This window comes from Simochromis diagramma, unplaced genomic scaffold (genome assembly GCF_900408965.1).
Source record: "Simochromis diagramma unplaced genomic scaffold, fSimDia1.1 OVJJ01000131.1, whole genome shotgun sequence".
NCBI lineage: Eukaryota > Metazoa > Chordata > Actinopteri > Cichliformes > Cichlidae > Simochromis > Simochromis diagramma.
In genome coordinates this window covers 5,720,415-5,860,994 of record NW_024387200.1, presented here as the reverse complement: position 1 = coordinate 5,860,994, position 140,580 = coordinate 5,720,415, and the positions used below count along the sequence as shown (strand labels likewise).

The following is a 140,580-nucleotide window of genomic DNA, read 5'->3' as shown; positions in this document are numbered from 1 at the left end:
TTCATCATCACTTAACAAAGCAGTTATCCAAAGTGGGAATGTTAACGATTTCAACAAGAAAGAAATTATGTAACCGAACCCTGTACAGAAGAGGAGTTTAAAAATCTCTGTCTAAGCAGATATCACATGTCAAAACAGCAATCTGCTGTCTTGGCTCATTTTAGAGTATTTCTACTGACCTCAGCACTGAGGTTCATGAAACCATAAAGTGAATGAGCAGGGCCACCTTGTGGGCACAGAAGGACTGAACTGCAATGCTGACACGCTGAATGAACAGAGATAAGACTGTGGGATTGTCAGAGTTGTCATGAAGCAGCAGCACAACCATGGTTAATACTACTTCGAATTTTAAAGAGTGGAGACCAGACTGTCAAGATCTGATTCAATCAAAATAACATTAAATGGTTTGAAGACATTTTAACGACACATCACCAATACATGACGTCACACTTATGTCTCCGACTGGTACTGAAAAACTGCACAGATGTTTACCTTTTCAATGGTTAAAAATAATTCATGTTACTTTCCCCCCTGACCAAACCCCATCACTCCTTCAGCCCCCATCAGTCACAATCCGCAGAGGTCGCATTTCAGACTGGCCATCCTTTCTTGCTCTCTTCTCGGTGTCCCATCTTGGATTTGACGGCCCCTGAACTGTCTTGGTTGAGAGCTGGTGGCAGGTGGATGATGGGAGTTGTAGGAAAAGCAGAAAGGCAGAGATAGAGAGGCATGTCCAAGAAGGACGAGGCAGCGACATCACATGATTTCACAGCAAGAGTTCTGTTTCCGTGCCTGAAGGTTAAACACAAACAAATATGCAAATAACTTGCCCTGCTTAGTAAATTCAGCGTACAGTCTTGAAATTTAGCATAATGTCAATAAGGTGAGTCATTCACACTTACAGTCTTGTAGAAGGCTTTGGACTGGTTTCCCAGATGCTCCGACTTTGCCACAAGATCATCCAGTTTCTCTCCTCTTTCCAACAGACTTTCCATGGTGTTGTGCTGCAGACAACAAAATATTTATTTATGAAACAACAGAAACACTACAACTTGGCTTTAGTTAAGTAGATTGCCCAATATGGTTAAAAAAAAATTGCAGTTAATAAGAGAAAGTTGCCTTTCAATCCATTACATTTTGTCAGATGACAGGATAACATAAAGTCCAAATGCAAACCTTTCCAATCCTTGCCAATCTGGACCCTATGCTATGAAGCGAGTTCAACATACCCAGGGTATGTCTAACTCCAGAGAAGTTAATAAATGTCTAAAGAACATAAAAATGTGAATGTAAAAGGAACAAAAAAAAAAAAAAAAAAAAAAAAAAAAAAAAGCGTTTTTGTGCTTCATTCCTAAGTTTTAGTAAGGTATAGGTTGTGATGGCTTTTCCATCTGCATTCCAGAGGGATAAGGAATAACTATGAACACATCTGATTTCTGATGTAATTGAAAGCATGTATTAAAAAGTTTTTTTAAGAGTCCATCATCTCTTTCTGTGTTCTCATGCAATGCAAAATTTGAGTAATGTGGACACTTTTCTACTTTGATTTATGTATGAACGGTGGTTTACCAAAATGATCTTTGTCTCATCCAGCTCTGCCTGCACTTTGGTCATTGCATCAGCTTCCCTGGGGTTCTGTGGATAAATACAAAAATACAACCAGCTATCAAGTAGATGCATTTTGCACTATACAAGTAAATTCTGCCAAATGATGTGAGAATCTGGTGATTATGGAGTCCTTCTGATATTGTTTTAAAAATCACACAAACAGTCTAGTTGCAGTCATACACTATCAGATCTTTCGTTAACATAAATTCTGAGAAGTAAAACAAACTGACCTGGTATTTAGAGAGGTGAATGTCAAGGGCTTTGTAGTTAATGGTGTCAGGATTACCAGAAGGCCAGTCTATACTGTCCACTTGCCTAGAGAACTCCTCTAATACCTAAAAAACAAAACAAAGTCAATATTGAAATCACAACAACAAGTCTCATTATTTATATATTTTTTTTAATTTAAAAATATATATAAACCACCTTGTCAAGCAATGTGAAACAGACTCTCTGTGGATATTCAGTATCTGCGATGACTACAGCACCCAAATTGTCATTTCTCACATACACATGGCACAGGTACTCTGAAAAGAAAAAAAACAAAGAGCAAGGTGTGTTGTTATCAGAACAATTTTCACCCGATCTTATTGTACAGGAAAACTACTGTGTCTACTGGTGCATTGAAGAAGGGCCAAAGAATAAAAAACCTTATTAAAATACAACTTAGCAAAATGTTCTCCATAAGACTCCCAAAATAAAAACAAACAACACACACTGATTATGAAGCATAATTCTGTAATGACATTTGTTAAAGTCCATGTCACATGATATGATGATTCAGCCTGCATGAAATTGAAGAGAGGAAAAGCAGTCTGTGTACTTCAGGAACAAGGAAATGTTTAGCGTCATTGTTTTGAGACAGCTTACATTTTACTTTATTATCTCCAACTGTTTAAACTTGACTTAAAATGTCCATTTTCAGGCCAGAGAACATGTTACAGCCCCATCACAATTTCCCTGTCAAACATCAAATCACTTTTAAGCAGAAATCTCCTTCTGCCCTGCTGTGACACAGGACACTGCAGGAAGTCATTCTTTTATGATATTACAAATCACAACTGTTATATATCAAATTATTTTTCTCGTCCTTTGAGATCTGCGATAGTCTTTAGTTATCCATGTAAGCGGCTAATGTACAGCCTTTTATACCAATACCACTGTAAGAGCAGGGCTTGCAAAATCGCTAGCCCAACGTCCCGGGGCTAGCGATTTTTCCAGTCGGGCTACCAAAATCTATCTCTCCCCTGCCCGTCGGGCTATTGTAGGAAGGAAAAATATATTGTGGCGAGCTCAGACAAGGAGGAGACGGAGGTATCGTTTGGTCTTGCTTCCCGTGAGCTAGCCAGGGAGCACAGCCGTTTATTGACATCTGCAGAAGAACACTGCCGCTAGCTAACTGCTCAGCGCGGCAACCGCACAGCAACAACAACAACACACAGGGCGCCCTCTGACCCCGGAAGGACACACCGTCGCAGCGAGAGGGCGTCACCCGTCACTATGGCAACATAAACAAAACATAACTGTACAAACAGAACCCCGAACAGCCCTGACCCGCTACAATATGCTGCTGAGAATATAGCCCAGAAGAAGCGTATAGTATAGCTTTTATTTTGGAAAGAGCCATTTCTCTGTAATAAACTCTCTTTTCCAAAGATGAGTGATTCCTCAATCAGATACAGGTGTTACCGCGCCAGATCCGCGGCCCCGAACCGTAGTAAGGAAACCTCTGGCAGTTACTTGAAGGTTCCGTAACTGACTCGTAGCCGGCAACAGCTTACTATACAGGTCAACTCCGCTAGCAAAAAGATCGAAGGAGGCGTAGGAAACTGCTTCACCGAACTTTATTTCTTCTCTAAGGCATGAACACCGCATACAGTGGGCTGAAACAGTTTACTCACAGCGAGCATCGCCGACACAACTCTGGCTGTCGAGGGAGTTATTATATTCCTTTTATTTATTTTCTTTTCGTCTCTTCTGTAGCTAACCGTTACTTTTTCCCCTTTTCCGCTCTCTCTCTTCACACACACCAGGCAGTCCCGCTACACACATCCCGAATACATTTCCCATCAGGCTTCATCCTTAAAGGGCCATGCCTGTAACACAGGGCTTGCAAAATCGCTAGCCCGACGTCCCGAGGCTAGCGATTTTTCCAGTCGGGCTACCAAAATCTATCTCTGCCCTGCCTGTCGGGCTATTGTAGGAAGGAAAAATATATGTCAATGCTTTTGCATTCTTTCGGAAATGTAGCTGGGTAATTATGTCATTGGTATCAGTGAGCCACTGTCAATATGTGACATATTGAAATCGCGTTTGAATTTGCGCTTGTTTTTTGCTTTCACTTTGCAAATGTCCAGGTGCCTTCTTTTGGCGCACCTGCCGGTCACGACCTGGCGGGGGAAAAGTCACTCGGGTCAGAACATGGGGTGCCACCATCATCCCACTTCTGACACCAATGTGGCGAGCTCAGACAACGAGGAGACTGAGGTGTCGTTTGGTCTTGCTTCCTGTGAGCTAGCCAGGGAGCACAGCCGTTTATTGACATCTGCAGAAGAACACTGCCGCTAGCTAACTGCTCAGTGCGGCAACCGCACAGCAACAAAAACAACAACACACAGGGCGCCCTCTGACCCCGGAAGGACACACCGTCGCAGCGAGAGGGCGTCACCCGTCACTATGGCAACATAAACAAAACATAACTGTACAAACAGAACCCCGAACAGCCCTGACCCGCTACATAGCCCCCACCTAAGGGGTCAGTCGTCCCCGACGACCCCATTGCCCCACACAAAGTCCTGCAAATGTCCAGGTGCCTTCTTTTGGCGCACCGGCCGGTCACGACCGGCGGGGGAAAAAAGTCACTCGGGCCAGAACATGGGGTGCCACCGTCATCCCACTTCTGACACCAATGTGGCGAGCTCAGACAAGGAGGAGACGGAGGTGTCGTTTGGTCTTGCTTCCCGTGAGCTAGCCAGGGAGCACAGCCGTTTATTGACATCTGCAGAAGAACACTGCCGCTAGCGTGAAAATCCCACTCCAGCGGACAAAAACAGTGCTTTTTATATGGACGCAAACGCGCGTTGCAACTTCTTATCTGGTGCGCGTCTTTTATTTTGACAGCGAATGCGCACATGCGGACCACTTATGTGCACCCGTGTAAATAACATAATGTTCTGCCGGGTGTGTTGTTGGTTTTCTCTCGATTTCTGAGTCGACAAGCGCCTTTGTCACTGGGACCAGTCATTTTAAGAAAGGCCCCCATTAGAACCCATGAGAAATGCAAGAAATGCATTATTGCTCAGTCTGCAATATCTTTCCCAGTACAAACACCAATTGCAAATAACATACTAAAAATAAACCTGAAAAATCTGTTTAGAACAGCGTACTATGTTGCAAAGAGTGAACTACCACTGGCAAAATTTAGCAGTCTTTGCAAACTTCAAAAAGCAAATGGCCTAGATCTTGGTTCCACTTGTCTCTTACCCGTGACTTCAGTGGAAATTTCAAATTCAGGATCTGACACAGACTGATTCATGTCCTACACAGTTCTTACAAGTTCATAGAAATTTCTGTTCAATTAGAACAAAGTATTTGAGTTGATGATTGTAATTTTTATACAATGTTGTAATTTGTTTTTCAACAATTTTTTGATTAATGTTTCGTTTCCTTTACAATATTATACTTTAATGTATAATATTGTAAAGAAAACAAAACAGGAAACAAAACATCAATCAAAAAGTTGCTCTCTTTTTTTATTCGGGCTACTTACATTTATTTTGGGCTACCAAAAACTGAAGAGTCCCTGCCCGAAGGGCTACCAGGGATTTTGAAATTTTGAGAGCCCTGAAGAGGATACTTGGCAAAAGGTTACCCTGAATCTGTAGGGTCCTCTCTGATGCAACAGCACTAATCACTGCATCACAGGGCCACACCTAAAACACTCTAAATCTGTTTACCTTGTTCTTTGACAGAGGCACGGGTTCCTTGAGATGTTCGTTCAACAATCAAGGCACTGGTGAAGGTCATGAACTCCTGAATGCTAAACAAACCAAAGCAATACTTAGTGTAGAGAAGGAAACACTTAAAAATAGTGAAATAAATACTACCCGTGATGTGTGAGGCACGGGTCAGTAAACTACAGTAAAAACTGTTTCGTTTCGTTAGTGAGACGCACCTGGAGCGCTGAAAGAAACTGAAGGAGGACAGGTCGTAGGCCGCTTTGAGAAGATTGGATTTGGTCGCTCCTTTGTAGAGGATGCTGAGACTGTAGAGCTTCATATTGCCACCGGTTCGTGTGTCAGTTACACAGTCCTGATAACACAAGAACAATCACATGAGAGCATTATCCTTTATCCGGCTCAGCTAACTAGCTTCCCTGCTAACAAAAAAGGGAAACTTCAACGATGTGAAGCTCGCAGCAAAAGCAGTCGCCGCCTAGATAAAAGCTTGTAGGCTAACTGTTTACTCTCAGCCATAGTCATCTTAGATTAACAATTTTCCCTCCTTACAGATGGGATTAACAGGCTGACTGACGGCGAAAAGCAAAGACTGCAAAGAAGTTGATTCAAGTTTTAAACTTGTCAACAAAATTACAAAATTTAATCAGATTAGCTCCAGCTGCTATCTACTCTAAGGCAGGCCTCGGCTAACTTACCAGCTAAAACTATCGCAAACCGTCTGATTCCAGTAAAAACAGACAGAAAAAGTCCAATTCCGTATTAAAATAAAACTCGTGGGTATGCACGAAACACGTCCACCAACCTAGTCACAGTATAGTTAGCGCTAACTTAACAGTTTTTAACATGAACTTAAAGTGACCAATCACCACGTCACGGTCCCCAAACGGTGCAATCTGACATTCACTCCGCTGTAAACACGCACACCGCTGTGCTAATAGTTCCGGTTGATTGCCAGATTCAAAGCGATATTATATCTACCTAATATAAACGTATTTACACGGAGGGAAACCTTAGACACACGGATGGATAACAGTCAGCCTTAAACGGATCATATTTATTTTTCATCTAAGGTACTATGTACATTATTGGATGCAGCAAATCTCATTTTTATCGGTTTAGATTAGCAGGATTATGAGATTGTAATAACTGGTTTAAATGGTGATATGTTTCAACATTTCAACCATATTTATTGATATTTAATGTGCTTTTATACTAATTGTAGAATTATTATTATTATTATTATTATTATGTCCTTAATCTGTAAAAAAAAAAAAAAAAACCCTAAAAACCCTAAAAACCCCAAAACTATTTTTAACATTCAGCTGTTTTATGGCAACCTCAATTTATGTTTTCTCTGGTAATCTTGCTCCATTTAGCAATTTCCTCCTGGGCATTTAACTCAGTGTAAGTAAGTGTTTTCCATGTCAGATGTGAGCCTGTTATTCATTTCCTTGGTGACACATTGAAATCCTATTGGCATGGAAACCAGTAAGTATTTAGGTGAATCTGATGATGGTCAGCTGCACTGAAGGGAGAAATGAGGTTTCTTTTCCTGGAACTAATTTTGTTTGAGTTGAGATACTGTCAGTGAGAAGTTTGCCTACAAACTGGAGGTTGCTTTCATATTTTTCTCCATTTTTGCTTAAAGATGTAAGGATTTATCAATGCGACAAAGGTTTGGTTGGATAATTTATTGTCTTGTTGTTCTTGTTTAACTGACTCTTGGATGGCATACTCATTGCGTGGATATTAACTGGAACCGCTAACAAGAATGAAGACGTCCATAGGTTTTTGCCTAGAAACAAATGTTTGAATATTTAAAATATGTAGCATTTATGTGTGTAATAAGTAGATACATATGTAGATAGCAAAAATTAATACTACATTTTTTCCCATACATATTCTTTAGGATGTAATTTAGGCTATTTATCAATGAAGGTTTGAGTTTACTGTGTGCAAGGGTTAAGACAAATTCTTAGTTTTTATACTTTCCGCCAAAAGTATCTGCGAGAATGAAGAAATTTCCAAAAGTTATTTAAGATATTTAGGACGCCTGCAGATTTTATTTTTCTGTTTACAGCTTTGAAAGTAGAAAAACTGCAGATATGTAAATGTGGTTTCAAGCTGCTGCTGAGCATTATGTAGACCAAATGCTGGGGACATAATAATGGTTGGGCCTTTCATGCACCTATGCCGAGGCAAAACACCATAAGAGCAACAACTTGGGAATCATCAAAACTCCTAAAGGGAGGGAACCTCCACCTCCAACACTAATGGTCGGCAGGACACTTGGGATTTAATCATCATTGTCATACGATGGAAAAGGTAAAGAAGTAGTTCTTTGTTTGTTTTTAAATCTAGCTATCTGCAAAATTTTAATGTGATCAAATAAATTTCTGAACAGATGCGTTCCAGATAGATTAATATATGCATAATCATGACAGTAAACTAAAGAGGTACACAGGAAAAGTCACAAATTGTGTTTTCCATATTACATGATGCACTGACTTTTAGAAGAAGGGTACAGCTACAGTATAGTTCTCAATTCAATGATATTGATATCAATGATATGATCTTATACTATAAATGGACTATTAATGGCAAAAGGTAAATAAATGCATGACTATCTTCTAAGTATCTGTTGTATCATGGCTACAGTTGGATACAGAAAACGTGATAAGACGGAGCTAAAATATTTCCATTTCCTTGCACTAATTTTTTGATGAACGTGGTTAAACAAATGAATTGTCCTTGACGTACAGTTTGTAGTAATACACTATAACGCTACAGATCTTTGCGTTTCTTTTCGTGTAATCGAACAACACAGTTGCTTCAGTCTCTGAAGTTTACTTTGCGAGAGACAGCTGGAGATCCATTCAGGCAGGCTTCTGTGCAAACAGGCCACATGTTAAATTAACTGGATAATCATCTATTGACAAGCACTTGGCACACATTCAATTTCTCCCTGTAAATGGACACAAACTAAACAAACTGCGTGCGTGTTACAACATGCTTCTAACAATTTCATCACCCAGCATTATAAACCCCCCCCCCCCCCTTTAAAATATCATATTGTTTTATTAGCAGAATCAGTCAAACACATACCAGCTGGTGAAAATCAAGTAAAAATCAGACACATCACAAACACATTAGTGCTTCCTCAGTGGCTTTGGCTCAGTTGAATGACACTTGAAGACAGCAGAAAGAAGACGCACTAAATCTTTCTTCACAGTTAAAAGTATTACAGTGCAGCAACTTTTTGTGAAGGAGAGGTTGGTGAGAATCTGCGGCCAAGCCAGCTGGAATCCAGTGAGTTCCAGCACAGATTTGTTACTGTAAACATAGTTATGATTTTTAGGTATTAATAGCAATATTTGTGTAACATTTTTAGCTTTTGTTGTAACTGCATTTAGTGTAGTGTGTGACCACTGCAGTAAAATAAATTAGTTTTCCTTCATCCCACAAAGTTTTGTTTTTCTGGACGTAGTGTTTTCAGTGGGAGAAACATTTAATCACATATCCAAGTGACTATTTCAGTCTCAACTGACTGCAGCTTTTTCCAACCATTGTTTATCAGTGGTGCTAGTTTCATTATGCAAATGTACTGTTTATATTGCTGGGAAACCTGCATTCAGCTGAGACTGAAGAAGTCACTTGGATGAGTGACGAAACATCTCTCCCACTGAAAACGTTACGTCCAGATGAACAGAATTAACTTTCTGGGATTTCCTTACCTGGATGATCGAGCATACATCAAGACATGTTTTCCCTCATGTTACATACAGATGAATGCAAATGTCATTTTGCTTTCAGCATCAGAAGACCATCCACTTTGATTTAAAAAAAAAAGAAGAAGTTATTCTTTGATAAAGAAGTCTGTTAGAGGTTATATTTGGCGTCAGGGAAGACGTAACAAGACAAGACTTAAATCAGAGCACTGACAAAACATCTTTTTGACCACTCTGGTTGACTTCATGCCAAAGGAACATGTCATTTTGATAGCAATACTTCACTTGAATTAAGTTGCAGCATTTTGCAGGTTTACTATGGCAAACTACCGCATGTATGAACTGTTTTGTTATATGCACATTCAGTGCTGAGAACTTCAAAAGATTTTCAAGAAATGTGTCAGATGTAAGAGACCAAAGTTTAAAAACATATCAGATATCCCACCTGATAGAAACAAGTTGTAATTTTATTTTATTATTTTTATTTTATTCATTTTTAAGCATTGTATAGTTATACCAAAGCAACAAATATATATAACATGCACAGTTAATGACTATTCAAACTTGAAAGTAAGTCATTCGCATTCTTTGGGTTTACTTATCTCACAGTACTGATGCTGATCCTTCAAAAATCAAGGCCATTACTAAAAAAAACCCTGAACTCAGGTCCAGCATACTATTAGAGAAAAAGGTCAGAGCTAAAAAAAGCTCTTACCTCTGGACAGGTAAACTGTTGGAGCTGATAAGCAGAGGAGACCTTCACCTCTGGCGTGCTATTTTAAGTTTTGGAGGTCATTCAACCCTTTTTATTTCTAATTTCGGCATGTTTGCAGTTTCGCAAACATAAGAGTATCTTTCAGGTCTAACATTGAGCAACCCCATAGCTTTGCATGGTGTTCTTCTAAAAGAAAAATCAATTATAAGTTTGGGCCACAGGGTTAGTTGACATGTCATGTTAAAAAAAAAGGCATTCTAAAGTAGATTGAGGCTAAAAGTAATTCCGTATATAAAAGTAACAGATAACCTTGAAAACTTAAAACTTAACATTAATGGATAGTGAGTTCCTCAACTTAACAAATCACATAATATTACTGGGAGATCACGTTTATTGTGATGTTGTTATGATCTAATTTAACAAAAATGCATTTTTTGAGAGTTTTCAGGCTTTTTTGTGAAGTCTGAAAACCACGGCAGTAAAGGCGAACAACATTAAAACATATTCAGTGCTCAAAATCAGAATCACAGAATCAGAATTAGATTATGTGGTAGCCCTAATGTTTATTAAATAAAAATAATTTTATTGTGATTATGTATTTAAATAACTGATTAATAAAATATGAATGTATACTGAGCCAAGATAGAGCCTCTGTAGAAATAGAGTAAAGGCAAAATGTCATATCTGACTATTTCTATCAGCGTAGTCATTATAATAAACTCTAACTAAACTTTAGCTAAACTAAAACACAGCAGTCAAAAGTAAAATTAAAACTAGACTAGACTTAGAAATAAAAATTAACAAAAGATTTTGTACTATTAAAGCAATTACTACTGCTTACGAAGCCATTTAAATAAATGCAGATGTCCATGTGATTGCCTGCTGGCGTTGTTGTATTGCATCATCTTGCTTTTAAATATAAAAGTCTGGAAAAATATCACCAATAGCAATACAACAAAATCAACAAGTAAACACTAAAACAAGCCAAACCACTAAACTAAACTGAATTTAAAGCAAAAACAAAACAAAACAAAACAAAACAAATAGCCCAAAACCTTCTAACTAAATAAAAAATATAACACAATAGAAAATATAACACTAAAAATCTTATGCCAATAAAAAAAACAAGTTAAAATTTGTCTTCTTGCAATAAAATGAACACGTCATGAAAGATATCTTGAGAAACAAGGTCAAACCATTTTATAACTTTGCCCAGAGGTTATACCTCTTTGTGTGCATGTGGGCGTTTGTGTATGTTTGCACTTCTTTGGCCAGATGGGGTGAGGTTGGGAAGGGGAGGGCGATAGGATTTGGTGTGTCCAGCCCCCTTCACCTGAGAATAAAAGCAGCGGAGGATTGTTCAGTGGTACTCACACTTCACTCACTCTGCACACACACACTGGGTGGTCTCACACTCACCAAACTCCTAAAAACACACGCAAGCGAATTTTTTGTTAAGCCTGTGAAGATGCCTTGTGTCAGCGTTCAACTCGACCAGATGGTGAAGTTGCCTAGTAGCTACGACTCTGTGGTTGATAAAGTCATCGCGGTAAGATTTGTAGTCAGCAAATTTCCGGTGCTGTGATTCTTTTGTTCCTGTTAAAGTTTCTGTCCGGTGTTTATAATATGGTGTCAAATGGTTCTCACCTACTTCATCTCTCCTCTGAATGCAGGTGGACCAGATCCTGTCCGAGTTCAGGCTGAATAAAGAAGACCTGAAAGAGATCATGAAGAGGATGCAGCGTGAAATGGAGAGAGGATTGCGTTTGGAGACACATGAAGAGGCTAGCGTTAAAATGCTTCCAACTTATGTCTGCTCCACCCCTGAAGGATCAGGTGGGTCATGACTTCTGAAAGAGAGGATTGCCAGTGTTTAGATGAAGTCTTTCCTATGTGAACTTAAGTTTAATGTAGCAGTGAAAGACTACATGTGCATTCAGATTACTAATGTATGGTGTTTTCTCCCAATAGAGGTTGGTGATTTCTTGGCTCTGGACCTGGGAGGCACAAACTTTCGTGTGATGCTTGTGAAAGTGGGTGAAGACGAAGAGAGGAGCTTCAAGGTTGAAACAAAGAACCAAATGTACTCCATTCCTGAAGATGCCATGACAGGAACTGCTGAAATGGTTAGTAATACTCCGATTTATCTATAGAAGCAAGCATTTCTTTTTTTACTCTTGTGAAATAACTTTTTAATATCTCTGCAGCTATTCGACTACATAGCAGAGTGTATGTCAGATTTCTTGGACAAACACCACATCAAGCACAAGAAGCTTCCTCTGGGTTTCACGTTCTCCTTTCCAGTACGACATGAGGACATTGACAAGGTGGGTGAATTTACTCTTATACCCTTCTACCTCTAACAATTCCTTTATTTGCTGGACTTGTAGAAGCTTTTTATCTACAGTTCTTTATTTAAAACAAACATTTTATACAAACATTTTATAAATGTTTCAAAATGTCTTTAGAACTAAAAATTAATGAAGAGCAGAGATGATTTCACTTTTTATACCCAAATGGGAGCCAACAAACAGTATAACAGTCAACTTTTTCTGTTCAGGAATGCAAGTAAATAACTGTAATAACTCTTTCAGCTGTTTGTAAAAAGGTAAATGTAAACCACGATAGACAGGAGGTGGCAGAGTTTAAGATGTAAAGACGCGATTAGAAATGAGTATGCTAGAGAGACAGCTCAGGTTGAGTGGTGTGGAGACTAAAACACAAAGGGATAGTGAATATTCTGGACAAAGGAAAGAGGAAGATTAGTAATGTTAATTTAAGGTAGGTGGTGGTATAATAAATAAAGCACTGTATAATAAAGGTCATGCATTTAAAGTTTACTTTTTCTTTTTTCTTTTTTTTTTACCATCACAGGGAATCCTGCTTAACTGGACCAAAGGCTTCAAGGCCTCGGGTGCAGAAGGGAACAATGTTGTGGGTTTACTCAGAGACGCCATCAAGAGACGAGGGGTGGGTGGACGTATAGGATTCTTTCTTCTTAAAAGTACAGCTGTAGATATAGTGGTTGAATTTAATTCTGTGAATTAAAATTTTGTATCGTCACACAGGACTTTGAGATGGATGTGGTTGCCATGGTGAATGACACAGTTGCCACGATGATTTCCTGCTATTATGAAGATCGCAGCTGTGAAGTCGGGATGATTGTTGGTAAGAAGTTGTAAATGCACACGTGCAACCAGCCTGAAGTCTGACTCATATCTAGATTCTTGCAGAAATGAGCATCCATATAATGTTTGTGGGTCTGTTTTCTTACCAGGTACTGGTTGCAATGCATGTTACATGGAGGAAATGAGGACTGTGGAGCTGGTTGAAGGGGAGGAGGGCCGGATGTGTGTGAACACAGAATGGGGGGCTTTCGGAGACAACGGGGAGCTAGAGGACTTTAGACTGGAGTACGACAGAGTGGTGGACGAAGCCTCAATTAACCCCGGACAGCAGCTGTGAGTAAACGGAGAACATTATATTTAGTTCAAACATATAGCATGCACGTCACACAGCTCTTTCATTTTCAAACGTCTACTGAATACACGTGCAGTCAGGGCTGCCACCTGTTTGAAGGGCTTAAAGTGGTGGGCGTGGAGTGTAAATTAAGTCATTTACAACATGTTACATGTTTTTTCTGAACTCATCATCATTGTCTGGTAGTACTCACCTGACCCTCACCTGAGCTTTCTGTGCAGTTGCTTAGTTACCCACTATTTTTCCTCAGGATGGTAGTAAATGGCCAGAGCCCTCATACGTCAGTGATGAGTTCAATGGAGGGGACGTCGGGTTAATCATCTATCTCTGCTGCTGCTTGCCAGTAACTGTTAGCCTAATGGCTGTTTACCTTTTATGCAGAGATTTTGCAGAGAGCTCAGCCTCATTCAGCCTCTTTAGCTTCGGCGTCGCCTTCCCAACCCATTGTCATTCTTTCCCCAGCCAGTCACAGTTGTTTGCTCATGTGTTTTATGACACACATCATTCCTGTTTAGCCCTCATTTTCCCTCACATCTCCCATAAAATATTTTCCTGTCATTAAAATTGCCTCTCTCTCTCTCTTCTTTTCCCCCCTTATCTCCTGTAGATATGAGAAGCTTATCAGTGGGAAGTACATGGGTGAACTGGTGAGGCTTGTTATGATGAAGCTAGTAAATGAAGACTTGCTGTTTAATGGTGAAGCCTCAGAGCTGCTGAAGACACGTGGAAGCTTTGAGACACGCTATGTCTCACAGGTGGAGAGGTGGGCTGAGTAAACATTTTTTTTTAAAAGGAATGCTGCCAATTAAAAATATGACAAAAGATCCTATTTGTTATGCCTGAAAGCATTACATATGCATATGAACAGATGGAAGAAAGTAACAGATCATGACTTGAGTTTATCAATGGAATATTTCATTAGGACAAAATTAAATAGTCTATGTGATGAAAACATGTGGCGTTTATTAAATTTTATATATTTAGTGGAACCAGAAATGAAAGAAAATATATTTTCAACACACTACATTTTCTGCATTGTGCCTCTAGAAGCTGAATTTGTAAATGTTTCTCTCTCTCTTTTTTTTTACAGTGACACTGGGGATAGAAAACAAATCTACAACATCCTGTCCTCGCTGGGAGTTCTGCCCTCAGAGCTTGACTGTGACATTGTGCATCTGGTCTGCGAGAGTGTTTCCACTCGCTCTGCTCACATGTGCGCCACAGGGCTCGCTGGTGTCATCAACCTGATGCGGGAGAGACGCAGTGAGGAAGCCATGAAGATCACAGTGGGCATCGATGGATCTGTCTACAAGTTGCACCCATGGTAAGGAATGCTCTTAGACTTTTGAATAGTGTAGACTTTAATTAAACCTTATAAGCAAATTTGATTGTATGAGATTAGATGTACCTGCTCTAAAGAAAAAGTCAATTCTCCAAAAAAAGAAGAAAGAAACAGTCGAATGTGAACAGGAGAAGCAGAAAGTAGAAGATTCAAAACACATTTATGTATAGGGATTTTGTGTCTTAAACTTAAAAATTATTAGATAGCTGTTCTAAAGACACAAGAGGAAGTGAGAGAAATGAGGATGAGATGTTCTGACCAATTGTTTGTATGTCTCAGTTTCCGTGACAGGTTCCACAAAGTCGTCAGGGACCTAACACCTCACTCTGATATCACCTTCATCCAGTCAGAGGAGGGGAGCGGTCGTGGAGCCGCTCTTATCTCAGCAGTGGCCTGTAAAATGGCTACAAATCTGTTCGCGGATTAAGGGCAATTATGCACTGATCAGTCTCCTGAATGCGCAGTGATGAGGAAAGCTTGAACTCTGATGGGAGGATATTTATGAAATCCACTGATGTGCCCTTACTACAGGCTGTTTGTAAGCAAACTGATTGGTTATTGTTGTAGGGTGTAAAGACAAGAATGGATCAACCTCTTATTAGAGGCTGCACTTGGTAGTATCACACCAGGCTTTAGCAAATCCATAATTTCTGAACTTTCTGAACGTTGACTGTTGCACATAAGACAGACGTTAGTGTGAGAGCTGTTTAAGATTCATACTTCTTGTGTGTCACTTCCGTCTGGTTGTGTGGATGGGAGTATTTCAAGAAGGACTTATGTAGTATTGATGACAGTGTATTATAATGCCAGTTTTGTAAATACGGCTGTAAATTATAACTAAATCAAGTTTATTAGTTTGTTGTGTAATTCCTGTTTGTGAGCAATTAAATATATCTTTGGTATTGTATATTTAAATGTTATGTTTACAAATTTCCTTACTGTGTTACCTAGTATAGTGTTGTTCTTTAAATGTGCTTTGGATGTGAATAAACCTAACTGTAAATAAAAGTACTTAATAAACTATAATACTTCAAATGAATCTGTTTTTATTTTCAACGCCAAATATCAATTATTTTTGATGGCACAGCAAAATAATTTTTTTTTTCTTCTTCTCTGACATTCCAGCCTTCAAGGACTAAACAACATCAGTGTAATGTATCAAAACTGAAGGTAGTTGTCCTGATGTCATATTAATGAAATAAGAACTACCAAACATCAATATAATATCCTTCCTGTAAATGTAGCATGTATTGTAACAGATTGACAGGTCTGCTCAAATGTTCTAAGGAATATAATGAATACACTATATGAAGAAAAGATATCCATATCGTGGAAGATATCGGGCCACAATTAACATTTTTTTCAGTTCCATTGACACAGATGTATAAAATCAAGCACCTAGCCACAGAGTCTGCCTTTAAAAACATATGTGAAAGAATGGGTTGTTTTAAAGAGCACGCTGAGTTTGAGCACGGTACTGTAATAGGATACTACAGTTGCAATAGATTACTTTGTAAAATTTCTTCACTCCTGGATATTCCTTCCTAGATATGCAAACCTCCTATGGCATTTACATCAGCAGGAAAACTGTGCACCAGAAGCTTCTTGGCATGTGTATTGCCCAAAACATTTGTCCGTATATTCATATGTATTATTAAATACATCAGGGAGTGCTTAACAGTGTTAATTACACAAAGAGAAAGAAGAGACAGATACCTAATGTACCTGTAAGTATTTTAACTTGAAAATATACTGTTTTTTTTAACAATTACATTATTATTATTATTATTAATATTAATAATAGTTATTTTTATTTAAACATCATTACCAAAAGAAAAAGAAAATAAAACAGAAAACTTCTGAGAAAACCTTTGCATTGCAGTATAATCCAATATTATTCTCTGTAAAAACCTCCATCATAAGTTAAGCTTCAGAGCTTGATTTAATCCGTGAATTGTAAGAATTTATTTAAATGACTGTCAAATGTCCAAAGTCACTTTGCTAGTCTCCTTTCCTGTCGTCTCTGTTCTTATCTGTTTTTTCCAGCCCAGAGGAATCCTGTGTGCTTCACACTTATCACGTCCATTCAGCCACACACTGAAACAGCTTTAACCATGTAAGGGTCTCAGCTATCCATGGCAGTCTATTATAGGAGGGTAGGAGATAAGATAACACAGGCTATACATAAAACCCACCTAGCATCATCGCCTGGCTGGGAGCCCACCTTCATTCATTCAGACATGGTAAGGGAGTCACTGTTTTTAGTCTTTATGGTGATTTTAGAAGTCTTTCGCAAAATTGTAGATGCTGTGTATTTAAAAACATTCTTTATGTACTGTGCCCTCTATAGGATTATGTATAAGAGTAACTGTTTCTTTGTCTCAGGCAAGCAAGAAAGCTTCCAACAAGAGACAGAGGGGAGGACAGAAATCCTCCTCAAATGTCTTTTCCATGTTTGAGCAGTCTCAGATACAGGAGTTCAAGGAGGTAAAGTACCAGCTAATGACACCACTTCCTTTAAATTCCTGGGGAAATGATCTTGGAAAAGATGTATTACTGCAAACTTATTTTTGAGTATTTCCTAAAAGTATTGACAGTAAGTCTCTAAACTTGTTATTCGATAAAAGTTAACAAACATTTTTTAATTATAAAACGCTTTCAAAATTGAGAAATGGTTCTGTGTCACACTTCATTTGAAATATTCTTTGTTCTTCATCCTACAGGCGTTTGGTTGCATTGACCAAGACAGAGACGGTGTTATCAAAAAACAGGACCTGAAGGAAACTTATGCACAACTGGGTAATTTCTGTACTTCCAACATCTGATCTTTTACATATTTCAAAGGTGGAAAATAGGTATAAACTGATAGCAAATAAACTACAATAAGTGAAAGCTGTAATGATGTTGACCTGCTACTGTTACTGCATTTAGTAAATGTATATTGGCATGTCTCTGTGTGTTTTTGTGTACCAGGGAAGCTAAATGTCAAAGAGGAGGAGTTGGATGAAATGTTGAATGAAGGGAAGGGTCCCATCAACTTTACTATATTTCTGACACTTTTTGGGGAGAAACTCAATGGTGAGAGATTTACAGATGTTCAAAGAGATCTTTGAAATTCCTGTGAGGTGCTTTCAGGTGATGGATGAATTATACTTGATCTTCCTCCAGGTACTGATCCTGAAGACACCATACTAGCAGCCTTCAAACCTTTTGATCCTAATGGGACAGGCTTTGTTAATAAGGATGAGTAAGAACTCTTATCAATTAGCTTTCACGTTGTTCCGTGTGGCCCATAGCATTATAGCAGGGGTCTTCAACTGCAGTCCTCGAGAGCTACTCTCCTGCAGCTTTTAGATGCATGTGGAATTACCTCTTTAGTATGCTATCAGGTGTGTCAAAGCCCTGGTAACAAGCCATTTATTTGATTCATGTGTGTTGGAGCAAGGATGCACCTAAAAGCTGTAGGATAGTACCTCTCAAAGACTGGAGTTGGAGACCACTGCATTAAAGTATCTTATTTTTCCTCTCCTTTAACATTTATTTATTTTTATTTAGATTTAGACGACTACTGATGAATCAGGCTGATAAATTCACAGCAGAGGAGGTTTGTGTTTTCAGCTTTAATGTTTTGTTTTTGACAGATTCTCGTGTAATTTATAAGATATTTTCAGTGGACAAACTTTCTCTTTATAAACCTACAGGTGGATCAGGCCTTCGCTCTCGCTCCCATAGATCCAACTGGAAACATTGACTACAAGTCTCTCTGCTACATCATCACACATGGAGATGAGAAGGAAGAATCATGAACGGCACAGTTGTGGGAAGGCATGTCGTAAAGTCCAACTAAACCCAGCTTACCTAATATAAAAATGCAAATGACTGCTATTAAAATTATATCTGAAAGTATTACACTCTCTCCACCTCATACCTTTGTAAAACAATTGGAAATTGAGAATTTTCTCATTTGTAAGTTACTAATAACTACCAATAAAGTTTTGGCCTCCTCAAATACGTTCCTATTGCTTACAAATGCTCATGTTGTTAGGGAAAACTATATATTGAGTAAGACCAAAAATGCTGTAATTCCAAAAGAAATACATCTCCTGCATATGGAAACGGTCAGTAAAGATGGTACTTATTTTCATTCCACAAAATATTTTAAGAGATTTTTTTCTATAAAAGAACATAAAGTAATTCCCAAGATGTCTGTGAAGGTTCTCAGTCATCCAGGTCATCGTAGTCTAAGGAGCATGGAAAGAAAAGCGTCTGGACTTCTTTGAGTTGCTTGAAGACGTTTCACCTCTCATCCGAGAAGCTTCTTCAGTTCTAAGGTCAAATGGTGGAGAGTCCCAGATTTAAACCCAGTGGGAGTATCCCCCCAAAGAGGGACAAAGTAATTCCCAAGTTTAAAACCTAAGTTTGTCACAAATGCAGGATACTGCAGGCACAATGGTAAACCAAAAGCAAGCCTTTAAATATTAAAATAACTTCTCATAAAATAAATAAATTCTTTAAACAAGAATCCAAAAAAGCAAAAAAGCCAAAAAAAAAAAAACCGAACCAAAAAAAAGGAACAAGCTGGGAAATGTGTGATATATCTTGGCACAGGACACAGGGAGGATTGAGCACACACGGAGGGCTGATCAGGGATTAAACAGAAAATTATTGATATATGAATGATCAACAACAGGTGAAAACAATCAGGGAATCGGGTAAGGACAAACAGCAAGCAAAGTTAACTTTGAAAGTGAAACAGAAAAGAGACAGACATGAAAACTAACACCAGACAAGTGAACACTGGTAAATGGACTGGTTCTCATATCGTGCTTTTCTACCTGCGCACTCAAAGTGCTTTATACAAATTGCCTCATTCTCCAATTTACACAAGCAGATTTTTTAATGCTTCTCACATAAGTGCTTTCTATCTAACATTGAGACACATTCACACACATTCATACTGCATCGGAGAGCAACTTGGGGTCAGTATCTTGTCCAAGGATATTTATCATGCAGACTGGAACAGCCGGAGATCAAACCCCCAACCTTCCCAATCAGTTGATGACCTCTACTTCCTGAGCTAAACATGGAAACGAGACATGTTGGTTACGGCATATAGTTGTAAAAAGGGTTTCTGGCTACGTTGGAAGTTACCACATTTCTCTCGCGCTAGCTTGCATGGTCTGGCTCTATGCTCTCTAAGTGAACACAATTATCATGGCCCTCCTCCATAGGCACCTTTATTCCACAACTTTAAACAGCTGTGCTCCCCTGGATTAGCCCTAATCCATCAGTGAAATGTGCCGATTATGACTGAGGGACATGCACTTGGGGCACAAGTCACACCTTATACTCTTAATGTCACACAGGTTTGCCTAAGAAGCTTTGGATGTTACGCTGTTTCTTGTCTATAACAGGTGGAAATGAACGGCAACTAAGCTCTCCCACAGTGCAGGGTTTTCCCAGTCCCCTAGCTCTGGAAGTCAGACAGAAATTGCCAACACCACACTTTCCCCCTGTCTTTACTCTCTGGCAAGTCTGACATAACTTCCAACAAGGTCAAATTTTGCGTTGGAAAATAAAATTTCAGTTCCATTTTATTTATATAGTGCCAAGTTTTGCACCGGCCTGTGTAGGAGAGACAAAAGCAATCCCTGAGAGGGGTATGGGGACCAGCTCTCTTCTGGCAAGGTAAGGTGACACACGTATGCTAGACTATGTGGAAATCAGGGATTTGAAGAAGCCACGTATGCATAGTGTTTATATAGCTACAATGGCAAGTAGGGCGTGGCCACCACAGGTGATGTGTCTTAGAGTATTCATGTCATCAGTCCTCATACATATGGAATATGTGTAGGGTTTCTGGAGTGTCCACACAATAGAGAACAAAACAGTATCATTGTAATGAATCCACTTTTGACCAATAATGCAAAGCAAAACTGGATGTGGTTTTGAGTTCAGGTGTGTTCAGTCACATTACCACAGGTGTATGAAATCAAACAACTCTCGGCTTTTACAAACATTTGTAAAAGAATTGGTCCAACGGTAAATGGATACTACAGTCCCAGCAAGTCAGTGTGTGAAATTTTCTTCTCTGCTAGATATTCCACAATCAGCTGCAAGTGGTTTTACTGCAGAGTGGAAATATTCAGGAAGTGTAGGAAACTAGAGGCTTTGTGACGCATGATCATCACAAAACCCGACAACATGAAGTGTCTGAGAATTATGTAAAGAGACAGAAGAAATTGAAATGGATAGTTTCTGTACCTGCCAAGTATTTTAAAACCATATTTTCTACCAAGAAGGTTTTCACTTTAGTTAAGGAATAGAGCTGGGTTAAATAACTCTAGATTTATACTTATTTTAAGTAGAAAACATACTAGGCTTAAAAAAATGTATTTTAGCGGTTTCATTTGTTAATAGCTGTATATGTTATTATTATTATTATTATTATTATTATTATTATCATTATTTTACTAGTTAAATAAAAACAGAAAGTTAAGGCATTAAGAAAAAATATTTAGTTCACACAGTTTTTGAGAAAACCCTTGCATTGCATTATAATCCAATATTATTCTAATATTTCTCTGTAAAAACTTAATTGCCTGATTTAGTCCGTGAATTATAAGAATTTATTTAAATGACTGTCAAATGTCCAAAGTCACTTTGCTGGTCTCCTTTCCTGTCGTCTCTGTTCTTATCTCTTTTTCCAGCCCAGAGGAATCCTGTGTGCTTCAACACTTATCACGTCCATTCAGCCACACACTGACACGGCTTTAACCATGTAAGGGTCTCAGCTATCCATGGCAGTCTATTATAGGAGGGTAGGAGATAAGATAACATGGGCTACACATAAAACCCTCCATCATCACCTGGATTGGAGTAAACCTACATTCAGACATGGTAAGCCAGTCACTGTTTTTAGTCTTTATGGTGATTTTAAATAAGATTTTGTTTAAAAAAATTAGGAATCTTGAAGATGCTGTGTATTTAAAAACATTATTTACGCACTGCGAAATCAGTTGTTTTGATCCGTTCAGTGCCCTCTATAGGATTATATATAATATATACTTTTTTCTTCATCTCAGGCAAGCAAGAAAGCTTCCAACAAGAGGCAGAGGGGAGGACAGAAATCCTCCTCAAATGTCTTTTCCATGTTTGAGCAGTCTCAGATACAGGAGTTCAAGGAGGTAAAGTACCAGCTTATGACACCAATTCCTTAAAAATAAATTCAAATTCATATTTAACTTATTTTTCATTGTTGTTTAAAGCCTACTGAAAGACTAAATAGAAATTTTAAAATTACTTAGAAATTTTAGTTAGTTACTTTAACCAACTTCAAAGGAAATGCAAAGTTCCCAACATCCAAGAAAAAACATCAGGTTTTCACTTTTTTTATCCTCTGTCTGAAAGAAATGTGTTCAAAGTATTTCTAAACGTATTGACAGTTGGCCTCTAAATGTGTTATTTATTAAAAGTAAAAACATCATTTTTCAGTTATAAAACTCTTTCTATGATTCAAAAATAGTTATGTGCCACAGATGTGTTCTTCATCCTACAGGCGTTTGGTTGCATTGACCAAGACAGAGACGGTGTTATCAAAAAACAGGACCTGAAGGAAACTTATGCACAACTGGGTAATTTCTTTACTTCCAACATTTGATCTTTTACATATTTCAAAGGTGGAAAATAGGTATAAACTGATAGCAAATAAACTCCAATAAGTGAAAGCTGTAATGATGTTGACCTGCTACTGTTACTGCATTTAGTAAATGTATATTGGCATGTCTCTGTGTTTTTTTTGTGTACCAGGGAAGCTAAATGTCAAAGAGGAGGAGTTGGATGAAATGTTGAATGAAGGGAAGGGTCCCATCAACTTTACTGTATTTCTGACACTTTTTGGGGAGAAACTCAGTGGTGAGAGATTTACAGATGTTCAAAGAGATCTTTGAAATTCCTGTGAGGTGCTTTCAGGTGATGGATGATGATATTTGATCTTGCTCCAGGTACCGATCCTGAAGACACCATACTAGCAGCCTTCAAACTTTTTGACCCCAATGGAACAGGCTTTGTTAATAAGGATGAGTAAGACAGCAATTAGCTTTTGCATTGTTGCAAATGGGCTATAATGGTATAATATTTTATATTGTTTTCCTTTAATTTTTGTTTTTGATTATTTTTTAGATTTAGACGACTACTGATGAATCAGGCTGATAAATTCACAGCAGAGGAGGTTTGTGTTTTGTTTTTGACAGATTCTCATATAATTTTTAAGATATTTTTCAATAGACAAACTTTCTCTTTATAAACCTACAGGTGGATCAGGCCTTCGCTCTCGCTCCCATAGATCCAACTGGAAACATTGACTACAAGTCTCTCTGCTACATCATCACACATGGAGATGAGAAGGAAGAATCATGAACGGCACAGTTGTGTGAAGGCATGTCGTAAAGTCCAACTAAACCCATTTTACCTTGGCTGTTAATAATTTGACCTGTCTGCAGTGCAGTGCTGTCCTTGAGTTAGTGAAGGTAATAAGCCCTATGCCCAGTACATGTGAACTTAACTGAAATCTAAGCCCAATGAGATGTGGGAGGAATAATCAAGCATGATTTTAAGATGGGGAATCCTTTTCTGACACATGGTCACACGACCGCATGGTGTGAGAAGAAGTTAAGAATTTTTGCTCTAGAAATCATTTTTAAAATGGCATAAATTGTAAATGACAGATACGTGTATGTGCTTTATAGAGGAGTTTTGTCAAGTTTCATGAAGTTTTTTGTATATTGAATGTTCAGGAACTCAGTTTTTCTTTTCGTTGCTTCAAGGCAACGTTGTGAAATAACGTCTTCTTGGAGGGAAACTTTGCTAACATTGTGTTGGAATGTAATCATATGTTACTTCATGTATTTGTGTACATATTTGTGCTCATTTTACATGTTGCTGATGTGATGACTCTTGCACATTGGGATGCCATCAAAATAAGTCTCCCTTTCAGAGACAGTTGCCAGGCCACAAGAGATATGGGTGACTATGATAAGCCAAGATTCAGCCTCTTCTGAATCACATGATAATAATAATAATAATGGATTGCATTTATATAGCGCTTTTCGGGACCCCTCAAAGCGCTTCACAATACCACTATTCATTCATGTCTCCTGTATTTCTGTAATGCTTTAGATATAATTATTGATGTGTGTGGGCAACTGTGTATGGCGGATCTTTTATTTTATTTAACAACTTTCCTTTCAACTTTTTTGTTTCAAATGTGCTTTATATTTGGTAAATGGTAAATGGCCTGTATTTGTATAGCGCTTTTACTAGTCCCGCCTAGGGACCCCAAAGCGCTTTACACACCCAGCCATCCACCCATTCACACACCCATTCACACACTGGTGGAGGCAAGCTACAGTTGTAGCCACAGCTGCCCTGGGGCAGACTGACAGAAGCGAGGCTGCCATATCGCACCATCGGCCCTTCTGGCCAACACCAATAGGCAGTAGGTGAAGTGTCTTGCCCAAGGACACAACGACCGAGACTGTCCTCGAACTGGCAACCTTCCGATTACAAGGCGAACTCCCAACTCTTGAACCACAATCGCCCTATTATATTTATATATAAAAATGATTGGATTGGATCAAATAAAACATCAATCAACCATAAATATCATATCAACCATATATCAAACCTCAAATACATCAATTAAGAATACAAAATAGAAAAAAACAACAACAGCAAAAACCCAGACCAAATCCTGATGACCATGAATCCATAAATGGCAATGACATTATTTTATATTTTCTGCTTACAAAAAAAGATATGGCATTATATATTCTTATTGTACTATTATTTTTGTTCCTATATTGAGAGAGCTGCAAGAACACTGATGAATTACTTTCACTTCAACCCTTTCTGACTTTGGTGTCCTATTTAAAGTACAAAAACAAGAATGCATCTGTAATCAAAATACGAAATACATCTCATCTGTTATTTAGAAGTCTGTTGAGTATGATGTCTTTTTTGAGAACATTTCCTTAGAATATTTTTATAACAGATTTGATGTTAGTTTTTACTAAAATTGAGTCATTTTTAAAAAAAAAAATCGAACAACAACAAACAAATATATATATAAAAATACATATATACTTTTTAAGAATTAAAAGTAAAGAAGGTGGCCCTGACTGCATTCATTGCAGCCACAGGCACTGCTGTTTCATTCTTTTGGGGGTACTGTTGCCACGGATACAACAACAAGCATCCACATAAACTGCAGAGCCACTTTCTTACCAACATATCAGCCAAGTCCACAAGAGAACAAGGAGTGTGTGAAGTCCGGAAAGGCAAGCTCCTCTTTCAGCTACAAGAGCGACTGTGCATGTTTGCATCCACATGACTGAGAGTTTTGGTTTTGATTTGGTTTTTTTCTGATATTTGTACTTCTGCTATCAAAGATGCCAATTGCATCTGGAGCTGCAGGCAGGGTGGATGTAGGAATAGACACAAGCAAAACATGGACACCACAAGGACTGAAAAGGAAAACAAATTCTACCCACAGAAAAAACGACTCCTATCTGCAAAGGTGAGATTACTACAGATAGTGATCAAATGTAACTGCATCTTTTTAAATATGTTTGATCAACAACATTTATAGCCTCGTCTGAAGACAAATCACTGGACAAAACTGTGGCTATTTCATCATTAAATGAAATTGTGTTATTATTTAACACAAACTGAACAGCAGTACTTTATAATACAGCAACTTAAGATGTTTTTGCTGTGAAACGGCAACTGTATTTGTCATTTGTCTGTCTTACAAATTAATACTCTGTATACACTGCTGGTTTTATTTGTCTAGTTTTATGATGACCAGCTGGCTCATGTTAGAGGCAAGACTGCTCTTAATGGAATAACCATTGCATTAAACTATGTTGTACTGTAGACCTGCTGGCCTTTATTGCTAGGAGATAAAGGCACCCTAATTTAACTCTGTCCATTTGAATCAACAGCAACCTGTTTGTCATCTGAACTGGGCAGAGGAGACGCAGATGTTTGACACTAATTCCACTCATAAATATTTCACCATCCCGTTTGTTTTTCCAAACCGGGTTACAAAAAGAAGAGACAAAAAGACTCGAAAGCTGTGACACACAGGCTATATTTACAGTTAGATCATTTTTTATTTGGACAGTGAGAGTTTTTGTAGTTTTACCTCTGTACCACACCAAAGGACATTTTAATTCAACCAATCAAAACGAAGACTCTTTAATTCAATAGTTAAGATCAATTTAACATTAGCTATTTAGAAATCACAGCCATATTATACATAGTATCCCCTTTTCATAGGTTTAAAATTAGTTTGACAAACAAATATAGTTTTATACATAAAGACTGGTTTTGATACTTGGCTGAAAATCCTTTGCACTCACTGACTGTTAGTCTAGAAACCATGGACATCACCAAATGCTGTATTTCCTCCCTTGAGATGCTCTTTTCTTTTTCTGCAGTCACTTCTAGTTGTTCCTTGTTTGTTGGCCTTTCTGCCTTCAGCTTTGCATTTTTTATAACTGAAAAGCTGCTCTACTAGGTTCAGATCAGGTAACTGACTTCTTAGCCTTTTTTTTGCTTTGAGAAACTCTCGGTTTGCTTTTGCCGTTTGCTTTAGGTAATTGTCCATTTGCACTGTGAAGCACACTCTGATCAGTTTGCAGCATCGTCACATGCTCACCTAACCTATAAACACCAATAACCCAGTTCCACTGGCACATCTCCATAATTTCTCATTATTTTTGTACAAGTTCATCTTGGTTTCCAAAGATTTTATTTTTTCCAGAATTGTGCATTTAGATGTTTTTTTGGTTTTCTTAGTCTAACCAGTGGCTGTTGATTATAGACTTTGACAATATCACACCTACCTCCCCCAGTTTGTTCTTGGCTTGTCTAGATGTTTCAAAGCTGTTTTCATAATAATTCTGTCATTGTGCACTTCAGTTGTCTTCTGTGGTCTTTTAACCCTTTCGGTGTTGATGAGCTGGCCAGAGGATTTCTTCTTTTTAAGAAACTTTGTACACATTGTCGATTTGGCCATTAAAGGCTTTTTTTCACCTACACCAACATTTCTGTGAACCTTATATTGAGAGTTCCAGTGAAACAAATACAAGTTTAGCACATGGAATCAACTCCAGCTATTTTATCTGCTCCAGTTTTCATAAATTATGGCAACAGACCTTGCAAGATCACAAAACTGTGTCTGAGTGTCTGAAAAGGAAGGACTATGTATGAAAATAGCTGTATATTAACTGCGTTAAGGGTCTTGGTTAACCCCTTGAATGAAAACAAGAATATTCTTATCTGAATACTTATGGACCAAACTATAAAACACAAAGTCATTCATCTGACTACAGAGTTTCTTAGCTATGATTTCTACTTTGTCATTAATACTTGCAGATATCAAGAACTCAAAGCACAACAGAGAAAAGGGGACTCCTTGCAGGTGAGTACTTTCATCAGTCAAAGGCCGACTGGTTTAAAGGTTTTCAGACAGAATTTCATCGATTCAAATTTGTTTTTAAACAGAGCACTCAGGACAAATCAGAACCCAGCGATCACAAAAATGATGGTGAGATCATTGACAGTTTGACAAACAAACAGAAAATATCAGGACACGCAACATTCAAAAAGTCTCCCTAAAACAAATGCTTCTTCAATCTGCTTTAAGGGTCCAAAGAGGAAGTCCCAGAGAAAAATGGAAGCCATGAGGATGAAATTTCAGGAAAACCATCCAGTGAGAAGCCATCTAAAAAGTCTGTTCTGTGCGTTATACTGTGAAGCAGTTACAGCTCATGTTGTCATTTACTGAGAACTGAGTGTCAAACTCGTGTGCTTCTTTTGAAAAGCAGACGAGGTCAAATTTCCCTTTTGAATAACAAATGCTAAGCTGCTGTCAGTTTTGAACTCAAATGTGTTTGTTCGTTCAAGCTGACGGAGAACTAGCACGGTTTGGTAGTTATCGGCGTGAATTCTTTTGCAGTATTACACGGCAACACCTGAATTCATTTGAACAGTACAACATTTGTACCATGGGCTTTTGACATGTAGACAAACAAACAAACCAAAAAAAACACAACAAGTAGAACACATTTAAGTCAACAAATTAGACATTCATCAAGCCAGTTTTTTTAAACCAGTGGCTCATCTGCAATCACACATTTCACATCAGTAAACACTGTGCTCAGTAGTTTGGGGTCACTTAATGCGTCTTTGTTTCTGAGACAAAAAAAAAGATGCTTGTTTTCATCTAATATGAAATGTTGATGAAAAGGTTGTAGAATCAGGAGAATTTAAAATCATAACTTATGATTGCAGCAATGTTGTTCATGTATTACAAACACACTGCTACCTACCACAAATGTATCAAATTTATCATGTTAGCACAGCTGAAAACTGTTGTACCCTTTAAAGAAGCAGTTTAGTTGGTTTATTGACTGCATGAAGCTTTGTTGCATTATAGTTTTTAAAATCCTAAAGTTGTTTTACTGGACGTGTTTGAGACTATGATCAAACCGACAGGTGCTGTTGCTCCATACACTTAATGCTTCTGTAATCAGTGGGGGGAAAAAATAATCAGTTAGCCTTTTCATATGTTGAACTTGCATTATTTAAATCAATGTGCCACTGGAACACTGCAGTAATCATTGCTGAAACAAAATGTCTCTGTATTTTCTAAAAAATAAAAAATATAGAACATGCTGTGTGACCCCCAAACTCATTTTTTAAAGCAGCAGTAAACACAGGGAGCTTGCCTTTTTCAGTTCCTCATAATGTTCAATATTGCACTTGTGTTATCTATGAATCACTGAGACTTCCCTCTCTTTAGCTGTACCTAAGTTTTCACAGTTTTAAATCTACTGTTGTGCATTCCCAGTCAGTTACAGCCAGAGAGAAAAAACTGGAGGACCACTGCATTTTTTTTTCCCAGTAGATATTCTCCAACACAAGACAAGGCCTTCGTTTGACTGAGGATCTCAGTCGCTGTTGCTGCTGCTGTCATCTCTCACCACCATGTTGCTGTACTTCTTCTGCTGCTGCTCTTTGAATGTCTCCTTTACCTTTGCCCTCTTGAGGCCTCCATCCCTGCATGCAGACAGAACTAAACGATTATTCAGTGTCATACGTTCCCCTATGGCCAGGTCATAAAAAAAAGAGCTGACTGACACTTGATTAGCATTCAGACAAAGGACTACATCTTTCTCTGTTACTCTTGTCTGTGAAATCATTAAATTAGAATCACTTTAAAAGGGATGAGGTAAGAGCTTACCATTGCAGATCTACCAGCCCTCCCTGGTGAGCGATGGCTGACTTCACTCTGTTGGCAAACTGGACAGCATCTTCACCCTCCTGACATTTTTTGGGGAAAAAAAAAAAACTGTGTGAATCAGTTTATTGTCACAAATAAAAGCAGTTTTATTATAAAGACTAAAGACCAACAGTCAATTTAAGCAAGTTAGGCAAGTTGAAGTCTCAAGAAAACAAATGTGATCCGAGTTAAAGTCCTCCTAAGTCTATACAGATATGTACATAGACTTCATTCATCACATGTTACACACACCTGTTGGTGCATGGCTGGCAGGTACCAGACATTGCATACAAGGGCCCAGCTGGTCATCATCCTCAGCAGGTAACTGACCATGCTGTGCTTGGAACTGTTCCAGAAAGCATCTCCAAACTTTGGGTCATACTAGGAAAAGTTTAAAAAGCACAGAGACAAGCATTAAGTAGCAGAAATGTGTGACCTAAAGGGCTCAAATATATATGACTGAGAGATGAAGGATGAATGCTAGACTGGGCTGAAGTACCTTAATGGCGACTGGGTATATTGTTGTTCCAATTTCAAAACTTCCCTTTTTAAACATCATGACAGATGTGTTGTTAATACAAGTTCCTATAGAAACAGGAGATTAAAGAGACAGCTGTGTGAGCTTCTTCCAAACCCACATAGAAAATATTTGCTCGTGTGTCACAGCTCAGTGGCCAGACTGCCATCAGACACTGAGCTAAAAATAACAGCTCTCACTCAGGCTTTTCTTTGATGATACAAAGATCAAACTGCAGTGGATAAAGTAACTTTATCTGTCTACTTGGTGACGCTTACCCTCTGGAAATATCAATATAGGAAGCTTTTTTTTGTCGTTCACATGGTCTTTCAACCTGGAAACAACAGAACAGGTAATGGAAACCATTTATAAATACACACAATAAAAAATACATTCAACAACACAACAGCATGAGTGCCTTATTGAGAAGGGATTAAAGTAAAGAGACTGGAATCTAAACTGCAGTGAATCCAGCATCAGCGTTCCAAAACATATTCGTTCTTGTTTTGACTGATAATACGTTTCTACTTCCAAGCAAAAGACCTGAAAGAAACGTTGAAGTGAGGGAGTGAAATATGAACCTTTTGGTCACTAGATGGCGATCTTTCATCTCTGACCTCTCAAACCAGACATGAGGACAGGATCTCACCATGGCTCTCTGAATAATTCCCATCAGGCCTCCATGGACCTGACCCACCTAAGAAACACGTAATGTAAAGAAATTGTTTTACAACAAATCAGTTTCTAAAAAAAACACTTTATATGTAAAACTCCAAATAAGTTGATTTGAGGGTGGCTTCTTTGCATACCATAGCATAGCAGCCATCTGTGCACAGAATCACAATGTCGATCGGAGAAGTATGATTGGCAACACAGATTCCTCCTTTTTTGGGTTTATTTTCCCTGCGGAGGAAATGACAACACTGAACTCAAAGACAAAGGGTAAAACCAGTCTTTTTTAAGGATGTGGTACATAACAGGAAAGCATTTGTACCTGTTGTGATAGCGAATCGTGGCAGAGAGTCCTCGAGCACAGATTCTGTAGCACATCACGTGGACCAACTCACTGAGCCAGAACTTTATCCTAAAAATAAATATTTACAAGGGAAAAAAATGACACACTGTTGAGAAAAGATTTCCATTATAGTACTTTTTCTAATGTATAAGATAAAAAAAACAAACATGTTTTTAGTCACCTCCAGTTTGGAAGCAATCCAACTGCAGATGTTCCTATTACCAACCAGCTAACACCGATGATTGTCAACGTTATTCTGGAGAGAGAGTGACACATTTCACCTTCAAGCAGCAGGTCAGTTGGAGTTTAGAGTTTTTATTGAAACTTAACAGAAATATAAATTACTGCAAGTTACGTAAAAAATGAATTTAAATTGCATATTTTTATTGCACATTTTTATGGCATTTTAATGGCATTAACTTCTTCCTCTCATACAGCTTGCAATTTTTTCAGTAGGTTTTAACCCAGTTGAGATATATTTTTAACACAACCAAAGGCACGGTGAGTCTTGACTCTGTCTTCCACATTGCTTCTCTGTGGAGGACAGAGTAAATTTGGGGCGGGTGGACTCTGTGCAGAATTTTTCTACCTGAGGGGGGCAAGGATGCAGTATCTCACAATGATGCCAAGGCCATAGACCAGCGTCAGCTTCAGACTTATGTACTGGAAATCATTGTTGGTGCGAGTCAGTAAGTTCCAGGACACCAGCTCCTCAGAAGTGAACCGCTGGGTCACCTGATTTTAAAATAGAAAGCTGAAAAACATGACTAAAACATTTTCATTTTAAAAATTAAAACCAAGGTTTGCAGATGTGTTAATAAAAAAAAATGTACCTCATCATCTACAATACTCTCAATCCCTTGTCGGGTGAAATAGAAACAGTCACTTAGTGTAAAATCACCACCCACTGGTGGTTTTGGGCGACTTCGTCGAAGTTCCTCGAGCTCCTTCTCCATTGATCCATTTTCCCTTTGGATGAGACCTGACACACATGCAAACACACACACAGACACGCAGACACACACAGTGATGCAATTAAACTAGCTGATATGATTTTTTATATTAGTAACAATCACATAGATAAGTCAGCCTTGGCAAATGTCTTAAGGCAATGTTAGGGTTAGAAGATTAAAGAATGTGTCAGGGAGTTCAATCGGGAATGTTGCTCCTGGAAGAGCATTATGTGCTGCACTTTGACAAAACGCATTTTAAAAAAACAACAAAATATGAAGACTGAAGCCATTCAGAGCATGAACTCAAGATAAAATTCTTTAAAAAGAACAGAACTGAATCTGCATCACCTCAGTGTTATATGGCACAACAGGCAGGCATGTAATACTTTTAGTGATAAGATACTGTATCTGGAGTTCTCATCATAGGAGGGACTTTACAAGAAAGAGCAACTCAATTTATGAAATGTGTCACCTAAAACATGTCCTTAAACGTTCTTACTTGTTTTTGCTTGCAGTCTTTATTAATAATGGTCATACTGAACAGACTGTAAGGCAAACAGGTCTGAGAACAGTTTAAAAACAGCCTCAGCTTGGATCCACATTACCTCATATCTCAGCAGGCAAAGTCCAGAACCTACACTAACACACGCCGTATTCACTCAAAACATTCAGTACAATGTCTGCCCTGTTTCTGTTCTTCAGGGACTTTTACTTCTTGCACTCATTGCTCATGTTAAAAATGTTCGGCTCACACACTTTGAACTTTGGAGAGAGCAATTTTTGCTGACCAAACTGTCTTTCTGTGCTCCAGCATGGGAAACCATCCTGTGAAGCTTGGAGATTGATAAAGAGTTTATTTATTGCATCTTGTGAGATAAGACAAGGTTCCCAGAGCAACTTTACTTATTACCTATCATAAAGGTTACTGAGCCTCAGCGCCACAAAGAGACTTTTTGGTGAAAAATTAGCTGTAGTATGGTAGAAAATATGAACATTTTTCCTTAAGACACAGCAAGTTTTGCTCCGTGAGTATTTTATATGCATGCATTTTTTAAAAAAAGGCCACTTTAAAGGTAAATCAGTCTATTTTTTATAATGTGGCCATATCATTGCAACATGCCAGCACAGACTTATGATGAAGTATCTGATGAAATCTCATATTGCAGCAGACGCAAAGCTTTCCTTAAACCAAAGTTTCACAATAAGGGATATGACATCAAGTTATCTGTAAAAGAGTGCCCCTGCCTCATTTTCTTTAGATCTATCAATCAAATTTCTTTCTACTTACCATTAGATGAGGAGGGTTTGAGTGTTCCTTCATCTGAATTTGCTTTCTGTATATTCAGAGTGGCCCACTGTGGAGAACAGACAGCATATATTAATGGCCAAGAATCAAAATATATCCACCTGCTTAAAGCATATTAACCTAAGAGGGACATAAAAATTACGTGTGTTAGTACCTCCAAGGTTTTCACCAGTATGGTCATGTAGCTCTCGGAAATGCCCAGTGAGAATCCAAACATGGATGGGATCATGATGAGGATGATTATGAGGTACAGCCAAATCTTCAGTGCCCAAAGGGCTCCCGCCCAGAAATCGTCCATCTCTACTTTATTCCCTGAGTTAAACAAGAGCAGCCCTGTGGCTCAGCTGCATGAGAACAAAGGGGGGGAAAGAAAGACTTCACTTTCCTTTCTTTACTTCTTAAACAACGTGGAAACATGTAATCATAACAAGGGGGGTGAAAAAGACAAACGAAACGCTGAAAGACTCCGGGTCACACTACACGGTACAGGTACACACTGATCCCACGTACAAAAACAAAGGCGATCAATAGCACATGTAATCCTTCCAATATAAACAAATCCACAAACTCTGACAGAGCTCCTCTATACTTTAACTACACAGCTACATTTATCCTGTTTCAGATTGTACGAGATCAACTTACCTGTCAAACTTTAGTCCATTTCCTTTCCTACAGCGGGTAATTTAAGAGACTGAACACACACAGAGCAAACACGCCCATTTACTAACTAGAACAAAGTTCATGACCTACAGCGCCTTCCTGTGGACATCTTTGGACACTATCAAAAAGACTGAGGTCTACAGGTTTGATTCATAAAAAGTTTTATATTTTAGTCCATGGGAAGACACTTTAGTCAAACGTAGACCAAACTAACTAGTTACTATACAAGTTGACCCTGCTAGGATCACATTTGAAAATACTTTTTGGAGACGTGTTATTTTTGGATGAGTCTGAGCCAGAGGAAGCACTCAAAGCAAATGCCACTAAGGTTGAGTTAAAGTATGTAGATGGAAGCTGCTTCTTATAATACTGAACTTGTATTTACTGATCGTATCATAATTTTTTTAATTTTAAGAAGTAAAGCATTGTTAAAAATGTAAAAAACAAAAACAAAACAAAAAAAAACACTGTTTGAAAACCGAAAGTTGCTCTTTCATATTTGCCAAGCCTCCGTATATATCAGGCATCCAGGTTGTTTAAAGCTGACATAATTGACTGAAGCGTGAAGAGAATCAGTAATATTAATAAAATGCCTCAGACAACTCACCAGAACACAGGAAAGCCTTAATGAGGAATGTGGCAACAGTCTCTGTGTGGCAGAGCCTCCCTCTCTGACCTAAAACTAACAAAAGGTCCTGATTATTTTCTAGGTTCAGACATTTCACAGTCTGTTGCTCATTACTGTAACAGGGGACTTAAGGGGGGCGGTTTGGGTAACGTCTCTGGGAATGATAAGAGGTTCATTTCATCCTTCTCTGAATGGCGTTCAGTTCATTACGAGAGCTTTCTGCACTACAGCGTTGAAGCTTCGTAAAGATCAATTTTCAAAAGACAGCTGGCTACAGAGAGACGCACAGATATTGTGCCATACAGTCTTTAGATTCATTGCAAAATGTTTGGACCTTTTAAACATTTTAAATCTTTGATTGATTACACTGTTTATTGTTAATGAATCAAACAAACTGCTCAGGCTTGAGACTCCAGATGTGTAGTGAAACTCCTGTCAACAACACATTGTTTGCCCTTTATTGGGTGTGCTAGTTTCAGTAAGGCAGTGCCTGTTAGTATGAACGAGCTCATTTTTATTGTAAGTCTCAACACAGACAGCTCACCTCGTGTTTCAAGTTGGTTTTACTGGGTCCTGTTATTGGACCTCCCCAGTGGCGCCCATTAGTGCTGCTGTTGTTGTTGTTGGTTTTTGGTAGGAGAAGAGGAAGGTTCCATATATTCTGTATGGAACTGTGTGCTATCTATTGTTTGAAAAGTCCTTTGTCAAGACCTAAGTTTTCCAAGATTATCTCCTTTCAGTTCTAATATATACTTGATGGAGATGGAAAAAAATCTATGCATTAATTATTTAAAGTCACTCCCCTATAACCCAGCTAGAAGATAAGTTGGTGGTAGCCCCACAAGCCTTCTCTTGTGCTTTATATAGATAAATAAAAAGGATAACACTGATGAAATCAGATGAGTTCACTTTGTCTCCCTCTGTGTCTCCTATGTACAAAGGCAACCCGGGTGGCAATGTGTCATGTCTCAGTAATCTTTTAGTCACACATAAGTCTCCACCAGGGATAAATAGTAGACACCACACAAGTATGCGGTAAGAACTGTGGCTTTAAGGCTCTCTTTAAGAGGATATATCCAAAGTTCTTAAAGAAACCTCATATCTTTTAAGCGTCAGAAAAGCTAAAGGTTAATTTCCTTGAATTCAGTACATCCTGCACACAGGACATCAATGAATAAAAACTTTGAAAGAATACAGCTGAAAGCCAAGCAGTTCAAAGAACACTGTTGCCATTGCAACTTGATCTAATCATGATGAAGGTTAAAAGTATCCGTCCATCCAGACGCTAGTGTAGATGAATCACTGCAAAGAAATTTCACGTCTAAAAGAGCGTCTGAAGGTGCCTTCCTTCTATAGTAAACTTTTGAACGAGTGAATGAGATGAGTCGCCCCCTGCTGGCTATGAGAAAAAAAGGGCAAGTTTTAGACAATCCGGGATTGCACACTTCTTTTTTTTTTTTTTTTTTTTTTTACATAGGTTAGTCTCTGGATGTTTGAGAGTGGACGAAATAAAGACCGGAGCATTAAATAATCTAGAATTCATTTGTTCAGTAAAACAAGCGGGCTCATTTAAATATATTTTCCACACAGCTTGACAGTGGAGCGATCCCGCTCATGACGCCGATTGGTTAATCGTTCATCTTTCACCACGCCCACTTATTTTTAATAATTAAGAAACCAACGTTTCACATAACATTATCACGTCATTCAACCTTGTGAGGTGGACAGTTGGTTGAAAGGGTCAAGGCCAACACATATGCCTATAAATATAAACTAATACGTAACTATACTGAGCTAATTCATTTTTACAATCTTCAAAGCACAGCACGGTATTCCTCCTTTGTTAGCAGGGCTTTGATTTTTGAATGACAGGTATTTAGTCTTATCATGGAGCCAAAAACGGGATGATGGACTTCGTGCGTGCACGTTTGCACATCTTTGCAAAGCTGTAGAAAACTGCAAACTTTTAACGCCCATGTACTAGTGATTATGCCACTGGTAAAGGCTGACTGACTGTAGCGTAGACAAATGCAAACAACAGTTTTGATTGCTAGAGCTCCTGGATTTAAACTGATGCAAGCAACAGTCCATTAATTTTATTTGCGCGTCGAGTCGCATTAATGATGCGCCATCTGCGGCGCAGGAGACAAGTCTCGACACAGGGCGAACCGGGCTACTCTCTGAAGCTTGTTCTTCTGCGGTAGCTTCTTGTTCTGCTCCCTCTGCTCCCCCTCACTCCTGCAAGGAAAAAAGACACTGATCCAAAGAACACTCCTCCCCTCCTTCCTCCACAGAGACATTGCTTTCTCCCTCTTTAAACCATGATCTGGCTCCCAGCTTTCCTCGGCGCATGTTTCCCCTCTGAGCTTGCTCGTGTCATGACACAGTGTAGCGAAGGGTCGCAGTGGTCCCCTCTAACGCCACGGGAACCCCAAAGACGTGGACTCTTTACCAGTGCTTTGAGTTTGGTTACATGAAATATGCCATGTTCGCAGGACTGCACGGTTCTTTTTCTGCTGCACTTTGTTTTGAGTTTGGCAGCTGGCCACGAAGGGCTCTCAGTCTCTGGCAGTCTCCTCTCCTTCTTTGCAGAACAAGGTCAGTGTGTTGTGGTGCAATTCTGTGCATGGCCCGACTAAGTGCATGACTAGAAGAATTTGTATCGTTAAGTGCATATCACAGTCAGTATGCACTGAAGGTAAAAGGTCTGTATAACCTGTGTTTAAACTCTGTTTTGTAGGTCAGTTGTCAGAGTCAGAACTGTCCATTGTCCACCCAGTGAAAACCGGCGCAGATGGAGGATTCATCTCCCACTCTTTGTCTCACCACTTTAATGGTGGGAGAATCAGGCGAGACTTGCAGTCCCATTCTCAAGAGAAACAGGTTTACTACAAGGTCATCTTCAAAGGAAAAACCTTAATGTTCAATTTGACTGCAAACAATCACCTGGTTTCAAATGACTACATCCTGGAGAGCAGGAATGGCAGTGCCAACAGGACTGAGCGTCGTCTTTCTGATGGAAATTCTTGCCACCTTCTTGGCACCGTGGAAGCGTCTGATGTGCGAGGAACTGCTGCCATCAGCACCTGCAGTGGGCTGGTAAGGTGTCACAGTGTTTTATAGCTGTAAAGGTAATTTTATTCTCACTCTCATTCATCAAATTGAGCTGGTGGATGCTTGTGTTTAAATCAACATGCTTTTATCATGATTTTTTTTAAATTACACCAGATAGCAGCTATCACTATGGGTAAACTGGTATGCGGTTTAGGCAACTCCTCCATCTGACAGTGGCCTGTCTGTTAGTTTGCTCTTCAGAGACTTCCCGACACTGTTTGCTGAAGGACTGTGCTGCAGACCTTCTGACGACTGCTGCTTCTCAGACTGACATGAGACCCTTTCCGTCTTCCTTGTGGTTCAGATGTTTTTCGTCTTCTTTCACCCTCACTCACTCATTCATAAATTTGCAATCATGGATTATCTGTTCCTTTAGAGACACTTTGCAAACGCCAACAGGATGTGAGAAAGTTTCAGTAATAGATCTTGGCACATTCTTGTGCGTGAGTGGAGCAGTAAAGTTTGACAGATGGGCAGATTTTTTTTTAACTTGGGCTATAGTGTTTCTGTTCAAATAAGCAGTTTAACTACAAAACAGAGAGGACACCTGGGAAAAAAAATCAGAGTGATCCAATATATGAAGAAATATTTTTTTAAATACGACGTGAACAATTTGTGGTTCACTGATTTCCGAGAATTTTTAAGTTGTAATCCATCTATTCAGCACACAGTCTTATTTCAAAATGCACTCTGGGGTTTTTGTTTACACAATATTACAACATTTTGAAATGGCTAAAAAGTACGAGTATGTAGAAGAGGATGAACTTCCTGCCTTTGAAATGATAGGATGTGTCACTTTTAGTCACAAAGAATGTTTCAGTGTTCATGTTTGATTGTGTCACAGCAGGAATTCCACTCCTGCAGGGTCTTGCCTCCTGCCTCTGTGCTATGTGTGTGTGGGTTTCCCTGCATGTTTACACAGTTCATTTGTAACATGTGACTCAGGACGAGACCAGAATGACAGCCAACCTAGCAACATAATTTATATCTGACCCATTTCACAGCCGCTCATATAATCCTAGAAGGAAAAATGTGTTGCGTCACTCAAAAATCCACATATCTGCAGCCTAATGGCGTTCTGGGGATTTTCCTGCAACACAGAATTCCCCAGTTAGTCCCTTCACTCCAACCTACGAGGGAAACTGCTCTGATTTATCACACAGACTTTCTGTTCTGTGAAAGAAGGTTTATAGCTGCTAAACCCAAACAGAGACCACTAAACAGCTAGACTCAGCCAGACAGATGTGGGAGTGAAGCCCTACCAGCTGCTGCAGAGATTATTCACCCTCACGAGACAAGTTGAAATGGACTACTTACAAATAGGAATTCAAAATAATTATTTGTTAATGTTGCATGAATAGGAAGCAAAAGGGATGGAGAAAAATGCTTTATACAGCTCAGTGATTCCAGATTTTAATTCATATCAGCAATTAAAATTAATAATAACACAGAGTTGGTTCAGTTAAATTGTTCAGCTCCTTCGTGCTTTGTTTTAGTGAAGATAATTTCTCTATAAATCTTCTCTGTAACAGTTAGCATTGTTGTTGTCTTTAAATTCAGAGCTGACTGAAGAAAACAATATAAAATCTTTAACTGTCTTCCATCTTCATTTGGTTGACCAACAACCCCAAAAAAATAAAATTAAGTTATTTATATTGTCAGAATTTTAAAAGTTGGAACCAAAGGCAGTTTTCACTTTTTATAGTCATAATAAATGAGTTACAATTAAAATATTTGACCAAACGTGACAAACTCCACCCATTACGCAGCAGACAATAGAGCAGTGCCATGATTCTTCGTTGTTGTAAGGCAACAGTGAAGCTGCTATTACATTAATACCTCCAACTGCAATTTTAACATCCTGCTTCTGGTTGCAAAAACAAGGGTACAGTTGCTCAAACAAATACACTTTTGCATTACACTGTGTCTTTACAGCATGCAGGTAACCCTTCACCTTTTCTATTTACTGCAAACATGGAACCATGAAGTGGATAGCAAAAGGGTGGAAAATGCTTTCACTGTTCCTTTTATGTTTTTTATGGTAAAACCATTAATTTAGGTAAACCTAAAGCTTTCTCAGTGGAGACTTTTCTAATCCCTGAGGCCCAACGCGAAACAAGAATTTACAGGTTCAGACCTATTATACTGGTATTTTCCCCACTTAAATGCATGTTTGTTCCACCATGCACATGAAAAAATGGCAATAATCTTTTTGACCTCTCGGGAAGAAATGAGCTCGCACATAGAATCATCTTATGAATTAAAGAGAGAAGAGAAGTAAGTGTAGGGAAACATGCAACTAATGATAAAAAGCTAAGAATAAATGCACGTTTGTTAGTAATTGTTGTGTTTAATCATATTGCAGTAACAAGCACCGTTTGACCCCACCTCTCCTCGTGTCGCTCTAATCACTGCAGAGTCCACAGGCTATATAACAGAGACTTTATTTCAGACCTAGTTGGCCAGCACTCAGAAACCCACAGAAGCAGGAAACAGAAGAAAAGCAGTTCCATATGGCTGATGTATTTAGAGCACAGACCTGTGTTATGGTAACCTCCCCTGGCTTTGCCACCTCACACCCAAACAACATGCTTCCTCAGAGAAAGGGGATTATTGGTCAAGGGGGGCTAAAGGGGAAAGAGCTGGTCAAAGTGAAGACTGATATCCAGTTTAATGCTGTTGTCACAGAAATTCATAATTTCATTCTTCACTTTGTTAAAATGGGAAGCAAAGTCCTTGTTAGTATCCTTGCAAGTTTCCTTTGTTTGTTGAGCAGAGGCATCACAGAAGATCTGTACCTGGTCACAAGTAACATCATAACCATATGTATATGTATAAGCAACTGCAGACCGTGTTCCACAGTAGAACAGCATTTGGTATGCACATCAGGAAGAGAAATGGTCTCAGTGTTTGGAAGGGCCTCCCTGTAGCATTCCTGCTTGGCTGATCTGTACTCCACCACCTGTCTGTGTCTGCTGGGACTGACTTGTGTTTTCCCACAGGAATACGTACAGGAGACTATGATAGAAAACATTACTAACAGAACTGCCCATCACATGCTTGATTTATTTTCATACAGTCTATGTTTTTCTTGCAGGAACACGATACAACTCCAAAAGCAAAGATATTATGATATATTATTCCACTCACATAGTGTTTGCATGAGATATAGAGAAACAGTGAAATCAGCTGAGTGTTCTCTGCACAGGGCCTTCGGGAAGTCTTCCCAGCTGACTGTAGATATCAGCGTGCATGCCTTGCAGATGAGGCCACTGCAGCTCTGGGAGCTCTGGCTGAAGGCCACACTCTGAATAAGTCCTCTTTGACCTTTATCAAAATTGTTTTTAATTTGATATATATATAGGTAAAGTTTGTTTAGTAATTGCAAGACCGTAGCTTTTGGAATGACTGAAAAAACAGTCCCGAGCAGCTTGTTTCATAAATTCATTACAGCATATAGGGTAAAGTAATCTTTTCAAAGACTGAACTCCCTGAATCAAGCGATGAGATATTCAGCCAGTGACTTTTTTCTTCTTCTAAGAAACAGATGTGAAACTTGTCAGGATGACCCAGAAAGCTGAAACTACTACTACAGTAAACAGTGGGGTAGATCCCCAGAACCACAACCAGCCAAACCATAAATACTGCATGGCCTAATTTTTCACATCTGCCCTTGGCTGCTGAAACTATCTGAAAAAATCCAAGAATCATGTTCATGTTTTTAAAACTTTATTTATTTTTTTGTTCAGAGAGATTCTCTCTTTGCTCAGCTGCACTGACGCAGACTCTCTTCTTTCCATTCGACTGTTGAAAGACTGTTGGTCATATGTCTGTCAGTCTTTGTTTTGCCGGTTGGTTTAATGAGGGAGGGACAGGTTCATCCTGGATCAGTCTGGGCATGTTTGGACTTATCTTGATTATAAAAATAAAAGCCCATACAAACACTCACAGAGTCACTTTAACCTAAACAACATTCCTCATGAATATGTTTATAAGCAGAAAAGTGAACAGAATTGCATTTTATGCCTGATTGCATGCACGTCCTGTATTTTTTTCATTTGCATTTATGTGTGTGTTCACCAGTAGACCTCACTGAGCGGCAAGTGAAGAAGCCGCACCAGTAAGAACACGTATTGGCATACTTAGCAAGAAGTTGTTGTATTACTGCAGCAGCACAGAGAATGTGCCTGAGGGAAAGGCTGATATTCAGATCTGTTCACTAATGATAGCTTCCACCCAGATGGAAATTACTCTGGAGCGACGTTTTTTAGCAGGTTTAAGGGAATGCCAACGCCTCAGCTTTGTGGTGTGGAAATTGTAGAAGCACTATACTTTTTGGTGATTTGTTGTCAGGCTTTTAAGTGGTGCAACACAATAGAATGCTTGATAGATTTTTTTGTTTCACTCACAGTCTGAGAATGCCTGACGTTAGACTTTAATCCACATTAAGTCTTTGGCATGATTTGGGGATAAAATCTGTGACTGAGTACAATACAATGATGATGATTGAGAGTGTAGATTGGCCCTAAAACCTAAGCTTGCTATACCCACACTTAAATGTTTTTACTGTACACATTTATTCCAGCAATGTATTATTTTCCACAGAGAGGCTTCTTCGCCTTGGCAGAGGGACACTATTTTATAGAGCCTGTCCAGAAATCTTCTGATGATCCTGCAGGGAGTCGAGAGCCCCACATTATCTATCCAAGAGTTTCTACACAAAGTCAAAGAAAAAAACGAAGTCTTGAGTCCAAAAAGACGCCCAATCCCTGTGGAGTTCGAGGTGTGTATGTGAGTCCTGAATTAGTGTATGGCGTGTTTGTGAGTACTCTTCTGCTGGTGTTCAAGGATTTTTTTTTCCTCTGGCTGTGCTTGTGTCAAGAAAGATAAGCCACAAGTGTACTGCAAATAATGTCTTCAATTATTCATGCTTTAGATGCTCCAACTGACTCCATCCAGGTGGAGATGGAGAGGGAGGAATGGGAGAGGGAGCATCGGAGAGGGGAGGACCAGGGTCAATCGCGTTCACAGCGCTCAGTCAGTAGAGAGCGTTGGGTGGAGACCATGGTGGTGGCTGACTCCAAACTTATCCAATACCATGGCAGTGATAATGTGGAGTCCTACATCTTCACTATCATGAATATGGTGAAGGGTTTGAATGAACTTTTTTAGTTGATGTAAAGGTCTTTTAAAGCCTTTTACAATGAATTCTCTCGCTGTTGACAGGTGGCCGGAATCTTTCATGATGCTAGTATTGGGAATGCCATCCACGTCATCTTGGTGCGCCTCATTTTGCTACATGGAGAGGAGGTACTCTTCATCTGAATGAAGTCTTTAAGAAACCTCAATGTGCTTTTATAACATTTGCTTTGGCAATTTTTACACTAAATGGGGAACAAGAAAAGCAGAAATGGATTTGTGAAAACTGAGCTCACTTTCCAGGTTAGTCTGAGATAAGCTGGACAAACTTCTACAAATTTGCATAGTTTTGTAATAACGAGCTCTGATGTCTTGCATATAATGTGTATGCCTTGGCTTACGGCCTTACCACACCCCAACACACCAGATCTCACCCAAAACTAAGCAGGACCATGCCTTCTTAGTACTTGAGTGGAATACTAGGTGCTGTAAGTTTAGAGTGGATGAAGCTTAGATGTTAGAGCAGGTCATCTACTAATCGAAAGGTTGGTGGTTTGATCCCAGGCTGCTTGAGTCTGCATGCCAAAAGGTCTTTGGGAAAGATACTGAACCCCAGTTGATCTCTGATGTGTGCATCATCGTGTGACTGTTAAACAGAAAGCACTTAGGTCGAAGGAATGTTGTATAAAGCAACTTAACTGTTTGCAAAGAAGAGTGCAGTATAAGACTATAAGTCCTTTTAATAACCGTATTATTTGGAAAATGTGAATGAAAATTAATCAGTTCTGACGTCTCGCCCCTCCTCCTGACAACATCTGAAGCTGTAGGTTACACCTCTTTACACCTTATAGTACACACTGGGATCTGCAAGTATTGAAGAAAAATGTTATCAAGTTATTTGCTAACTGTTCTGTAGCTACAGTTTAAAAAAAAAAAAGAACAACAAGTATGTGAAATTATTTGTTTGTGCTTGTTGCAGAAAGGGTTGAAAATTGTTCACCATGCAGACACCACCTTGGCTAGTTTCTGTGCTTGGCAGAAAAACCTAAACCCCCAGAGTGACACACACCCGGCTCATCATGATGTGGCTGTGCTGATTACCAGGCAGGTGGCAGATAACCCAGCATACATCGGCCCTCTCAAAAGCTTAAATGAAATGTTTATACAGATGACATACAGATGACTTGCATGCGTCTCCCCTTATAGGAAAGACATCTGTGCTGGAATGAACCAGCCGTGCGAGACTCTGGGTCTGTCTCATCTGTCTGGGATGTGTCAACCCCACCGCAGCTGCAACATCAATGAGGATTCGGGTCTACCTGTTGCCTTTACAGTAGCTCATGAAATGGGCCACAGGTCAATATGTGTGTGTGAGAGAGTCTGGATTTGTAATGACTGTGAGATACTAGAATATTGTAACAAAGAAAGAGTCTGTAGTTCCTGTGTTCGGTTACTGTCTTCAATGTAGTGTCATAAAATCCCCTACCATTAGCTCACCAGCCTATTAGTGGACTGCTGGTGTGCAAATAATGACTAAGTTTTTAATAACCTGAAAGAAAAGGAAAGGATACCTGAGAGTCCTGTTGTATTGTGGGTGTAGATCATGTAATAGCACTAAAAGTGAAAGGACAGAGGTGTTGGGTTTCTTTTTAACTTTAAAGTTTAACTCAGGTTTAGTTGAGTCCAAAGAATCATTTGTTCCATCAGAGGAGGCTTTAACTATAAAATGAGAGCTGTTCCACATTCCATTCATGGTTAATTTTTGGTCTTTTGTCATGTTCAACTTTGGTTAAGCACCGTTAATGTCAACAGCTCGACTGATGTCAAACCACACCATATAATGTAGAAGTTATGTGTATTTGTCTTCTCATTATCTGTTTTGTGCAGTAATTTAAAGTGCTTTTCCACTTTGTACTGTCATGAAACTCTAGAGTAAGAGTTATATGTACACAAACAAAAGTAAGTCAAATATCTGTTGACCTATTTCAAATGTGGAAACAAATGTGTTACAGGACTCAGCACTTTCACTCATTGTGATTGCTCCATTATGGCAGTGTGAGCCATACAGACCACTATCCTTGTAAAATACTTCTGTGTAATCATGTTATCATGAATATTAATGCGGCTTGTGTCTGAACACAGCTTTGGAATTCATCATGATGGCCAAGGGAACGACTGCGAGTTGGAGGGGAGACATCCGTTTATCATGTCCAGACAGCTGATGTATGACAGCTCGCCTCTCACTTGGTCTTCCTGCTCCAAAGAATACATCACACGTTTCCTTGAGTAAGCCTGAATCTGTACTTTTGTCTAAAGTGGGTTAGTTTTACATCTATTTGTCTTTGTCAAAAATGCATGAGATGTGTGTAATCTATGGGAATTTCCATGTACCTTTTTTTTTTTTCTCTCTCTCTCGCTCTCTCTTTTTTTTTTTCTTGACAGCTGCACGGAGATTTAGCAGATATGCTAGTGCGGATTTGTGTTGAGGTTGTGAAATTGATCCAAACACACATTGGGTGTGTGTTGGGGGGGGAAAAAAACACAGGCTATTAAAACAAACATGCAGTAAACCATGGCTGCAATGGCAAGTTTAAAGTGAAGCAAAGAACTGAAGCAGGAAATTATGTAAATGACAGAAAAGTAAGAAGAGCCTAAAGCAACATTTAGAGGGTGGCAACCCCTGCACAAGTATCTGCAAAGCTGGTTTCACACGTTAACTCTGGACAGCTTAGGATGATCAGGACATAGCATTGTTGGGAATTGTTCTATTTATAAAACACGACTTAAACACGTATGTAATCCTGGAAAACTTAGATGATGGTGCTGCTTCAATATAGTCTACACGAGATCAGTGCGATCAGTCACTACAGGGACTTGGTGTTAGGGAGTAAGCGCAGTAAAAATCATTAAATTTCCCGTTTATCTGGGCCAGACATCTACATCCTTACATGAAGATCCACTGGTAAGAAATTTCACATCTACAGAAGTGCAAACATATATGATCAATCGATTAAAAATATATTTGTTCACAACACTTTAAAAGTCCTTTTTTAAATGTAAAATCCTTCTTCTCATAAACGAGGTCCTGAATAATCGAGGCCCATCTTATCTTAAAGACCTCATAGTATGATATCACCCTAATAGAGAAATTGGCACCGAGACTGCTGGCTTACTTTTGGTTCCTAGGATATTTAAGAGTGATGTAGGAGGCAGAGCCTTTAGCTTTCAGGCCCCCTTTCCATCGAACCAGCTCCCAGTTTGGATTCACTCACCCCCTCACCCCAAGCCAGTCATGCCGAATGGCTGCTCCTCCCCAAGCCAGGTTCTGACAGAGGTTTCTTTCTGTTAAAATAGAATTTTTCCTTCCCACAATTCCCAAGTATTTGCTCATGGGGGTTCGTCTAATTTTTTAGGTTTTCTTTGTATTATTGTGGGGTCTTTACTTTACAATATAAAGCGCCTTAGAGCAACTGTTCTTGTGATTTAGCCAGTTACCACAAAGTCGAGGTCAGAGCTCATATATGTGAACTGGATTATTTTTGCTGTTATAATTTTTGCCTTTTTAAGTAGTTTTCCCAGGTTCTAGTCTATTTAAGTGTTAACGTCTAGGTCTCTTTGCTTGAGTTTGAGCATTCAGATTTTCTCCTTTGACTCCCAACCACCATACCCTGTGATAAACAAATATCATATCTTTGTTTATCTGCCTTAGTCGTGGTTGGGGTTTCTGTCTGGATGACCGTCCTTCAAAGAGGGACTTAACCACGCCCCTGGCACGCCTCGGTGTACGCTACACCACACATCACCAGTGCCAGCTCCAGTATGGACCAAATGCTACCTTCTGCACTGAGGTTGATGTGAGTATTGCACAAGCACAGAAAAGTAAATCTTGTAGAAAACACTTTCTTATTGTTTTGGGGTTATGTTTCTTTCAGAATGTTTGCCAGATTCTTTGGTGTTCAGTAAATGGTTCCTGCCGCTCTAAACTGGACTCACCTATAGATGGTACTCGCTGTGGACCAGAAAAGGTGAATTGTGATAGTCTAGGTTTTGTTTCCTTGTGTAAACAGACGGGTACCAGCAGCATCAAGAAGGTGGTACTGTCACAGAGACATCAGCATTGTCTTATACCAGCTGAAGTGGTATTTAACTTATATCACTATTCTGTATTCTAATCCAGTGGTGTATCTCCGGAGAGTGTGTGATTGTGGGTAAACTCCCAGAGACAGTGAATGGAGGCTGGGGACAGTGGAGTACCTGGTCTTACTGCTCCAGGACCTGTGGTATTGGAGTTCAGTCATCAGAGAGGGAATGTAACAACCCCAAGTAAGAAATGAGTCTAACACCCATTTGAAATAGTTTTCACACTGTATGGCTATAGAATTGTTTTTTTGTTTTGCAGTTCACAGGTTTAATGTCATCTGCCCCCAAAATACTGACATCATGTTGATATATTTTAACTGGTTCGTTCAAAGTGTGGTGCTCTTTTCCACAGGCCAGAATTTGGGGGCAAGTACTGTACCGGTGAAAGAAAGCGTTACCGGACCTGTAACACAAAGCCCTGTCCAAATAATATACCAACTTTTCGAGAGATGCTGTGCAGTGAGTTTGACACTGTGCCTTACCACAATGAGCTCTACCAGTGGATCCCTGTGGCAAACCCATGTAAGTACTCACAGCCTTAAATATGCAAGAAGCTTTATTTTTCAACATGCCAGTGATCACAAACACTGCCAGTGCATTAAAAGCAAACCTGAATAGCAGATCACACAATAGAACACACTGTCAGTCATAGGCTGGTCTCACAGTACAGTACTGTATATTTTTACTAAAATTAAACTTATTTTTTTGTGGGACCACACAACAAAATTGAGACCCACGGATATAAAGTGGAAGATTAGTAGATGTAATTGTATGTGTCAAACAAAAGGGGGCAGCATTTGTATTTAAAAGTCCACACTGATGCAGCTGCCGACTACATTACAGCTCAGCAGGGGCACAAAACTGTAACTCACTTCCTGTCTGATGTATTTTTGTTTTTCTTTTCTTCTTTTGCGTTCATATCGCTTTTATTATTGTCAATCACTATATCTTGAAAATAACAGAACAGAATTATTTTCCCTTTTTAGCTCTTTAAAAATATATAACAAAATACGCTCACGTCTTAAGTGAGAAGCATGACTCATAACTGGCTCAAATAGACATTTCAGCAATTTGACAACATTAGCAATTTGTTTCATCTCGCCGTTATTCTCAGTAAATCCCTGCGAGCTTCACTGTCGACCAGTCAGCCAGTATTTTTCTGAGAGGATGTTTGACACCGTGACAGACGGAACACCGTGCTTCATGAACAACAAGTCCAGAAACATCTGCATAAACGGCGTGTGCAAGGTAGTGTGGCTGGGTAAGAGACAAATAGAGACTGGGGAGGGCTGTAGTGAAGCAGGCTGATACACTGCAGAGTTACTAAAATGTTAAAAAGGGATACTTTATGGAAAAAAAACTTGAATTGTTATGTTTTTGTTTTATTTTAATGTGTTGTGTGTCTTTGGTTTCTAGGAGGTCGGCTGTGACTATGGCATCGACTCAAACGCAGTGGAGGATCGTTGTGGAGTCTGTTTGGGCGACGGCACAAGCTGTGAGACAGTTTATAAGTCATTTGATGAAGAAGGAGGCTTTGGTGAGTGCAACACAAGGAGTATTTTCAACAGCTGGAAACAAATTAAATTATCTCAACATGAGACATCATGCCATTACAAAATTGTGTTGTAACGCAAAACAGACAACCTATTAATGAGGAAAGCTTTGATGTACCAACTAGAAGAGTGTGAAAACACAGAGAATTCAAACATGTCTACAGGCACAAAGTCATTCGAGGACAGTTCATTACCATTACACCATTGTGTTGTTTCTTTGTTGTCATGGCAGCCATCTTGTCCACATGGTGCAGCTGTTTGTCCTGCTGTACTTGGCTGCTGTTATGTTATGGTGTGTGCGTGCATGCATGTGTAGCTACAGGCCCGTGTTTGCATTTGCCTAAAGATTCGCATCTTGTGCTGCTTTTACTGCGCTCGGAAAAGTATAACTCACCTGCCAAATCAACATGCCGCCAAGACAGATTCATAGAAAAGAGGCTTTGAAACAATAAAAATTCTCTCCTTTCTCTCCTCTCGCTCTCTTTCTGTGTGTGTTTGCCCTGCAATGCATCCTTTCCAGATAACCAGCCCAGATGTGTGAGACTTCAAAAGACTTAGACCAAGGCCAAACCTCCCCCTCCTTTCACAAACACACACCTTCCCACAAACATCATTAAACTCCAGAGACCCACTCACTGCTGTTTTCGTCCTCCCCCATCCCGCCCCCCCATCTACACAATAAAAAACAGAGACAGGGCAGTGCCCCCCACGCTGAATGCACACACGTACAGTCACAGACATATGCACACACACACACACACACACACATGCCAACCACCCCCACAGACGTATCCCACCCTCTATTAAAGATCAGAGAGAAACTGTCTGGTAGTCTGGATGTGAGTGTGGCAGCAGCCATGGTGGGCCATCCATTACTCTGCTGTGACTCTGACTTCCCTCCTGAATCTCCCAGGGTACGTGGATGTGGGTGTAATACCTGAGGGGGCACGGGACATCCTGATAAAGGAAGTGGTGGAGGCAGGAAACTTCCTGGCTCTGAGAAGCGTGGGGTCAGACGAGTACTTTCTCAATGGCAACTATATCATCCAGTGGAATGGGGAGTATGAGGCCGGCGGGACGACGTTCTTCTACGAGCGCAGTGGGAACATGGAGAATCTCACCGCTCCTGGACCCACCAAGCAGCTAGTCATGCTTCAGGTAGGTCGTCATATTACAGAGGTGAAACATTTTTGATATGTGTAGAAGCTATTAGAGAAGTAAATAAAGTTCCCTGCACTTTATTGTACCCCATACAATTAAATATCTCTTGGCACTTAAAAGCATAAGACAAGGAGAACAATATCATATTGATGAGATGGTCTCCTTGGAAAGGTACTCATAGTTCATGTGGTTGTTCAGTTGCTGTTTCAGGAGAAGAATCCAGGTATAAAGTACGAGTACACCATTAAGAAGACCAAAGAGACAGAAAACGAGATCCATGAGCCTATTTACAGATGGAGACACGGAGCGTGGACAGACTGCAGCACCACCTGCGGCTTAGGTCTGAGTCACATTTCAGTAAAACAATTTCTTTCTTTATTCTCTCATACCTAGTAGGATAATTTAAGGATTTTTGATAGGATCATGATATTCTTTCTGGATTTTTGTCCTTTCTTAGGTGAGCAACACCAGCCTGTGCGCTGTTTTGAAGTGGATGTGGGCGTAGTGGATGAGTCTCTGTGTGACCCAGACAGCCGTCCAGAAGATAGACACAGGAAGTGCAAGAATATGGATTGTCCTGCAAGGTCTTAATATTTTATATTTTTTAAGCCTTTTTTTGTCGCAGTCTGTACTATTATGTCCAAAAGAATTGCTTGAAACTTAAATATTTCCATTTATTTTTATTAACTTTCATTTAAAACCTTATCCTTACAGCTTTGGTTTGCAATTAACCTGCCCTGTTGCACTGTGCTTGATTAAACTAATTAAAAACAGTGAAAATAAAGGAGTTTTATCACAGATAAAAATTCACTTTGTCGGTTTGAAATCTCAATAATTTGTTTTAATGGCTAAAATGTGTTTGCATCAAAAGAAGTTCAAATTTATAGTTTTGTTTGCTTTAATCGCATCAAAGAGTTCATCAAAAAAAAAAAGAAACACGAGTTCCTATAAATCACCAGTTGTGGACAACATTTTATTTAGCCAAGTTTGCCATTTTAAAAGTTTAGCTTATTTGGTTAAATAACAAAGAACTAAATTCAAAAAATGCACTTCTTTGGTTTTGGCACTGAAATGCAGGTATTGAGAATACTATAAAGCATTTTGAAAGCTAGAGCTCTGTTCGCTGTGTGAGAAAGATAACAACATTGTCGCTTGCCTTGCATTCCCCATTTATTTATTTGTTGCCAGTGGTCTCTTTATTCACCTTCTTTTCCTGTCTAACTCCTTGCCCTCAGGTGGTGGGTTGGGGGTTGGCAGCAGTGTACAGCCACCTGTGGCTCAGATGGACTGAGGAAACGCACGGTTCTCTGTGTCCGCACAGTGTTGGGAGAAGAAAGAGTGCTCCACCCTGTGGAATGCAAGCATCTCCTAAAACCAAAGCCTGTGGTGCCGTGCAACAGAGACGTACCCTGTGGACAGGAGTGGCTAGTTGGCAACTGGGAAGAAGTAAGCCTTTTTCTATGAATTTTATTTGCTTTTGACTTGAATCTTAAAGATCACAGACTTTCATAGCATACTGTAAAACCTTTCTTTATTTGTAAGGTAATGTCTTCTTTGTGTTCGTTTCTTCTTTGCAGTGCCCTGTCACATGTGGAGGAGGTGTTCGCTCCCGCCTAGTCACCTGTGCACTGGCACCCACAAAGACCTGTGACCCCTCGACTAAACCTAGGGCCAGATCACTGTGTGGCTTGCAAAACTGCCCAAACTCAAGTCTTCGTAGACGATTTGGGCCTGCATCTAAATACCGCCGCATAAACATCACTAAACCTCACTCCACTAAGCATCCTGGTTCTCCTTCATGGAATCCCATGACCACCCCAGCCGCTGCTGCACCTACAACTGCTATCACTAGAACCAACAAGCAAATTACAACTACCATTTCTACCACCATCTCCCTTTCAACTCCTGAAATAATAAATGCAGATGATCATGACTTTAACAGCATGATGAGGAAAAATGAGGGTGAGAGAAGGAAAGTTTTCCCAGTTAAATCCAAATCTGCTGAAAAGGATGGGAAAGCAGATGAAAAAAAGGTAGACGAGGTAGAGGAAGAAGAGGAGGGTAGCACTCCAAATGTGCTGCTCTTCACCCCAGGATATGATTATGTTGTTGATCCGATGACCGAGGAGGACAGGATTATTGATCTAGATGTTTTCACCACAGCTTCACCACTGAAAAATCCTGTTAAATCAACCACAACAGTATCACACTCACTCATCACACCCACTCTCCAATTGAGTCCACTCACTGTGCACATAACCAGGGCGCTGACCACATCTGCATACTCCACCCCACACACCAGTACTGAAATGTGGGCAAAAACCACTCACTTTTTATCTGACCCCCACACCACCTCACATGTTAATCCCCCCTGGACACACCGGGTTGCGCTGACCACTCCCATGTACAAGTATCGCTCAGTCACATCAAAAACTGGTTATCACGCAAGGAAAGCGCCTTCTACAACAGCAAGCAAACAATCCACCATGACAGCATTACCACAGCCCACATTAAAGACGAATAAAATGAAGAAGCTTGCTGTGACACCCAAAAAAACCACCACTGCCACTCGTGCTAAAAAGCCTACATCCAGGGACAAAGGTAGTCGGTCTAAGAGCCAAAAGCAGCGATCCGGACATCATAAGAGCAGCTCAGGAAGTGACCAAAGCAACTTGATGGCCATAGAGCCTGTCGATGTGGATGTATTCTGGGTTGTAGGAAACTGGAGTGAGGTACTTTATCAGGATGCTATCCTACTCTCTAACTACAGGCTTGACATTAATGGTAACGTCTGAAATGTTTTTAATCAGAAATTTCTCCTCCTCAGTGTTCAACAACATGCGGGATCGGAGCAGTGTGGAGGACAGTCAAGTGCAGCTCCCAGAACGACGAGGACTGTGCCAACGTGAAGAGACCTGAGCCTGCTCGTACCTGTCACCTGCAGCCCTGCGCCACCTGGCAAAGTGGCAGCTGGAGCAAGGTGAGTAACGTTAGATTTCCTCCAGTCACTGAATCTGATAATTGCGCTTCTTACTTATTAAATATGCTTAATACTTAATTGTACTTACACTCATTGTCTATTACATTTCCAAATGAAGTTGGTTCATTCAGACCCGATTTTTTTTTTCTTGCCATTTGTTTATGAGTCGGTTATTGTTTATAATTTTCTCCAAAGTGTCCGGATGATTGCGCGGTGGTGGGAAGGAGGTACCGTGATGTCCAATGTGTTGATTCCCAGACTAAACGTCCTCTCAGACCCTTCCACTGTCAAGCAGTGTCCAGCAGACCCCTTAGCACCTTGATTTGCCCCCACAAGCCCTGTATGAGCTGGAGTGCATCACCATGGGGACCGGTAGGAAAAGCATCCACTCACATCTCTATATATGAGACGTTTGTAATCATGTTTATAAAAAAAAATAATAATAATTTTTTTGTCTTTTCATCTCCAGTTGTGACTATAGTTTGGACTTTACCTGCCTTGGCTTTTTAGATTTTTTCCCCCTTAAATTCAACAATGTTTTGGAGCCTTGTGAGCCTGATTCTTTATTCTTGAAAATTATCATCACTGTTTCTAAAGCTGCCCATTTTTATTTATTTAATTATGTATTTTCAGATTTTGGTACCATTTCTACTATTTTCATCACAAGCCACAGTTATTTCTGTTCTACTGGAAGATGTGGCCTGAACTGTATGGCACTGAGGATATTTTTTGCCACATGGTGTCTCTTGTGTTACCGTTACAGATACAGATAGAAGAGACTTAATTACAATCTTAGAAAAAGAAAATTCACCCTTTTGAATGCTTTTGTCTTTCTCAGTGTTCTGCCAGCTGTGATGAAGGTGTCAGAGAGCGCCTGGTGTATTGCCCTGAGCCTCATCGCTGTAGCAACACAATCAGGCCAAACAGTACTGAGCCGTGCAGTTTAAAACAGTGTACTTGGTGGAAGACTGGGGACTGGGAAAAGGTCAGCTATACTTTGCACATTTAATGAATCTTTACATGTTTCTGTGCAATATAAATTTATATTAATTAGGTTTAAAACAGAAGTAAACTAAACTATAATTTTATATATTTTTTGGTGTGAATTTGCAGTGCTCTGTGAGTTGTGGTGGAGGCCAGCAACAGCGTGCTGTCAACTGTGTAAGCAAAAAGGATTTGGCTGTAATGCCAAACAGCCTCTGTGAGAAGATTTCCAAACCAGAAACACTCAGGAAGTGCAATATGCAGGAATGCAAGACAAACAAAGGTTTGTATGCCAAAATAAATTATTTGGATGAAGATTAGCAAAGCAGATTACCTGTTAAAACATGAATGCAGTTTCCATTACGTTTTGTTTCTTGAGTGAGTGAGGGAGGTGTTTTGGTCAAAATCACTTAAATTTGATATCTATATGGCTTTAAAGTGTTTGCTCTAAGGTTGTGTTCGTTGTTATGCAGGTCCACTTTGCAAGAAAGACACCATGTCCTCTCGCTTCTGTGACAAGCTGAAGCGATTGGGTCGCTGCTCTCTCAGGTCGGTCCAGAAACAGTGTTGTATCACCTGTGGGACATAGGATGTATACGGTCCTGGCTAACTACAACACTTACTGTATCCTTCTGAAATACTGGTATAAAACCATGTCATCCACAATCTAGGAGACCAAAGTATTAATGACCACATCAACAAGCTCCTCTTAATCAACACAAACAAACAAGGATTTCTTTATTCCCACCAATTTGGGGTTTTGTATTTTATTTTATTTTATTTTATTTTTTCTTGAAATATCAGAAAGGAAACAAACCAAAGCACTGATGGTACACATTTGGACTGTTGGAGATGTTCAGTGTTAGAAGAAATGCTTGAGCTATACAATTTGAAATATTTTCTTGGTAAATTTAAATGATATTTGAGAAGCACAATTCAAAAGTTATAAAATCTCACCACGTAGTGTCATAAATTAGGTTATAAATTAAGACAAACTATGGACATTTCTTCTTTCTTAGTGCTTTGGAAAATATCTTTTTGTACTAAAGGTGCTTTTATAGGCGATGTGCTGATGATTAACAGCACATGTTACTATTCTTTTATGTCTTTCTGAGATGAATGGTAAATACAGAATGTAAATAAAGATGTTCTAATACTGATAATCTCAGGCCATTTTCACACATGAACTCGGGTGCAGTCATTGTCTGAAGTTATCCGAGACAATGACCTGCAGTACTCATACACGGGCTTAATTGGTAATCGTATGGACTTTGTGCTGTGGAGCTGGTGGAGCAAAGACACTTTAATGTCTTTTAATTTGAATTTGCTGTCACACAACTCCCATGGGTAATTCCTAGAAAAGTTCAGGGCTGCAGTTCAGTTCATGCGTGAAAACGGTTTAAGTCGATTTATACTTTTTATGAATGAATTTCTTTTTTTCTTTAAAAAAAATGCTTGAACATGTGTTTATGTTCTGAGCTGGCACTGGATGTTTACATTATCATTGGTATATGTTCCTGCTTTTAGTCATTGTTGTTACAATTTTAAAGGATAATTAAATCAGCTGCAGAATCTGCACAATCCTGCAGTTAAACCTGTGGTGCTTCTCCTCTGGTGTGAGATTTACCAATGAGAAAGAGGTGTTGCAGGTCATCCCTCTCAGGTCACTCTAAAGTTGGCCACTGTGTTTAATGTGATGTTGTACAGGCATTATCATTGTCACGCCCTGGGTATGTCACCCTGACTGATTTGTCCTTCTCATGGCTCCATCAATAAATGTGACGATAAAAGACAATTGTGCTGAACATCCATTTGTAAATTTACACCTACACTGTTGCTTGAATACCACAAGTATAAATAACAATATTAAAACCCAATCCAGCCTTCAATAACCTTCTTTCCATAAGCGACTTCTACTTTGGGACCTTTTGTGTCGACAAGGTCATTCTCACCTGAAAGTGCCGCATGCTTATGAATGTGTAACACCTGAATCAGCAGCACCAAGCTCTGTTTCAGGGATTGGGTTCAGCTGGCCCAGATTTATCAGGCTCCTCTGTGCCGGATAACTTGACACGAATGGACTTTGCCCTGCTACACGCACCCTGCGGCTGTCATTCAAGCCAGAGACCAAAAGTTAGTCAGCAGTAATGGAAGGAGTAACACAATACAGGGTCAGTGTGGAGCCTTGTGTCCTAAAACCCACCAGTGAGTGTGTGTGCGATTTCTCTGCGTGTTTTCATTACAAAGCAAACACCCATCAGTCGTATTACCCAACCACACGTGTTGCTTAATAAGCAGTTGACCTCAAAGTTGGGGAATAACTAAAAATATCTGGTTTGATTTCAGTTTCACTGGTTTTCTGATGTCATACGTAGTTTTAATCAATGTCATCTTGGATTTTTCATCCAACAATACAGTGTTTTTACTCATCAAATTATTGCTTAAGTGACTGGCCCGGCACAGCTCATTTTTAGCTGTTTTGAAAGCAACATAAGTGTCTGATTACTGCTTTTTCTTATAAAAGGGCAAATGGTAATAAAATTACTCTCAACAACTTGTGTTCTAAAGCCAAACAGTTGTGGTTTGGGATTCAAAAGTCAAATGTTTATTTCATTGCTGTCTGATTTTCCAGACCTTCTCTGCACAATGCCAACAGTAGCGAACAGATTTTGCATCCAAATCTTTAGGGCATATTACAGATGATGGTTAGAGCATGCATGGCAGGTATGAATTTTATTGATAAATAATATCACCGTGATGTCACGCACTGGTTTGTAGACTTACTGTTAGCATTTTGTCACTGATGATGCTGTTTTACCTACTCCACAGTTCCAGAAAGGCCAAAACAAGTTTCATGTCAGGCTGTAAACATGGTTTTTAGTGCTGTTAAGTTGGGCATTTTAACATGGAAGTAAATTCGATTTTCGTATTTTTGGCTAAAGCCTCAAGTGGTCTCTCCAGGAACTGCATTTCGGCTTCTTTTTTTTTTTTTTTTTTTTTTTTTTTTTTTTAGCCGCTGAGTTTATCTATGACACATTTAGATAGATTTGCAATCATTGCTGTAGCATATTGTTCTCTTTTTCAGAGTCATATGCATCATTGTATTGCGCTATTACTGGGGTGGGTGATATGGTTACAATTTTCTTGTCAAAATACTGAATAAATCACGATGATTGTTTTTGAAAAACCAGAGGTGCAATCCTTATCCTATCAGGAATGTCTTTTTTTCCTAATCCTGCAAATGCATAACAATACAACTTATCTAAACATTTAAAATCCACAATTAATATACAGTATAATTTATTATTATTCATAAAGCTGACTTGGAATTTTGCGCACAGAATCGTCACTCTAAAAGAAGAGCTGCTAAGGTTTACAGGTTATATATAAGGCTATATATTTATATAACAGTATGGTAATATTGTTTGCCATTATATTCCTCGGTGTGGTGAAAAGTATAGTTAATAAAATGCACTGTCACCCCATATTACCCTGCAAAAGTCACAAGACATCTCTGTGTGGATCAGTTGATCCAGTGACTGACCTGTAAATAAATTCCTCTGCCCTGCTGAAACTGACACTCAGCACAGGAGGATGATGTAAGTCCTGTTCATGACCGGGGAGATAACACGACAAATATCTATGGATCACTGCAAAGCAGGAAACAGCAACCTCATCTTGTGGGTTACCAGACACCCCCTTCAACACAACAGCCAGGAACACATGAAATATTTACATTTGATGACCAAGGGGAAAACGAGGCCTCCCGTATGAGCCCGGCAAATGTTAGCAAGTTATCTGCTTGGAACGTGAAGTAACACATTTTCCTGTGATCTATCAAAAGCTATCATTAAAAGCGAATGTTTCTCTAATCTAGTTGCTTAGCCCTCAAATCCCAGAGTAAACCAAAGCACAGGCTTGAGGAAGAAGGCAGTTCTATGTAATCCCTACACCAATTGGCTGTTTTTGAAGGAAGAAGTTCAGTCTGGTGACTTTCATCTGGACCCCATCAGGTTGCATGTCCCCAGGCAGTTAGACTGGTATCTCTGTACCAGGCATGTTCCTTTATTAAAGCCTTGGCCTCCTCTGACCCAGCACACACAGTGCAGGCCCCAGGGAATACAGACACGCGTGTACACACACACACAGTTCCCACAGGCCAGTGTAGCGGTTTGCGAGTTTAATTCCTTCATGTACCACATATGGACTTGAGTTTAAGTAACTGAGAGTGTGGTGATTTTCTTTGTAAAACATCTGCTTAATGATGGTGTACCAAAGAGGAGGGGTCATTATTCCCACAGCGAGGCCAAGCAGAATCAGGGACATATGATATGAATAAAGTGCATTTCCACAGTGGAACTTGTTAATGTGATACAGAAAAATGGATCGGACCATACTGTCAATCCACCTGCCATAAAGGTCAAAATTATAGCAAAATGGGCCAGAATTGACTTCAACAACTCACCACTGGGGTGGAATTGCTCCACTTGGCATGCAACAAAAAAAATAAGAACCTCTAATTTATATTGATATACCAACAATATAACTCCTATGTTCAAATAAGTGCTACATTTTTTGACAGGGCTGTCAAAAAATACGATTCAGATTCAGCCGCCAAAGACTCCAAACCGGCCCACAGGAAAATGTAAAGACGTTGGACTTCTCATTGCATTTTCAGTTTTTCTTTCACGGCTTTTCCTCCTGATAAAGACATACCCTGTGGTCACTCATACTAGACTATAGTAAGTAATAGATACATATTTAAATGACGGAAACATTCCTGTTTTTTTCACTATCGCTCGTAGAAATTTCTAATTTTTTTATAGGGGGTCACTAGCAAAGAAAAAAAGTGAATTTTCTGTAAATTAATAAGTTTTGTTATGTCAGGACATTATAGGAAATTAGTTTCCTTAACTTTTTCTTTAATTTAACATGTCTGTTTCTTACAATTTAAAATTCATGCTGACATCTCTTCCATTTACGACAGTAGCATTTCTTTATCATGTAGAAAAAAAGAAATGAAGTGTTGATAATAAAGGGCTAATTTATTCTTTTATTAAACTGCTTTACACTGACAGACTGACTGGTTTGGCACACTTAAGGTCAAAGTGAGCCGTTTGTGGCCTGTGGTCTAAAACGAGTTTGACATTGCTGTTTAAAGATGATTACAATATTTAATTAGAAATAAAATCAGAGTAGAAAATTGGCAAAGAAAAACTTTGCTAGACTTATTATGTGTAAAGTGGCCAGACTTTAGGCACGTTTTGCTAAGTGGAAAAAGAGTATTCCAATTTTTTTTTTACTTTCTAGAAGACAGAATTCTATTTAAGTAGTTTAATAGTGTGCAAGTTGTAAAATATAATATAAATATAAAATCTATTCAGTATTTATATTATCTCAAATAAACATACTCAGGATGGAGAATTGTACTTTTCAGAATCATAAACATATTATAGCATAATTATTGATTAACTGATGTGTATCAATTGCATCCCTGTGCTGATTCTCCTGGAGGTTTCTTCCTGTTAAAAGGGAGCTTTTCTTTCCCACTGTTGCCAAGTGCATGCTCAGAGGAAAACATACGCAAAAAATGTAAACACAGAATGCTAATTTAAATAAAAATGCATTAACCTTTTAAAGTAAAAGGGAAACATTTTGAAATATCAAATAGTGTTTCACCTAGAACACTGCCAAAAGTAAGTCTACTTGTGATACACAAATATTCTGTTTTGAAGCCCATGTTGCTCCAGTGTACTAATATTGCAGCTACAAGTAATACTGTTTCTGTGCTTTCTTTCTAGTACAAATGTTGGTCACTGAATAATCAGCAAGTGTGATTATTGTGTCATCTTGTCCGTTGTATGGCCCGATTTTTAAATGTGAAATCTAAAACAAATCAGAGTAAAGAGCCACCTGATGTGCTTTGTCAGTGCAGAAACAAAAGAGCCGTATCATGTGAAAATGTTACAATTACATGGTAAAAACAATAAAACGAATCTCTTCCATGTGTGTCACCTTGATTCATTTTGCTTTTTGGCAATTGGAGCTGTGCGAAATCAAATCTCCTCTAATGCGTTTAAATTTCCGGTATTTGCTTTTATTGTAATTATGTTTTTACTTTTGAGAATAGTGTAAAAACAGAGCTAGAGCTACAGCCTGTAGGGAAGGATCAGAAGAACATTTGTCTGTTCTATTATTTTTTGTCTTGAACTTTGAAATGCAATTCGGGGAGATAGATCTATAAAGATAAAACTAAATGCTAAAGCTGTAGATCGAGGAGAGGAGATGAGTCTGTCTCCAGGCCCTGCAAATCTCACTTATATTGCATTTAGCTGGAAAAGAAAAAGACAGTTATGGTTGTGTTTACAAAGAATTTGCTCCTTGGCCTCTAAAGAAATCCTCCAAATCTTATGAGTCTGTCAACATCATTTGAAGCCTACATCCCTCTGAGGCATCCACAGATGACAATCATGTTAGACCTGTAGGTATTTCTGCAGCGTTTTAGACTGTTACATCTCTAAAGGTTTAACAGCATCTGAAAATGTAATGCACGCTTTCAATGTGAATTTTGGGGGGATTATTAAATGCATAAAGTGTAAAACTGGTCTTAGCTGTAAGTGAAATAATCTACAAACTTGTATATTACCCCTTGGTAGCATTTAAATTTAGTATGTCATTGTCTAATTAGCAGGACATACAGTATTTATTCATATATTCTGCATCATTTAAGTGCTTCTAAGTCGTTTGAGCCAATCAGTGGAACATTTTCATTCATCATTAAATTTAATACATTGTAGATATACGCAAATGTACATGGAATTAATTGTGCACATGTCCTTGATCCCCTATGTCCACTACGTGGATTCAGGTTATCACAGAAGGAGCGGACGCCACAAAGGAACTGCTGATAACACCGTTTTGTTTGCAACCTCAGATAAAACCAAGACCAGAATTGAAGCCAAACTGCTTCTCTGGCCATGGACCGCTGACAGACATTAAAGCAGGCCCTAAAATTGAGGACTTAAGGGAAAGAAAGCTGGGACCAGGAAATATGCTGACATTAAAAAGAAGAGGATCAGGGAAAATAGATAAGAGTCCCAGCAGCAAGTTTTGTTTATCATGTTGGATTGTTAAAATGCTACTTTATGGTCCTTGATAATGGTTAACCTCATAATAATCTGCAAAAGCTCAGCTAGTTTTGATTTTATGTCCAAAACACACACAACAGACAATCAAATAAAACTTTTAACACTTGATATATTGTGATCTGGAGTTTCAGCATCGATGTGCTTCGTGAGATGACTGACCGTCCCTAATATTTTGCACATTCACTGCACATATTCTACATTGTTGCCTAGTCCACTATGACATTGTCCATTCTGTGCCTGTCTTGCCTTTAGGAGCAAATAATGCTTCGTAAGACAGTCTTGTTGGCTGATGTCCACTAAGACACCTGAGTCACAGAGGAATAGAGGTCTGGTGAGTGAAACTGGAGAACTGGAGAACTTCATTGCATTACAGCACTGCAGGGGAGATAACACTCTACGATAAAGTGCCTTGAAGGAAGAAGAGAGGCATTAGAAAGATGGTAGTGATAAGGCAGCATCCAGACTTGTAACTTAATATGATTTTAATCTGTAGAGGAGGAAGGACACTTGTCAGGATTATCACCTTAATGAGGAGCAAGTGAATTCATTTTCAGTTTGTAATACTTATCTGCTTCACACTCAATTATACAGCCCTTAGTAGGCCCCCTTTTTACATCCAATACACACAAAAAAACTCCTGACAGATCTTTCATTAACCAATAAACCAATCACCAGTGTAATCTGTAGCTGTAGGGAAAGATCCAACGCCACCAGGCAGCTTCTTCCTGGTCGGTAGCATCTATGAAGGTAAACCCCCTTTATCACCTCTCACCCACTCTCATAAGTTAGACTTGCTTGTACATAAGCACCACTCTGACACACATGCAGACCAGTACTTGTTCCCATATGTGAGGAGGGGTGTGGGGGGGGTTGAGTAAAGGAAGGAGGGATCAAATAACTAAGAGTCACACACAGCTACACACGACATAAAGTCATTTTTCAGTGATCAATCTTCAGTGAGGAATTCTCAAATAAAGTAGAAGAGGTGAAAAATTGTGACTCAATCCAGCCAAAAAAAAAAAAAGACCTCCCCAGACCGTTACCTCGATGCTGTGTGAAGGTGGAGTCATGGGGTGGAGAGAGAGAGAGAGAGAGAGAGAGAGAGAGAGAGAGAGAGAGAGAGAGAGAGAGAGAGAGAGAGAGAGAGAGCTAAATGAGGAGAGAGCGAGAGGAGCTTGGCACCCAAAGAGGACAGATATTCGCCTGGACTGACCAACCTTCCTATTTAAGTCTTGAATCCTGTTTTTCGTCCTCAGAGTAAAATCTGGAAATGTTTTCCTGCACATGTGGAGTTTAGCAGCTTGGAACAGGTAAATGGTGTGGTGGCACCATTTTTTCTTTTTTTTTTTTAATTTCAGTGGAACTAAAGACTTTTACCAGATTTTAGATACCTTTCTACATGGATACTATTACATTTTCTCAACTGGATATTTGTTTTTATTAGTTTTTTCTTATCTTTTTTTTTCTTGTTAAGTTGAAAAGCAGTCTGGGACTAAAAGGCTTACACCGGAGCCCCTTTGAGCAAGAGTTAAAAGTTCACAAACAATTTAAGAAGAATTAGTAAAATAGTCTGCCTGCTTTTTTCACTTCCTTTTCTTTTTTTATTTAATCTTTGTTCATTTAGACTGAGATGTTTTCCAAAACAGACTTGGAAGTTTTGATAACCAGCATAAAATCTTGCAGCAGTGGAGAAGAGAACGGAGTGGAGTACCAGCTTGGAAAATAGAGACTTATTGAAATTACATAATCAAAAAAAAAAATCACCCAGAAGGATATCTTGACATTTTTATACCTGCGCTGAATAGTTTGGACACTGTGCAGGGACACCTTCACTCTGGTCTGTGGAGGGCTTCCCTCCCTGCCTTCTCAGGCAATCTTCACCCCCAGCAGCATGTCCCAAGCTCCGAGGCTGCCTCTAGTCCTCCTCACAGCACACTACCATGATCAGATGGACTGCTGGAGGGAGTAAGGCTGCCTCTGCCTCGTCCTGCTCCAGGGCTGGGTTAGGGGCTCGTTCAGGCTCTGGGGCCACCTTCAGACTACGGTCATCAGCACTGCTTATCACCCCAGCTTTTCCTGTACTAGTCACCCTGTTGGTTTTTTTATTATCCCTGCATGAGGCTGCCTGCCATCAGTTCCACCGTGACACAGATAGGGTCTCCAGCCCACGGACTCTCAGAGCTCCAGTGAACATTTCTGAAGCTGAGCTGATCTCTAGAGCCAGAGCCAATGGGGGCCCTGTGGGTCGGACTGGGGGAGCACAGGGGAGGCATGTGCGCAGTTACAATCATCTACTAGGGGACATACGAAAGAGAAAGCTGTTCTCTTTCCAGAGGTTTTTCCTGAGGATCGATAAGAATGGAAAAGTCAATGGAACCAAAATCAAGGACGACCCCTTCAGTAAGTAACCCTTTCAATTAACAAAAGTAGGTAAAGAAGAGTGAATCAGAGCCAAGAAGTGATCTGTGTGACCCTATCCAAGGCTCATTTAACCTGAAATATTCGAATTAATTTTACCTTTTAAATTGTGAGTGTGATATCAAAACTTTTAAGCTCTATAGCCCAAACCTTTGCCTTTGTTTTGTATTAGTATATCAAATGTGACAAAAGCACCTGATGAAGTCTTTAAGTGGGACATTTCTAGTAACAAGAAACCATATTCAATGAGAACTTAGATCCTGACAGTTTATTTAAAAAATACATTCACATCTTTCTGTCTATCTGTATCTATATCCTATGTAACACCAAAGTAAATATGTAGATTGTACCTATAGAAATATAACTTGTGCTGCTACCTGTAAATGGTGAGTTTAAAGGAAAAACGTGATCCTTTCATGTTACGCGAATGAACCGGTTGGCAGTTCATTCACTGGTAGTTTGGAGGAAGCAATCCTAATTTGAGTTGTCTTTTTGTTTTAAACCAGACATCCCACTGATATCTCTCCTGTCTAAACACTCAGCACAATGATGGTAGCTCTCAGATGGTCTAAAAAGGAGCAGGAGCAGATAACCCAGCCATTATCAGGCAGTCTTCACAGCCCAGGGTAAACAGCATTGATAACATCCATAGAAAGAACAGGGCTGTGGCAGGGGGAGGATATGAATGTCCAGCTCATTGATACTTTTAGACCCTTTTTGCTTCTCTTTGGCTGTTTTGCTATGACTCTCCCACTCAGATTGCCTTCTGCCCGCCAGCATCAAGCAAATTACACACCCTCAGTCACAGATCAGACATTTGTTTAAAGCAGCTTGACGTCCTCGCTCAGAGAAACATGTCTTTAAAGTGATTACATGTTGTATGTTTCAGTGTATCAGTCAGTAAAATAGCATTCTCATTAGTCTCCCAGCATTCCCACTGAGCAACGTGTGTGTGCCTATCAACCAGCAGGCAATCACATGCTCCGGTGGGTGTGATCTTATGGTACCCAACAGCAGCACATGTGCTCAAACACACACACACACATATATCCCACTTAGTTGTTGTTATATACCTTTTTTTTCTCTCTGTTTCCCAATTCCATAGTAAGTGTATCCCGAAGTTTTAATGTTCCTCTTGGGAGAGCTAAACCGCACTTTCAATCAAAGTGACTTTGGGGGAAATGGCACAGGAGGCAAAATGTCAGGGGAGATGTTTGTTTTGACAAGGTCATGACAGAAGCAGCTTTATTTCCTGACCATATTACACCGTGATGCCTTTACTGTTGCTTTTGTTAGCAGTTTCCTTTAAGTAGTAAAACTGAAGTGGTGCAAGGAAGTCTGGTGTAAAGTCACTCTAAAGTTTATGTATCTTTCTGAGATAATTTATCCCTCTGTCTTCCTTTTTACTGACCCACAAATCCACTTCCCCCAGTGCATTGCTTTTTTCAAAGGTAAGTCTGAATTAGCAATGAATTGAGGTTCAGGCAGGGAGGTGAAAGTGAGATTCTCTAGAGGTACAAAGTCATGAATGACATGCCTGAATATTATTGTGGCCACATCAAAGCCGTTCATCTTCAGTATATCAATGGTGGTGCCATCACAAAGCTGTGTCCTAAGGGGGTCTGAGGACACTGTATGGATTATGTGCCCACATATCAGGTTCACATGGTAAAGAATACTACACAACAGCAGCTTCAGTCTTCGCTCTAGCCCCTGAGGCTAGACATGATCCCTGGACTGACGTCCTTTGTAGACCCTTGATGATCCCTTGAAGTGACAAAATATCACATTTTCTTTCCAAGTACTGGAAAAAAGTTTTTTGAAATCAGAAATTGAAATGCAAAGGCACCCTACATTTAAATTCGTCAAACTTTAATTAATTTATCTAAATTAATTTATCTACAAGCTGTTTTGGGGGGGCTCCCTGTGGCCCTGCAAGGAGCAGCATGCCTCCCACAGATTTATGGGGATGCCAGTGCAAAACTGTCCCACATGGTTTTCCAACCCACTGTGAGCCTTTGCTGAGGTTACAGAGAAGCAAGGAGAAAAGGAAGGCAGATTGTGTTAAAGTCAGCTAAGTAGCTAGCTGCGTGGCCTAAGCACAGCAGAGTTGTCTTAAAATGTAAAGACATCTAGCAGCTCTGAGTAAAACATTGCTAAACAAGACTCAGGGAAAGGCTTTGTGGTAATAAATAAATAAATAAATAAATAAAGTTTGGCTAACTATCCATGGCTGTGATGGTGTGAAAGGTTGAGCATGTAAAGACTGTATGTGTACTTGTATTGGGCCAGTGTGTGTGTCTATGTGTGTGTGTGTGTGTGTGTGTGTCTCAAGAAAGAGGAAGGCTAAAGGAACCAGGCCATGTGCACAAGACAGTTCTTGGCATATCCTGTGAATATTGTATAAATAATTTCTTTAAATATAGCAGCGACCTTTTACTTGAAAAAAAAAAAAAAAACCCAGATGGTGCTCTTATGGAGGTCTGAGGAGGGAGATGTAGCCCATAGCTTTTCTCAAAGGTAGTAAAAAGGTTCCTTTCCATGTAAATACACTGAGTGTGGTCCTTATCAAGTGTTATTACTTTATTTCCTGATTTACGCCTCACTCTGTTCCATTTTTCTGCATGGAAATGATAACAATCAACATTTTAATCCTGACTTATCTGCCCAAATACTGCTCTATTCAAAACCAGAACATCTATTTTGAAAAAAAGAAGTTTAAGAGTGAGAAAGAATAACAATGCTAAGCTGCAAAGCACATATTCTTTTGGCTCCCCGCTGTGGAAAAACCACTGCTAATTCTTACTGGCAACATCTACCTCCATTCCACAAACAACGCACCATTTACTGCTGTAACTCCCATCAGAGCGTATCGAATAAGCCACACATTAGGCGCAAAAAGCTTGCAAGAGAAAAACTGCTGAACCTGGCTGGCTTACTTTAGGCTACATTTTAAAAGGGGTTTGTAAAATAAACCCCATACGAAGCAATACTATCCCATTAACAGCGTAAATAAAGCTAAATGATGAGCACATTTTCCCACATTGGCAGCCATGACCTTATTACTTCCCTATTGTGGGTCTACATAAGCATTTAGCCTTTCAGCACAGAGCAGTGTAGGGAGATTTTGTAGTAGTTTCACAGCCAAGCTGAGTTAGTGTGTTATATGCAAGTGCACATTCACCTGCTTCAAAACAACTGTGCATATGTGTGTGTATGTGTGTGCTTTTCCGTGTGTGTGAGTGAGTTAGTGAGTGAGAGAGTGCATTAGTGCATGTGTGTATATACAACCTGTCTCGCCCCTGCCTCCGGTGGCTTACTTTGATCAGTGATCATTACAGCCTTTCTAATCCTCACTCCACCCCCAGTCTCACTGTCATGGCTCCTCTGTCCTCCTCTGTTCTCCTTCCTTTCATCACTCCCATGTTTACAGAGCAGCCAGAGACTGCCATAGATTGTCTTACATCCTCACTCCATACCCGACATCCGATCCCATACAGAAACCAGCTCTTCTCAGATCTTCAATGACCGTTGTGTCACAGTCCCCAACACCGCCTTGCAGCTTCAGACCTCACTGCCCTGAGGTGCCGCTGTTTGAACTAGAAATTGATACAGTCAAGACCTCACGGACGAGGAGAGAAGCTGCTGTATATTTAACAGAGGGATTGTTCTTTTGGGCACACCTGCATCCTCTGCTGTCCACTCAGGTCCAAGGCTGGCAGCCTCCAATCCCCCCCCCCCCCCCCCCCCCAGCCACTTTGGAGCGAGTCTGACAGTAGAGCAGGGTGCCACACAAACAGTCATCAGACAGAGGAGGGGCCCCTGGTCTGATCAAAGGATGTCGTTGACTTTCTGGAGTTCACGCCCCCACTCTGTGTGTGTGTGTGTGTGTGTGTGCACATACACATATGGGTGTTAATTGGGGTAAAATGACAACAGCTCACAGGAAGTGGGAAAAGGAAGGTAGGGAGGGCGGCATGAAATCAAACATCCCATGGGAAACAGTGGGGTTCACTAACACACACACACACCGGCATGAGATGAGACAAGTGGGTTCTGTGGTCAAAGGACACATTAGGAAGTTATAGCTCTCCGACCTTTGATACTGAGACCACACAAATAACAACAGCTGTCTACAGCAAAAACACATCCATTTTAGCTGAGGTATAAATTAACCTCCCCTAATAGTTTACAATAAACCTGACGTATTTGCACAGGGACCTGGAAAGCTAAATACCAAACTCAACATAAACAACCCGAGAAATCTCCGGGGGGAATCCACCTATTAATCTTCAGACCTGAGCAGCTGGAATCTTTTATACAGGTGTAGGCTGTAAAGGAACTTTAAAATATCAGAAATGAGAAATGTGCCCAAGAATAATTGTAACCTTGCACAGAAATCCCACACATTCCCCATGTAAATGTCACAGAATACAAATGCTGGTACTCATTATACTATTACTGAAAAACCTGTGGATTCCTCCAGGTTTATATCTGCACTTCATGTGGGTGGTTTGTGACCGCTGCCAGAGTGTTAATTCTTCTATACTCTGCTCCACAGCATTTATTCAGTTGTTCATGACATAATAGCATGCCTACTATTAATGTTGACACATATTAATGTCACCTTCTTTTTGCTGATCCCCAGGTATTCTGGAAATCACATCAGTGGACGTGGGAGTGGTGGCCATCAAAGGGCTAAGCAGCAACTTCTATCTGGCTATCAGCAAGAAAGGAGAGCTGTACGGAGCGGTTAGTATCCGAGTCAGAGGTCAATCTGGAAGCTCCAGAGAGAGAGAGCTAGTGTTAGATTCTTCAGTCCTTATCAAAGGAAGCCTTATCTATAGTTCTACAACTGGTGGGTCAACTCTGAATCACAACCAGACCAGTGCACACATGTGAACCACTGAGAAAACTATGCAGCTTTAAAAAGGCGCACAAATCACCCACACAGAAAAGCATGCAATGTAGATTCGGAAGTAGTAAATAGGCACTCAGACAACAATGCATTTTGCACAAGATAATAATCTGCGTTTTGTCTTAACCTCACACGCCAAGTTTATAACACTGCAACATGATACCTGCTTTTTTACAGAGAGAGTTTGGTGTCGACTGCACCCTGAAGGAGCGGATTGAGGAGAACGGCTACAACACGTACGCATCAGCCAAGTGGAAGCATGGGAAGCGGCAGATGTTTGTGGGTCTGAACGGCCAGGGGAAGCCGATGAGAGGAAAGAAAACCCGAAGGAAGAACACAGCCACACATTTTCTTCCAACTGTTGTGTGAACCTGTGCACTCGGCTGGAGAGGGACAATATGAAACTCTGAAAATGTGAGGTTTATAACTCTGAAAAGTGAGAAATCTCTCATTTGATTAAAAAAAAAAAAGGCCTAACACTGTCATGCATACAAGTGGTCTCTTCTTTTCTGGGAGATGGTGTTACCTGTGTTTTCACTGGCACAGATGCAATGCTTATTCTTTTTTTTCTTTTCTTTTTTTTTTTGTCTGTGCCAAACAGTTTGCAGCTGGACTAAGTGTGTGATGTGGACACAACCGAAGCTACTGTTTCACTAAATAAACTGTAGTAGATGCAGAATTATCTCAAGATGTTATTTATATCCATATTCTCCTGTGAGACACATAAACAGAACAGAAAATGTTCAGGATGTGGGAAACAATCAGTGAGTCCGTTTATCACGGCAGCAGGAAATAATAAAGGATAGAACACATTTAAAGCAAATGTTCGATACTTAACCACTGTGTTTTTGCCTGAATTGTAATGATTTATTTATTTTGTGAAATATTTAACTGAAGGGGAACACAAGCATTTCTTTGAATTCTTTTTGTTTTATAAGAACTCTATTATGTGAAAAATAAAAGTACCATTTCTCCCCTGCAATGCAGTGAACGTTCCTCTGTGGTACTCCAAAGACTGGGAGAAGTGCATTAAAAATGGTAAGGTTTACCAGAAGTACTGAGAGACCCTGGTAAACATTCAAGTCATGGTATTCTTATCTGGGTCTCTGAGGTAGGAAAGAAGGGACAAAAGGCAACCATTAATTCCTAGCCAGATATACCATGTGGCAACCATTGCACTAATGATTAGTGCACAAACAAACTGAAAACACAAGACCAACCCCAACAAAATGGGAGGGGGGAAACTCCCCTGGTATGGACTGTAGATGTTGACATCATTTTCTAATATCAGACCATTACTGTGGAAGCTGCAACCTTCTCCAACTGCAAAAAGACTTGCTTGGTAAAGATAGCTGGTTATGAATATAAAAATTGCTGCCCATGGGTTTGTATGGGCCTTGGAAGAGGATCTGAATGTATGCATGTAAGAAAGGAAATACAAAAGAAGTGCATAAAAAATATATGACCTGTGCCTGACCACCCACTTCCTTCAGTAATCATCTACACACTAATCATAAACACACTAATCAATGGCAGCTGCCTCAATCCCAGATCAAAAGAACATAGGAAGAACATTAACACCACAGGCTTCCGGACCTTGTGTTCTCTTATCCTGCCTTTTAAAACAACTATCTCTGGATGGGCATCAGAAATTGGAAGATTATAGGAAGACAGCTGAGAGAAAGGCTTCAGAAGTTTTCCTTTGTCTTCAGTCCTAAATTCATTCAGCTTGGTGTGTGAAAAGAGACCGGAAGGAGTGAAAACAACAAAGGCGGTCTGATCTATAGCCTTAGTATATTGTCCTTTAATGGCTGTTACTGCGCTGAGTGATTTATACTGAGGAATGCTGCGGTGCATTCCACCAGTAAAGACCAACCGAGCACATCTCTGCACCCTGCACGGCCCTGTGTGCTCTCACAGGTTAATTGAGCAATATGGTGTGACTATTGAACCTCTGAAGCCAGACTCACAATAGTGTCTTGAAGATAAACTATAAATGTTACCTAAACATAAAGATTAAGAAGGTGAAATTAGGGTGCAACTTTTGAACAAATACAAATACATACATACATGTCTTGATCCCCAACTTCATCCAAAGACTTCAAATGTTTTAAAGGTGATTCTGAATGGACTTAAACCATATTTCTTTATAAGAACTAAAGCACGGATATGCACTAGGAGTTTAATGACACCACATACAGTAGCATTTTCTTTCTTGATTTGTCCTTAATTGCTGTGCATGACGAGATAAAGATGCAGTCAAATAAATAACAGAGGATTTGACCTACATAATGTGTACTGCTGACCCCAACCCCCACTGACTTACCCACACACAAACACACACAAATCCAATTCATTTGTCATCTTCTGCATTCCCTTGTGAATGTTTGAACTCTCTCCAAAACACTGGCACGGCGAGGGAAAAAAACGGCAATAACACAAAATAGGCACAGTAATCTTCTATCAAAGCAGGTCTCTGCATTTCTGGCACTGGAATTCTCTGTGGAATAATGTGATCCAGCTTTGAGAAACAAGTGGAAAATGACTGGAGGCTAAAACAACTAATGAATACTTACACCGAGATGTCTGGTAGAACACATGTTTGCAGCGGGCAGCTACTGAGTGAGCTTGGGAGAGGCACTTCTGAGGGGGTTGTTCAGGTTCACAGGCTTTCCTCTGGGATGGATAAATAATTTTCTAGCATTTTAGATCAACATGAGGCCCTTCAGCACGTGCTTATTGTGTGCAGACAACCACGTTGTGACCACAGTATTTATTTGGAGATTGTTTGTTTGTTTGTTTGTTTAAAAAAAGACCAACAAACAAACAAACAAACAAACAAACAAACAAACCAAGCATGAGTTTATGTGCAATGAAAATTTTCATACAAAGTTTTGGAAACATTTTTTCTCTAAATGCAACTGACGCCAAAAACAAAACTGCAACTAATTATAGATAATTAATTAATGTCTACGAAATTTCAAACATCATCACCTGAATTCCTGGTAATTATCAGAAAAAGAATTTGTCGTGGAACTTGAAGCCTGATGTGGATTTTTTTTCAGTACATATCAAATCTGATGGAAAAAAGTTAAAAGATATTCATATTTCACACAATCCTTCTTTTAGTATAAAAAGAAAACACGTCCAATTTTCGTACAACAAATTGGACAGTGTGCACCTCTACATTCAAAAGCATAATCGCTTATGAATGCGAAGATTTCTCCTATAATTTGTTAGCATTTTTGTCATGGTCACATTAATATACTGGTAGTATATTGTGTTCATTTTATTACAAATATAAGCAAATAATATGATTACTCCCTCTACTAACATTTTCACTGTTAACTAGAATTAAACTGAAAACTAAAACAAAGCATGACAAAACATTTTTGTCATTTGAAATAAAATAAAAAAAACCTGTAGTCTAACTAAAACCATATGCAGCTCTTTGTAAGTTTTGTCAGATTTTTCAATCCATCACACATGAGGAGTGTAACAGGGCGGCCTTTCACAGCTGGATTTACAGTGAGGCAGACCAGGAGGTATTTTTTCACCACATAGCTCTCAGGACATGACAATCACTCATATGTTAAGCCTTCTCACAAAACAATCACCCTGTCTAACGGCAGCTGGCAGCCTTAAATACTCTCAGCTGTCACAGGCTAAACCATTATTCCATTAACAGGTGAGTTCTCAAATCCCAACCTTCCACCACGTTATATCATCAATTTCAATAAATACATATAGACATACATTTTGGATATGTATTGAATATGTAAATGAATAAATATTTTACATTTTACCCTTAAACCTTACCATTATTATAGAAACACCAAAAACCCCAAGCACAAAGATTCCCCACACTCCCTTCACCAATGGCCTCTCCTGGTACCTTTAACTGGTATCTGCACACCTGGGGAAACATTTGCCCAAACATCCTGGAGAGGACACGGGAAGGGAAGGTGAGTCATCACATCTCTGTAAGTGACTTCTTTGTACCGCCTTTACCTCTAGACCTTGCACACATTTGCGTTAGTTCTCCTTACCTTTTGCTCCCAGTAACAATTATTTTCTCCTCACAGACAACCGCCACATTTCTTGATGAGGAGCAGCTGTGCAGGACCTGGAACAAAGTCTACTGGCTAATTATTAAAATACTCAATAAATATTCAATAAATAATTAAACTTCTTGTATGCAAATGTTATTGATGTGCTTAAAATGCGACGCTAAATAAAGTGTAAGTTAAGGTGTTTATAATAAAGTGAGAGGTAGTCCTAAAGTGCTGTGCAACTTAATACAAATAATTGTAGGAAGGGGGGAGTCTTCCTTACAAGGAGATTATCATATTTAAAATTTTGTATAAATATCTGCAATTGAATGAGTTTGTCTTTGTAACTCTATTACTACTGCTACTAATGCTGACATTAATATTCATAATCCTTACAAAATTTAACAAAACTTGACAAGTGGAGGATGAAAGAAGGGATAAATAACATATATGATAATTCTACAGCAGATGAAAAGCATCTGAAAATCAGGTAATTAAGAAACAAGAAAAAATCCAGCAAAGACCTGACACAGGAACAAAGTGATCCATCTGGCCCTTCAGTTGATCCAAATACTGCTCATCGAAGCCTCATCAGCAATGGTCTCGGTGCTTTCTGGAGCACATTCTTAAGAAGGTGAAACTGGGAGAGAAGGTTCAGGCATGTCCAACAGATCTGATGGAGTAATAATTTATTAATTTCAACTTTTGGATTTATTAGTAATAAATCCAAAAGTTGAAAATTTCCTTTAAATTGTCATCAATATGTAAAGAGGAACACCAAAAAGGAACATAATATCAACTGCAAAGCATCTGATTGGCAGCGGCTCCATTTTTAGGATGACGATGACCCTCCAAATGCTTCTAGCTTTGAAAATCCATCATGGAGTCTGGAGAAATATTCCTAAAGAACACTTAAAGTCTTGCTTAAGAGCGTTCGTGTTGTGTGAAGAATACAGCTGGTGGTGCTAAATATTGAAATAATAAATATATATTCCAAGCAGAGTTGTGCAAATTTAGTTTTTCTCATTATATAATGGATTTTCATTTAAATTTGCAGATGTTTTATAAATGTTAAATATATGTTTCAAGGCCTTTGTGCAGTAATCCATTAAAAAAATACATTGCTGTGTTTAAGCGTTAAACGATCCCGTGCAAGACGGTATTTATTGCAGCGCCCACTTCCACTCCGTGCCACTAGAGGGAGGCAGATTTTTTTATTCTGGATAATCAGTGACAGCAAGTTTGTTGTTAAAGGAAGTGGCCGAAAAAGTTATGTAGCATTACACACTGATACTATCCGATAGAGAAAAGGCCACCATGAAAGAGAGATAGGACGCGTTTTACAGTAAAAAAAAACACAAGCACTTGCCGCTACGCACGGAAAACGGCAGCTGGAAGGGCGACCGGAACATCTTCGTTTATATCAGATGCTGTATTAAGAGCCGAGGCTGACACCGAGCAGTCATGAACGAGAATTTCGACCGAGCTCCCGGAGCAGGGAGATCCCGTAATTTTCCAGCAGACCCCGGACTCATGACAGGCGCTGGGGACGCTGACAGCAAGACCCCGCTCTTCAACCAAAGAGAGCCGCTGAGACAGCCGCGAACAACTCCTCCTTTTACCGAGAACAGCATCGGCTCTGTCAGCGACATACCTGATGGAGGTACGGAGCTGTCAAACAGCAGCTCAGCTAATGCAGCTAGCTGCTTTCAGATTCGGGTATTTGTAATTTTAACTCAATGGCAGGGAGACCTAAAGCACAGAATGTGTTTGTTTGAGTGTAAATATTATCTGGTTGACATTTTTCCTCTGGGGAGCGCTCGGTTGTGATAAATCTGGAGTTGACATTAGCTAGCTGCTAAGGGAAAGCTAACCTTAGTGCTTTTCGGTTGGGAAATCCACGCGTTTGTTGGATTTCATGTGATCTTAGGCATCATCTAAATAAAGCTCGCACTTAGTCAACTCTGTCTTACTCAGGTTAAACTTGTGCTTGTACTTGTAGAGTTGGTTTAGCTAAAGTTAGCCCACCGTCAGCGCAAAAGGAGGAAGAACTTGGCACTGGGGAGGGAAGCAACGATTTAAAGAAGCTCACGAGACTCCGTAAACGTCCAGTTTTTGCACAACTAGAAACCTGGATCTTGTTTCTTAAGGGGTTACTTAGTAAAGAGGCTTTCATGAAATTGTCAGAGGACCACACTTTACAGTAAGAGTAAGTCGGCTATCATGAATGTAAGTAATACTTGATGGAGGAAAACGCAGTAATAGTCATCTAAAACCTCACGAACTATCAGAAATACACGAATGGTGCACAAATGACAGGGAATGAGGTCATGAAGAATCCGTAATTCATATTTGTGGCGCTTCAGATAAAGTGGTGGTTTAGTTCTTATTGAAAAACGAGTGGTTAGCACCTTTTCTATGTTGATATATTTGTTTCCATTGCTAAATAGTCTTTAATCAGCAGGATTATATATTAAATAAAGAAATGACCTTTTTTGCAAGTATCTTCATAAGTCTGCGCTGTACCTACTCTGTAGCCTACATTATAATCAATGCAGTCCTTTTGTGGACAGTTAAATATCTTTATACAATTATTACATTATACAGGATGTCCCATAATGATGGCGACACTTTAAATTCAAGTATCTTTGGTAAGAATAATGATGTTAAGTGCAAATATTAAAATTTATTACATATTCTTCATATTATCTAAGATTTATGAATTACCTTCCTTAGATGGTCACCAGGAAGAGAACATTTATGCACTTTCTCCCTTTTAATCCAAACACAGCGTCGCTTAGCATATAAACTGGAATGGATGCAGTCTCTCTGGATGCTTTGTTTTACCTCTGCAGCTATGCAGGATTTACCTGAATGCACACTTTCCCTGAGGTAACCACACAGGAAGTAGTTCACTGTGGATCTGGATAACCACTGAATATCACCGAATCTCAAAATTAAGTTTCTGCCGAATTGTTCTGCAAAGAAGATATCAGATACCTGTCAAATTTAAATTGCCAGTGTGTAAATACACAACATTTCAAAGACAGACAAATGAACGTGCGCTGGTAAATTAACAATAAAATGTGTCCCATCATTATGGAACATTTGCATTCACTGCAGATTCTGCTGCCCTCTTGGCCAAATAGCTCTTGGAAAAAAAAAATACATTTTTACTGTCAGTGAGACTGAATAAATAAATACATTAAAATCACTTTGCCAAAAGCTGATTGTAGTGTCTGCCTTCAGGAGGTAATGTTCTTTCTGCATCAAAAGAAGTTGTCATTCGTCAGGGATATTTTTGAGAAATTATATAATACTTTTTTTGTCAGACAATCAGGTTTGGGCACTACACACCAGAATCATTTACATATTTTAAGGTCAGATTTTTCATCAGATAAATGAGTTTTGGCATCCCAGTGTTTAAATTGAGGTTGGGCTTCTCCTAAAACACAGTACACCTTTTAATAGTGCAAAGTTAGTTCTGTTGAACTAACAGTAGACAAAGACAGTACCATGTCTTGGTCTTTGCTGTTGTTGTGTTGTTACACACAGCTAACATTCATTTCTTGTGTTACGTTTTTGGACAGTGCTGCGTCTTATATTACCTGTTTTATTTGGTGGTCTAAATGTCATGTCAAATCTGTGTGCATGCTGCAAGCAACGTCCACCTGTTGTGTCAAAGGTGTTTAGTATTTTTGTTAAGGGAATCAAAAGTCCAAAAAAAGTAAAACAATGACAGAGCTCATGTAGTGCTATATATTGTCCACTCGTCCAATGATAAAGCTTGTTCCTCAGTGTTACAGACCTTCTTTGTTGCCCCAAAGATTGTTAAAAATAAACCACATTACAGCAGTATTTTTTATTTTTATTTTATTTTTTTAAAAACACCTTTGTAGTCTCCCATAAAGCAAAGCCTGAAAATATTTTTGTTTTTCCAGATTATAGAAGACAAAGCAGACCTCCGCAGAGTCCAAATTACAACAACACATCTGCTTCAAGAGGTGGTAATGATGTGGATTCCATGATCAAGTCATCAAAGCTTTCAGCTAATGCTCCCGAATTTGTGCCTTTGGGATTTAACCAATATGATGTAAGAGAACAGTTTCACACTACACATTAATCCTGATGCATTTTATGGTGATAGCTTTTGGAGTTATTGTTGAATTTTTCTCTGAATTTTCATGTTTTTCTTTCAATTTTTGTATAGGACTCCGCTTACTATGATGACAGCGATGCCTATTACGGCGAACCAACTCTGGCTGATACAGTCACAGACTTTCTTGGCCACCTGAGTTCCTCGCCAGGGTCCTTTGAGTCAGATGTTGAAGACATTACTGGTATTCTCAATTCCTGGGTTACCACTGAAGAGTTGTTGAAGGAGCTGGTGGAGCTGATCTACACACAGGTTCAGTCTTTAATTTTAGGCAGTGTATAATATAATTTAAAACCTTTAGACACATATTTACAAAATGCATTTACAATACATGCAATTTTGTAAAGGGGGCCTCACTAATATCTTTGCCTTTCTTTTTATTGCAGTCCACTTCTATTCCAAACTTCGCTTATACTGGTGCCAGGCTTTGTAACTACCTTTCCCATCATCTCATAATCACCCCGGCAAGCGGCAACTTTCGTCAGCTCCTTCTGAAAAGGTCTTTTTCCCCCCTCTCCTTCTGATTTGTATGTATAAAATTTGGACAAGCTCCTATGAAAAGTAAATCAAGATGTATATAACCATTTTTAACCACTGCACTGGGCAGGATCAATATAAAATAATACAAGTTTATTAATTGTTATAATACTGGCACTCTCCATCTCTGCTTGTTGTAAGTAATTAGCTGTAATTAAAGATGGGAATTTTATTTTCTTCACTATTTCTGCAAAACTTTTATTTTATTTTATTTTTACTTTATTTTTTTTAAACCAACACTCCAAACTATGGGGCCAGACTTTTACCCTGTGACCTGCCTGGCATATAAATGTAAGAGTTAATAAACATATGTAAGGTGTACAGCACCACAGAATGTCACCCATAGATTCAGTTTGTGACTTCAACAGTAAGAATGTTGTCTGTTACAGATGTCAAACAGAGTTTCAACAAAGGGATGCAGCTGTTCGTGGAGAGCCAGAGACTCAGAAGAAATTCCACTCGTATGTGCTGTTTCTGGGAGAGCTGTACCTACATTTGGAGGTAAGAACTCAGAGTCGCTGCAGTCTCTCCTTTGGATTCTGCTTGTGTTGATAGCTGGGAGGTGTCTGCTTACCCCAGTGAGTCTTTTTCCTATAGTAAGACTCTATTGTTCAAAAGAGCATCTAGTGTTAGTAGTCCTTGGTCTGTTCTCAGCCTTAGTGAGCCTTGCGCAAGTGTGCATCAATCAGTTCTCCATCTGCTGCGGGTCCTGGTTTAGAGCGGCCCTCTAGGTTGCAGCAGAGCTACAGATCACAGCAAAGAAAACAGTTGCTAGCTGCAGTCAGAAGAGGTTAGTTTTCAATCTTCCTGATGTCAGGAGAAGAGACTTTTAAGGCAGCTGATATAGACACGTTAACAAGCAATCTGGGCAACATCTCAGTAGGAAACCACAAGTATGGAAATGCAGGTTAGCAGTGACAGAGCTTTCAAAGTAGACAGAATGAATCGGCCATTAAATTTATAAATCCATCGTGTTTGCTCTCAAACAGATGAAAAAATGCCAAAATTAATCACCAAATATAATTTGAGTGTTTGAAATGCTGCATAGCTTAGTGTCTTAGTGTATGCAAGGTTTTCTTTTAATAAGCAGCCTCACTACCTTCCTGGCAGCTAGTTAGTAATCTTGTCTTTGGAGCTAGGAAGGAGCATCTCACAGTGTAAGTCCCAAACACCAGAATACTGACCAGATTACTGTCATCTTTTAATTGTGTCATTCACTTTTCCACATGTGTGTAAATCTTTTATCTTTTAGATAAAAAGTGGACAGGGACCTCCAGTTCGAGCACGTGTCCTACTAGGTGCTCTGAAAGACCTGTTGATCAGTCTGTTCTCCAGTCCTGTGGATGCAAATCTCATCTGCGCTGTCAAACTGCTTAAGGTGTCAGAGTTCAGTTGAAAATGTTACCAGATTTTTAATTTAATTTAATTTTTTCAAATCTTTTGATGTTTGTCTATCATTAATGGAGGAAATAAGAATATGTTTTGAATTTGCAGTTGACAGGTTCTGTCTTGGATGATGCCTGGAAAGAGAGTGGAGAGTCGCACATGGGAGAATTAATCAAAAGAATAGAAGATATTGTTCTGGATGCTGCCTGCAGCAGGTGTGACAACCAGTCTGATCTTTTATGTACCGCTTCTTCTTAAATCGAACTTTGTAGTTAAAAAGAAAGACGCATAGTCGCCTCTGATGGTCACATGTGAACACGTTCATCAGGTCATCAAAAATCTTTTGATTTATTTTCGTGAAATATTCATGAAAATGAATACAATTTTCTAAATTTCTAAACTTAGGATCAAGGGAGCATGTGCCATAATTTAAGATTTAGCCGTAAATTGCCATATCAGCTCGATTAGAAAAGTTTCTAATTAATATTTCTTCTCAGAGATGTGAGACAGATGCTTCTTAAACTAGTGGAGCTGAGGTCCAGTGACTGGGGCAGAGTCCTTGCAGCTGCAGCAGCTAGCAGTGCCACACCAGACAATGACCCCAACTACTTCATGGTCAGTTTTAACTGTGGCATGCTCCTCATATCACTCTTTTTGGCTTTCCTTTAATTCTGCATCTTTCACTCCCTCTTTATTTCTTATTTTTCATGCATTTGTGTTTCAACCTTCCAGAATGAACCTACATTCTACACAGAAGATGGCACTCCTTTCACAGCAGCAGACCCAGGTCAGTCTACAGATATGTCCATGCATACAGAAATTTAAAAAATCAGCCCTTCATGTGGATATGCACACATCTGTAGGCAAGGGACTTTTTAAAATATATGTGCGTTTTTAAACTGGCTCTTTTCAAGTTTCTGTTTCCAGTCCACTTGCAGTCCTTTTAGGGATTGTCTAGTAGCGTTTGAGCAGGCTGTAGGTGCATACTATTAAGTTCAAACAGCAGCATGTATTTGCCGAATAGAATAGAATCTTTCTATTAATTGTTCTAAATTTGACCCGTGCACAATTACGTCTGTGTTGTTCAACACATTTTTAAATGTTTTCTTGGCTCTCCTCAGTCTTGTATGTAATTTACATGCTGCTACTACTTTAAGTTGGCATACGATTATGATGCTGATCTTGTTATCTCTATGGTTTTACAGATTATGCTGAAAAATACCAAGAGATGCTGGACAGGCAGGACTATTTCCATGATGTATATGGTGAAAATGGAAATGAAGTGTAAGTACCCACTGTAAATGTAATTGATAAGGATCATAAGGACTTATTTATTTATTTTTGGTTCCCCCCCTCTTATCTTATTTACTGAAGCTTCTTGCTTTGTTAACTAGATACACCTGTTAATTCTCTGCTAATGCATATAGAAATAGAGGAATACATATAGGGAAAATAACACAGAAAAAGTAGAAGTAGATAAATTGAAAGAAAAATACACTTAAAATGCAGTGTGACAACATAAATGTGGGCTTTAATACAAACGCAGATAAAGTATTTGTTAAAAAGCTTCATTATTTTTGGTGAACCGGATTAATTTACTGGTTAATTTCTTAGTTTGACAGTTTTGCCCTCCATAGTCATTCACCAAATGCTGAATTTGCTGAATACAGCATTAGCATTTTTTTATTTTTCATTTTTGTACATCTGAATGCCCTTCAGGCGCACAATTAATCCACACATGTAATGTGTTGCAGACATCATTGTGGTTCTCTTCCCATCTAATATCAAACTCCTTGTTTACTTTGGCAAGTAAGAGTATGTAAACCTGGAGAATTACAAATGTGAGCCGCTAAGTGCAATAATTTGAGTTTTTCTGTAAAAGTATTACACCTTTCTCATACAGTGCGCACACACAGTAACACTGCAGGTGCACTAATTAGCTTAATCTTCGTATCATGTTACCGTGGTGTCATTTAGACCACATTTTGTATGAATTCAACCGTGTCACCATGCTTGCACAACTTTGGTCATGTGATCGGATAGTAGCTTCCCAAGAGAAGTCATGTGACCACCACTGACCTGTGGGCCCCTGAGCTTGGCAGCTGTGTTTGACTGCCCCACAATGCAACAGGGCTGTCCACAGTCTCAGATTCAGTTTAGTCAGCAGCTGGGTGTGAAAGAGGGCTTAACTCACTCCTGCTCCCCCCCCCCCCCCCCCCCGCCCGCTCTTTCTCTCTTTCTCAGAGCTGTGTGTGTGTCTCTCTGAATATGCTTTGAAATGCCAAATACTTTAATGTACACATTTTACTTTTAAGGATCTTAAAAGTAACATCCATGCCTCTAAATCCCTTGTGTTGCATTCACAGATACGACTTTGAGGACGAGATGGAGCCAGAGATAGAAGAAGCTTTTGAGAATTTTTGTTTAGAGTCGGAGAGGAAACGACAACAATGACGTGAGAGCGAAGAATCTGAAAGTCTGAAGCAGGCATATACTGTACTTTTCCCACTCAACGTGCCGGAAGAAAAAGAAAAAACTAGCATTTGATAGGCTCAGATTTTTATTTTACCGCAAGCATTTTAACAAAACGAGCTGTTCATAGTTGCACTAACGACACTGTTTTCAGTCAGTGTTGATTAGAAAAATTGGGACAATCAGTGGGATAACTGTTCAGAAGGTTGAAGAATTTAGACTTCTTTTGACATGGAAGCTTTTTCTTTGTTCTTTTTGAAGTAGCTTCCAAGATTTTCTTTCCTTTGCCTAAACTAAATGCCAAGAGGGAAGTAGTTTGCTGTGGATTTCTTTTTTGTTGTTGTTGTTATTTTCTTAAAGGTGGATGTGTTTTAATCTAATGTGTGCATAATTTGTTAACTGCTAATTAATTCCCCAGTCTATAGGTAGAGGCCAGAAAAACAGCATCACAGAGATGCTTTATTCTGATGTTAAATTCTCTGTAGATGAGTGAGTTGGTTGTTTTACTACGTATTACAGCCTTTATCCCTACTGTTGTGATATTGCATCACACCGTCGATATTAAACACTATATTTTGGGCTGTTCACCTATTCATCTGGCTGCAGCTAACTGAAGTGTTCCAAAGCTCTGTGGAAAGCTGTGCCAATTAAGAAATGTTGTATAAGAAAATATTTAAATTCATTCACAAACTGTGAAGCGAACATTGACAAAGACCTTTGTGGAAAATTCAGAGCTTGAAAACTGAAATCTGCATCTAAATCCAATTGATTTCCTGAATGTACTTTCAAATATATACACATCTTGCAGGTCAGGGTTGCATAACTAAACTGCAGAAACGGACTCCTTGTTATCCCGAGACTGAAAGACTGTTTACCAGCAATCTGTGGCTCCCATAAAACGGAATGTTGTTTTATAGTTTGTAAATATTATTTATAGTATTGTTTGCCTGCAATAAATTCTTTATAATGTGAGACTGCATTTGCTTGATTTGTGTTTTTGAGTTTATAGTTGTTGTTTTTTTGTTTGTTTTTTAAATGCCTTTATTTTATCCATGTTTTTTCCTGTCTCAATAGTAAGTTTTGTGTGGGTGTTTTGTGTGTAAAACACACAAAAAAAAACATTGAAACAAACATTACCTCACATCATTGTACCAAGGATGCACTGGAAGGAGACTGACCTAATGCGGACATCAAGCTGTTGTTAGTGTTAGCTTCCATATTCACTACTGTATTTGTCAACTGGGAGGGACTGTCTGAATTCATGGCTGTATATTTATGACACTTACCTGGACCTGAAAAGACATGAGAATTTTTACTTTGTGTGTATAAATACTAAAAGATATTCCTCCTAGAAACATCTTCTGAACAAACTCTGCCATCAGGTGGTAACTCTGTGTCAGTACAGTACTTGAGTCCACATCAATTTTCCCTAAGGGGACAATAAATCATATCACATCCTATCAAACAACTAGATTTGATCATTCCTGACCTGTACTCATTGGTACGTCATCTGCTGCAACCAGAACAGTGCTCTACCAAACTTCAGAAACATGTTGTGTCATCAAAGTAAAGAGTTAGTCATGAGGCTTTGCCAGTCAAGAAGAATATTTTTTCTTTATATTAGTACAATGTAGCAGTTTCAACAGGGTTCACAATACAAATACTCCTGTTATATCATTTTTTGGTTATGATGGTGAAACAAACACTCATTGCAGTTGTCATTCTGTCAGTAAGAGGTGATGGCTCATAACAATTAGCTAAAGTTCTAGAAAGGTTTAGCTTTTTTCTTATTTGTATGATTGTTTTTGGTACTATACTATTGCTGCTCCTAATCTCTTGAACAATCTGCCCCTTAGAGAGGCCCCTTCACTGTCCACTTTTAAAACACGCCTTAAAACCCATTTTTACTCCTTGGCATATGACACAGTATGTAATATATAAATAAATTGCTTGCTTGCTTGCTATATACACACTAACCTATTTTTTTAGGTAGACTTGCAAGTACCACGGTTGACTCCCTTAGAACTGCCTTAAATCTTCATGCCACAGATTCAACAAAGTGGAACATTCCTTGGAAATGTTGGCAATTTTTTTGTGTATCATTGTTTTGCACAGAGTGAGAAAACAGGCATTAAAAATTTCCATTTGCTCCATGTGTGATTGTTCCACCCTTTTAACTGTCTCCCAGTTTACAGATATGAAACTGTACAATTGTGATTGCTACCATTTGGTGAATAAAGTGAATAATGTTTGTAAAGTGAGTAAGTCATTCGTTGTCAGGGAAGTCCATGAACAACACAACACAACATTTAACTTAAATGAAGGAGTGGTGAGGTCTTTTTTTGTCTTGAGATTTTAAGTAATTGTGCAGACTAATTATTTAGTTTCAGTACTGGCCTTATATTATGAAGCTGAGTTACAAGGAGATGGATGTGCAGCAAATTGGTTGAGAATAGATGGTACCGTGTTTTCTACCAAACACAAACACAAAATGACAGCCTCTCAGTCTCACATCTCTTTCATTTCTACATTTACATTTTTGGAAAACAGGAAAACACTCATACTATATCATTAACCTCGATGACACACCAGAGATATTTTTTCTTGATGCAGTTAAACAGCTATTATGTTCTATGGAAGCATTGGAAAGCAAGTTTCATTCAGAATATATTTTGCATTTCTTTCTTGTCTGTATATTTAAAGCACTAGAGCCTATACACCCTGGACAGGTCACCAGTAACACCTATGGGCAATTTAGAGTTTCCAATTAACATATCCCCACTCCCTGCTTTGGACTGTGGTAGGAAGCCAGAGAACCCAGGGAGAACATGAAAACTCCACACAGAAAGACCCCAGCCTGATGGTGGAATTGAACTCAGGACCTTCTTGATGTGGCGGTGCAAACCACCGTGCCACTGTGCTACTGATGTTGTAGTTAAAGCGCTGTGGTGGCCCATTTACGGAAAATGCAAACCAACAATAATAACAACAACAGTTACAGTTTGAACTTTGAATGAAGCCAGTATTAGTACATACTTTTTAAAATATATTTTCAATTACTAATTCACTGCCATACCAAAAAAGAGAGAGAGAGACTTTCTGGGTAGTAAACAGTTAGCATCTGCCAGTTGTTACCATTTTGGAACAAAAGAAGGAACATTTGCTTTCTAGTCTGCATAAAATGTAATGCCATCAAACAATTTTCTCACTTATCTCACATACCGTTTCAAACTGCTCTGCTAAAAATAAACAGCTCATGAGTACAGTTTAAATTTATGTGTCATCCAAATTTATGTGGATGTGTCATCCATAGAGGAAGCACACTGCATATGGCTGATATCTTACAGTTTTTTACAGACGTTAGGACACATTTCTCAATACTTAGGTCACTTTTGCAAAACTCCTCACACAGTGAGCACAACAGAAGTCTATGTGGGCTAAACTGAGGATCAGTTATCATTGTTTTGGCACAAAATGCATTCAATGACTACATCTCTCAAATTTCATGAATTATTTTCTCACTCAGACACAACAACTGCCAAAAATCTTTGTACGGACAGGACATTTTGCATGTGCTTACATACTGTTTTCAAAACTGTTAAACTTATGGCCAAAACTGTAACATAATGCAAAACCGAATAAGACAGCAAAATTCAACAGCAATATTTTATTGAAACATATTTTAAAATCTAAAAATGCAGTTTAACCAGCCACAGCTGATTCTCATTGTGGATGAACATCTACACAGGTGTTACTCCTTCAATTTTTCAACTCCTTCAATTCTGGCATGCCAGAAGATTATTTCCTAGGTGTATTGCCCTAGATGACATAAGATGTGATGTGGATGGGAACCTGTGGCCAAATGGAGAAGACCGAGTAGATTAGCATTACTATTGTATGTGTATCAGTGGATGGTGTGTGTACAAATTCTTGTATTTTGGGATTACTTAGTGCAAAAAACTAAAAATACATAAACAAATATTGGCGAATTCTGCATGATGTCTGATTCATTCCAGTAACATATATTGAAATTATAAACAGAGATGTGTCCTTGTTTTACACAAGAAAACACTGTGTAATGCTTACATGTTGCTAGTGTTTTTTAGGTCATTGTTTTGTGGGTGACAAAGTGTGTTTGTCGGCTGTCAACCTTTGCTAGTGTTCTGGAAGAATGAGTTTATTTGAGACCTGAATAAAGTGTTTTGGTAGTTGTAGTGCATTTTGAATGTGAAATGAACTGCTTTGCCAAGCTGAAGGTCAGTTAGGAGAATTGTGTGAAGAGTTTTGCAAAAGTGACCTAAGTATTGAGAAATGTGTCCTAGCGGCTGTAAAAAACTGTAATCTACAAACCACTTGCTGCTAACTCATGACTGGCATGAAATAAAGCTGAGAAAAGAATCCCCCTGTTTGCTTAGTGCTGTTTTTTTTAGTTGAAAATATATATGTACAAATCTTGTATATAACTATACATATCTATTTTTGGTCACATGACAGGATAGTAACTTCATCCAGTCACATTTCCAACAGCAGTCTGTGTGCAGTCATTGACTCGTGAGCCCCCTGTGAGCCTGCTGGATGTGACTGTGTGGCTCAAAATGCAACCGGGCAAACAGGACCGGAGATTCCCATTGGTCAGCATTTGGGTGTGAAAGAGGGATTAGCTCTGTGCTACAATCCATTCACCCAGAACTTGCTTTCATTCCTGTATTCATGTCTCTGCCATCCTCTGCATAACATGTTTTAAATTTAATAACTTGTCAAATAAACACAGAAAACAGCAACAAATGTCACATGTCAGAAAATGACACAAAGAGCACTTGCATTTCTGAAATGACTTTCTTTAACTTGGGAAAAATTAAAGATACTTTAAAAGAGTTTAGGAGTTTGGTCCTCAAATTTCAACAAGTGGCTGATAATGTTATGATCTGTGTGCAAGTGCTATAAGCAGGATATAAATGAGATGTGTGCTCAGTTTGTAATTTGCAAGTGTGAAGCAACACTGTGGATATTCATGAAGCTTCAGTACATTGTCTAGAGAAACAAACTAGAGAATGACACTACTGACCTGACTTTAAATGGGAATGTATGTTTCTGGTGGAAAGTTGCTCCTTTGACAGAATTTTAGCGACTCATGTAGAAAGAGTTTTTGAGAATATATTATTTTGAAATGTTTTGACTGTAATCACAGGTGTAGTGGTGCTGGCACAAATATCAACAAATTGTATCTCAAACCCTGGAAAAACACACAATAAAACCAAAACTACCTTTTTATGCCAAGATGTAACAAAGACAAACAAATAAGGAAAGCAAGTTTACGTTAAAAAAAAACACATACGTGTGACGGCGGGCTACCTCATCCTGTGAAACAAAAGGCTTGGCCTGTGATTACAAATCGTCTCCTAACATCCTGACCAACTTGGAATGATTCATGAGCCGCCTTGGAGGGGATTTTCAATGACTCTCCCACACTGCCACATTCTGTATGTGCCTGACAGGAAAATAAACTGCTGGCTCGTCTGTTTCAAGATCCTTCCTTAGATTGTTTAGCATTACTTAACAAATTTAACTCTTTTAAAACCTTCGATACCGCTTTTGTAAAATAATATCTATAAATAAAGGAATGTAGTATCCTGTTAAAGGTGGGACCCTTTAACAGATGCGGTTTTCTTTGTATATATGAGACCGATGAGTCAGTTATTAACTTTGGGAAAAGTTGCACTTTCAGTTTCTTATCCCAGAAAAGAAGCCTGCCCCCTTCCAGGAACGTCGTCACATCACTACTACAGAATTTCTCAAACTTGGCAATTTTGAACTCTAAAGGTGCTCCAGCTCAACAGATGTCTTACATTTGTCATGCTGCGCAAACAAAGGAGGTAAGACAAAGGTTTAGCTGTGAATACTGGTATGCATTGTTTCTTCCAGTCTTTGTGAAAACAACTGAGTAAACTGATATAAATAAAGGAGTGGGTGCAGAAGCCTGTTCCCACAGAATATTTGTTTCATTTGCTTTAGGTCATTTACTGCTTTAGTAGTTTAATGAGCTACATAATGACACTGTCTTCACATTCTTACAGTTGGATCACACCTTTGGTTAACAGAAGAGCTGCTATTAACCAAAGGGGTTTAGCCTTATGCCAAAACCTTAACGTCTTATGTCAGTTGACGCCTAACTTTCATTTAATATATGACGCTTGGCGAGGAGGAAACGTTAAATCATGTTCAAATCATATTTTTTTGTGTTCCAGTGAGTTTTGTGACTTTTGAGGATGGCAAAAGAGAAGCATCACGATACTTTAATGTTGGAAATGGGACAGGGTTTAGCAAAATTCCTGTTTCATTTCATTATTAAGACAAGCAATTATTCTGCATACTCTTGGGCCTCATGATTTAAGACCAGTCAAAATATTCAATATTTATCACCTCAAACCACTGATTCTAGTTTACGTTTCAATCAAAACAACAACAACGAAAAGAAAAGAAAAAAATTGAAAAACAGAAGTATGTATTTACCACTGGCCTCTTTCTACTGTCGGTATCCACAGCCCACAGGAAGTCTACTAACATTATTGCTCAGCTGAAGGGGGAAACTATGACTACCATGAGCCAATCTTCAAATTTAAAATGAGGCTGTAATAGAGTTCACAGACTCTTGACTACTATTTTCTTGACGAAAAAGTCTACATTTCCCAAAAAGTACAATCTAAACCCGTCACTGCCTGGCAAAGATCTTTCACATTCCACACATTTCACCCCTGTTCACAATGCAGGCTTTGTTTTAAAAATATCTAACTGACATGAAGTCATTAGGGTCCATTTCAGACCTATAGACCCAAACAATCGGAGTCTGAGTCAGGCTTCCAAGTTAAAGTGAAAAAAAAAATAGTTACACAACCTAACTACTATGAGTTACTTGCTCATTAAACATTATGACATCAGAGGGGGTAATCATCTGTCTGGGGTATACTGCGCAGAGAGCTCCGGCCAAAGATGTTTCTAAGTGAGTAATTTGGAAAGGAACCGCTCTTTCAACTCTTTCACCACCCTGACCATTGCTTTATGAAAGGCCTACGTCATTGTTTTCCAGTTAATATAGAAAGGCTTTTGGTTACTCTTCAAACATATCTCATAGAGTTTTCTATTGTTTGGGCATCATTTTATAGCTTCTGGATATTTGACATTTCTTAATATAGTAGCTGCCCTGTCATGAACATAACTCTCCGCTCTGCAGTGATTTGTAAATACAAAGAGTATAGCTCGAGCTCAGGGGGATGAGGAGACGTCTCAGACTGTTCTCTGTTAACTGATTGATGATAATTGCTTTTTATTTGTGAGCGGATGATTTAAGTGTTGTTAGTCCACAAATAGCGAAGCCCTGGAATGATGATTAAAGGGGATTAAAATTAAGGGTGACGGGTGTGGGCTTGTTTGGAACACTCATATTTCCTTTCCTTATGTCTCGGAGATTTCATCTTCAAAGTAGTGGACTTTAAACTGGACTTTGAAATCTGCCTGAGGGACTGCTGTCTGCTCTTAACTTGGTTTCGAGTTATACAGAGCTATAGCTTGAGCACACCCCAGACTGTAAGTGGTCCAGTTCCTCTGAGTTTATTGCTCACTGTTTGACGGTACTTTCTGTGTGTACAGGTAAGCGGAAGACAGAGCCATATTTAGACTGTCCGGTGCGTCACCGCTGACTGCGCGCTGCGGACTGTTTTGACAAGTGCGGGACTTTATTTGTTATTAAATGGACTAACGGTGAGGATGGAGCACTTCTGGCGGAATACTGTCTTCACTTTAATTGTCATAAGTAAGTACCAAACTTCTGTTTTGGACTTTAAAGATGTTAACACATTTTTTTCGCCGCAACCCTTTCGAGGGTGATAAACAGCCAATCCTCGCCGGGAAAAGCGGCGATTTCATAGTTTTTCAGAAGATCTTTTCCCCCCTAAGCTGTATCAGTTATTCGATGTATATTTGACTTCAGCCTCTGAACGGTTTTTGCGCATTTTGAACACATTGCAAAACGTGTGAATTTCACCGGATGATTAGCCAGGAGATTATTTTTAATGAGATTTCCAGCTTTTATTCGTCTCTTGTAGAAATAATATCATAGTCAAGGCTCTACGTTATGTGGATCATAGAGGAAATAACTAATATTTTCACATACTGCTCGCTATCGCTGCCCTCCGATGTGTGGCAGCTGTGGAGCAAAACACGACAGACATTTTTAATCCGGTCCTTATTTCTGTTCCTGTTCCAGTTGTTATTCATGGTTTTTGGGTTGTGCACGGGACGCAGCGAGCTGTTTTTGTGCTGCAGGTGCACGGGCGTGGCAAGACACAAGACTGGTGAAGGTTTCGTGAATCCTCTACCTGCTGAGAAGGGAGAGAGGCAGGCTGAAAGCTGAGCTCTGCTCTGCCTGTATGGGCTTGTGGGTCTATTGCTGCACCAAAATATTCTACCTGAGGGGATTCAAATGGATGTGTTTGGGAATACAGCCATCTCTTTAGAAACAGACTGATCCGTTACAGCTTCTACTAACTCAAACTTCAACTCTTCGTGAAATGTATAAACTCTGAGTGTGTGAAGCTTCTTAATGGTCTGCCTTTCTCACTGAGTTAAGGGGATGCTGTTTTTAACAGAGCATGAGCCACAGATGCCTCAGATTGTTGCTGAAGATAAAACTGAAGTTGTACCACTTATAATCCTGCTCTGACATCAAATGCAATATGAAATGCAGATAGATATTTGTGTTGTCACACTGTGATGTTAATTCCTCTTTCCCCTCCACCAGCTGACAGTATCTGGCAGGCACAGTCCTTCAACCTTGGTACTGCAGGTGCCAAGATCTTTAGCGGAACAGCAAAAGAAGAGTTTGGTTACACAGTCCAACAAGTGGAAAACAATCAAGGCAAATGGTATGAATTTCTGTCATCACATAAAAAAAACGTCTTGAATCAAAGAGGTTTCAGTGTCATCGCCATGTTTTCTTGTCTTTAATGTTTTATAACAAAAACATTAAGCTGCTATAAGCCTTCAAGCGGTGTGCATATTACTTTGCAGTTTTCCTAGAAACAGCATTAAAAGTCGGGGAGATAATGGCATTCACAGAGGACAGGTTTGAGGTCCTCGTTATCAGCCTGCACGCTACAACAGGCTCAATTTGGTGTTGCGCAAAAAGTCGGACGTGCATCACAGAGTGGTTGGCTCCAAACTGACTTAAAAGCTTCAAACAATTGTACACTTGAGAAAAAAATCCTGCTGTTGTACACAAACTTGAATATCTTTGAATCAGATAGTCCGCGTGCAGTCACATCATGTTATTTTCAAAAGAATCAAGTTGGAAACAACAGCCTGTAACTGCAAAGAGATGGAAATGGAAATGTTCAAGCCACTTACTGGTGCACAGACAAGTCTCCACACTGCTACGCTACCACCAAGTTGAAGCAAGTTTTCAAAGCAATACATTCCATTGCAAAAAATGTGGCCTAGTCATTATTCTATTGCAGCATCCAACAGTAGTTACAAAAGTCTTAACTATTGAGTCAACAGTTCACACATTTTTAGTTTTTAAGTGATGCGCATGGAAACTGCAGTGGCCTTAGCTGATTTCATTCCATGCTTTAAAAAGGTGCACTTTATTGTTGTTAAACAGCTGTTGTTCATCTACAGTTCTCACACCACTCTTATAAGGGTTGTAGTGTGGAAACGCTGCCATTTCATTTCCTGTGGTATCACTACTGAGGTTGAGCATTTTCACAAAAACATGAACATGTAACTAAACATGTGCTGATATTACCTGTCACGTATAACAGCTGATAAATATTGAATAAGGTACAGACTTTTTTTTGTCCCAAAATGTTTAATTTTGCACGTTACTATACTGTTTGAAACCGTCTTCGCCAATTTTTATTATACATGTGTAACAGTAAAGTAGTAATAAAATTCATTACTGTTTAACATTAGTTAAACAGTAATAACAACTAGATGTCTGACTGTTGTACACTCTGAGTCACCATTTGTCAGAGTAACTCACCGCCTGAAGGAGTGACCTATTTGCGTAACTTGGAAATACAGAATCTGATAAAGACTACTGATTACACGTTGCATGGTAGTCCGCAAACTAAACAGGAGATACACACTATTACACATCATACCATATATGACAGAATGATGAGTGCCTCTTCCTGTGCCTTGTTGAGCTCTAGATTTTGAGAAATGTCTAAGTAACAGCAAGAAAGAGCTGGATGTTGTGGGAATAAAGTACATGAAGTGGATATTTTCTGTTTTAACTTTGATGTTTGTTTTAAAGAATGAAATAATTGAATTATCCACATATGTTATTAAAAAGAGCAGAAAAACTCAGTGCTGCAAGTTCATAGCCTGATTAAAAGAAAATCAGTTTTCTGTATTTTATGTGAAAATGTTTGTGTTTTTGCGATTACCAAAATTTCCCATACGTAGGTAAAGCTTTAAGGATAACGCCAACAGTGCATGTTTTTTCGGGTTTTTCTTTTTCCTAGGCTCCTGGTTGGTGCTCCTTGGAGCGGTTACAGTCAAAACAGGAAGGGGGATATTTACAAATGTCCCATCACAGGATCCAAAAACAGCTGTGATAAGCTCAATCTTCAAGGTAAGGTTTTTGATGTTTGTTTCACAAATAAGAGGCTACCTTGCAGAGAAACACACAAGAAGTCATTCTGTCCTTTTTATGTTTCCAAATTCGTCAGACGTAACAGTTAAATCCAACAAAGTTGTAATAACTTCATATATTGAGCTTTTAGAAGCTTTTTCTTCAGGTTGTAGAAATTCTTGATGAGAACTGTAATCTGAACAGTAATCTAATGATGTCTTTGCCACTTTTTTACAGATTCTGTCAATGTTCCAGAGGTTAAAAATGTCAATGCCAACATGTCACTGGGTTTGACTCTTACTCGAACGCCTGGTGACAATGGTTTGACGGTATGTTTGTTTGAGTGTGTGCAACTTCACACAAAGGAAATAACACTATATCACTGAGCATAAGGAGAGCTATTTCCAGTCTATATGCTCAGTAATGTATTTTTATAACCACCTCCGTGACTAACACTTTCTATTCAGTTAGGCCTTTACAACACAACTCCTTATTCGTTACTTCATACATCACAGCTCTAATAAAGACCTTACCCTACACCATTTCCTTCCTATTTATAAGTTGGCACAAACTGTGTGTGACTCACTCCAGTGACAAAAAATATGGGTGGTCTCTTTAGGGAGCTAGACTAGAAAAGCAGAGCTGGTTGTTTAGATTGGATTGTTATGGAGTTGTTGTAGTATGTAGTATGTAGCCCATGCTAGATGAGCCTGTGATGAGCTGTGTACTGATATTTGAAGGTAAATATGACCCTTAGGAAACTGACAATACAAGATATAATTAAGAATTTCACTTTGGTCTCTGGGTTGCAGCCAGAGACGGTTTGAGGATCTAAATTCAAGGTTCATGAGGAAGATATAGAGTGTCTATGAAAGTGCTTGAAAGTGGGACTTCCACAGTGATGTAAAAATAGCACCCATGATGAAAATTGTCCAGAAGTGCACAGGTAGATGACCTTGAATGAGAAACTGTCCAAAATGATCAAAGCATGATATAATATTTATTGTAGGTTCTTTAAATGGCAATATAAAGTGCCTTGAGCCGACTGTTGTTGTGATTTGGCACTGTTTAAATAAAACAGAATTGAAGTGATATCAACTGAGGGCATTAGTTGATATCACTTCACCTAATGTTGTGTTATATATATTGACAGGAAAAATGTTCATACACAAGATATCACTGGAAACCTTTAAAGATACTCATAACAACAAGCTTTCTTTAAACTTCCTTGTTTCTTCCTCTGTGGTTGGCTGATACAGACATGCGGTCCACTTTGGGGTCAGCAGTGTGGCACTCAAAACTTCTACCCAGGAGTATGTGCCAAATTGGATTCCGTCTTTCGGCTTCAACCTGCCTTTTCTCCAGCTGTCCAGAGTAAGATGTTTTAATATGCTTTGTATAGTTCATTATCTTTCTTGTAGTGCTTGCCTTTTCATGCAGTATTCCCTCAATACTAACTAAAGGAAATACAGCCTTTTGTTAATCTATAGCTCTTTAATTACCAGTTTCAGATAGATCCCGGTGCTTCTGGAAAATCTGACAGAGATCTTACAAAACATTTTTAATTAAAGACTAAGTTTGAAATATTTTTTTCTCCAGACAATGTTCTTCATTTTTCAAGTTCCTTCGTGTTTCATTGTTAGTCATATCTTTTGGTTACCTTCTGTTTTACTGTGAAGTTTTTTTTTTGTTTTCTTGTGGCCTTGTTGTGGTTTTGATTCCTGATTTTGTTTAAACTGTTGAAAGACATGAAAATGTTAACAAATGGTGAAGTGCAACTAGGAGTTAAATATGACATATTATACCAAGCAAGTGTCAGAGCTCAAGGCTGTGGCTGAATGAATGATAAATAAATGCATTGCATGAGCACAGTTTATTTAAGTACTACTGACTTTTTCAGAGTGTGGAGGGCCGATGGACATTGTGATCGTTTTGGATGCCTCCAACAGCATTTATCCTTGGGAACCCATTGTAGAATTCCTGAAGAATTTATTACCCGCTCTTGACATTGGACCCCAAAGTACACAGGTGACTATGCAACTAAAGCTGTAAGTCAATAGTTTTGACTTACAGCATTGGTAAAAAGAAATTACATCCACTTTCAATTATAAGGTTTTACATCTCAGGACATAATATCCTTGTAAGAATCTGGTAATGTCCTTACCAGAACGTAAAATTAGATAAATACAACCTCAAATTAACAAGAACAAATTACAGTTTACATGATGTAATAACTGAACAAAAACTAGGCCAAAATGCTGAAGCAGTGTGTGAAAATGTATATACAGACCATGTTACATGTTTATTGAGGTTTGCAGCTTAGGATCATTGTCCTGTTGCATGACCAAATTTTGGCGAAGCTTTAGCTGTCAGACAGCTCATGTGGCTGCGAAACAAGCCCAAATAATCACCCCTACATCGCGGTGTCTGTGTCTAGTTGTACATAAACTTTAATATTTAACACACTAACTGAGACCAGAATGTGAGATGGAGCTCTTGGTTTATTTTGCAGTTTTTCTGAGCATTGCAGGTTTGACCTTGGGTTGAATGTCAACTCCCAGATTGGCAGCTGTCTTGAAGGTTTTAGACAAGTGGATAATATTTTCCATTGTAGACTGATGGATTTCAAATTGTTTAGCAATTTTAAACCTCCCCAGATTGGCGAGTAGTAATGTTTGCCTTTTAAAGATCATTCCTGATGTTTCCAAGCAAATTGCCAAAACTTCCTGTTCCTACTTACCCTCTTAATTTATATGGAAGCAGTTAGAGTATACTTTTTCCACACACAGGATTCAAACAGATTATTTTTTATAATGTCCTGATATGTAAATCCCTGTAATTGGAAAAGGGGACGCTTTCGTTTCCACATGACTGTAATTAGTCTTGTTTCTTTCTAGTTTTCCTGTTATCATTATTGCCACAGTCTGTAATTTGATGTATAATTTTTTTAACATTATTATGCCAGGTTGGCGTCATCCAGTATGCCGAGAACCCCAAATTTGAATTCAAACTGAATCAGTATCAGAACAACAAAGACGCTATTTCTGCAGCATCTAACATAAAGCAGATGTATGGGGAAATGACCAATACCTTCCAGGCAATTGAGTTTGCCAGGTTAGTTGATTTTTATCACATCAGAATCATGTATTTGTTTCATTTATCCATAAATAAATCCAATATCCTGCCTTGTCCTCTCCTTTCAGCACTGCTGGTTTTAGTGCCCAAAACGGCGGCCGACCAAACGCTGCCAAAGTAATGGTGGTTGTCACTGATGGTGAATCACATGACTCATCTATGACAAAAGCAGTTATTGCCGATTGTGAGAAGAAGGGCATTACCCGCTTCGGTATTGCAGTAAGTGCTCATCTACCATTTACGCTGATTATTCATGAGTAAAAAGTATGATCATAACACTGAATTTCAGGTAACCAAGTCACATATTTAAGATAAATTTCCATGACTTGAATCATACGTATTATGTAATGGTGACATTTCCTCATTTTCTGCATTTAAGCATCCTTTGTTTTAAAGAACTGCTCACTTTATGTGCAAACTCTGACAAGTGTTTGAACTGCTAGCAAGTATAGAACCAGTTTTATAGTTCACCTTTCTAACAGTACTTGCTAACTGCACAGTGCTGACCTGCATTAAATTCCTTTTCTGATAGTTTATATTTGCTCATTAATTTGCTGATTTGATTTGTTACTTAAACTTATATTTACTTTGTCCAATCTGGAAATGCTGTTTTGTTTTTTGTTTTTTTTTAAAATAATAATAGGTCTTGGGTTATTACACAAGAAATAACATCGACACAGACAAGCTTATAAGTGAAATCAAATCCATCGCCAGTTCACCCACAGAGAAACATTTCTTTAACGTATCTGAAGAGGCAGTCCTCTATACCATCGCTGGAACTCTGGGCGACCGCATCTTCAGCATAGAAGGTACATACTGTAGAAGATTATGCCATTTCCCGTCCTGTTGTTGTGTTTACTGTAACTATATGCAGAACATATAGTCTATGTGACAGTGGATGTACAGTGCCATGAAAAAGTATTTGCCCCCATCTTGATTGCTTGATTTTTGCATTTTGTCACTTAAAATGTTTCAGATTATTTCCTTTATTAAGAGAAAACGCTGCCCAAACCTGCCTAGCCTTGTCTGAAAGAGTAATTACCCCCTGAACCTAATAAGTAGTTGTCCAACCCTTGGCAGCAAGAACAGCAATGAAGCTTTGTGATAGCTGTCAATGACTCACTTAAATCCCAGTGGAGGAATTTTGGCCTCCTCTTCTTAGGAGCATTGTTTTATTTCAGGAATACTGGAGGGTTTTCAAGTCTGAACAGCCTGTTTGAGGTCATTCCAAAGCATCTCAATTTGATTTGGAGGTGGACTCACTGGTGTGTTTCGGATCATTGTCCTGTATAATCAGCGCTTGAACTTCAGACCACGACCTAAAGGCCAAATATTCTCCTTTGGGATTTTCTTGTAGAGAGCAGAGTTCGCGGCTCCATCAATTATGGCAAGTCGTCCAGGTGATAAAACAGCAAAGCAGTCCCAGGCCATCATACTGCCACCAGCATGTTTGACTGTTGATATGATGTTCTTTTCATGAAATGCTGTTAGTTTTATGGCAGATGTAGCTGGACTCTGCTTTTTTTTTTCTTCTAAAAGTCTGGGTGATTACCAAGATGTTTTTTGGCAAATTTGAGATGAGTCTTTGTGTTCTTTTTGGTCAGCAGTCCTTTTCACCTTGGAACTGGATGCAATTTTTGCCCAGTTTCTTTCTTAATGTTAAATTGTGGACTCTGACCTTAACTGAGACAAGTGAGGTCTGCAGTTCTTTAGCTGTTATTCTGGGTTCTTTTGTGACCTCCTGGGTGAATCATTGGTGGACTCTTGCTGTGTCCCAAGGTTTTAGCAAACGCTTTGTAACTCTGTCCAGTGACTTTGTTTCTTATCTGTTCTTTAGATTGTGACATGATGAGTTACCATTTGAGATCTTTTAGCCTAATAAACCTTTATTTTGTCAGACAGGTTCTGTTTAAGCAGTAATCAAAAAAATCATTTTTCTTTGTCCAGTGTGAAAATTTGTTTGATAATGTGAAACATTTACATGTGAGAAATATGCAGAAAACTAAGAAATCAGGAAGGAAGCAAATTCACTGCACTGTAGATTAATTTCATGACATGTCTTTTCTAACTTTAGATCTTAACATGTGAGTTTTCATTATCTTTATGTTACTGTTTGTTATGTTTGGGTTTTGATTCTGGTGTACACATAATGCTTTGTTCCCACAAGGCACTGGAAAAGGGGCAGACAGCTTCAAAATGGAGATGTCCCAAGTTGGATTCAGTGCTCACTATTCCAGCAAACAGGTACCCACCCAGCCAAAAAATGAATCAGATTAAAAAGGGTAAAGGTTTGTCAGACATCTTTTTTCTTGCCTGCTAAGCTGTGGAAACATGTGCAAAACCACTTTAAGAATAGCTGGTTAAAGTGGTAGTATTGTATCTGATGGATCTGATCTGATTTATGTTATATGTGCATATTGGTCATGCAGTCATGTAGTGGTGTAGTGTTTGTTGCCTAGATTTTGATCTTCTCTCTTTAAGGATGTATTGATGCTCGGAGCAGTGGGAGCCTATGCCTGGAGCGGGACTGTCGTACATCAAACAGGGTCACAAGTACATATTCTCCCTCTTTCAGCCTTTGAAGATTCACTGCAAGACAAAAACCATAGTTCACTACTGGGTAGGCATTTAATTCTTTATTTATTGGACCAAATCTATAATACAGTTTGACTTTGTTAGATAACTGTTTGCATAAAACACTACAGGGATAGGTGTAATGGATGGCTATTAGTATTAATACCAATACGTTTACACTACAACTGCATGGCTTTGAAAGCCACATTGGAGGCCTATGAATTTATTACATATGAAGTTTTTATGTTTCACTCATTTCAGTCCAATCATTGTACTTTTCAGGGTAGAGCCTTTGTTAAGCAGCTTAGCACAAACCTGAATCATTCAAGCATAAAAAGGCATTTAACTCAAGGGATGAACCAGTACATATAGCAGACAACTTAGCAAACACTGAATTTTAAATTCTATCGTTGCGCACTGTTGTTGCTCGCAGCGTATCACAAACAAACACATAATTTGTTCCAATTTCTTCAGTCAAATCCATTAAAGATGCCAAATATAGCACAGCTGGACATTAAATAATGGCAAAATAATACAATATTTTTGCAACAACAAGGTGATTTGCAAAGAGCTATTAGCCTTTGTAAATACAAAATTTGATCTCAACGTCATAGACTGGCCCGGTATGAATTTGCTTTTTCAGTTGTATAACAAAATGAACTGTGAGACAGTGTGTTAAACGTGTGATGGCACCCCTAAGTGATAGCAATGAATATTTTAAAACAAACACCAAGATTCTCAGTTTTGCACTGTGGTTAATTCGGTTTCCACTCTGAGAAGTGGCAACCTGATTCAAAAACATGTGGGGGCAAAAAAAAGGCACCTGGGCTGAGGTATGCCAAATTACACAAGAACTGGACCAGAAATGAGTGGCAACATGTCTTATAGAGTGATGATTTAAATATACAGTGGAGATGAGGAGAGGGGTACAACAGTGAGTGTCTACAGCTGTAGAAGAAGGTGGTGGTTGTGTCAAGATTTGGGGATGCAGTTCTGCCAATAGTTTTGGGGCTCTCATCAAAATTGATGGCGTTGTGAACGCAGAAAAGATTTTGATCGAATAAGTCCTTGATTTAAAAAAAATTCCCCAGATGTTTTCCTTTAATTTTGAGCTTCTTGAGACAGCGGGGGCATGTACAAACTGCTCTCGAGTGATATCACCCTTATGAAATTTTATAGTGCTTGTTGAAGCAGGACACCTTTCTGTGCCATTGTTCTTATTCATAAATGGTTCAGCAAAATCATTCACAGCACTGCTACACCCAAAGTGCACCTGACTAGAGGTCTGAACAGCCAGAATAACTGGGGGCACCATTGTTGTTGAATAAATGTAGAAGAGTAATTATTAGCAGGATTAATTGAGGACTTGAGTAAATCTGTGTTATTGTTCTACATTCTGCCACTTACCGAGTAAGAATATGTAAAGAGTTTATCTGTCAGTTGGTGAATGTTGTCTTTATGTTACTTTCCAGGTTACTCTGTCACTATAATGCGTGTTGGACCCAACGAGTACTTTGTGGCTGGTGCACCTCGTTCAAACCACTCTGGACAAGTTATCGTCTACACTGTCGATGCTCAGAAGCAATCTCATATCATAGATTCGCAAAGAGGAAAACAGGTACTGATCTGATTCAAGATGAGTGATTCATGTGACGTGAAGTGTAAGGATCAGAGTTAACCGTTGTTAATTGGTTTCCCAGATTGGCTCATACTTTGGAAGCGTCTTGTGCTCTCTGGATGTAGACAAAGATGGGACGACAGACTTCCTGCTGGTTGGTGCGCCCATGTACATGAGTGAGCTAAAGAGAGAGCAAGGCAGAGTCTTCCTATTCTCTGTCACCAAGGTAAAATTAACCACTGACTACTATTTTAGTTCCATTTTGTGGTATGGATTTCCTGCACAACAGTGCAAAAGAGATTGATCGACATATGCAGACAGGAGCAGATATTCTGCTTCTTTTATAGATTTGTTTTTAATTTATATGTTTAGCTTCATCAGCTGCATACAATCTCCATCTTATCTTCTGAAGGGCATACTGAACGAGAAGGGATTCCTTAAGGGTCCACCCCCAACCATGGATGCACGTTTTGGGATGGCCATCTCTGCTATTCCTGACCTGGACCTAGATGGTTTCAACGATGTTGTAGTTGGAGCACCGCTGGAAGAGAAAGAAAAAGGTGTTATTTACATCTACAATGGAAAGAGGGACATGTCAGGTGTAGACTTCTCCCAGGTACAGTACATATTACTAACATTTTTAATAACAATACCTTTTTACATAACATATGTGAACATAATGGGGTTTTTTCTTTTCAGAGAATTCTTGGCTTCAGCCTGGATCCTCAGCTGAAGTACTTTGGAAGGTCTCTAGATAGCTATAAAGATCTGAATGGTGATGAACTCCCTGATATCTCAGTGGGGGCCTATGGCAAGGTGGTGCAACTCTGGTGAGTTAAGCAAGTGCAACTCAGGGGAAATATTATGGTTTAATATTATGATTTTCTACACTGTGTCGCTTATATCAGTCCGTGTTTTTAGTCATTTCAAACTGAACTTTTTCTCAGGTCCCGTAAGGTGGCATCTGTGACAGTTAAAGCTTCTTTCAATCCTGATAAAATCAACATTCTCAACAAACCCTGCAACATTAATGGTCGCATGCTTTCATGCTTTGACACCAAACTGTGTTTCACCGCTGCATTTAGACCTGCAACGCCTGCTGGAACAGTCGGTAAATATATAATATGTACACATGTGCACTCCTTTTTAAAGTAATAGGGTTGAAGGATTTTATACCAGACTAACATAGAATTCAGACACTTATGCAGATGTTTATGACAGGGGTTTTTTGGGTTATTTTTAAACAAGCTTAGTCATAAATCATGATTTCAGATACAGACAAATCAAATAACAAAGGCAGAAGTTGTAGGTATTTGGGGACTGGCTCAGTCTGAGTCAGCCTTCTTGTTTCTCTTTTCAAACTGGGTGGTGGCTCTATGCTTACATTAATCAAAAAGACAAGTGCTGTAAGTAACAGGTTTATCATCTGATTCTCAACAGGAAAGCAAATCAGTCCATTTCCAGAAAGTCTGATCAAGATAATCCAAACACAAAAGATTGACTGAAGGGACAAAATGTGCCACACACATAGTTTTTGCTTTGTTTTTTCAGATATTACATACAATTTGACTCTGGATGCTGACTTGCTGTCTTCAAGAGTGACATCAAGAGGAATGTTTGTAAAAAATAATGAACGCCTTCTGAAAGATGTGAAACAAGTACCATCCACAGGCCTGTGTCAAGATTACAAAGTTTATGTTCAGGTAGTGGATTGTGGATATATTACACTACATTTTTCCCCAGAATAGGTGTGAATTATTTTGAAAAAGATCCCTTAATTTGTTCATACACTTTGTATTCAACAGGAGACACCAGACTTTGACAACTCCCTCAGTCTGAAAGTAGAAATTGAACAAGCGGATCCAAATGCGAACCCTGTCCTTGACAAATTTTCTGAAAATGCTTATCAGTTCTTTGTAAGTATTTGACACCCAGCACGTCCCTGATTCTAAGTTTATTATTATTATTATTTTTCCCCTCATGCTATGCCTACAGGAAACAAATCAAGTGACAGAAGACCTTATGACGAAGCTGTAAAGTTGTTTGTACAGTCATTTTAAATAACATGTTTTACCTGTGAGATGATTACTGGCTGGTTTCAGTAAGTCATGCTATGCTGTTATTTCCCAGCAGCATGATTAAAGCTCACCCAACTTACAGACATGTAATCATTTCCGTTTATGATGTCTGTTCTGTTGGAAATGCGGTTTTAGAAAAACGCTGCATCGTTTGGCTGAATTTGCTGCCGTGTCGTTGTTTTAGATCCCCTTCACCAAAGACTGCGGCTCTGATGAGGTGTGCAACAGTGATCTAGTGCTGAGTGTGAAGACAGATGCAAAGACATCCGGGTAAGAAACACTGAGCTGGACAAGGTAAAATATGCCATGTGCAGGGATCGTGACACCATGTGCCGTGAATATTTTTGTTTTTTGAGTTTACAGGTAAAGATAGGACCGGTTTTGTTTTGTGAATCTACCTGATGTGTAATGGCAGCCACAAGATTGTGTGTGGCTGTGTTTTGTCTTTTTGTTTTGTTTTTTTACTATTTGTGTGATTGATAATTGTGAAAGGCCCTGAAAACAATACATCAATAAAACAAATTATATGTAATTGTGGGACCAAAATTTACAAACTGTGCATCAATTTTTGTTCAGTAACATTTATAGACATTTGTAGTTCTTTTTCCAAGCAGAGAGGTCTCCTCCTACTGGCAATTAGAAAAAGTTCAGGTTTAAGGTACTTTGCATTTGCTCTGCCTTTTAAAACAGGTGGCTACATCCTTCTTTATATATGAAGCATTATTTTGCTATGATAATAATAAATCTTCAATAACTTATACAGCCCAACTAATTTATCAACAAGCCAGTGTTTGCAACCAGTATTAGCTATATGTTGATCTATTGGTATCAGCATTTATGAAGGCTGATAAATGAAAATGATCAAATTAAATAGGCAGTGGGAGAAGCGTCCTGCAAACATGCTTTGAGTCTTGATGTTGCAAAGTTTTTCCATGAGGGGAAAACTTCCCAGTGATAACACGTGTTTGTAATGCCACAAACTCTTAGCACAGTAATGAATAATTAGACATAACAAATGTTAGGCAAATATTTTATGGTTTATGGTGGACACATTGTAAAAAAGCAGAAATGTATTTTTATTATTATTTTTTCATTACTGTGCTATGATGGCTGTGGAGGAGATCAATATACAAGCTTTAAATTGTATGAAATTACAGTTTCAAAATGTATGTGTTTATTCACATTTTCCACATTTTGTCCCGCTGGCCGATTGAAGTCTTTGACAGGCCAGTTCTGGCCCCCAGACTTTATGTTTGACACCCTTACCCTACATGTTATAGTCCAATAATATTGCAATACCAACCAAAAAAAAAAGCACCTTTGTTTTTCTAACAGGGCTGAAATCTTGGCAAGTGTAAAGTAACTATGTGCACCATACAAGAAAGAAATGCTTTTAACTCTTAACAAACGTTACAAATGTTTCTGTTTTCTCTGTTTTACAAGTCTGCCTTCATTGCTTTATTGCACATATTAGAGCCCATAAAATTGCTGGATCAGACTCTGAAAAACATAAAAGATTTTGGCTCCTCGGTGTATTAACTCACATGAATGCGTAGGAAGGACTTTATAGATCGTACAGCAGCATTTCAATGTATTTGTAGTTTTGCAGCTAGTATTGGTTTCTGTTTTGTGCACTTGACTGATTGTTTCTCTTAATTTTAAGAAAGGCAACACAAAACTGTCTAAGGTGGTAATTAAGATTAGGTAAAAGAAATCACCCTTAATAGCAAGCAACTTTTAGGGAAATAAAGGGGTAAACAACTTTAAACTTTCCTTCTCATTCTGAAAAATACTCTTGCTGTTACATGAAGAAACATAATTTGATCTCTTGTGTTGCAGCTCAGCACCCATTCTGGTAAGCCCTAACAGCCGAGAGCTGTCATTTGAAGTTGTTGTGAAGAACAAAAAGGAGAATGCATACAACACACAACTCGTGATAACTTTCTCCAAAAATCTCTACTACTCCTCCATCTTTCCTCTGGTAAGCATGCCTAATAAAAACTACTTATGTTTACATGATGCTAATGTGAAAAACAACATGCTCTTTGAGTAAACTTTTTCAAAAGAATTTATTTCTTATTTTCTCTAAAGTGTATGAACAGCAATAAATAAAAATAAAAAGCAGCAAAAAATGAATATTAAAGCAAGAAAAAAGCCAGTGGAATAAAGCCACAGTCCATAATGTTGTGTACTCTACTAAATCTATGCCTTTACAGACAGAGGATGTCAAATGCACATCACAAACAGAAAAAGTTATTTGCCATGTAGGATATCCAGTATTAAGAGAAAACCAAGAGGTAAGCACAAAACCCCATAAAGGAAAAAATAATAAATAACAAAATAAAGTTGTAAACGTTCTCTAATCTTTTTGCATATACATGTTTTTATTTGTGAAATATTTGGAAAAAATATTGTGTTATTTCATTACAGGTGAAATTTCGCATAAATTTTGAATACAGTCTTGAGCAGCTGGAAGATAAAGCCATTCTAAAATTTGTGGCCAAGAGGTACACTGAATTATAAAGAAACTCAGCTCCAGTAATCAGCTTTATTAAAATTATTAGTGATTAATAATGTTGTCTCTTTCCTTTAAAGTGACAGCAAAGAGGAGATAGATACAGACAATGAAGTGGACTTCTCCTTTCCTGTTCAGTATGATACTGGGATTAGTTTATCCAAGTGAGTTTTCCTTACCTTAATATTACTTTTTCTCATTTAGTCTCAAAGGGTAAATCTGAAAGCTGATATTAATGTTAAAACATTCATTTCATGTACTTTTTATTCTAGGCACCCAAATATTAATTTCTTTGTGGCAGATGCAACCACTCCAGTGTTAACAGTGAAAACCTACGATGACATCGGCCCAGAGTATAACTTTAAAGCGGAGGTGCGATAAATAAATCAGTCTCATAAAATATCATCAGAATTCTTACCTTTATTTTAACAAATGTATCGTCTGTAATGCAATTTATTTACAGGTTTCTACAAGTTACCTACCCGTGAGCCTTCTATATCTGACTATTAATCTGCCAATGACCAGTAAAGGTGGAAATCGGCTCCTGTACATCACCAGCGTGGAGGAACAAACAGTGAGTTGTAGAACCACCTTCAACATCTTGAAGTAATCATTTATATCAACATGAGAGACTTTATCAGTCTCTCGTGTTGATGTGGAGGAATTTTGGCCCACTCTTCTTTACAGTGTTGCTTCATTTCATTGAGGCTTGCAGGCATTCAGTTATGCACATCTCTCATAAGATCCTGCCACATTACTTGAGTCGTGTTGAGGTCTGGACTTCTTTTGGTTTTCAGCCATTCTGTTGGAATGGGAATCAATGTCCTGTTGCATGACCCAGTGTCAACCAAGCTTTTGCTGACAGATTCACATTAGACTCTGGAATACTTTGGTATACAAAAGAGTTCATCATCTTGTGGTTTCTCCATTTTTGTTTCTTTTTCATACAACATCTGCAACAAAATTGGCTCTTTCTGTTGCTCAGAAGTCAAATTTCTTTGTGAAACCGATGATGGCATTACTCAAGGTTGGCCAGCTTCCTCTTTCCCAGCCACAGATACTTGCAGATTTTATTTTTTCTTTGCGAAATTTCTCACCAATACCACTCAAATCAAGTTCATATATGTCTGCAAGTCTTACAAGCTCATCCTTCGTACAATGATCCAGAAAACCTTCATGTGGTGCTGCAACAAATTCCTGTATCCCTTCCGTGATTCAGCTTAAGGCCCACATAAACACTAATAAAGACAAAAGTCAGTGTTGCTCCGGGTCACTTCAGGTCAATGCAACATGTCCCTTAAGTAAAGTGGAAGCATCCCCGTGTTGACCTACTCCGATAACCCTGGTCTTCATGCAGATTAGCTTTGGGCTATTTAAACACTCAACCTACTAAACCAGTCAAGCCTCCAACAAGCTAGTTACTCACAACTAACTGGTGCGGCAGTGGAGCCACACCAGCGCTCCACTGCTGGCAGATGAGACCTGCCACACACTCTGTCACAATGTTTGAAACGGACTCACGCGCAGACCAGGTATCCTTGGTAAAGAGAAAGTGCATTTATTTACAGTGAGACACCAGGTGAGAATATATATACAGTGTGGCGGGGGAAAGGGTCCAGGGGGAAGCAGGGATTAATCCAATACACGCTCTCAGTGGGTTCCAAACACACACACGCTCGCTTGGGTCCAGGGCAGATCTATATACACACAGAGAAAGAAGTCCAGGTTAGGGATAGTCACAGGTTTAGGTTTAGGTTTAGGTTTAGGTTTAGGTTTAGGTTTAGGTTTAGGTTTAGGTTTAGGTTTAGGTTTAGGGGGACTGACGCTGATGGCTCAACGATCCAGCGAAGGATGACACAGGTCCGCCGTCATAAATAGTGCTCCAAATCAGCTGGGATCGGCTGCAGGTGTGATGGTGAGCACAGGTGCGTGGGCCAGGGGCGGGAGCCCGTAATGAGCACTGCCCCGGCAGAGGAGAGAGAGTGCAAAGGAAAAACAAACAAACAAAACATGTTGCCAAACACAGAGTCAGCCAGCGAGGCACGGGGACCATGACACACACAGGCCGAAAGGATGGAAGTGCAGAGCGAGTGGTCAAAGCTTAGAAATGAAAGAGTGTGTACGTTGTTTTCTGTTATGAATGTTTGTGTTTCTATCGGCTACCAAAGTTTTACTCCCAAATTTGTTTTTAACTATCAGGCTGCGTACAATTTCTTCAACTTTTACTGGATTCAAGTGTTATATCCGTACAATAAATGATAGAAGGCTTCTCCTCCTTCTGCAGGGAGGTTCAGTCAGCTGTCAACACAATCTAGTCAACCCTCTGAAGATCGGTGAGAACACTCAGACTGTGTCCTTCTCTGCGGAGAGCTTCAGAGGAATGGAGAAGCTGGTCAGTGAGATATTTATACAACTGTTGCTTTTAGCAGGAAGTTATGCACAATTCCAAATATGCACATCTGCACATGTGCACAGAAATCTTTTGACGCATAATATGGAAGAAAATAGTTTGTATGCAAAAGATGATGGTTTTGATGCACTACTTCTGTTTCATATTTCCTACATGAATAATAAAGCTATTCTTTTTTTTCTTTGTTTACATATAACCTTACAGTATATGCAGATTCCACCTTAATTAATATCACATTGCTTTTTTTTTTTTTTTACTAATATTGAGTGTTGTTTCCTGATGGTTTTTTTTTAAACTAACAGGACTGCAAGAGTGCAAACTGTGAATCTATAAAGTGCATCCTCAAAGACACTAAAGTTAAGAGCACCTACTTTGTGAACGTTAAAACGAGGATCTGGAACAGCACTTTTATTTCGGTAAATATCTTCACATTGATTTTAGAAAGATGGTCTGCTTTTATTATCATTACATTTCTTAAGTTATTGATTGTGGAATTAATCAGTTATATTAACACAATTCGTGTAATTTGTTTTATGTTAGGCCACCTATCAGACCGTTGAGTTGACCTCCAGTTTGGAAGTGAAGACCGACAAACCTGATCTGCTCATTATCAAAAACAAACAGCTGACTGTAAGATTATATTTCAGTTTTTTACTTTGCTGCTTAAATCTGACTAACATGATGCTGTTTGCTTAAAAGAGCAGCTCAGTTACTCCAGCTGATGAGCATACTCAATTGTCCTGATCATTTTCACAATTTTGTATGCAAAGAGCAGTGTAAAGCACACGAGTGCTCTTATGTAAGAATATTTTATTCATTTATTTTTGTTTATTTTGTTAATCATGCCATTTCTGGTTTCATTTTAAACTATTATGCCTGGATTTGATGGAGACAGACAAGGCAATGATGTCTCCTGTTCTCTTGCGCTCTAGCTTGGGTTGAGAGTCAGCAAACCTGGAGAGACGGCCGATGTTCCAGTTGGCGTCATAGCTGGCAGTGTCATAGCTGGACTGTTTCTGTTGGCTCTGGCTGTTGCACTGCTGTGGAAGGTATGTTTTTGTTTGTTTGCTTGCTTTTTGTTAAGATGTAGAGGAACAACAGTAGGATATGTAAAACTTAGGATGATGTACATTTGTAAAATGAGCATTTCATCTTTGCTGCACCCTGCTGCCATGAACAGATATGGATGATTTTAAAGAAATCTGCAGCTTTAAGTTTACTGATTCCAAGAATTCCTCACCAATATGCTACATAGCACAGGGATATAAGAAAGAAAACAGTTAAAACTGGTAACTGGTCTTGTAAAAATCTGTGGAAGTATTCTTTTGGTTCACTTTTTCTGTCAAACTTTTCTTTCTAGTTTGGATTTTTCAAAAGAAAGTATCAGCAGCTTCAGATGGAAGATGCACAGCACAATGCGCAGGGCGATGAGGTGCTGTGAAGAGAAAACCCACAGCTTTCTCTTTCTTCTGGTACTTCTCATTAGTTCTTGTAAAGTATGAATACACTGCAGCTCTGCCACTGGAAGCTAGGCATTTTACTGGAAACTGGAGCCTCAGTGTTACTGGGATTTAATGCTTTGCACACTTTACAGAGAATTATTATCAGTCTTTACTCTTTGTGGAGTATTTGAAATGTATAGGTTAAAAACTGTATTTTTTTTTTTTTTTTGCTAACATTGGCACCCTTTTGTACTGCAGTGATTTTGAAGCCTTTGCTAAAATCTTTGGTTTGTTTCCCCTTTTGAGTTTTACACTGTAAAAGCATCACTTTTAAGCATTACTGTCTGTTTTGACGAATTTCAGTCATCACTCTTTCAATTAGAATACTTATGAATGTAGCAATTTTGTCAAAACATTTAACTTTTTAAAGAAGGCAGTAACTCTGTAGTACAAATTAGCTTGAGATCTACTGTCATCTCTGCCACTCAGGACTGTTTTTTTTGTAATAGGACTAGTGATATCAGGAGCTTATATGCAAAACAGATACAATACTTATCATGCAAAGTGAGTGAAATTTGTAATTACTGTGTTAGTACTGTATATACTATAGAATCAAATCATCGGGTTTCATATTTGCATTTATATATGGAAATGTTGTTGACAACATGGGTCAATGGGATATATATTTGTGTATTTGTATTTTTATTGATGATATTTGTAAAATCCCAGTAATATCACAGTTATTCAGGTATGACGAGTTTGGTAGAAAATTGCTTAAGGCTGACCATTTATACATAAGTGTGTATTAGTCTATTTATTTTGTCGGTGAATCAAAGAATGGTTTCCATATTTAATTTCAGATAACAAATGTATAGCCAGACCAGGGATGGTGCTGTTAAAAACTGGATGTCCTTTTTTTCCCAGCACACAGCATCAAAATCCCAAAGAATTAACAACAAAAAGCAAAGAAGGCAGAATATTTCATAATATTTCACACGCAGCCAACACCCATGTTTCCGATTTACAGAAAAGATTGAATGAGGAGCCAAACATGTGCTGGCACTACTTTACCACAAGATGGCAGCATGTTACAAATGACGTGTTGGCAATGTTATAGTATGGTTTGTTTCTTTTTTCATTACTCAGTTGATGATTTGGATGCCCCACATTCTTATTGAATTGTATTTCACAATTAAGGAGTTATATCAGTTGTATTGCTTTTCTCCTATTTTGTCTTCCATCACCCTGCTCCTCTCCTCTCCTCTGCTCTCCCCTCCTCTGACCCTGCTGGGAACCCTGCTTGGATCGCTCCAGTACAACTGAGTTTCCCCTCAAACTCAATTAATTCCCTCTCACATTTTTGACTGTCAGGTTCTCCCACCGTTAGGTTAGTCTCTCCCTTGACTGTTTAGGAATGTGTTTCTGAATGTTTTCCTTTGCAGCAAGCCAACGCCAGTACCCAGCAGAGTCTTTAGTGTACATTTTGTTGGATCTGACTCAATGGAATATGCTATTTGTCTCTAATAAGCAGCATATTTTTTGTGAGTTTAGGCTCGAGTCTCCTTGTTGGAGAGAATATATAGAATTTGATAAATGACTGAACTACTCTGTTTCACGATTACTCATAGGCTGCGGCGTTGTGAAACAACCTTTGGATTCTGTCTATATGTGTACAGGGAGCAATGTGGAAAGAGTTGATGAAATGAGATACAGTGAAAGTGTTTGTATACCTTTTGTAAATTAATTTCTCTAGCGTCTTCCACATGTGATTGGCGGTTCCAGCCAAATAAATGAGTTATATCATAAAGGAATGATTACTCACAGATTCCTGCAGCGTTCTTGTAATTCAGCAGGTCGTAGCAAATGATTTAATAACTGCTGGTCTTTTTTGCACTTTGTAAACTCTTGAGCACTACCTGCATTTCAACTATAAACTCTGCATTGTGAAACCAAGGTGCTGATTGTTTTGTTTTTTTCCATTTCTCTCTTTAAACAATAGAAAACTTTGTCTTTTCTGCACAAATGCTCAAGGTAGATTATAGATTTCTGTTGATGTTTGTAGATACAGACATGCAGTATTGGAGCCTAATCTTTTGGGATTTTACCACAAAAATGCCTGTTCAAATGAAAATGGATGCCCTCCATGATATCAGAAGTGCATGGAGCTAATCAGGATTTTATTATATTCTATGGCAGTGATTTAGAGTGGCAAAACATTCCAGTCAGTACTAATCATTTGCTTCATGGGCCTGTTTGAACCAAATTCAGCTCAGAGCCTGAGCCCTGCTTGTCCCTTTGCTTATGCCATTAATGGCTTCAGGACCAGAGCCAGCACTTTAAAGTTGATACAACAGGACAGAAGAGGGCTTGCATGTTGAGAAGTGTTTTGGAAACTTCAGATCTTCAAAGACACTGATCTCACAAATCATTCACACCAGACACTGAATGATTCGTTGAACATAATTTAAGATCAAATGAATGTTTTCTTGATTTGTTGAAATGAAGAATTGTCTCACAATGAATTAAAAGTTCCCAAAAAAGTAATATATAATATATACATAACCTTTATTTGGCACATTTGTTCATTTTGTTATCAAAAGCCAATTTTTTGATCACCCACACAAGATTTTATTACCAGATACTTTAGTCTCTTGATAAAATCATAAATCATCTGTGGCATTTATGCATGATTCAGAAAAGTGTCCTTTAAACAGATTATACATATTTGATTATAGGGACCTGAAGTAGTTTTCATTACTTAAAGATGTTTCAGAAAAGCTTGGCTGAAATGTTCAGTCTTTATCCAAATATGCAAAAGTGCATAAAGCTCCGGTGATTACTCTGATAACAGTCAACACAAGCTATAAATCAATTTTCTGCAGAGGGGTTAAAATGAGATTAAAAATATACAAATATTTGCCATCAGAGGATCAAATAGCTGATAAGGACTGCAGAAAATTGTCAAAATATTTGTTCTGGTCTCATATTTGCTGTATCATATCCATTTTTGTTGATTGAAGGAAATGAAGACGATTGCAAGGTCTTTTATGGGGGGTTTTGTGTTAAAAACTTGTTTTGCACTGAAAATCAAGCAGTCAGAAAAAGCATGTTGTCTTCTTATATGATGTTCATTCGTTTTTGTGAGTCCTGTGTGTGCTATCGTGGAAACCCCCTTTTGAGCGTATCTTTTATTGTTTCTAATCCTAAAAAAATGTAATAACATTAATATTGTTCATTGCTTATAACGGTAATGATCTGTCTGTAATAGGAGTGATCACATAAGTAACGGTTGACGTCTTTTTTTTAAGAGAACCCCCCCCCCCCACACACACACACACACACACACAAGCACACACACACACAAATCCTGGTCTATATTAAAATCTTACATAAATATAGATTTGATATCAGATATTAGTATCATGGAGATAAACTGTACAGTGAGTGGTATTTAACTGGATACAGACAAAGAGATCACAGTGTCTTCTACCTGACCGTCAGTTAATTAATTTCCCGGTGTCTGGTTCGCACAGCAGACACTTTGATTTGGAGAGCTGTAACCAGAATTCCGCTGAAGAGGTCGCGCAAGGACTTCTGAAGGAGTTCAGCGTCTGTGTGTAGTGTGTGTGTGTGTGTGTGTGTGTGTGTGTGTGTGTGTGTGTGTGTGTGTGTGTGTGTGTGTGTGTGTGTGTGTGTGTGTTTCATTCAGTGAAACGCAACACCCTGCTTCTCTGTCTGAAGGCTCTTCGGAAACAGGTTTGATTATATTTAAAAGCTTGACCCGGGAGAGAAACCCAAACAACTGTCTGTTCTAACATTAGCAGTGCGGCTGCGGACTACTACGAATTCTATTATTGTCTGGGCTCGGATGTGTTCCAAAAGGCAACTCACATCAAAAAGATTTGCTCTTTTGTCTGCAGTTGGTGGAAATATATATATATATATATCAGTAACCACCAAATAGTAACCTTAATTTGAAGGACTGATGGTATGCCTGGAAAGGCATCCTGGTAGTGGGCCTGTCTGCACATCACCATCATCATCGTCATCATCATCATCATCATTATTATTATTATTATTATTATTATTATTATTATTAAAGAGCACATGTCCACGCCATGTGTATAGAGGATGCAAAGCCCATGAGTGCTCTTTTTCCACGAGGAATCACGTGAAAGTGAATAAATGATGTGATAAAAGTATCAAAGGGGTTAAAATTAAACTTCGGTAACAGTGTTGATTTCAAAACAACAACAACATTTTTATATCAGCTCATACTTTTTTCCATCTTGCGCTTTCTTTCTCTGCAGAGTGCCTGAGCTCCAAGTATGGTGTTTTCTTTCAAGTATTTTCATATCCTTTAATTATTGCGGCAAAGAGAAAGTTGCTAGTAACGATGTCACCTGATTGGGATTGAAAGAACTTTGGTAAGGAAAAAAAAAAAATTTCCCCACCCCCATAGAAGAGGAGACCGCCCACCAGAGACAGTCAACCCGAGACCCCTTATAGATTTAAAGAGAGGCTGCATTCTCAGACTGACACTTATTCAACACTGCCACCTTAAGCAGATTACTTTTGCGCTGCCTGTGTCAAATACGTGGTTCACTTTGCCTCTCCATCATGTTTGGGATGCTGAAACACCACCTTCACCCGGGCATTTTTCTCTTGTTCTTATGGCTTTGTCACCTCATGGAACATCAAAAAGTTCAAGGTAAGCTCTCCTTATCAATTTCCTTTTATTCTCTTTCGCTTTTTTTCTTTTTTCTTTTTTAAAACGTGCACTGCTGTCAGTCACAGAACTCGCGGGGTGTCTTCCACTTGCTGCCACCGAGAAACTTTTCAAAGTTTCTTGATAAAAGTCTCTCTACATCAGGCAGTGATTGCGTAAAGCGTATAGAAAACAGGTGCCCCTGTGGGACACTTCAAAGTGAGATTATATGGCAAGTTTTGCAGTCGTCACCATGCGCGCGAACTACAGCCGCCACGCCGTGTTGGTGACAGTCTTTCACAATACCTGAACATATTTTTGCAACTGTGTGAGCGTTTAGCATTCCGCGATGTTGTTGTCAATCCTCCAACAAACTTCAGAATATCCACTGTGAGCGTGTTATTTATACATTTCCCGCAAGTAGCCTTTCTGCATTGTATGCAAAAACAGTTGCAGTTTTATACCTATGCAGGCTTTTGCACCCATCATTCATGGTTTCGGGGGACATATTTCAATTCAGCATAAGAAACACACTATCTCATGAAGATTTAAAAAAAATGTGTTTGTGTCTTTGTCGGTTTAAACATGCTGTTACTGTCTGTGGGAAGTAATATTTTTGGCATGTAACTGGAAAAACTGTTATGTATCACATTTTAATATCTCTGAAATAAACTTTACATTGCTTTTTAAATAAGTAAGTCATTGTCTGGTTGCTGTCTGGAATAACGTAGTGAGTGAGGCGTTGGAGACGGTGGTGTGTGTAGCCTTGTTACCTAAAAACCGTGGTTTTCTAAAGGAGAAAGATTGGCTGCTATTTAACGCTGTCTAGACGCTCCCGTTTCTGTCCAGTGATAGCAAGCAGACACTGGGAATAAAAGACAACCCCCCTCCGAAGATTCTTCTTACTTTTTTGGTTATGGCTGCATTGTAAGGGCTGTCAGTCACAGTTGGGATAGGCAAGTGTTAACAGTCTCGCAAAAAAAAAAAAAAAAAAAAAAAAAAAAAAAAAAATTCAGACAAAATACTGTCGGGAGGGCGAAAAGGGAGGGAGGGAGCGTCTCGGATAATACGGCTGCGTGTGTATATTGAGTCTGGGTCAGCGGGTTTTTAGACGTCCAACATGCGGCATTCGAGCTTTTTTTGTTTTTTTTGTCTACAGCTGGGAACTGTTGGTTGCAGCAGGGGAAAAACGGGAGGTGCCAGGTGCTCTACATGCCCGGGATGAGCAGGGAGGAGTGCTGTCGGAGTGGAAGACTGGGGACGTCCTGGACCGAGGAGGACGTCCCCAACAGCACGCTCTTTAGGTGGATGATCTTCAATGGCGGAGCTCCCAATTGCATACCTTGCAAAGGTGGAGGTGCACTCATTTCCCTTCGTTTTCTCACATTACATGTAATCACTCATTTTGGTTAATGAATTAAACTGGTGCTCTGGTTTGCGTAATTGTCCCATTACTTTACGCGCCAGAATACACACCAGGGGGAAAAGAAATCCTCATTAGCATCACATAACACCGAGCTTTTGTTTTAGAAACCTGCGACAATGTTGACTGTGGGCCCGGAAAGAGGTGCAAGTTGAACCGAAGAAGCAAGCCGCGCTGCGTGTGCGCACCAGACTGCTCCAACATCACCTGGAAAGGACCTGTCTGCGGCTCTGATGGAAAGACCTACAAAGACGAATGCGCACTGCTAAAAGCTAAATGCAAAGGTCATCCCGATCTGGACGTACAGTACCAGGGCAAATGCAAGAGTAAGTAAATGTAACTGTCACCACATTTCTGAAAGCTGAGCGAGCCAGAAAGAATCCGTCGCTTTCTTGTATTTCTTGCATTTCGTGTCATTTTCACACAACTCTCCCAATGTCTTTGTTTCGCCAGAAACGTGCCGTGACGTCTTGTGCCCCGGCAGCTCCACATGCGTCGTAGACCAGACCAACAACGCGTATTGTGTGACGTGTAATCGGATTTGCCCCGAGGCGACGTCGCCCGAGCAATACCTGTGTGGAAACGATGGGATCATCTATGCCAGCGCGTGTCACCTGAGAAGAGCTACCTGTCTCCTCGGCAGGTCTATTGGAGTGGCATATGAGGGAAAATGCATCAGTAAGTCTGCAGCTACACGCATGAAAGCGTGAGACTTTACTCCCCGAGAGAGAGAGAGAGAGAGAGAGAGAGAGAGAGAGAGGTGCAGCAGTCACCGACACCGAAAACTGTTTGAGTGCATTTTCTTTCTGGCCAGCTCTGCAGTAATTCACTGCTCATTTTTGCCAACATTCCAGTGAGGAGGGGGTCTTAGAGAGAATGTGTGTTTGGTAGTTGCTTGTGTTTGCTCAAGAAATGATAGACATCTTATTATTTCCTGATGTTGGCAGCACTTTCCCATTTGGGAAAGAGGGAATGAGAGGGGGAGGGAGATGGAGGAAAACAGGGGAGTGCTGGGGGCCATGAAGACATGCTTCAAGTTTTGAGTCAGATTGATTCTTACACAGATAGTAGTCAATTTCAGTCTTGTAGTCTTTAAAAGGCTAATTAAAAACAAAGCTTTCTGTTCCACACCACGAGGCCTTATCCCGTAAAGCAGGATTTAGTTTTTATTCTCTCTAATTCTCTAAAAACCTAGGTAGTCATCTGATCCTGCTTGAAAAACATTCATGATAATCCATCTAATCAAAGATTTCCTCTCTCCTTATTTCCTTCTCTCTTCTCCCAGAGGCCAAGTCATGTGAGGATATCCAGTGCAGCGCGGGGAAGAAGTGTCTGTGGGATGCTCGGATGGGCCGAGGCCGTTGCTCATTGTGCGATGAGTCCTGTCCGGAGAGTAGGACAGATGAGGCGGTGTGTGCCAGCGACAACACCACATATCCCAGTGAATGTGCCATGAAGCAAGCTGCTTGCTCAATGGGGGTGCTGCTTGAAGTCAAACACTTAGGATCTTGCAACTGTAAGTAAATTACAAAAGCAAAATATAAAAAGAAAAGAAAGAAACAAAATCCTCCCCTCCTTCTCTGAGCAAAAGACAATATTCTATGTTGCTTTCCCAACAAAAACCTCCCATGAAATTGCCCCCCACCTTCCACCTACCCTGATTTTCCCTGAGCTCCCACCCCGGCCACATCACCAACCACAGCTTAAGCAAGCAGAAAAGACTTGGGGAATGGAAGAACTTGCATGACATTGTCCTCGTTGCTGGCTTTTGTTCTCGTGTTGTTTTTTTGTTTAATTTTCGTTTTGTTTTCACGTTTTCCCAATTCTGCAAATCCTGCTAACAGAAAGATGCGCGAAAAACTTATATCAGCAAACTGTTTGCAGTGGATCTATACTTTCTGAGAAAATAGGTGTGTCTATGGTCATGCTAGTGACCTGCGGGAGCAGGTTGCCTTAAATCCCATGCAGTATTTTTTCAGTCATTAATGGTTTAATGTCCAAATCTTTACAGCTTGTAAATTCCATGGTCACATTGTTAATTCCCTGGAAATGATCTATTTTCTTTATTTTTGATTTTATTTTTGGCTATAATCAATTTATTCAAAATGCACTGACTCTTGTGACATAAACCACACTGCCAACACGTCAGTTAAAAAAAAGAATATGTTTAAACAGACGTATGACGTGCATAAGGTGATTGTAACATTGGTACCATTGATAACAATGATGGATTTGTACACTAAGATTCATGTAAACTGCCTGTCATAGACCAGTGTGAGCCATTTATTAACCCACAAATCTCCAGACAAAATACTAAATTTAACAACAGCTTTGAGGTAGTTTCAAATTGACATTCCAAATTTCTATTTAGAAGGTTGTTTGTTTGTTTTTCCTAACTGGCTTAATATAATGTGATTAAGGTTTGCAATGAAGTCCAAGGGACCAACTTTATGATCACCTCATGGGCTAAAAGTCATAATTTACAGTGTGCAGATTGAGCATAAGCTTGTTGATCCAGGCCCCCTTACTTCCCATCCCATCATCAGAAAAACATTCATTAGCTAACGCATTCATACCGCTTCCAGTGACTGTATCGTGTATCAAAACTCCTTTTGGATTAATGAGGGACTACCTGTGTTTTCATGTATCGTTGCCCTTGTGCTTGCTTGTGTGCTTTTTTATGTGTCCAATGTAAATCTCTTGTGTAAAAAGAAAAAGAATATACCTCAGAACTGTGCTAACGATCTCTGACCTGCTTGCTAAGGTCAGGCTGTGACACAGAGTCCTCCCTCCCTGTTCGTTTGAGCCAGAAGCGAAAATATTAGTAATCAGAGAAAAGAAACTATAGCGAGTCCAAGAACACAAAAGCACTTTTCTGTGTTATGTGTGTCTGCTTTCAGGAATCTGCTCAAAAGAGACCTGAGCCACTGGAACCATCATCCCCAGTGCCCCTAAACCCGCTTCCCATCCTCCCCTTAACCCACCTCGTGACCTTCCCCTAACCTCCAACTTGCCGATCCTTTCCTTTTTCTCATGTTGCAGCCCTGACTTGCTCGATTATGTAAATGGACATTGTATAATTAATTGGGGATGCCACAGCAACTGCTGCTGCCAAGTCACACAGACTCTTCCTCACACAAACATAATCATATACACAAAAGAAAGAAACAGAAAGGAGGCTGTGTGCCAGTGGCTTAATTGTGAGATTTATTTTTTTGACAGTGATATTCTGCGCTGTTGTGGTCCATATTCATACAACAGCTACCATATATTCTCCCATATAGCCATTACAGAAGACCAGGAGGAGGATGAGGAAGATGAGGACTCAGACTACATGGCCTATGTCCATTTATCTTCTATACTGGATGGATAGGCTCACATCACTAGGGGAACAGTCCTAGGGCAAGGAATCATGTCCATACTGTACATTATGTGTATGCTTATTTATTTTTTAAAGAAAAAGGAAGTATACATATAGTTCAGTCTGCTAGATGTTTATTTATACTTTTTGTGTTTTATAAATTATACATTTACATTGTCAGGCTATCACCTACCATGATATATTGTGTTACCACTCATTTCCCTTTTTTGTTGTTTTCCCTTTTACTTTCTTTTTTTTATCATGAAGAAATATATTTGTCCAAAGAAAAGCAGTGTTATTTATTTTTCATGGTACCGTGTAAGTATAAGTCCTCTTCAAGCTGTAAATTGCATTCCCTGAGCTGTAAAAAATCTGCTTGTTTCTGTCAAATCTCTATCACAGATGTTTATGTCACACATACATAAATGCATGTTTAGGCTGTGTGTTTATTTATTGGGAAATATATCAATCATTTTATGTACAGAAGTGTGTCTGGTTTGTTTACAACTATAATTACTGACCAAAGGGATTCTCTCAATGGTTTTGCAAAAGAGCACTGTAAATGGTGCAACACAGCAGTGATGGAATAGAAAAGAAAAAAAGAGCCATTTAGTTTTTTCTTTTCTTAGTTTTAAGTTTCCTTCAGTTTTAGCCCTTTAGGTTTGTTTCCACATGGAGACTGTAGACATAATTAAATATAGCTTTTATTTTGTCTCACTACATTAGAGGTAAGTTTGGGCAATACTTGATTACTTTGGAAACAATGTGCCATTAACATTTGTGAGCTGTCTTCTTGCCAATGTACTCCGTACTGCTCTCACAGAGCTACACTAGGACTAACATACTGCAATACTCTACACTATATCTGACTTCTTCACTTTGTTTCTTTTTATTTGTTTTTTTTTCTCCTCAGAATGCATTGTATTTTTTTGTTTTCAAACATCACAAGAGAAATACAAAATTCTGTTATGAATATATAGTTTTGTATTTTTTATGTAAATGTCATATGTACATACAAAGTTTGATGGTATTTGTACAGATATGAAGAGTGAATCAATAAAAGTTTTTTTTCCTTATACTTTTATCTGACTCTGATTATTTATTAGTGAAAAACATATGTCTAAATCTATCATAGCTTCAATGCAAGCGTTTACTTTAAAGAATAAAAGACTGGACATCAATCAGATCAAATTAAACCATACCTTTTATAGGCTTAGTCTATTTTGATGGCCATCACTTCACATCATTGTCATGAGATATTTTATTCATTTGGACTGGCTAAAACTTGAGGTATAAACAATTTCTAAACTTAAAAACGATTTGCAAAAAATGTATATTCATACATATCAGTAAAACTACATATACCTTTACCCAGGGGATTTTATCTGCATTTCCTGTTACTGAATGTTCCAAAAACCACGTTGTGAATATACAAATGAATTTACATGGTGTACTACACAATATTGATATTGTGCAATACACAATGTAAAGTATATACATGTATTAAACATATGTTTTAAGAAACAAATTGCTCCGTTTTTTAAGCTGTCATCAGACAAAGCATAAGAAAACGGGCAGAAAAAAGACAAACATATAAACTTCAGTGAGTAGACATGAAGCACAAGCAAATTGAAATTCTTCTCAGCGTGCGGGGTTTCCTTCTATTTACACCAAAATAATTGTTCTTTGTTATATAAGAGAGCACTGGCGTAAGTAGATGTCTGGGCGTCCCTTGGTGTGCTATGTGACACATCCAAAAATTCGGTTGGCAAAGTCCTTCATGTACCAGCTGTCTCCGCCACCCGCGCGTACTGTTTGTTCCTTTGCGGTTACCGTACGTCATCGTTGACAACAATCATGGCGTCCTCAATGTCACTTCTCGGATTGGGACGTTTGTCTGCTTTTAATGCAGCTTCTAAAATGTTCTTGAATCCTATCAGGTAATTTCATATTAATTGTTTATCAGGTTTCTGTTCGCACTTGATACTCTGAGCTGAGTTTGTTTGAATTATTTAACTCCCAAGTCGACTACAGCACAGAAGCCGTGTGTCTGTTAGCTTGTCAGCGGCAGAGCACTTTAATGAAGATTTTTCTTTTTCTCTTTTCAAAATAGAGGTTTCGCACCTAATGTGGAAGACTTTATACACTAAACAACGTCAGCGCCTGCACGCTTTTATCTTGTAGTACACTGGGCTTGTAGATAATGTCATTGTCCTTACAGCACTTGCTTGCCTAGCTAATTGGCTAATGCTAGGGCGAGCTAGAAATCAGTTTAAAAGCTAACACAATTAAATAGTGCTCACTGGTCTGCACAGCACGTGCTACACACCAGACCGAGACAACTTTATTAAATAAGTGACTCAGCCGACAGCTAACCTTACAATCAGCTGTAGGGAGCCTGGAAGCTAACGATTAGCATGAAAGTAATTCACTGCTATTGATAGAATACAGTGCTTCTCTCGCAGTAACAAATCTGCAAGTTATAGTTTGAGGTATTCATGTAGCCACCAGACCCCAACGATACTAACACCAAGAAAAGTTACCTGTGTTTGTGGAAGGGTTTTAAACAAACTGACCCCCGTGCTGCTCCACTATGTGTTTTTTGCCACTTTTTACCACACAGTTATTTGCCACAGTTAGTGGGTTTTGTGACACTTTAAAAGAGTACCTCCATATCATAAATACTTAAATACAACAATATTTTCCGCATTCATATTTCCGGTTAGTAAGGGCAGTTAAATGCGATGGTCGCTAATTGATGGCTTGCCTGGCAGTCATCAGCATTTCTTTTTAATCATTTCCTACAAGTCTTCCTCTAAAATCTTGAATGAGAAAGAGAGGAGGCTGAGCTGGAAGTGGCAGTTGAAGATGTTGACGATCTTTAAATTAAATCCCCCTTTAGCTGAAAGAAGAAGAATATAGACTTTCAGTTGTTCATCACATTTTTTTTTAACATTTAGTCAGAGCAGAATTGATGTTGCACAACTGATTAAAAATTCACCATTGTCATTGATAAATGCCATTGGATTTTTTCATCATCAGAAATGATTCTGTAAGCTGTTACAACAGTTGACAGTTGTATTCACAGTTACTGTCTCCTTTGGGAGTTTTTAAAGAGAGAAATAATACGATGCATGCTTTTACAACTTTTATTATTCACACAATGGCATTATGTGCAGTGCATTAGCTGAGGTTATTAATAGATACCAGATTAGAATATGTAGTGTAACCATGTTGAAAATGAAATAAGACATTTATTTTGTTTTATAGAGTCTGGAAAGATGGAGATAATAAGAAATCATTGACTTGCACAGTATTTTCTTGGCAAAATCTGAAGTAATCTAAAAGTCAGATGAGTGATTGGATAAATCACAGTATTTCCTCAGCCATGTTGATGAGGAAGCATCCTATTACCCCAAGAAACTGACAGGGATAACAGTTAAATGAAAGCCAAAGGGCGAAAAGGAAAAAGCAAATGTATACCCAGTCATCTATGCTGTGTTTTTCAGTCATTGATGGGTTTTGCTACTTTTGTCTCCCCTGCTCTCAGGTTCACCTTGATTGTGTGGTTTGTTGTTGTTGTTGTTTTTTTTTGTTTGTTTGTTGTTGTTGTTTAAATGTGTGATTTCTGTGTGTGGTTTTACACACAGAGCTGAGTTCACAGTTAAACAGATTCAGAGGTGAAGTGGGTGGATGAGGTAAAAAAAAAGAAAGGGAAAAAACTGCCTTTTACCATGCATTAAAAAGTGTTAAATATTTAAAATCTTAAATCTAAAACAATGGAAGAACTACTCTGTTTCATTCTTAAACCAGTTTTGGGTTTTATTTACAGACACATGATATACATTTTTATTTAAATGGTCAGAAATCAAAGGAAAGTGTGCAGATTTTGGTTAAATAAGGTATAAGAATCATTGCTTTATCTGTATGTTGTCATCGCGAATACTCCCATGTGTAGTTACTCCCCAAAGCTCCTTCAATGCCAGGAAAAATGCAGAGTAGGACTTTATTCATGTGATTAAGCTGTGCAATGATTACACCTGAAACTATATTCGTCTTTTCTTTTTTAAAAATCAGTTTTTATTGAAAAAATCAGACCTGAGACTGTAGTGAAATCTTAACATTCATTTGAAATAAATACAAAATTATGAATATATGGAACGTGCCATTCTGTGATGGCACGTTGCCGTTTTGTGATGGGGCACGGCTGCACTTTGACAAAGAGCCTCACAGTCCTCGCCTGACAGTTGACTACAGCCAACATTAAGCACGTCCTGTCATTAGGATGAGAGCGAGAGTCTGCCAGAGATTCACTAGACAGAACTAATAAGTGGCGGGGGGGATTCCCTCCTTGTCGCTTCCTTTTCACTGTACCCCCATCCCACCGCCTCCTCCAAGATCGTCAGCATTTCCAGAGCTTAACTTGTTTGTGTAATTTCTTTGTCACTTGTGTACTTTTGGTGCTTTGTGCTTAGCTTGTAATCACAATTAAATTTTTTTCCCAGGTCTACAAGCACATCAACACTGAGACTGGCAGAGAAACCAGGACAAGATACACAGCTTATTACAGTTGATGAGAAATTGGTAAGAATTCATCCTTGCTCAATCTGAGTTGTACATCGGTGTTTATCTGATCTTCTGTCTTCCAATTATTCTGCTGGGGGAAAAAAACTGTTAAAAAATTTTGTCATCTGCTGCCAAACTGAACTTGTCCTAGACAGTAGGCTTTTGTAACAATATGACAGTGATGACGAATATCATCATTTGTAGTTCAGTTCACAGCTCTGATTATTCCTATCCTCACAGTCCTTCTAGGTTTAAATGCCAGTTCATGAAAGAAGTGACTACAACTATTTGAATGGCTGAGGAAATGGAATTTTTTCTAACAGGAGAAGTGGAGTAATATTCACGCACTGTAATGCAGTTATCTTCACTCAGTCCATTTACAATGTATAGTTTTGGGGGGTTTTTAATTTATGAATGCCCCAATGATATAAATGTGGATACAGTAAATCATAAAAATATCTCACAGAATAGTGCAAAATTATTTTGTTAATGATAACAAAAACTATAGTCTCTGGTGCTTTCAAATACTCAGTCAAAAAATGGGGGCACTATAGTAAAGTATTGCCATACCATGTGCAGTATGTGTTTTATGTCAGCTTCCTTGCCAGTACCTCCCTGCTTCAACATTTGCCTGGGTCAGTAGTGACTGATTACTGTGATCATTAACAGTAACACATGATTTCTTTTGCTCTTTCTGAAGTTTCACAGATTCATCAGTTGTTTGAGGGCTCTTTGTTTGGCATCAGCAATTATCAGATGCTTTGCATAATAGTTTTATTGCCTGTCGTGACAGAAATATTTCATAATGCTTGGTTTGTGCTACTCTTTCAATGTAAATTTAGAACAGACAGGCCCGAGTCAGCCTGTTTTGTTGGTAACATATGCCCAACAAAATGATTTTGTCTAGACTTGTTGACTTCATCTACTCTGCCTTCATTCAGTAAATACGCAGCTGCATTAGGATAGCTCCTAATGCAGCTGGGTGATAACAGAATTTTCTAAATCGATGCAGCAGAACGGTAAATGTTGTTTTCTGTGTCATACATTGACCTGCAAAGTAGGCAGTGTTATGTGCCTGTAGTGCCCAATGCTGGTTTGGGACATTTGCTGAAGTCGCTGCAAACAGTTTATCAGGACTTTTCACAGCGCTTTCTGTAACCACAAAAAGCTTCATGGAGTGGTATTATCCAAATTAGAATTTGATGTTTACACATGCACACACGAAACCAGGTTACAAGTGAGGGAAGTAATGTGTAGAAAAGGTTTAGCAGCACATCTGTGTTGCAACCTCTTTGAATTTGGATTGTTAGTCAGGCAAATTAAGAAAATTCATCAGGGTTAGCTTGGGCAAATGGTGAAGTCTGTTTTTGTTTTTTGTTTGTTTGGGTTTTGTTTTTTTTTTAGTTTTTAAGAGCGATGAAAATGGATTTCTGGGTCCACAAATACACAAGGGCAAGAAAATGTCATCTGACATTTAGGATTTCTCAAATCTCTTATCATTTCTGTCTACAGTTTCTGGCCTAGTTTCTGACTTGCGTAATCTCTATGAAAGCAATTTCAGAAAGCCGACTTTCAATGTGATTACTTAAAGATGCTGAAAGATTAAATCCCTATGAAGCCCTGTTCTTCTTTTTTCTTCTTTTACATGGTGTCTATGACTGGTCTGTTTTGGGTGCACACTGTTGCTCCAAAAGAACTGTTCCTTTTAAATCAAGCCCCAGTCAGAGAGAAGCTAGTTGACCAGGCAACGGTTACTTTACTGAATTACTTTTCTAGGATGTGGTATAGCTCTGTTTCGCTTTAATCTTTTTTTTTTTTTTTTTTTTTTTTTTTTTTTTTTTAGCATTAAGTGCTGAACTATAGTCTAAACAGTGATAACCAAGCATTTGAAGTGGTTAACAACTCACCAACTGTACAAAACAAAGACTGATCTTTGACATTACTGCTTTGTCATAGAAAGTTGAATTAGAAGGTTACGGAGAAAGAGTGAGTTTGGGGAGAATGTGGGAGTCTGTTGTGGACTTGTTTTGGGGCGGGGGAGCAGTATGGGCAGCGTCAGTGTGCTTTTGTCCCAGACCAAAGCTGGCCATACTGGCAGACAAACCTTTGGCTGGGCGGAGTGTCTGTCTCTGTCCTCTCAGTAGGGGCCACAGAGAGGCACAGCAGAGGAGAGGAAAAAAAGGGCCTCTAAAAAATGTGTGTGTGTGTGTGTTGGGGGGGTGAAAGAAAAGAAACTAGCATGGAAAAAAGTTTGTGAGACACCCTGAGACTCACGAAAAAGACAGTGGCCACTTCAGTGTTGTTGGCCACAGAGGTTCCTTTGTAGCATGCTGTTACTGGCGATGAGGGGAAGTACTCTAATGTTCACCCAGACAGGCCGAAAAGAGAGGCCCTCAGCTGTTTACAGTACAGTGGCCTCCGTCTCACGTGGTAGAGGGCATTGAGAGCACTCTCCCTTTTGGGCATTCAGCGTATGTCAGCACGCTAGTCATTCATCAGGCTGTCAATAAGTGTGAATTGCTTTCTGGTTTGACCAATCAAAGAAAGATCTCGATCCACTGAGAGGTTATTCAGGGTTTGCACGCCGTCTCTCTCGACCAGCCTGAGGAGAAAGTGGAGTGCTGCTCGTTGCGTAGTGAACATTTCTGAATAACCTCTTTCAGATGATATTGCATTTTGGCCTGGGCAAATGATATTTTGAATTCACTCCAAAAACTCTGCATGAACATTTGTCTGATACTCATTATCTTGTCCTTAGTTCTCGTGTGTCCAGAAAATGCAGACTTTACAAGAACATGGATCTCTACATTGTGTTTGGCCATCTCCATTACAGACGAATTTAGAATCTCCTGCTGGGTCAAAAATCAGGGAAAAGGACATTTAAAGTGATTTGGACTGCAGACAGAAAAAAGTTTTAAGTACTGATTAGTCACAGAAAGTTTTTATACTGACAGGGATAAGTCCAACTGCTTTTCTGAAACTGCCTTTCTAAGTGTCATTCACTAAAATTGCGTGGTTTTTTTTTTTTTGTTGGTTTTTTTTTTTGTTGTTGTTTTTTGTTTTTTTTGTTTTTTCAAGTTAAGAGTAATTGTAATTGTAAAAAAAAAAAAAGTATGACGATCTGCTTCTGTTGTTCATCTTATATGACAATAAGTAAAGTAGCTGGGTTTAAACTGCTGACCAAGCAGAACAAACAATTTAATAATGCCATGCCTATTACAGTCATTCACATTTTAGACTTGAGAAAACACAAAATCAAAAGATTTATTGAATATAAAAAAGTGCATTTTTTTTACACTAGATGTATGGGGGGGGAAAAGAATCAAGCAAAGGCATCATCTTGAAACAGTATTTGCATTTTCTTTTTTCTTTCTTTTTTTGCTTAAATAGTAATTGAAAGCTAAATTTGTAATTGAAATAGCATTTTGATATGTTACAGAGCCTTACTTTACAGTAAAGTCGTTGCAGAGTAGATGATTTTGATTTTAGGGTTGACTGTAAACTTTAGGAGGTGCCAAAAATTGGTAGGTTTTGTAGGATTTGAGTGTTTTCACCTTTTTTCCCCACATTTAAAGCTCTAAGTTTGACTTTTATGAGCAAAATTTCTGGGCCATTGGCTGATTTTCAGAAATGATGCCAAAGAAAAGGACGTGCGTGATGGTCCACCAGTGCCCGTAGCTGTTCCCCGGCGTGCCCATGCCGACCTGCTTTTGTTTGTAATTACTGTTTGATTAAGCATGCTGGGCAGCTCCCAGTGTCCGACTGGCTGGCCAGTGATACACAGCTTTACACGGAATGTCTACAACCGCAGTCAATTAGAGTCAGGCCTTTTTGCTTTGCTCTCTGGTCCTTTGCACAAACAACTGTGGTTATAACCATAACAGCTGCTTCAATATGCAATACAATATCTCTCACTAACGCTTGAGTCTTGCAAACAGAACGTTTACCTCTTTCAGCTGTGGCCAAACGCGCTCTCTCTGTCCACATAAAGGCAACACCATAATCTTAAAGCGCTTGTGAAGCCTTGTTATAGAGTTCTCTAAAGGCACTAGGGTTTTATTAGCCAGAGAAGGACAGTTATTAGACCGTGGGGAATTGAGTGAAAAGGCGGAATGACGACAGCAAGAGGAGAGTGTAGGTATGTTCACTCGATGCTTGGCATGTTTACGTTTGATAAGTTTTTGGATTTCTTTATTTATTTATATAATTTAGAGAACAGCATTTGCTTGGCAAGATGTGACATCACATCTGGCTAAAAGATGTGGGGTTCTATTGCGGTAAGATAGATGAGTCTAAAAGCCTGTTGTCGGTTGTTTTTAAAGACAGAAATTGAAATCAGATTGAACGATCTTGTAGTTGAAACGTTAGAATTTATTTTCGCTGTCGGACTCCCTGATACAAAATAATTGTTTTGCAAGTGTCAAAATCCCTTCAATCACCACCACAATCCCCCCCCCCACCCCACCCACACACACACACACACACACACACACACACACACTTGGGAAATGGGGGGGGAAACAAAAAACTAAAACCCACAAAAACTGCCATTCTAGCTATGAGGACATTGAGCACCACCACTTTAAGTCTGCAGTACAGGCGTGAATATCCTCTGTCGAGCCTCAGAGACAGAGTGACCTACAGTGGAGCAGACCACATTCACCACCCCATCAACCCGCTTTTCCCTCCCTTCCCTCCTCTTCCAGCCTTCCTCCTTCCTTTGCACATAGACAATTTAAGTATCTGTTTTGTCTCCTTGCCCTCTTACATGGCGCACTTGTGCGAAAAAAAATCTATGCTCAAGTTTGAAGTAGTGGCTGAGAGGATGTTGGTCTTTGATGAATGGCAGACAAGAGGTTTTATTATGTATCATCAACTAAATAGTATTTCATTCATTAGCACTCTCTTCCATAGACTAACTCTCTGAAGAGGACTCCTCAGCTGGGGAGTTTTAGGAAGTGTCCAACTGCTAAGTGTTGTGTTTGTAGATTGGATGAAAAAGGATTGCTACTTCTGTTTGACAACACTTCAATTTATTCATTACTTGTAAGCTACCAGCTCTTTTTGTAATTTTGCAAGCTGCTTTTGGTATTCATAAAATGTGAGGTGCCAGACGATTAACCCCCCCCACCCCCCCCCCACCCCCCAGAGTCAGAGCCTTAACATGCTCTAGGAAATAATGCTTGAATAGTGTTGCTCTGTCTTATAGCTTTAAGTAATTGTTTTTCCTCACAAACTTGTACTCCACTAAGATTTTGAAACTTAAAAAGATACTCACAACTCACAGTAAGATTCAGTTGAAACGGGGCAAGTCTTTGCTTGACGCATTTTCATAGTTTGGGTTTATTTATAAATTGTTTTATTATAAAATGACATTTGAGATGCTCAGACAAACAAGTGTGTCTGCATCCAAAATATTCATAAATGACCCCTCCTCTCTCCTCTCTTTACCAGTATGTGTAATGTGAAATACAAGATGACTTTCATATACCAGCTGCTTCTTGTTCTCCAATGTTGAACCACTCCCACACATGAGCAAGCAGCATAATATTTGTTTCTATTAGAGATGCCCCCAGTGTCCAGTCAGTAATTGGCACACTTTTTCCACTTCAAAGACGTCTGAAGGTGGGAACCGGCCGAGGCTGATGAGTGAGGCTCTTGGTCTGGGTGTGGGCTGGACAGTGGGGCGTTAGGGGCGATGTGTTTGGGCTTTCGGCACATGCTGACTCAACATGATTCAGCTTTGTTGACCTTTTGACCCCTCTGGGTGCCAAGTTATAGATTTGGCATACAGGTATACATCCTATGATGAGCTTATTTGTGTGGTGGCAGCCCTGGTGTCTATAAAAATGTGACGGTGACGCTAGAAATGTTCTGCCAGAGCTAGTCATCCTTTGTTTGCTTGTTTGTCTGTTTGCTTGGTTACTGTACTAACTGGAAAACACACTGTGTACTTCAGCTGAGAACTGGAAACCTTAACAAGTCTAAAAAAACAGCACGCCAGTAGTAATGTTTAGGTAATGTGAGCAGGGCTGTTTAGGGGAACAGACATTAACCACAACATTAAGACCAGGACAGGTGAAGTGAATAACAGCGATTATCTCATTGCACTGCAATGTTCTGCTGGGGAAACTTTGGTCCTGGCATTCTTGTGGTTCCATCCTAGATTCCCAAACTTGCCGGTACGGTTGAGGAGCCACAGGGTAGTGACCAGAGAGCACAGAGTGTAAAAGCTCAACACCATCAAACTTGATCATTTGATACCAGCAGCTCCACATTATTGTTGGCAGTTAGAAATTTTGGAAACGCTGAGTATGTTGAATGCTCATTTATGGATGATTCATAGGTCAGTGTCCAATGTTAACAAAGACCTGACTGAAATTGATTGAAAAAGGAACCAATCTCTAAAGGAAAACTTATAAAGACTTCAGAAAGCCTGGACAACTTTTGCTCAGGATTACTTTGAAAAATGACTCCTTGGAAGATAAAATTGAAAGAAGAGTGCTGTATATGCCAGCAGAAGAGTGCCAGATACTTTTTTACCTGTTCAGCTCATATATAAACATTATCATGGCTCATGCAAAACAACCCAGCTACAACTGCAGCCTTGTGGGAGTCACGTAAGGCCATATATGCTACTGGCCTTATTGTACTCTGGCTGAAACCCTGAAATCAATAATCTGTATCCTGTTCTCCACGTTTTCTCACCTATCTGGTTTATTGGAGAGCTGATCATTCTCATAACTGATAACCAAGTCGTCCTGGATCATTGTAAGAACAGATGTGGCATTCCTTTATTTTATGTTTAAATAAATTTTTTTTTTTAGTACCCAGTGGGAGTATCCAGTGATTAAGTGAAAAGACAGGGGCAATTAGTTCACTGCGTGATTAAACAGAAGGTCTTTATATGCACCTGTTTTTAATTCTTTGCCAAACCTGGGTACTCTGCAGCATAAAGAGCTAGTCTGTGTTCCAAGCAGTAGATATTTTCATCAAAATGGAATTAGATGAATAAAATAAATCATAAAATTTATGATTTATATTGCTTTACTTGGACATTTTCTCAAACATTCTTCACAAACTGATTTCAATATTCTTTCTCTTTTTTTTTCTTCTTTTTTTTTTTTTTTAAATCTTTTTGGCAATCACTTTTTAGGGTAAAATACATTTGATCTCTTTCATTACCTTTTCAGAAATGCAATGTATACCACAAAAACCCTTAAACCTTTATTGTGTTTGGATTAGATCTGCAGATAATATCAGGAATAATATGAAAAACACATTTTATATCACAGAGCAGGCAAAGGTGGGTTTTATATCCCTTTTGTATAAACTGTGGGAAATGAACTGCAGGAAATGTAGACATTCACCTGCAAATCATCTGAAGCTGACAAGATCGGTTAAACAATATGGGAAGAGTGGAGGCTGGAAGAACGCTTGGAGAAACAGACATCCACACCCGGCATCTTGACTTCTTCAGCAATTAAAATAGGCTGTAGTCTTTGTCTTCATTGGCGACTGGTTTCTATATTTGGAAAAATAACTGAGTCTGATTGAAGATGGCTTTGAGAATAGAGCTGTCATCTCAGCGTGCCAGGTTTAAAGACTTTGATGCAGTTATACCAGTCGTTGCAAGTCAGTTTACGCAAAGAAACATCTTTGACTGGTGTACAAGCTTCTTGAATATAGATATTTAATGCATAAACACACATCCCTGTATATTAGTTTTGAAGGTGAACTCTGTATTTCTTGAAGCTAAAATAAAAGAACGAACACCATAATAATTCTCCAAAGTTTTTACGTACTGCTTCTATAAATTATTCACTACTATGCAGGCTGCTGATATATGATAAACCTTCAAACTCAAGTATCTGTTGTCCAAACTGGACTTCCAGGTGCACATTTGGTTCTGGTTCATCTCCTTCAAACATGAACTGATCATCAATGACCAAAGAAGGAGATGAAAATAAATGGAAATTAGACCAGTAGATTCCTTTGTCAGGAAGATAGACATTGCAAGTCTTTGTATTTAAAATATTCAATATTTTGATCACAAGCAACACTGTAGGTTATTTACTACAGGTAAGCCACTTTTGTATTATGACAGTTGAAAGAAATAAGACCCCACTGATATATTTTCAGAAATCTGTCTGGTCTGTTAATCACCTGTCTAGACAACAGTTTATCTAAACCGTGTCAGTCTTGATTGGACCCGAATGAGTAAAGAATCAGGTTTGAGGTTGTTTGAAGGAGTGCTTTTCATATTTTGGGTCAAAGTTGTTCTGCCAAGCCAAGACTTCACCCTCAAACAGGCCTTTAAAAGGAGGTGGGCCAGCCAGAAATGTTGTCACTTTGATCTAAAACTCAAACTGATTTCCACAAAGACAGATGGACATTTATTTATGTGTTATGTTTGGTTTCCTGTGATATATGACTTCATTCTCTCATGTTGTTTGGATGAGCAGTTCCCAAGACTGAACAGACAGGCACGCACACATTTAGCGAATGTATCCTTAAAGGTGGCCTCGTTTCAAGAGATGAATGATTGCCTGCATGTGTTCGAGTGGACATCAGTAAAGTGCAGCTACATAAATAACCTGGGTTATACTTTATTTGAATGGATGCTGCACTAATTAATAAAAACCGTACATTTCACAAATGTTTAATTTGGAGGTATTTGGGCATCCAGCTTCCCTCTATAAAACTATTCTTTATCATTTTCTTTCTTTGGTATCTCACCGCTTCCTACAGTTTTTCCACCAGACTTAAGCAGACTGAGATTTCTGTCTTGTTTACACCAAAAATTTCCATCCCAGTTCTCTGTTGGAGAATTAGGGGTACTAGCTTTCAGCATTCTGGTGGGCCCAGTGGCCCCACAGCGACAAGCCCCTGTGCTCTTTATTTGGCACGTAGCCTGGAGGTGTCAGAAATATCGACACGCTTTCACGTGACGGAGATTTTGCCAGCCATTACCCCCCCTCTTTGTTAAGCCTTGCATTCTGTCTGCCCAGCCAGGTATTGTAGGGTCCCGTTAAGGCCCTGTGAATAGTGTCAAACTTGATAGTTCTCATTTCGCTTCCTGTACATGGCAGAAGAAAAAGTGCCCACCGTGTGGGTTTTCCTTTTGTGACGGTCCTCTCTAGTCTTCCTGGGAACACACTGCATTCCAGCCACAATCGTTCCTTTTGTGAATCTGGGTATTGTGGGTGAGCTTGTTATGCCGATAACCCTCCAAGCTTTCAGAGTAATGCATGCAAATATCAGAAGTCTAGACTTGTATTTTTGCAAACAATGCCAAATAAGCAAGCAGAGGTTTTTCAGTGATTTAGAAGAGCGTTTGTTTTGACACATTCTCCCTTTTTGTGCTCATCCACACCCAACCTTAGGTTGTGCTACATCTGGTGAAATTATTGCAACAATTTACCATATATGTCACATGTAACTAGAGTGTGGCCTGCTGATCCCAAGAGTGTCATTTCTAATGTGTCTCATAGAGGGACGTAATGGGTTCAATCGCCTAGAACAGACCAGAAATTCCACGTTTTATAAAACTCTACAAGTTTTTTTTTTTAATGCTCTCTTTTAGAATAGAGAAACCTTTGGAGCATAGCCTTTTGGAAATAAAAAGTTACAACTTGCAGGCATTTTAAAGCATTTTTGATCACCTGCTGGGGGAAAAAAAAAAAAAAAAAGGAGAAACCCTTCATCTTATTTTCTTGCTGTTTAACACTGTCTTGTGTGTTATTGTGTCATGAACCATTACCCCCTCTGGGTGAAGAGAACATGTTTTCTTCCTCTTTGTGACAAGAAGGAATTGTTCGGGTTAAGTAGATAGGGCAGCCGGAAATAATTACCAAGCACTTGCGACGGTTTTTTTCCTCCCCCCTTTTGTTCGTCTTTTCCCTTTCATTTTAACGATCTTTTCAATGTTCAGATCTTGTTTATGATTGCATGGCAAAAGATGTTTCACTGAAACAAGCAGTAGTTTAGCAGTTGGACCTGTAATTTACTAGGCTTAAATACCATTGGAAGCTCCTTTGCCAAGAGGAAGACGGGCTTTTGTGTGGAGTTCATGCAAAATGACCCCTTTCTACAAATCAACTGGCAGATGACAGACAATGATGAAAATTTGATTCTTTGAAGTTGTAATGGCCATTGAAATGTGTAAAATTCTTGTATTGAAAGGAAAGCTCCCTGGAAAGCCCTCAGTCTTGGGTGGCTGCTGCCTGCGTGCTGGGAGGTTCGTCTGTGTTTTGTCGCCGACTTCCCATTGCTTGTTTGCTAATTCCCTGAAGAATTGGACCAGATCTTTGATAGGAGCTCCAAGGGGCTCCAGTTGCTCAGGAATATGCATTCAGTGCACCCACAGACCCTTCCTCATCCAATTGTCGTGCTGTCCTACTTCATGAAGGTCTGCAACTAATTGAGGATTAGGAATTAATTTCAGAGATGGCCATTATATTTCTTGTTTTATATTTTACATTTTTTTGTTCTCTAACTTCACGATTGACCTTTTCACAAAGTGTGCGTACGCCCAAGAACCAGTACCACTGCAGACAAAGTCCAGACCTACACAGCAACAAGTACATTCATGCACCTTTTTGTACTTTCTTGGCAATGTATTCATGAAAAAATCAAGCCAAGAGAGATTTGCTATATATACAAGTAATGGTGACTTTTTGTTAATGTCAACATGTGCAAAAATGTTATTTAAAAAACAAAAAATAAATAGAAAATGCAGAACTACCACAAAAACAAAAACATGGGAAAAAATAGAATAAAACTCCATCCTGTCACAGTTGTAAAAGTACACCTTGATTTCTATTATTCAGAGTAATTAAAAAGAAAATTTGAACTATTTAGGGCTCTAATATATACTCTTTACACACATTAAACAACTGTTTGTTGTGGTATTGGTGTAAAAGAGAACGATAGTAAAGGTAATGAAGGCAAATTAATTCGTTATTAATAAAAAAACATTAAAAATAGTTATTTTGTTTCTATTTTTCTTTTACATGTGAAATACTTGTTTTTAAATCTCTTTTCAAATTAACAATATATGTGATGTAATCACAAATTTTGTTACTGATTAACATTAAAATGGTACACATGTATATTTGACTTAGTAACATATCCAAACCAATGCAGACAGGTTAAAGCTGAGGAAAGATTCAGGGATAGTTATTCACACCTGTGCTGCCAGTAACAACCCAAACTTTAGCTTGTTTTATGGCGCCTATAAAACAAAGTTAAAAAAAAAAAGTATTCAATTCTCAGACTTTTTTGTGTTTTATTGTTCTTTGACATCAAAGATGTACTGAACCCCCTTTTTCCACCTTAATATTTTACAGTGGGAATAAATATAAGAGATTGATGTGAAGTACAAAAATATAAAACATGAAACATTTGATTACATAAGTAACTTTTATGGCCATCAAACATTTTCCTGACCTCTGTTCTCCTGACATTGAGCTCTTAAAACATGTTGCTAAATTTTTTTTTATACCTGCAGGCTGACATCAAGTGTTTTCTTTAAGAAAAGCTTACGTTTCGCATGAACTCCTAATGTTCGCAAGGAGAGAAGAAGTCATGAATAATCTAATCAAAGTAGAACACTTCATGTGGACTGCTAGCAACCAAAAACATGTTGTTGGGTTTTGGTTTTTTTTTTTTTTTTTTTTTAATAAATGGAAATTATTTATTAATTTCTTGTAAATCTGTAATTGCCAGAGTTTTCAGTCTTAGTCACACAGGCCTAGAGCTCAGTTGGCGACTGCTGGGCAGCAACTGGTAAATAGAGAAAATGTGCATTCCCCAACTGGTTATGAGTCACTGTGAAATCAATTGTTAAAGCCAAAGTCATGAAGGCCTAGAGGCTGGCCAGTGACCGAGTGGGATCCAATTGGTGAAATTGTTTGTGAAGCGGTACATGTGATGCACAGATATCTTCCCATTTGCTAAGGTGAAGATTGAAGGGGCTGCAATCTTCACAAAGTAAAAGTTTGACCCTTTAAAACATGGCAGCTGTCCATCTCTCTGTAGCTTTTCATTTACTCTGTGCAACTTGTCTGCTGGAAGTTTCACAGTCTGTCATCTTCTTAAAAATCAGGCTCTGGCTGTTAAAAGGCACAACTTCTAATATGAAGATGAACGTTTTGCATTTCCAGTTTGGAAAGTTGTAAGTCAGCATCTGGAATATGCAGAACACCATCAGTAACCAGTGTGATTACTACTACTACTGTGTAGTTATAGTAATTGTAATTAATTGAAGAGAGAAAGTATTTCATTGCATAGCTTAAACTGTCACACAGTTGCCAGTTAACAGTGAAACATCACAGCTCTCCAAAAGTTGATTCTGTTCATCTGGACGTAGCGTTTTGTGGAAGAAACGTTTCGTCACTCATCCAAGTGACTTCTTCAGTCTCAGCTGACTGCAGGTTTATAAACAGTACATTTGCATAATGACTGAAACTAGCACCATTGAAGGAACAATGGGCTGGGAGTGAGTGACAAAATGTTTCTCCCACAAAACGCTGGGAGAACAGAATCAACTTTTGGAGGTTTACTTACCTAGATGATTGAGCATGCATCAAAACATCACAGCTGATAATCAATAGGAAGACCTGGCTAACCAACAGGATTTGCAGCACATTTGTGTTCAGTCATCTCACATCTCCACCACCCAAAGGCTGTAAACCACGCTTCTGTTGGGAGGGAGTTGTTACACAAGCATATATGAAAAGCATTTGAGGGGTTGTTTTCACATTGTTTATTACAAGTGACTTGCAGAACACAAGTAGTAATTGGTGCGTGACATCAGTTGTAATGCTGGATAGTCATGAGGTCAAATGAGGCCACACTTTAGAAATTAGAAGCACTCTCCTAGTTTAGATTTTTATCCTGGTGTTCTGTTAGTTTACTTTGTTACCTAAAGTTTATTGTGTTTAATTTCTGTGTCCTTTAGGACATCACCACTCTGACAGGAGTCCCAGAGGAGCACATCAAAACTCGTAAGGTTCACATCTTTGTGCCAGCCAGGACAGCCATGCAGTCCGGCGTGAACACCACCAAAAAGTGGAAGATGGATTTTGATACTAGAGAGCGCTGGGAGAACCCACTGATGGGCTGGTCCTCAACGTGAGAACCTTCCACCTCCTGATTCCTACAGCACATAAACTGACATTATAGAACCTCTGCACACAGTTGTTGAATTTTGGTTTCTAATGCCTTATGTTTCTATTTTAGAGCTGATCCCTTGTCCAATATGGTGCTGTCATTCTCCTCCAAGGAAGATGCCATTGCTTTCGCAGAGAAAAATGGTAAAGAATTTTTCAGCCTTTGGTTAAACAATATATCTGTTTCATCATTTTAAAAGTGACAACACTGTAACAAAGAAGTCGAGAAATAAGTCTCACCACTCAGTCCTCTACAAACAGGCACATCGATTTTATGATACATACAATCTCCATGTATTGACTCACCAACCACGTAAATAGTTTTTGTCTGGATTTTGTCATTTGTTTCTGGCTGCAAGACAAATAACTCTCAGCAGTGAAGTGAGCAGACTGTTGGACAGGCAGTGGTTCATTGTTACATACTGCTGGTGGTGTTTAGAGTTGTGTTGTCAGTAGTTTTGTGGCATTAACCCCATGTATGATGTATCTGGACTTAAAATGGATCAGTGCACACACTCATTTCTTCTGGTCTGAATCAGTTGAGTTTGTATGCTTTTAGCCTTTTCTTGTGATTTTTAGGGTTCTTTTCACATAAAAAACCTTCACAAAATTAACCAAAATGCTAAGAATGCGAGTGGAAACTTAACAGAGATTTTACATTGATTTTATGGCTAGTTGCTACAGTTTTGTAATCTGCATGTTTCTGGTATTTCTGACCCAGAAAGCAAAGCATACCTGGGCTATGGGAAGGCTGTTTGGGTTGGATCCAGGGTTGATCACGTTCTCACCATAAATGAACCACTCTGGAGTTTGTTTGGAAGTGGACCGAGGCCACCTCCTCTGAAGGGTCTCGGTGCCGTTTACTGCACCTGAGTGCGTTTACTGTGTTTACATCTGCACAAACGAATCGCACGGAAACGAACCAGAGTTTGATTAAACTGTGCAGGTGTCAAAACAACGTCAGCTACTGCATCTAACACAACTGACCATCCAGAGCGGTAACATCATTATTTCCACGGTCATGTTTGCATATTTTAACATATAAATCATTTACAGTATATAGTTATTTATATATCAGGGGATATATAAACTGTGAGGAGAGATGCACCTGTGACCAGATTCTTTCAGGTAACTTTGCTTTTAAAAAAATTAATTTGGTGTTCCCAGTTGACCTTTTTAACCAAAAATGGTGATGGTGGGGATCCAAGCACCTGTCTTATACCGACTAATAAAAGATCAAAGGAATGCTTTTAATGGGCCAACCAGCTCATTAGACAATCGACTACAGCCCTGTTTTAGTAAAACAAAATGAGGTGGTTTTCTGTTGATCTCTAATCAAGTTCATTTTTGACTCAGAATTGAACCATCTGGGAAAGTTTGTTGAAACCAAGCAAAGGAAACGGGCTTACTCTGTTTATTGCACCGAAGAGATTAGAGCTGTTCTGACTACACACAGCTCGTTGATGTCTACAAAACACCTCATTGTGGTTGGAGCCCATCCAAAAGGAACATACGTGACGTTATCAGCCCCATCACTTACTCTGATGTTTTCTTTCAGGTTGGAGCTACGACGTAACAGACAAGAGGACCTCAAAGCCACGGGTGAAATCCTACGGAGCAAACTTCTCCTGGGACAAGAGGACCCGGCGGTCCGCCAAGTAAACTGAAGACGCCCACCTGTTAGGTGGCCTGACCTGCAGCAGACCTGTATCATTCTTGTCAATAAATGCATAATTATATATGAGTAAACCAAACATTTGTGTCATAATCGCTTTTTTTCTTTAAACATTCACCTCATTACCGACTACCTAATGTAGTCCATCCAATTAATGAAGTGTTTGCTCTCCAAGTCGAGCTGTGCAACAGCAAAACAAAGGGGACGGTATTATTACAATCTGAACCTGTTTAAAAACAGGGATAAATATGTCTGTAGGCCAAAAGCAGTGACATTTTTCCTGTGTGAGTGTTTGTTTCCATCCGGTTACCCTGATTGTTTCAATGTTTGGAAAGCTGCACAACTGGAATTTAAATAGGACCTTGCAACATCTGTGCAGCAAAGTCACTTCTTTTACAATCCAAATCCAAAAAAAAATGTTAACTATCATCACCTTTTTAATGAGGCGTGCAACATTAACTTGGATTTTGATTTCACGAGTTTTGGAACAATAATCCACATAAAATTAGAGCTGGAAAATATTCCACTCATAATTTGGGTTTGTAAAATATCAAAAATATTGCCTAATTTATCTTAATTTAAAAAAAACAAAAAACAACAAACAGCATCTTAGAACCTTGCCGAATATTCATTTAACCGAATGGCAAGTAAAAAGCTACAAATCCTGATGAGTTGAAATCAGAAATCAAAGAAAATAAGACTTGTAATGCTGAAAAATAAGATTTAGATTAGATCTGTTTTACATGAATCACACAAACTCTTCTAGTTTTAATGGCCTTGAAATGCTATTTGCCTGAAAGCCAAATAACACAAGCCAATAAAAGTATGCTGGTCTCACTGGAGGTCAATTTCAGAACTTTAGTCATAAATTCCCTAAAATTCCAGCTATTTACACTTGGCAGCGCACTAGTTGCCAGCGCTTGTATTTGCTCTTTGTGTTCAGTAAACAGTGGTGTTACTTTGCGCCGAGTCCCCCAACCTGCGTGACTGCACTGATATTCACACACCAATCATGGGCGCCTAATTGGTATAGACCTTCATTAATTACCGCACTGCATTGCAAATCTTTCACAGCCTTGTGCTCGCTATTTATTTTGTTCTGTCACTCGGCACATCAAAAGTGCCGATCTGATATGAGCGTAATGGTCCATCTGAAGAGCAGGGCATGAATGACAGCATGTGTTGCTTTTCCCCTTTGAAATCCCCTCAGAGACGCAGCGGGGGAAAACGTTCTTGGCACAACTTTGTACCATAAAAGTTGAAAGCATTCCTACAGTCTTTGCCTATAAGCACAAAAAAATTAGGTGAAATGAGAATGGCAGCACAGTGGCATTGTTCGAGACCATCGCCGCAACGCAAACATCAGCGATGCAACGACTCTCATCAGTCCGTCCGTAAACGTGAGCTTTCAGGCCTCAGGAGACACAAAATGGTATTACTCCTTGTAACCTTGTTTCTTAGTTTAATTACGCATTAATCTTGCTCTGCTGTCACACTGGTGAATAAAGATGGAAGTCATTATGTTTGTGGTGCTCACAGCATTAAAAATCAGACAGACTTTGTATGAAAGATGGACTAATTCCCCATGAAGTCACCTTTAAAGCCTCAGTTTTAGCCTCAAGGCCAGAACCATCGTAGGTTTTTTGGAGCCAGAGCGGACCATATTTGGCCAGGAGGGTGGCATGATTGGGAAGCAGCTAATAGCAAACATCTTAAAAAGCTTTTAGTGACACTTGTTGTACAAATAAAGAGCATGAATTTCACTCAACAAAACTGGAGCACAGATGTCAACCACAAAGCAAGCCATTGTAAAACTCTTGGACACAATAGATTTAATGCTGCCTGAGCTTTTAGGTTCACAGCGACAGTATACTGTATACACTCAATACAGCATTGTGAGTGAGCATATCCCCTTAGCCGCTTGTTAACCCAAATATCTAATCAGATTGCAGAAACTCCTAGCAAAGCGAGGTCTGAGGAGAATGGCCAGATTGCTTTGAGCAGATAAGAAGACAACAACAAGTTAACCACGAATAACAGCCAAAGTATGTAGAAGAGCATCTCTGAATGTATCAGATGGGCTACAGCAGCAGAAGACAACACCAGGAGACAAGAAACTGAAGCTACAACTAACACAGGCTCTTCTGCAACATTCTTTCCTTGTAGCGAAACAGTTCAGGCTGCTGCTCCTGGTGTAATTGCATGGGGGATATTTACTTGGCACACCTTGGATCTCTTACCAACTATATAGTACCAACTAAGCATCGTTTAATCCTCACATCCTACCTGGTACAGTTGCTGGTGTATGCAGCTCACTGTTGAGTTCACTGTACTCAAATTAGTGTATTTACACTACAGCACACACACTGCATATCTGGCTCGTAGAGCTGGATGTGCACCAGGGAAGCACCTGCTCATTACCGGTATTAGTGTTTTGTAGTGTTTTCAGTCACTAACAGTGTCATAATGTTTTATTGTATTATGGGTTAAGTAATAATTGGCCTCACCAGCTGGAACGTACACCGAGCAGCTGCTGCAGTCGGAGACACGCTTCAATCCTGCATTCAAATGTAACTGCACTGACAGCGAAATGTAAGCAGTTTGGACACTTCTGTAGAAGTTATAATTCTACAAATAGTGTTCAATCTATGAAATCCTGATTGAATTGTAGTCTCCTCAAACAGTAAATAAAACAAGCTGTTATCATAAAACTAAGAGAAATAAATCCATCCATCCGCACCCTGTTGGACAGCATAAAGATCATCATTGAGCCCAAGCATCCTGCTTCTACTCAGCAGCTGGACGTGAAAGTTGTAGTTTGAACGTTTGCCAAGATGTTATTTGCCGAGCTTCTCTAAATGATACAAACACACACACACACACACACACACACACACACACACACACACACACACACGCTGCTTTCTGGCCCTCAGTGACCTGATGATCACTCCTGTCTGTGGTCGCCCTCTGCTGTGAATTCCCCAACCAAAGCAGCGAGGCACGCAAGCTGCCTCGTCCGCAGCCAAAGACCAGCTTCCTCGTGTGTGTGTGTCTTTGTTGTGTGTTTTCATCACAAACACTGTGTGGACCTGAGCTTGTTTTGAAAGGCACAGATTAATGATGACTTTTGGTTATGCAAACAAGAGCTCACAGCAAGTAACAGTGAAACAGAACCTAAAGTGTGCTGTTTGTTATTCTTACATCATTGCGTACACTACAGACTCGTGCACTAATTATCTTATTACATGCTAAGACAATAAAAACAGCTTGGCAGGCTTGTCTTTTAATAGGTTTGTGTATAAGGCTCCGTTTATTTTCTTTCATAGATTGATTCCTATGAAAGAAAATAAACGGAGCTTTCTGACTTTGTGTCAGTTCACCTAAATCACACATTAAAGGCTAAAATTTATAAGAACTGATACTGCAACAGAATTGCACATAAGCACAGCACTTTTTCCAACTACCTATCTCTTCTTATCTCTGCGTATGAGTTCTTTATGGGCAACAATAAAGAACAATGAGCGGGGCTGATTTATAGCTTTCTGTTTTTTTGTGATTTATTTCGTATCATAGGTATTTCATTTTGTTTTGATTGGCCAGAAACGCACATTCCCGTCTGGTTATTTCAGCTAAGAAAAAGTTCCTAATAGAGTTTCCAGAAACTGTACTATGTCATCATATACAATACTATCCAAACGTTTTAGATATTTAGGTTGTCATCAGTCAAGCAAAACTATCAAGGAGGTTCCCAAATTAATTGTATTTCGTGACAACAAGCCCAATTACAGAGTCATAAAAACTTATCTTCAGTGACAAGGAGAACAGTGAGTCCTGCGGCAGATGGTCTGGCGCCGACAACGGCACTGATCTCAAAAATCATGCGCTCAGCTTGAGATTATATGAAGAGACAGAAGACATGAAGACAACTTGAAAACTCTCCAAAACGCTTGAAGTGATCTGCCTGCCAAGAACCTTGAAAAACTGAACAAGTACAGAGTGAGCGCGGTCTTAAAAGCAAAAGCTGGAAACGTCCTGACAGATTATTCATCATCCTTACTTTACTGTATGTTGATACGGTGATATAGTTTTACCTCTCAGACCTGTGTGCCATTTACACCCACCACCCATTTTATAAGGTTAGCACAAATATCGAATCAGCCAATCACATGGCAGCAACTCTATTTAGGTATGTAAACATGGTTAAGATGACCTCCTGAATGGAGGGGGGGATTTAAGTGACTTTAAATGTGGCGTGGTTGTTGGCTTCAGACAGGCTGGTCTGAGTATTTCAGAAACTGTTGATCTACACACACCTATTCTACGGTTTACAGAGAATGGTCTGAAAAAGAGAAAATATCCAGTCTGGATGAAAATGACTTCTTGAGGGGGCAAACGGGATTGAAAGGCAGCAGAAACTCAAATAACCGCCCACTGCAACCACAGTATACAGAAGAGCATCTCTGAACTCAAAACACAGATGAGGCAGATTGGCTACAGCAGCAGAAGACCACAGTGTAATGGATCCATCCCACCTTGTATCAATGGTTCAGGCTGGCGGTGTTGGTGCCCTAGTACCAACTGAGACTACCCGAGTATTGTTGCTGACCATGTTCATCCCTTTATAAATCTCCTAATAATACAGGATTAATGCACCATGTCACAAAGTTTAAACGAGCTCTGACTGGTTTCTTGAACATAACAATGAGTTCACTGTCCTCAAATAGCCTCGCCGGTCACCAGATTGCAATCTAACAGAGCACCTCTGGGATGTGGTGGAACAGGAGATTTGCATCATGGATGTTCAGCTGACAAATCTGCAGCAACTGTGTGATGTTATCATATCAA

At 39.1% G+C, this 140,580-nt stretch overlaps 11 protein-coding genes across 17 annotated transcripts; 9 read left to right on the top strand and 2 right to left on the bottom strand.

Moving 5' to 3' along the window:
- Positions 1-612: 612 nt before the first annotated feature.
- ykt6 (YKT6 v-SNARE homolog (S. cerevisiae)) lies at positions 613-6,504 on the bottom strand. 2 transcript variants are annotated; one of them, XM_040050368.1, is made up of 8 exons: positions 6,434-6,504; positions 5,783-5,919; positions 5,565-5,647; positions 2,035-2,135; positions 1,839-1,943; positions 1,570-1,635; positions 903-1,004; positions 613-792 (listed from the first exon to the last, which is right to left on the bottom strand). In XM_040050368.1, exons 2-8 carry the CDS (start codon positions 5,884-5,886, stop codon positions 757-759), a joined length of 597 nt encoding a protein of 198 aa, XP_039906302.1. In that variant the 5' UTR covers positions 5,887-5,919; positions 6,434-6,504; the 3' UTR covers positions 613-756. The 2 variants fall into 2 exon arrangements, with proteins under 2 accessions (XP_039906302.1, XP_039906301.1); XM_040050367.1 differs by lacking the exon at positions 6,434-6,504 and adding an exon at positions 6,263-6,427.
- Positions 6,505-6,871: 367 nt separating this feature from the next.
- On the top strand, positions 6,872-15,861 carry gck (glucokinase (hexokinase 4)). Of its 2 annotated transcripts, none has more exons than XM_040051048.1 (10): positions 6,872-7,892; positions 11,684-11,846; positions 11,982-12,136; positions 12,218-12,337; positions 12,885-12,980; positions 13,079-13,178; positions 13,288-13,471; positions 14,098-14,253; positions 14,581-14,814; positions 15,112-15,861. In XM_040051048.1, exons 1-10 carry the CDS (start codon positions 7,884-7,886, stop codon positions 15,257-15,259), a joined length of 1,365 nt encoding a protein of 454 aa, XP_039906982.1. In that variant the 5' UTR covers positions 6,872-7,883; the 3' UTR covers positions 15,260-15,861. The 2 variants fall into 2 exon arrangements, with proteins under 2 accessions (XP_039906982.1, XP_039906981.1); XM_040051047.1 differs by lacking the exon at positions 6,872-7,892 and adding an exon at positions 11,103-11,559 and having other exon boundaries at positions 15,112-15,860.
- A 1,083-nt stretch (positions 15,862-16,944) lies between these two features.
- On the top strand, positions 16,945-18,864 carry LOC120745856 (myosin regulatory light chain 2, atrial isoform-like). Its single transcript, XM_040051049.1, has 7 exons — positions 16,945-17,075; positions 17,218-17,319; positions 17,556-17,631; positions 17,806-17,910; positions 18,001-18,079; positions 18,388-18,436; positions 18,534-18,864. Exons 1-7 carry the CDS (start codon positions 16,968-16,970, stop codon positions 18,636-18,638), a joined length of 624 nt encoding a protein of 207 aa, XP_039906983.1. The 5' UTR covers positions 16,945-16,967; the 3' UTR covers positions 18,639-18,864.
- A 2,756-nt stretch (positions 18,865-21,620) lies between these two features.
- Positions 21,621-24,111, top strand: LOC120745417 (myosin regulatory light chain 2, atrial isoform-like). The gene is made up of 7 exons (XM_040050243.1): positions 21,621-21,732; positions 21,918-22,019; positions 22,391-22,466; positions 22,642-22,746; positions 22,836-22,914; positions 23,014-23,062; positions 23,146-24,111. The coding sequence occupies exons 1-7, from the start codon at positions 21,730-21,732 to the stop codon at positions 23,248-23,250; spliced, it is 519 nt and encodes a 172-aa protein (XP_039906177.1). The 5' UTR covers positions 21,621-21,729; the 3' UTR covers positions 23,251-24,111.
- Positions 24,112-27,077: 2,966 nt separating this feature from the next.
- On the bottom strand, positions 27,078-33,735 carry agpat9l (1-acylglycerol-3-phosphate O-acyltransferase 9, like). Its single transcript, XM_040050754.1, has 14 exons — positions 33,616-33,735; positions 33,128-33,317; positions 32,956-33,022; positions 31,548-31,696; positions 31,304-31,449; positions 30,896-30,970; positions 30,694-30,783; positions 30,509-30,602; positions 30,281-30,396; positions 29,978-30,033; positions 29,682-29,767; positions 29,435-29,563; positions 29,144-29,223; positions 27,078-28,959 (listed from the first exon to the last, which is right to left on the bottom strand). The coding sequence occupies exons 2-14, from the start codon at positions 33,269-33,271 to the stop codon at positions 28,851-28,853; spliced, it is 1,341 nt and encodes a 446-aa protein (XP_039906688.1). The 5' UTR covers positions 33,272-33,317; positions 33,616-33,735; the 3' UTR covers positions 27,078-28,850.
- Positions 33,736-35,990: 2,255 nt separating this feature from the next.
- Positions 35,991-55,127, top strand: adamts12 (ADAM metallopeptidase with thrombospondin type 1 motif, 12). Of its 2 annotated transcripts, XM_040050752.1 has the most exons (24): positions 35,991-36,859; positions 37,002-37,360; positions 41,981-42,158; positions 42,312-42,520; positions 42,602-42,685; positions 43,494-43,618; positions 43,721-43,870; positions 44,657-44,800; positions 46,224-46,368; positions 46,447-46,539; positions 46,692-46,837; positions 47,007-47,176; positions 47,769-47,902; positions 48,071-48,191; positions 49,121-49,365; positions 49,567-49,708; positions 49,826-49,952; positions 50,604-50,814; positions 50,946-52,100; positions 52,196-52,348; positions 52,544-52,720; positions 53,187-53,333; positions 53,462-53,615; positions 53,806-55,127. In XM_040050752.1, exons 1-24 carry the CDS (start codon positions 36,742-36,744, stop codon positions 53,919-53,921), a joined length of 4,803 nt encoding a protein of 1,600 aa, XP_039906686.1. In that variant the 5' UTR covers positions 35,991-36,741; the 3' UTR covers positions 53,922-55,127. The 2 variants fall into 2 exon arrangements, with proteins under 2 accessions (XP_039906686.1, XP_039906687.1); XM_040050753.1 differs by lacking the exon at positions 35,991-36,859 and having other exon boundaries at positions 37,244-37,360; positions 37,565-42,158.
- Positions 55,128-61,260: 6,133 nt separating this feature from the next.
- Positions 61,261-69,182, top strand: fgf10b (fibroblast growth factor 10b). The gene is made up of 3 exons (XM_040050900.1): positions 61,261-62,880; positions 67,547-67,650; positions 67,994-69,182. The coding sequence occupies exons 1-3, from the start codon at positions 62,421-62,423 to the stop codon at positions 68,183-68,185; spliced, it is 756 nt and encodes a 251-aa protein (XP_039906834.1). The 5' UTR covers positions 61,261-62,420; the 3' UTR covers positions 68,186-69,182.
- Positions 69,183-73,110: 3,928 nt separating this feature from the next.
- On the top strand, positions 73,111-81,398 carry paip1 (poly(A) binding protein interacting protein 1). Its single transcript, XM_040050899.1, has 11 exons — positions 73,111-73,531; positions 75,810-75,961; positions 76,079-76,276; positions 76,411-76,523; positions 76,951-77,062; positions 77,814-77,939; positions 78,056-78,162; positions 78,445-78,562; positions 78,680-78,734; positions 79,153-79,231; positions 80,314-81,398. The coding sequence occupies exons 1-11, from the start codon at positions 73,333-73,335 to the stop codon at positions 80,399-80,401; spliced, it is 1,347 nt and encodes a 448-aa protein (XP_039906833.1). The 5' UTR covers positions 73,111-73,332; the 3' UTR covers positions 80,402-81,398.
- A 6,661-nt stretch (positions 81,399-88,059) lies between these two features.
- On the top strand, positions 88,060-108,777 carry LOC120745723 (integrin alpha-2-like). Of its 2 annotated transcripts, none has more exons than XM_040050804.1 (30): positions 88,060-88,226; positions 89,214-89,337; positions 90,943-91,052; positions 91,290-91,381; positions 92,312-92,426; positions 92,953-93,080; positions 94,018-94,166; positions 94,256-94,406; positions 94,831-94,996; positions 96,355-96,431; positions 96,669-96,807; positions 98,234-98,379; positions 98,462-98,605; positions 98,792-98,995; positions 99,079-99,209; positions 99,327-99,490; positions 99,931-100,082; positions 100,185-100,295; positions 100,642-100,727; positions 102,297-102,438; positions 102,674-102,754; positions 102,888-102,964; positions 103,053-103,136; positions 103,245-103,346; positions 103,441-103,546; positions 105,257-105,364; positions 105,685-105,798; positions 105,923-106,012; positions 106,315-106,431; positions 106,743-108,777. In XM_040050804.1, exons 1-30 carry the CDS (start codon positions 88,181-88,183, stop codon positions 106,821-106,823), a joined length of 3,537 nt encoding a protein of 1,178 aa, XP_039906738.1. In that variant the 5' UTR covers positions 88,060-88,180; the 3' UTR covers positions 106,824-108,777. The 2 variants fall into 2 exon arrangements, with proteins under 2 accessions (XP_039906738.1, XP_039906737.1); XM_040050803.1 differs by having other exon boundaries at positions 88,078-88,226; positions 103,245-103,344; positions 103,436-103,546.
- A 2,556-nt stretch (positions 108,778-111,333) lies between these two features.
- fsta (follistatin a) lies at positions 111,334-116,910 on the top strand. Of its 3 annotated transcripts, none has more exons than XM_040050740.1 (6): positions 111,334-111,535; positions 112,692-112,889; positions 113,063-113,281; positions 113,409-113,633; positions 114,241-114,471; positions 116,240-116,910. In XM_040050740.1, exons 1-6 carry the CDS (start codon positions 111,445-111,447, stop codon positions 116,326-116,328), a joined length of 1,053 nt encoding a protein of 350 aa, XP_039906674.1. In that variant the 5' UTR covers positions 111,334-111,444; the 3' UTR covers positions 116,329-116,910. The 3 variants fall into 3 exon arrangements, with proteins under 3 accessions (XP_039906674.1, XP_039906676.1, XP_039906675.1); XM_040050742.1 differs by having other exon boundaries at positions 115,856-116,910; XM_040050741.1 differs by having other exon boundaries at positions 111,336-111,535; positions 112,692-112,883.
- A 1,215-nt stretch (positions 116,911-118,125) lies between these two features.
- ndufs4 (NADH:ubiquinone oxidoreductase subunit S4) lies at positions 118,126-135,811 on the top strand. Its single transcript, XM_040050744.1, has 5 exons — positions 118,126-118,256; positions 120,822-120,900; positions 133,847-134,019; positions 134,128-134,201; positions 135,616-135,811. The coding sequence occupies exons 1-5, from the start codon at positions 118,174-118,176 to the stop codon at positions 135,717-135,719; spliced, it is 513 nt and encodes a 170-aa protein (XP_039906678.1). The 5' UTR covers positions 118,126-118,173; the 3' UTR covers positions 135,720-135,811.
- Positions 135,812-140,580: the final 4,769 nt, after the last annotated feature.

Excerpts from the sequence above, each read along its gene's own strand:
- ykt6 (XM_040050368.1), bottom strand. The coding sequence starts at position 5,886 with ATGAAGCTCTACAGTCTCAGCATCCTCTACAAAGGAGCGACCAAATCC. Across the intron at positions 1,636-1,838 it reads TTCACCTCTCTAAATACCAG|AACCCCAGGGAAGCTGATGC; the intron begins GTCAGTTTGTTT and ends ATTTATCCACAG. Across the intron at positions 793-902 it reads CCAAAGCCTTCTACAAGACT|GCACGGAAACAGAACTCTTG; the intron begins GTAAGTGTGAAT and ends TTTAACCTTCAG.
- gck (XM_040051047.1), top strand. The coding sequence starts at position 11,176 with ATGAAAGATATCTTGAGAAACAAGGTCAAACCATTTTATAACTTTGCC. Across the intron at positions 11,560-11,683 it reads TGGTTGATAAAGTCATCGCG|GTGGACCAGATCCTGTCCGA; the intron begins GTAAGATTTGTA and ends CTCTGAATGCAG. Across the intron at positions 13,179-13,287 it reads TGAAGTCGGGATGATTGTTG|GTACTGGTTGCAATGCATGT; the intron begins GTAAGAAGTTGT and ends TTTTCTTACCAG.
- LOC120745856 (XM_040051049.1), top strand. The coding sequence starts at position 16,968 with ATGGCAGTCTATTATAGGAGGGTAGGAGATAAGATAACACAGGCTATA. Across the intron at positions 17,320-17,555 it reads AGATACAGGAGTTCAAGGAG|GCGTTTGGTTGCATTGACCA; the intron begins GTAAAGTACCAG and ends TTCATCCTACAG. Across the intron at positions 18,080-18,387 it reads GGCTTTGTTAATAAGGATGA|ATTTAGACGACTACTGATGA; the intron begins GTAAGAACTCTT and ends ATTTTTATTTAG.
- LOC120745417 (XM_040050243.1), top strand. Across the intron at positions 22,747-22,835 it reads TTTTGGGGAGAAACTCAGTG|GTACCGATCCTGAAGACACC; the intron begins GTGAGAGATTTA and ends ATCTTGCTCCAG. Across the intron at positions 22,915-23,013 it reads GGCTTTGTTAATAAGGATGA|ATTTAGACGACTACTGATGA; the intron begins GTAAGACAGCAA and ends ATTATTTTTTAG.
- agpat9l (XM_040050754.1), bottom strand. The coding sequence starts at position 33,271 with ATGGACGATTTCTGGGCGGGAGCCCTTTGGGCACTGAAGATTTGGCTG. Across the intron at positions 30,971-31,303 it reads TGCATCCTTGCCCCCCTCAG|AATAACGTTGACAATCATCG; the intron begins GTAGAAAAATTC and ends CTCTCTCTCCAG. Across the intron at positions 30,397-30,508 it reads CAGATGGCTGCTATGCTATG|GTGGGTCAGGTCCATGGAGG; the intron begins GTATGCAAAGAA and ends CGTGTTTCTTAG.
- adamts12 (XM_040050752.1), top strand. The coding sequence starts at position 36,742 with ATGCCATGTTCGCAGGACTGCACGGTTCTTTTTCTGCTGCACTTTGTT. Across the intron at positions 47,177-47,768 it reads GATCCCTGTGGCAAACCCAT|TAAATCCCTGCGAGCTTCAC; the intron begins GTAAGTACTCAC and ends CGTTATTCTCAG. Across the intron at positions 52,101-52,195 it reads TTGTAGGAAACTGGAGTGAG|TGTTCAACAACATGCGGGAT; the intron begins GTACTTTATCAG and ends TCTCCTCCTCAG.
- fgf10b (XM_040050900.1), top strand. The coding sequence starts at position 62,421 with ATGATCAGATGGACTGCTGGAGGGAGTAAGGCTGCCTCTGCCTCGTCC. Across the intron at positions 62,881-67,546 it reads AATCAAGGACGACCCCTTCA|GTATTCTGGAAATCACATCA; the intron begins GTAAGTAACCCT and ends GCTGATCCCCAG. Across the intron at positions 67,651-67,993 it reads AAGGAGAGCTGTACGGAGCG|AGAGAGTTTGGTGTCGACTG; the intron begins GTTAGTATCCGA and ends GCTTTTTTACAG.
- paip1 (XM_040050899.1), top strand. The coding sequence starts at position 73,333 with ATGAACGAGAATTTCGACCGAGCTCCCGGAGCAGGGAGATCCCGTAAT. Across the intron at positions 76,524-76,950 it reads CGTCAGCTCCTTCTGAAAAG|ATGTCAAACAGAGTTTCAAC; the intron begins GTCTTTTTCCCC and ends TGTCTGTTACAG. Across the intron at positions 78,163-78,444 it reads CTGGATGCTGCCTGCAGCAG|AGATGTGAGACAGATGCTTC; the intron begins GTGTGACAACCA and ends ATTTCTTCTCAG.
- LOC120745723 (XM_040050803.1), top strand. The coding sequence starts at position 88,181 with ATGGAGCACTTCTGGCGGAATACTGTCTTCACTTTAATTGTCATAA. Across the intron at positions 92,427-92,952 it reads CTTTTCTCCAGCTGTCCAGA|AGTGTGGAGGGCCGATGGAC; the intron begins GTAAGATGTTTT and ends TGACTTTTTCAG. Across the intron at positions 106,013-106,314 it reads TCAAAAACAAACAGCTGACT|CTTGGGTTGAGAGTCAGCAA; the intron begins GTAAGATTATAT and ends CTTGCGCTCTAG.
- fsta (XM_040050740.1), top strand. The coding sequence starts at position 111,445 with ATGTTTGGGATGCTGAAACACCACCTTCACCCGGGCATTTTTCTCTTG. Across the intron at positions 113,282-113,408 it reads GTACCAGGGCAAATGCAAGA|AAACGTGCCGTGACGTCTTG; the intron begins GTAAGTAAATGT and ends TTGTTTCGCCAG. Across the intron at positions 114,472-116,239 it reads ACACTTAGGATCTTGCAACT|CCATTACAGAAGACCAGGAG; the intron begins GTAAGTAAATTA and ends TCTCCCATATAG.
- ndufs4 (XM_040050744.1), top strand. The coding sequence starts at position 118,174 with ATGGCGTCCTCAATGTCACTTCTCGGATTGGGACGTTTGTCTGCTTTT. Across the intron at positions 118,257-120,821 it reads ATGTTCTTGAATCCTATCAG|GTCTACAAGCACATCAACAC; the intron begins GTAATTTCATAT and ends TTTTTTTCCCAG. Across the intron at positions 134,202-135,615 it reads TGCTTTCGCAGAGAAAAATG|GTTGGAGCTACGACGTAACA; the intron begins GTAAAGAATTTT and ends GTTTTCTTTCAG.